This window comes from Tyto alba, unplaced genomic scaffold, assembly GCF_018691265.1.
Source record: "Tyto alba isolate M040663 unplaced genomic scaffold, T.alba_DEE_v4.0 Super-Scaffold_46, whole genome shotgun sequence".
Lineage (NCBI taxonomy): Eukaryota > Metazoa > Chordata > Aves > Strigiformes > Tytonidae > Tyto > Tyto alba.
This window is the reverse complement of record NW_024881322.1, coordinates 7,445,943-7,567,838: the sequence shown is the minus strand read 5'-3', so window position 1 is coordinate 7,567,838 and position 121,896 is coordinate 7,445,943. Positions and strand designations below refer to the sequence as shown.

Sequence of the window (121,896 nt, the reverse complement as noted above, 5' to 3'; positions counted from 1 at the left end):
TTTTTATGGAGTGGAGCTTGACTCCGCTACCTCTGTAACTCCTTTCCAACAAGCCCACATCCCTTAGCCTCTCCTTGTAGGCCCCTGTCACCATAGTATCTTTGTGCCAGACCAGTTTCCCAATGCCCATCTTGAACCTGAGGGTCTGGCACTGGAAACACCCCAGGTACAGCCATTGACTTTGTGAGGGCCCTGAGGGCACCACCAGAACTGCCTGCCCTGCCCGACCCCCGGGGCCTTCCCTTCCCCCCTGCCCATGGCCCAGGACCCCATTTCATATTTTACAGGCAAGTTGCTGACCTTTTTTTTGGTGTTAAGTATCTAGACACAGACTTGCCTTAGAAAGGGCACTGAAACACCTAGCCCAACAACCATCTTTTGCCTGAAAATAGAGGGTGTTGCTTTATAGTCTAAAATACTTTGTGTCTTCTTCAGGACCACATTTTCAGAAATGTCTTCTTGCAATCCCTTCCTTTTAAAAGTGACATGGCACAACACCCCGGACAATTTTTAGAGGCAAACTCCTGACTCTTCTGGGAAGGCTTTTACCACTGACTTGACCTCACCCCAGATTTTTCTCTGAGACCAAGTGAGCTGCAAGCACCACGACATTTGTTGTGGGTGAGTGCCCACCCTGTACAATGCCCCTCTGCAGCTCTCAGACCCCCAAAACGAAGGCCTGCTGCGGCTCTTCTGCAAAAGGTAAGCAGAGCACCTGGTCCCATGAACACATCAGGATGAGTATCCATATATTCGTAACTTCATAGTTTTTCTGTGACAGCCAAGGTCAGAGCCATGGCACCAGTCTTCTGCTGTGTTCAGCCACCATGACTTCCCTCTTTGGAGCCACCCCATTGCTTGCAGTATTCTAGTGGAATTAAGTATGTGTGTGACATCCTTGCAATGTGATCAATATTTAAGGTCTCTGAAGAGTCAACACAGGGCACTGAATCAAATTCCTCAGAAATTTTAAATAGACCAAACTCAGCAGAACAATCTACTGATCTTATTTATGATGCCTACTTCTACTACTTATCACCCAGGCAAACATGTCCTTCAAGTTATTTTGATATATGCTGTGACTGAGATGTTGTACAAACCTTCCAAGTTTCAGTGGCTCCTTGTCAATGACAACAGGGACATTTCTCAGGTTTTATGTATAGTTCCTTATCTAATCAGTCCAACTACATTTTAAGGTTCAACTGCAAATGTAATTTCATTTGGCTTCGTTCCTTGTAAAGGTATACAAGGTATTATTTACCTTAGAACATAATACTCTTGGACCTTGTTTATACAACAGGTTTTTCAAACGCTTCCCACCATTAATTCAAGCATACTTACTTCAATTTTCAAGAGTGACACTGTGAGCCTTTCTGTTAACCATGCACCTGCTGCTTCTGCTGTTTAAAGCGTGACATGGTATAGCTCTTCTTGAGGAAAATCTGAATAAGATACTGAAAAATTAGGGCTGTGTTTGAGAATGAGGGGAAGACGCATGAAAGACTCATTACAGCCAGTGCTAGGAAGATGTGCAAATAAGAGTGTACTTTTCTGGAACAGGAGAAGAAACGTGTGCTCAAGACTCTTCTAAAAATATTTCGTCTCAAGTGTGCAAAAACTCCATGCAAGCACACTACTGTAGCTCCCACATAAGGATAACCCACCTTCTGCCCTGGTAAACCAAGGTCTTAGAGTTGGCCATCACCTTCAGCCACCTTGCAAGGTCTGCTGCATTGAGCTGCCCACTCTTCAAACACAGCTCACCCATTAGTCCCACATCACTTTCTGTGTGTGTGTGTGTGGCCCAAAATATCTGCAAGTATCAGCCATCCAGCTTTGGACAGTGTTTTAGTTTGGAAATACCGGCACCCCTGTTTGAGATCACCTCCAGCCACAATTTGGATGACCACACATGAGCCATTTACCAGAAGCGCACCGCTCTGCTGTACGGTGACTGCAGGCTTCCTGGCAGCCGCGGCCCCGTGCTGACGAGCAACGCCGGCGGATGGGGGTGAAACTCTGTGTAGATAGAGGAGAGGGATTCTGCCAAAAAAACACACCCTGCTTGGCAGTCTTTTCATCCCACAGGAACTGGAGGAAAACTTGTTTCTGATCTGACCTTCAAGTATTTATGACAGTGAATTTACAGCCCTAGTTTATGTTCTTCCGCCTGAAAAGTGAGCATCACCAAGTAAAACGCTGCCCATGCTTCCTGCACATATGCAAACATCTCCTAGACCTTGACCTGCAACAACTGTAATAAAGAAATGACAGTTTTGAGATAGTCCATGTTAAAAAACTTTGAAAAAGGTTTGTTAGGAGGAAGGGCAACAGGCAAATTAATCAGTGACCCGTGTCTGGTCCTTCTCCTGCCATTTGTGCAAAGGTGGCCACGGCTTACATCTGGCTGACAGTTAATAACAAGGGCAAACAAATCAGGCTTGCAGCCTTCATTACTTCTCCATCATGTAGAGAGGTCTAAGGAGACTTGATGTATTTAGAAATGCATAGATCCTGGCTGTCATCTCTGCAGACCTACGAGGGATGCTGGGTCACCACATCAAGTCCCAGCTTCCCAGGAGGCTGGACATACCCTCTCTTCCTATCGCTGCTGCTACCCAAAGAGCCCCTCAGGTGCAAAGACCCATGTTGGTAAGGTGGAAAGGCACTCAGAGCACTCAGTCCTCTTTTCCACCACATATGCAGCACCTCTCTTTGGAGGTGAGGACTTATGAACACATCGAGGGGAGAGGCGAAGGCTTTGCTTCTCTTGGGACATGGCTGCTGGATGTGATGAGCTAGCATGGGCTCCTGAAGCAGGGGACACAGAGAAAACAGCTCCCGGCTTCTTCTGGGGACACTGACTTTTTGTCTTTCTGATACAAAGAAGGAAAAGGCACAAACCCAACTCCAGTGGTATTTCCAGCCGCAAGTCTATTTTTATCCTCCTGCTGGACACGGCGCAGATCTGCCAGTCATGATAAACCTGACAGGTTCTGATACTGAGGCTCACAGAAAAGCGTCCGTAGGTTTTCTGCATATGCCACAACCATGACTCACTGTCTTGGTTTCGGCTGGGATACAGTTAATTTTCTTTTAGTATCTGGTACAGCACGTTTTGGATTTAGTCTGGGAATAATGCTGATAACATGTTGATGTTTTAGTTGTTGCCAAGTAGTGCTTATCCTAAGTCAAGGATTATTCAGTTCCCTGTGATCTGCCAGCAAGGTGTACAAGGAGCTGGGAGGGAGTATGGCCAGGACAGCTGACCTGAACTAGCCAAAGGGCTATTCCATACCACAGAACGTCACGCGCAGTATGTAAACTGGGGGGAGTCAGCAGAAAGGAGCCGATCGCTGCCCAGGGACTGTCTGGGTATCAGTCAGTGGGTGGTGAGCAACTGTGTTGTGCATCGCTTGTTTCTTTTTCCTTGGTTTTAGCTCTTTTTTTATATCCTGTTTCATATTATTATTATTGTTGTTGTTGTTATTGATTATTGTTATTATATTTTATGGTATTTTAGTTATTAAAATGTCCTTATCAAAACCCATACATTTTTTTTTTTTTCTGATTCTCCTCCCCATCCCACTGAGGGGGGAGGAGAGAGCAAACAGCTACAATGGTTCTAAGCTGCCTGCTGGGCCTAAATGATGACACTCACTTTCTGTGGTTACAAGGCAGAGACAAACTGACAGGCCTAGGGCAAACAAGTGGTATCACCAGCATGATGCATACATTTATAGGCATCATTGTTTCTTGATCAGGATTGCAACTAAAAAATTTCCAGGTAAAACAAGATGTGTGGGCAGGGGAAAGGAGTCAATACCTTAGAAATGCTATTCCTGACACATGCACTGTGTTGACACCTGAAAGCAGAGTAACTGCTGACCCAAAATTTAGCAGATGTGTGGGTACCAGTGATCTGGTTGATTACATTGCACAAATGGGAATCAGCATCATCCAGAAGTGTAAAAAAAATGTTGCTTGAGAAATGTCATTTTACCAAACGTTAAAACAACTGTCAACTTAAGTGCAGAGCGGGGATGTGTTGAACACGGACACTCCCAGTGAGAGCAGCTGACTGTTCACATGCAGCCTGCTGTATTGTCCCAAAATAAGTTTGACCTACACCCAGCAGGAATGGTGATCAAAACCCCATCCTGGTTAAGAGTTTAAAGGAAAGAGCAGCAACCTTACTGTGAGTAATGTGTCAGGAATGGATGAGTGGAAATGACAGACGTCAGATACAAATGGCAAATTAAAAGGTGTATGTGACTGATAGGGGAAGCTGAAGTCATTAATGAAATGCTCCACAGCCTTACAGGCAGTGGCAGGCACGGGGCCATTTAAAGAGGCAGAGAGGAAAGTCAGCAGAGCAGAAATATCAGCTGCCTTCAGCATCTACTTAGAATCACAGAATCGTTTAAGTTGGAAAAGACCTTTAAGATCAGCGAGTCCAACCGTTAACCTAACCCTGCCAAGTCTGTCACTAATCCATGTCCCTAAGTGCCACATCTACACGTCTTTTAAATACCTCTAGGGATGGTGACTCAACCACCTCTCTGGGCAGCCTGTTGCAATGCTTGCCTTCTGATTGCTTTTCTATTTCGCGATGGGTCCTCTTACGGAAAAGTACTGATGCACAGGCACCTTCCACGGCCACCATGTTTACTTTCAGCCTTCCCCAAACTTGGAAAGCTCCGCAGCCGCAGGGCGTGAAGAGGAGGAGCGGCCGATAACCTCTGGCCCTGATTTCCACAATACTGACTCAGAGCAGACCAGCTCCCTCCGAGGCTGTCACTGCCACCACACCACTGCCGACCTGCCAGGAAAGATGCGACCAGCGTCACTTTGCAAGTCGGCAGGTCAGCAGCTGAGCAGGCATCAGCAGGTCCGTGGCCGGGCCGGTGCATTTGGAGTCGGCTGGGAACTGAGGCCACTGTCACGAGGCAGGCTGGCGAGGGGTGGCACGGCACCGGGCCCCCTACAGCAGCCATCACGCCTCCCTCTTCTCCGCTGGGAGCCGCGCCAGCCGGGGCGCAGCTGTGTGCAGCAGCACGAGGCCGCACAGCATCGTGGCGAGGCCGACCCACCACAGAGGCGTCCATGTCTCCCCGAAGAGAAGCTTGCCCAGGATGGCCTGAAGGAAAAGAGAGAGACAAAACTTTGCTGGGCCAAGCTGCTCCAAAGCCTCCTCTGCTGCCGGAGCTGCAAGGACTTCTGCTGGGAGAGCTGGTCCTGGAAAAAAACCTGCTTGAAAAAACTCCTGCTGGGACCACTAACAGAAACAGCTGCTGCGGGTGATGCCAGAAATGATCTACTCTACTCTTCCAGCCTGGCAGCACAGCCATACTGCTGTCCCAAAGCAGGATTCTGGCAGGTGTGTGTGTGCTTTGCTGCCTTCCCAGAACCTCTTGGGAGCCAAATCTCCAGTCGACTAGGCAACTCCAGTTGATAAAAAAAGGGTCGCACTGACTTGAGTTTTGGACACCACCATGAACTGACTACAAGTTGGAGCACAGAAACAAGGCAGACAACTGCTGAGAGTGAAAAGCAAGCAGAAAAAACCTGCGGGTCAAAAATGCTCTTGGCTGTCATCAGAGGTGGTGCATCTTCACACCCAGCTAGGGTGGCTTTGGCTTGTCACGGGTGAGGTGTTGCAAAGGAAAAGCAAACCAAAGCAAAGCTCCCAGCTCTGGCTCTCACTGACAATAAGTTCAGCAAACCATACAGCTGCTACAAGGCACTTTGCTGGGCAGCAGCACCCTTCCTCCTGTACCACCTAGAAAAGTCCTACAGCCTCTGCCATGAGCAACTGTCAGAGCAGCTGAGGCCCGATACAGTCATTTCACATCTGTCTGTAACTCTCCCTTCATGGCCAGTGACACCAGTTGCGCTGGGAGATGAGCTATAACCATTTACATCCAGTGACCATTCCCACATCGCTGGCGTCCTCCAGGCTTCAGCACCTGGGGAAGGGATCTACTCACCGAAGAGATGAAGTTGGAGGCTGTCATCGTCACAGAGGCAGCAGCCGAGGAGGAGGAGAGTCGCAGGGCTTTTGCAAAGACCGTCCACATCACCGCGTTGCACGCAAACACCAAGCCAACACAGCCCATGCGAAGCAGCACAGGCAGCTGTAGGACAAAAGGGAAAAGCCCGTGTATTTTCACCGGTTGCTCATTTACCCTCACTAATTTGTGAGCACTTTGGAGCAAAACCCAACAGCATGGGCTACTGAAGCTGTGTTATGGCTGGTATTACATGAAGATATATACATACACACACACACACACACACATATATATTTTAAATTGCAGAAGAAAACAGCACGACTGTGGCACATCCTGCCGTGAGTCCTCGCTGGATCTATGGAAAAGGGTCACACTCAGCCCTGCCAGTGACAAACATCAAAGATGTACGTGCTGGTGCTGTGTGTGGTCCAGGATCCATCTGTTAGGAATTCGAGCTGAGACCCAAACCACTGGTCCTCACCACTTCCCAGCTGACTCCAAATGCACCTTACTGCTGCAGCAAGTGCTGAGGCGGCTTCGTGCCCGGGAGGAAAGTGAGAGCTGAGGGGCTTCGTGCCTTATTCTGCATGCTCGCTGGAGAGCAGATTCACTGAGAGCTCCCTGCTCCAGCATCTAGCAGCAACAAAACTATGTGTGGATTCAGGGGACTTCAAGGGCAACTGGGTTCTCAAGAAAGATCTCCCTCCTTAGACAATGCAATAAGATATGTAACAGCCTCAGTCAGAAAAAAAGGCCAGTTTTGCCTGCAAAGCCTTCACCATTCACAGGCTCCCCCCACAGCCACAGTTTTAGCTGCTGCAGCCGCTTCCCTAGCCCAAGGGTACCACGTACTTAAATTGAAGACACCAAGCGAGAAGATCACAGGCAGATCACAAGTCTCACAGTTAGGGAGCACACAAGGGCAAGGCTTTGCCTATGCCTGTAGCAGTCATGCCTTCACAACCTTTCAGTCCATGGTGGGATTCACCTCGAAGCTGACAGAAATGTTGGTGTGAAGCCTCCACCAAACACAGCTGAGAGGTGGCACCTGTGCCGTGGGAATGGCTGAACTGTGGCCCCCTGCCAGCCGCCCAAACCAATGGGGGCCACTGACTGTATTCTGCTCCCACTAGGAAGAAATGATTAACTGCAAGCTAGGAGGGGCCACAGGGATTTCTGAAGCAAGTAATGTAGCAACAACAAAGTTAAAAGGAGAACACTGCAAAGCAAATCCCTGGTCGATGGCTGGCACAAGCTCTCTGAGGCTAACCCCATGCCAGAGGGACAGTTCGGGTACTTCGGCCTCATTTTGGCCCACATTTCCAAAGGTCTCCAACCTTGCAAGGGCAATGGTAAATGATCCAAACCAATTCCCACTACTGAAACATTTTGCTTTCCCACCACTGCCCTGGCAAACCCTGCAGAGAGGACTAAGAGGGACAACCATGCCCAGCTGTTACCAGTCCTCTGAGGAAGAAACCTTCTGCCGTGTTACTGCTCACTGTAGGATGTGGTTTGCCACCCAGCTTCACCCTCTGTGTGACCAGACAGTTTCACCTTGCTCAGGGCAGTTGTGTACAACCACACACACCTCTAGTGGGTAGACGAATCTGGGGGTGAAGAGATGAAAAGGAAAAACAATTATCTGTGTTTCCCATAAATTCAATATGTTTCTGGATCAGAAAGAGCCTACGAAGTTATGCTGCTGGAGGAAAAAAAGCATTAAGAAAAAGAGATCTTGTTACCGTCTTCAACCATCCGCCCAAGGGTGTAGAGAGGATGAAGCCCAGGCTCCTCTCCGAGATGTGCTGGGATACGACAAGAGGCAGCAAGTAAAGGTTGGAACAAGTGAAATTTTGATCTGATACAAGAAATAACAAAGGTGATCAAACACTAACTAGACCAGAGGTCATGGGCCCTCCAACCTTGGAGGTATTCAAAACTTGACTGGAGAAGGTCATGAGCAACCTGTGGTAGAGCAGGGGATGGACTAGAGACCTCCAGAGGTCCTGCCTGACTTGAATCAGTCTGTGAGTCTATCGCTGGTGGAGCAAAGCTGGTTCCCACCATCACAGCAGCTCTGCTATCTTCAGAAGTGACCCCGAACACATGGGTTCTTCTTCTGATCTTCTATTGCAGCGCCAGGGCTATCAGCTGCAGTGTGCTCTGCATTTGCCCAGAAGGAAGGTTTTCCAGAGAGAGGTCAAGTCCCTCTGTGTCATGGGCAGAGGAGTGGTCATCACAGTGGCACACAGGCAGAGAGACAGGAACATCCTCAGGTGTTCCCCACACGGAAGGAGGCAGGTATAAATTCTTCCCCTGCCAAAGGCTCAGCTGAGCCAGCCCAGTGAGTCAAGGATTACTGTTCTGATTGCTTTTCTAAGAGATTAATTTCAGTGTACATTTCAGATAATCCAGAATCACTCCTGAAGTGGCAGAAGTAACTTTAGACAAAGTTTGTCAGGGGAGAAGGGAAAATAAAGGAAAACTTTTGTACAAGTGAAATGACCCCTCCTGGTCAGGCTGCTCTCAGGCTGGGCCATCACAACACATTCTTCTGGCCAGGAAATCCATGTTTGTGCTGCCATCGAGTTTCCTGCTCCCCTACGTCACAACCTCATAGAAGCATCAATACACTTTTAACATTTGCTGCCACTTTCCATACTGCACAAGTCATGGCTGTTCTCTTATACTCATTTTTACATTTCTGTAGTTCTTCCTCGAACACAAAACTACTCGAATCTCTGGCATCTTGTCTCTGCTCTGCAGAGTTTTTGCTTTTTTCAACCATCTCTAATACACACATGTCAATTTTCGGTTTTCCTGGCCCAAGGCTGGATTTTTTCAGATCTAGTTTCTCTTGGGGGTTCTCCTTTGAATTTCAGGTCCGAGCATACATTTGCTGTATGAATAATTACCCCTGCACTATACCTAAGTGAGCTTCCACACTGTGTTTTTGATACATCCGTGCTGTCTATGTCTGCACTGCTCCATCCACACACAACCTTGTGTACGCCTCCACCTGTGCCTGTGCGAGTTCACTTCCGTGGGTAAGGACGCTGTACGTCTGAGGTGAAAGGCCAGCAGTCCCATGTAACCTTAAGCACGATGAGGTTTAGGAAACACAACTGAAATAAAGATCGTCCCCTAGGAACACCCAAGGGTGAGCTCGCCAGGTGAGCACATGGGCAAGCTACTGCTCCACCTCTCCACTCTGGTCGTGACTGGGCAGAAACAGAACACGAGAGGGAGAAAGGCAAGGTTATTAGCAAACCAGCAGGCTGAGAACAAGCGTTCTGATACTCAAGAGTACCAACATCCTGCTTTTAAAGTAAAACCCACTGAAAACAGGCTTTCGGAATTGGGTTTGGTTTCTGGCGTTCTCGTACCATGCCCGTCCCGTTCTCTTTCACATACCCGCAGGCTTACCTCAGCCCGCTGGCCGCCTGTTTACGCTACCGCCGCTCCCCCAGTCAGACCCGCAGCAGCTACAAGGCCGGGCTCCCTCCAGAGGCGAGCGGCCCGGCTGCGGGAGCCCGCCCCGGTTTCCCGGCGAGGGAGGAAAAACCCGCGAGTTCCTCCCCCGTCACGGCCGCAGCAGCAGGCCTCCCTCAGGGCCGAGCAACGCCTGCCTTCGCCGCTTCCTTCCTTACCCAGCCTCCGGCCGCCTGCCCGCCCGGCCCCAGCGCCAGCTTCGCCGCGGCGGCCGCCGCCGCGCCCAGCAGCCCCGCGGCCGCCGCCGCCGCCGCCCCGCCGCCCGCCGTCATGCCGGGCCCGCCGCCGCTACCGCCCTCATGCCGGGCCCGCCGCCGCGGCCTGCCGGGGCCCGGCGCCGCCCCGCCAAAAGGGCGGGAAGGGGCGGCCGAGCCGGGGGCGCAGGTGTTGAAGGAGGGGGAGGACGGGAAAGGAAAACGCGCGTGGGCAGTGCTCATTATATACACAGGCTTTATTAAAAAACAAAAAAATAAAAAATGGAATATGAAAACAGTGTAAGTCCTACTGTAGACGTACAACACAGAGGGGCTGAGGGGTAAGGAAGTGCGCAGCAGGGATGCCGCCTCCCCCCTCGAGCGCGGGGCAGAACCAGGCCGGGCACGGCCACGCAAGGAGGGTGCTGAGGGACGGCTGTAAACCTAGAACAGGGCTAGAACAAAGCCCGCAGGGGACAACAGCTTTGTGGTCCAAGACAAACGCCTGTAGATTGCTAGTAAGCATCGTTAGTTGTCTACAAAAGAAAAAACCTCCTCCGTTTAAGATCAGTTTTTTACTTCTATGCTGCACCTCAAAGTTCAAGTGGAAACAAATGCTGCAGGATTAGGAAACTTTGAAGTTCACAGTTAAGGCTGCGGGAAAATCTTCCCCTCAGACAAATACTGAAGGAATGCACTAGGCATCCTGCTCTCCACTTGACACACATCTTTCTCTTAATTCCCTTTCGCCCCATTGTTTGTGAGCAAAAGTAGCACTGTACAAACTAGCCAAAAATAGAACCATAGGATTACTGGTAGTAAAAAAGATATCTAAACAGTATCAATCAACTTTCTGTTCTGCTAATAAAAGTTGCAGTTATTTGCAATAAATCTTAAGTGTGATTAAATGAACTTACGCTATATTCCTAAAATGTTCTGCTTATTTTCAGATCTTGTTTCTTAACGTTTTGAACTTCTGTTTGTGAGAAAACAAATGCAAAATACTTTGGATTTCCTACAATGCTAGTATAGAATTATGCTGTAAATTTATAATGGGGAAAAAAAGTTTCAAAACCATTTTAATTTGAAAGAGAAAGAAAAGACTACAAAGCCAAAAGATATTTATAGTATTATTTACAAGTCTATTACTAAATTCACATTCCTGCTTTATTGAACAAACTTCAACATGAAAATTATTGTTAAGCAACCCAGGAAAAAGACACTGTGTTTAGCTAAAAAAAAAAAAAAAAAAAAAAATCACAAAGAAACTCTGCTTTTTAAAATTTGGCTCTGGTAAAAAATGTAGTATTTCAGAAGAGGTAGGAACCTGAATGAAAGCACAAAAGAAACAAAAATCCAGGCATGTTCCCAGTAAGAAATACTTCCCTTGGGAAGGTACTAAAGTTTCAAACAAGTATCTTTCAGTACCTATAAAAAATCAGTTTTTTAAAAGTTACAGGAAGGTGTTAATATGCCATTGAAAGCTGCCTACATAATTTAACAAAGAATTTTATTCCAGCTATTACCAGCATAAAATCCAGGAAATAAAATACTTGATTATTCTGGGACCACAGCAAAAGTCAAGTTTGATGACTAGCTTTTGCTTATTCCTTAAACTTTCAATAAAAACGTCTGCAGTTTCATTTGTGTCAATATTGCTGATCATGACGCCTACATGTCACTTTTTAAATTGTTTCAAAAAAGCATTTTCAATTCGTAGTCTTTCAGTCTCCTGCAAAATATAAAACACATGAGCGTATTAAGAAAGTTATACCCACTTCTTTCATATTTCTTAATAAGGGGCATCTACACTTGTTTAAGTGTTTTATACATTATGTTCTTGAGGAAATAACATGGGGTGATTCTTGCCTGGGGCTTGTGAGGAGACAGACCAGCCACGACCTACACAACTGCATAAAATCAGATATCCATCTACTCCTCTCCAACAGAAGAGCAAGAATTTTAGTTTTCTCCTCAAATCTCAGCTCTCTTCTATGTCAGGCCATTACTTCATCTGTATTCTACTCTGCAACTTACCTCAGCAAGTTTAGTGTAATCTTTCTTCAGTTTCACAAGATACTGAATCTTCTGGTTTAGATTTTGATGACCAAGTAATTTTCCATTCTCCTCTGCAAGAAAGTCAACTTGCTTCCTCAGCAAACCCATTTCCTGTAATTAATAAATACATTGTGTACCTCTTAACTGAAGCCTCTCCTTCTCAGAAGAAGAAATAGCTTCTTTAGAACTATTAACATACTAACATGTTTATTGTAACATATGATGCAAGAGTTTGTTCATTGAGGAAATACATATTTGTCTTATGTCTCCTTAGGTACTACATTAGATCCCTCCAAAGGGCAAAAAAGCACCATTTGATTTGAATTATGAATTACAACAATGATCTCCGTACCCAGAGTTCCACCAGTGCAGGAAACAGCATTACAAATACAACTAAACTGCAAAGACAAAACATTTTCAGAGGCAGTCTTTGATTGCTAATTAATTCAGAATATTGCCCAATTGGCAACAGTTCTACCTCTGCTGAATAAGATTCTACTGTAAAGATGACAAAAAAAGTTATATAACCTTTCCAATTCTGTCTCTCTCTTCGTACATTTCTTCCAGTTTTGATCTAATTTCTTCTTTTTCATTAAATGCTTTCAGCTCCAAAGCTCTTGTTCGTTCCATCTCCAGTGTCATTTCAAGACAAGTGTTCTCTTTGATTTTGAGGATATTTTTGGTCTCTTCTAACCTGCCAACATAAGAGAATCAAAAAATATTAAAACACAACATAAATGGCATACAATTGAGTTACTAAGTCAGCGCTGGACATGGAGGCAGGCTCCTTTAAAAGTATCCTTCTGAGACAATGTATTTTCCCTAGAACTCAGTGCTAAGAGAAGGAAGAATTTAATTCTGCTTCACAGCTCTTGTGTTTGATAATATCTCTTAAGTAGACAGCGTTTTGGAGTTGCTCTTCTTTTTGACAACTGTGCTGTTTCCAATCCAGGACGTGTAACTCCACCCATGAAAGAGAACAGAAGCTTCACCTACGAGAACACTTAGAAGTAATTCATCTAAGGCACGTATATTTGCCAGATGAACTCTGCTGCTCTTTAAGTGTCCCCTAAATTGCTTGTTTGTATCTGGCTTTTCCCTAATAGCCTTGTTTCTCAGAAACATCTCTGAACAGCTCAGAGATGGTCTGAGCATGCTTGGCCTGGTAACAGAAGAATCACCACTTTAGATAGAAGTCTTGTCTGATGAAAATGTTTTAATTCTGTCAGGTTCACAGAATATTAAACCATGCCATCAAACTTTGCAGCCTGTCTACCAATTATATGGAACTTTAGTAATTTTGCATGTCTATTCAAATACTGCTTAAAATATTTTTGTCATCAATTTTGTTTCATTGAAGCCTAGTGTTTAAGACCTAATATATGAAAACAGTATTACCTTGCTGCATTTGTCAAGACATTTTCTTATTGACAAAAGAATCTTTTTCCTCTTTGCACATTATTTGTTTGTATCAGACATTGTAGCACTATTAAAGCCTAACTCAAAGACCAAAGAGGTATGAAAAACAAACACATTGAATAGCAAAATAACCTCCAATCAAGACTAGGGTTTCTTGAAAACTTAATATAAATTACTTTTGAAATGACTGTGTGCATAAAACTATCTTCATCCTTAAAAGTTACCTACATAGAAAGCGTTCCATTAAATGTAAATAACTCCGATATTAGGAGATTTAGCTACGATGAATCCTGAAGCAATACAGATTAGGAAAAGAATAACAGGAGCAATTTTTTCAAAGTAATTTTTATCTACTAATTCAGTATTTTATTTCTTTACTACTATCCATCCAAGGTGGAAAACACTTGAGTTTTGAGGACTACTTGCACAATAGTGCAAACACAATGTAGGAATCCCCTAATAATAAACAATTTTATTTATTCAAGCTGAAGTGCAAAAGTTTAAACAAATAGCATAAAAAAAGCAAAGAATCAGATTAAGGTAAAAATTACAAAATATGATATTAATAAAGAAATGAACAATATTTCAACTTAATTTGAAAAGGAATATGCTTAGAATTCACTGCATATAAAAGAATTCAAAACATAGGTCATTTTAAACAATTCAAAGTGTCCCTTCCAATTTAAGTTCTTCTATGGCTCCACCTATTTCAGAGTATTGTCCTGATATAATGCTACCCGTTTAGAAACATGTAGTAATAGGTACTACTACCATCTACTGATGAGAAAGAGTAAGAACTCAATGTGTCTTTTAGAAATGTAAACAACATTTCCATATTACATCTTTTATAGTTGCAGATCTTGAACTTCTGTTGCTTAAATATACCTTTTTAGTATTAATGAGTTTAATACAAATCTCCAGTTCAATGAACAATATTTAAAACTTACTCTGCTTTGATTTTCAGCATCTCCTCCTTTGCTTTATTCTGTAAAAGTTAAAAAACATTGGTTACATTCTTAATGTTTAATATACACATATATATATATTTAAAATTATTTGTCACTTAATAGATGCTACATATCTCATTCCAGATTCTACCAAAATTGTCCTCCTGCCCAGTATCTCACATCTAATATTCACTATAAGTTCATTTCTTTGCTATATGCAAAGCACAATTGACCCACAGAAGTATCTCAACTCATTCATACACATCAGAACTCTAACAGGGGGTGGTTCTGTCTGGGAGGTCCACTGCAACTTCCACTGTGACATTAACGTCCCTTTGGCAGAGCCTTGACATTAGCAAGTGACCCAATCTTCACCTCCCAACTCTGTGGAGGTGTGTCAGATTTAGTGATCTGAATCTGTTTTTGCTGACTGGGCAATCTGGCACCCAGTTGATTGGTGTTAGACCAAGATAGAAACCTTGAGATAATTATCAGGCTGTATCTGTTAGAATTCACTAGAAAACAGTGTTTCACTGCCATGAAAATGAAGAAAACATGCAGGGAAACAGCAACTGACATAATGGTAATATACCTTGGCAAGTCTTTCTTCAGCAATCTCCTCCTCTTTCTTTTTGAAGTACTGAACACCAGGATGTTTCTGATCACTAGGAAATCCAAGAGTAAGGAAAGTTTCTCACAAAAGGAAACCAGTTGTAAAAACATATTATTCAGGTTAAACCAGTAAATGTGTGTAGTTGTGTTGACACGTGTTTGTACCCAGAATGCTGAAGATCGTGAAACAACTCTGGAAGGGTTTACACTTTTATATTCCAAGAACACCACATTTTCCTTTGATAGAGTATAGAGACACTAATGTTTTAATGAAAACAATTAAAAATGTAATTACCATGCAACTGTATTTTAGACAGCTTGGGGGTTTTATTAGTTCACGATGCTCATGTGCATATAGACTGCGGAAAGCAACTCCTTCCTACAAGATCGTTGTTCAGTGGTCGTGCCAAGTTAATAAGGTAAAAGATTTTTCTATTCAGAAGACTTAAAAACCTAACAAAATAGTTTCCAATAAACATGACATTGTATGGAAGTAAGCAAACACCATAAAAATTAAAATAATCCCCAAGCCAACACACCATTGGGACCACTTCATTCTTGTAGTGTGCCATAAGGGAAGAATTTCATTGATTAACAGTTATAATCAAATCAAGTTACAAAAAGAGATCACTATTTTCAGTAACTTAAAATCCTTGTCAACATAGGCTAGGGTGATTTATTTCTCATTTCTGATATAAACAGCCTCAGTCTGAGAGAGTAAGTGTGTGTACGTGTGGGTGTTTTTTTTGTTAATGTTACTTAAATGCCAGATTAAGTAGTCTAACAACTTCTGAGAACTAAAATAATAGTTTCCTTGTTAAATTTTGTTACCACCCACTTCCAAAATCCACCCAGATTCATGTAGTTTATAAATGGACAAAACTGCAACATACTTTGTTTATTTATTGTCAGTGGATACCGACATGAACTTTAAAACCATTGGTTATGATTGAACCTTTCAAATTCTAGTACTATTCAGCCTGTACCAGCTCCAAAGTATTGAACTGAGCCCGCCCCAGCGTAGTGTTAGAGGTGAAGGCTGACCTTTCCTGCACAGCTCACTCTTCCCTGCCCTAACACTAAATACTGAAAGAGAGCAGGCACCTGGTCTCATTCTGTAGTCTCAAACATCCCCCAATGCAGTCCAAGGTGTCACATCTTATTACTTTGTCCCATGTGACACCAGTGATCAAATCACCTTGCTCTCTCTATCACTGGGCCACACAAAAGATTGCCACCTGCTGCTGCTATCAGCTGCTCCCATAACATACAAGGGACAGGTCTGCTGGGAATATCCCCACCTGAAGTATCTAAACCTGATTTTTCAAAGAGCATGCAGTATATTATTAGCCTTTGGTCTATTCAGACCACAACTCCTATCAACTAACAGCAGCTGGGAATTGTTAATGCATATCCAAATTATATCCCCAGGTCCCAAGCTGGGAATCTAGCAAGTGAGGAACAGAAAAGTAATGCTTTTCTGTGAAAAACTGGGTCCAAGTAACCTACTTCAAACTGTGTGAAAAACAAAGCCACAGAATCCAGCTTTCCATGGCATGGTAACCACTTTTTTTTTTCCTTTTGTTTTATTGTTTGTTTGTTGTTTGTTTGTTTTGTTTCTGGTTTTGTTTTGTGATTCCTAATTCAATTCACAACACACTTTCAAATGTTTGCTGCAAACTAAGCAGAAGGCCCTACAGACATCATCATCATCATTCAGTATCCCACTTGATCTGTCCCACCTTGTGCACAGAATGTTTTCCACAAATGAATACTTTCATAATTGAAGATTACTTATAATACTTATAATGCAAGGACAAATTGGAGTTGCATAGACATATGTAATTATAGCTTCTTCTAATCAGAATACTTAATTTTCCAGATTTAATAGTCCTCTTTTACATTAAATGTTCATCTTACCAAGAAGTCAGTTCTAAAACTGACAACACTGATACTTCATTGAAAAGACATAAAAGTTCTGGAAAATATTTTTTTATACATTTAAAAGGCAAAAAAAAAAAAAAAAATTTAAACTCCTACCTAGCATTAATTTACTGCTTACTAAATTGCCCCATAAGAATGAATTGTCATTAAATATCAACAGAATTATTTGCTGCCTGTTAAGATACATTTTCACAAGTTGTAAACCAGCAAGTTATTTAATTCTTTACAATATTGAAAACAAAGAAAAAACAAAGAAAGATAAGCCATAAAAAGTATTTTCTGTCCAAAACGAAGCTGTACAGATTACAGTTCGAAACAAACTTTGGGATATCTCCAATCTGAGGTATACAGCAGCATACCATCTTTTCAGAGGAAGTTCATTCCTTACCCTCAAAAACACAAGAACTGATTCCATTTATGTCTATGTTAAAACTTGTGTTTCATTCATTTGGACATTTCCTATGTACTGAATCCATAACTACACAAGTGATATGGCAGTACAAAATACACAGAAATGGCTATGCATGTAATATTACATTCTATTTCTACTTCCTTCATAAAACTTCATTGTATTTAAGACTTTGAGATTTGAAGGCAATGAAGTTTACAAGCCAGCAGACAATTTTCACAGAAAATGATGAGTCAGTCGAATTATAAAAACAATATGTTAGGTTATATTTAAAATAAAAACTGTAAAATTATTTATCTTAATTGCTTCAAGTTAAGACAGGTCTTTCTTGTTTTATTTTACTTTACCTGTTCTTGCTTAGTCTCTGAGCTTCTGCAAGGCTCTGTAAATTCCTGTTGTTCTCTACCAATATCTGCATTTCCAGCCGCAAGGTCTCCAAATCATTTAACTGTTCCTAAGCAAGTGATATTAGAAACATTTTATTTGAAGACAAAATTGCAATTCATGTTTTCATTTCCAGTTGAACATACTTTTTGAATAAAGTAAGACAAAACTATTTCTCAGAAAACAAGCACAGTTCTCTGGAAAAGATCTGCATCACCCTTCCCTTTACAGTTTCATTAGAAACTTGGTTTAGAATAAATTGGAACAGCTTCATGAGCAAAAATCATGTTATCATTTGATATTCATGAACACAAACCAACTCAGTCCTTGGGAAAACATGGACATCAAGCAAGTTGTCACCACTTGTTACCAGCCTAGGTAAAGAGAAGACCAAGAACTTCCTTCCTGCTTTAATGGACAGACCACTAAACAGAGCTCATTAGAAATCCGAACTCTCTATTCCATTTGATTTTAACCTTACAAATTGCTTGTAGAGATTAACTCATAGTACCTTCAGCCTTAGAATTTCATCGTTTTTAGCTCTTCGTTCTTCATTCAGTTCATGTACAAGGTGCTCCAGGTTTATTGCAGAAGCCCTCCGATCAGCTATTTCTTGCTCATGAGTTTCCAAGAGCTTTGCCAAATTCACATCAAAATTAGGGGGAGTTTTTGGACACTGGCAAGTTAAAAGAAACAAAACCCACAAGCTATTAGTACTGTTTCCCCTATGTATTGGTTACATGTTTTAATGCTTAATTGGAGAGATATGTTAATAAATTCCTGGCAGACAAATCAATAATACATTTAAGTTACAAACAAGGTGAATGTGATTTAACCATTCTCAATACATTGTCATTTCTGGACCCAGCCTGAAGCCATGCTGTAAAGTTTATTAGTCCTTTTCAATGAGTTTTAACAGTCATTACAATTAAAGTGTTTCTCTCACAAACGCCATACCTGAGGAAATGTTATTGAAGATGAGTCCACAAAGCAATCTATTTGCTTCATTTTTAGTTCATATTCATTCTTCCTCTTCTCCAGTTCTTCTGTCATTTTGTCCAACTATTAGAAACCCCAATTAGAATTAAATTAGCTCATAATACACACAAAATATTATAGAAAACAGCAGCCAGATCTCTATTTTGAGCAACCGTAACTACACCACAAGTTATTTTAGATTACTGTAGACTTCACTTTCATTACTGTTTCCTATATTTACCGAATAACTATTAATCATTCATAGGTGCATGTAACAAGCATTTCTTGAAAGCATATATGCATTATCCACTGTATACTGTGTAGTTAATCTGAATTTTGTTCTTGTTAGTATTTTATTTCTTCATCTTGCTAACACAATCTACCTTTGAAAGGGGTTGCTAGCACAGAAAAACTGTGATGAACTTTGTTGGCAAACATTACTGGTCAAATCATGATTTAATACAAACAAAGATTTTACCGGTATAGATTTAATCAGTTTCCCCAAAGAGAATATGCTAACATGACAAAAGAACTCTTCTTTCCAAAAGTAACTTAACTTATGAGTTTTTGCCAACACAAATATATTACTTAGCACTATGACAGCTGGGACAACTAGAGCTAAAATTTATACAAAGGCTTAACATAGCTATTTGGTCTGCAAAAGCTCCAAATCACACTCAGACTGCATAATTTATAGAGCTCAACAGTAGTCTCCATAGCATAATGATATTGTTTGCGGAGAAGTGTTAAGCAGAAGAAGTAGTAATCCCCTAGGTTACACTGCTTGTAACTTCAGGTTGCTCTGTTATTATAGGTACTGATAATTTTATTCTGCTTTCAGAGTAAACATTTTCATGATCTCTGGACACCACTTCCAAAGTATTTAAAAGTTATCTAGCCTTTGTGCAGAAGCTTTTGAACTACTACTTTGCTTTTACAGGAAGAAGCATTGCGCTTCACCAAGAATACTGCACGCAAGATGCTTTAAAGTTACAAGTAAAACCTTTTCCAGAAGCTACAATTAACAACAGCTCCCTCCCAAGGAGCTAATTATCAGAAGAGTTTCCTTGTTTTACCCGTTCCCTGAGTTCCTGGATTAGAGCGTCTTTCTTTGTTATGTCTTCCTGTGCACATTGAAGCAACAAATCATGTTTCTTAGAGGCCTCTGTCAGCCTTATCAGCTGATCAGTGGTATGATGCAAGTCTTCACACAGAAGGTCTCTCTATTTTCAGGTCATTGGATGAATAAAGAAAGAAATGTTACAAGTTACTCTAAAGCAGTTTCGAGATGTTTTGTCATTGTTGCTAAGAGTGCTAACAGCTACAAGCATTCCCTTTTCCCTCCACTTTTTCATGATGAAATGTAGCAAGCATTCATCTATAAAGTTCTTATTTTAGCATGTTTTCCATATCCATTGTCTTTGCTGCAGAACAAAAATGAGAACTTCCCCACAGTATAGTTACAGTTAAGATACTTGTGGGAGGTATTTGGAATCAACCACTATTTTAAAGTATAATGTATACTTAAAAAGAGATATAATTCTTTAAATAAGAAGCCAAAAAAGAATGTACAGATTTTAATCCATACTGAATTAGTGATTGCAGATTTTTTAGTGCAATGCTATTCTGTAGATACCTCTGGATTTATTCTAGGGTCTAGACTCCCAACCCTATCTGATAGGGCATCATACCTACACAATGTGTGTCTCTAGAAGGAGAAACAGTACTTAGTATTTTAAATGACACCTTGGATTAGTAGATCTTGTCCAGTCAAGAAAGCATGAAGAAAATTAGTAACTGATATACAAAATCAAGGAGAAAACCCATGATTTTATCAGGAGCCAGATACACCCAAGGATAACATGTTAGTAAGAATTCGTACTTCAGTTTAGAAAAAAATAAATCAGTGATCCATTTGGAAAATGACTCAGGTTTGGGTTCCACAATGACAAATTTAGGTATGATCATTAATGAAAATGGTCTGTCTATTAAACATAGTAGAAATCTGTTTAACAATGGTTTTTGAGAAGCAAACACTACTCTGGAAGACTTTATTGATGCTACATGATTGGACTAAGCATATCTAATATGACAGATGATGTTGTAGAAATTACTTGTAATGAGAGGCTGGTGGTTTTGACTGATAGACATATTCACCAAAATAATGGTGACAGCCGTAACGGGAAAGACAGAGTTAAAGATATCATTTTAAAAAGCAAAACTGCAGTTAAATCAACAATGCATCCTAAATCTGTTTCCAGCAGGTGGAGCTTTTAGTTAAAATTACGAGTAAAGAAAAGATGTTACTGAATATAGTAGCAGTGCGGGGAGAGATAATGTTAAACATAGTATATTCTTCTACCTATTTTAATTTCTCAGCTTCATCATCTAATGCTGCCATTAAATTCAGTTGACGATTCCTTAGTGGCCTTAACAAAACTAAACCAGGCTTTTAGCGTTGTTTTTTATGAAGTAGCTTATAAAATATTTATGTCAAGTAATGTGATAATTTAACGGAATTTGTCAGGTATCTCATGAAAAATTCCTTTAGGAACATCTTAACTAGCTATAGTTTGAACTAAAATGAGGTTAAGTTTTACACAAGTATTTTAAGCAAAACCATATCCAACTGGTCTGTTGAACAAATAATCATAATACACCAACATTAATGTCTTTACCTCAATGTTATCGGCTATTTGTTTTCTCTCCACGGCTTCTCGCAGTTCTTCAATCTTCTTTTCCTGATCCTCTATGGTTTTTTTGCTTTCTTCTTTTGCAGCCAGGACAAGATTATACTTGCACTACAAAAAGTATTGTTACATTTTACAATATTTTAGGGAAACATGTTAAAGAAAGTTGGCAAACATAATGCAAATCTTACAATGACAACTACAAACATTTAAAATGTGTCAATAACTAAAATCAGAATGATATATCATACTTGTTAAATTGTACAAAAAATGTAATTAGAAATGAGTTGTCAGAACAATGGAAAAGAATTCTTAATTTAATAGGTATTGACCACCACAGTATGTATTAAACACTAAAACCATTTTTAAAATCAACCATATGTAGAAATCTGTCTCATTAACATTTTTTCTGTAGGACCTTTTGAGTTCATAGTTCATATATACACATTATCTAAAGCATTCTGTGGGTTGCTCTATTAGTTTGTAAACCAGACCTATTTTAAGAAAGAAGATGCATTGTATTTATTAATAGTTATTAAAATACATGGTTTTAGTTCTTTGTACTTGTTTTCAGATGTAGAACACAGTAGTATCAGCAACATAAAAATTCACTCCCTCAAAAACAAATTTACAACTCAGCTTCAATTGTTGAGGTCTTAAATTGCCAATTTCTGAGAAAATCAAAATGTGACTGTCAGCTGAGTGCAGTTTACAGGATGTGAATAGGTCCCTTCAGAGATGCTGCTCTTTACCCACCATGTGGAGAGAGTTCAGTTTTCAAGACAGCCTTAGGCATAAAATGTTCAGATTTCAACATGTCAAAACAAAGAAGTTTCCTTCTAAAACACTACAGCAAGTTATGCTGTTTGAGACCCACGATAAGACATGTCATTGCCTTCCATTTCTGAAGAACTATACCATGTCCTTCAAAATGACAGAACATACATTTATATCCTCGAGCTCTCTTGTCAGCCCATCTATGGTCTCAGTTTTATGATTAATTGAAGACCTCAGTTCCTGGATCTGTCTCATCAAGTCAGTTACAACTTCCTGCAACATAAAAAAGTTAATCCTGATACATTGTACACCAAAGAAGGTCCAGTAATGAAATATATATAAAATCTACATAATTTGTCAATCCCAAATTTCAAACAATCATTTGAAAATGAGGCCTCAGTATGCACACGTAAAGGAGTAACAGGAAATGTGTTCTCAAATCATTGGCTTTTGTTCTAAACGCTTACAGAAAGAATTAAATAACCTGCCGTGTTCATTGGAAGGGAAGACTAGCCCTCTGATTTAGTCTTCAGCTGTGATGGGTTTCTAATAGGAGAAGTACTATAGTTTAAGGCTACAGTTGTAATGGAAAAAGGTGAATTCAAGAAACACCACTGCACTGACAATACCAGAGTCTTCTGACCTTACAGATGTCAAATTTTTAGTTTTAGCATCAGAGAAGCAAGACTTGTCATTGCATCATGCTGAATGGTAAACACACTATGTGATTTCTTATGCCTGTTTTACATACAGCGTAAATGCTTGTACTATGGAACTTAAGATTTCAAAACACTCAAGCAGTCTTTTCATGTAAAAGTGCTTTAAGATAGCTACAGTCACATTCTTACATCACCTTTCTTAACTTTTCTATTAGCCCATTACAACATGGCATTGACTGGAAGGCCCTATTAGTCATCAGGGAAATGATGCATCATTTATGCATTGAACTTTTTGTCCTGTAGACAACTCCATGTTGATTCTGGATGCATACCAGTTTCCTACCACCCCACAAACTCTGTAACAGTAAAAGGTAGGATTTGATTTACCCAGGCATGAAGCCAGGATTGCCTAGAAGCACAGAATTACTAAGTATCATAGCAAGACTCCAGACTTTCAACTTTACTACAGAACATAGTTACCCACAAAACTGGGTAACAGTAACAGATACAAGCCCAAACCTTATCGGTATCATTCATCTTCTTCAAAGAAACAATAATCTCTTCAGCAGCAGCCAGGTCCTGTTCCAATTTCTGCAGTTTTGCTTCCTAGAAGAAATAATTGTGAAGGAGAGACTTAAATACTTTTGAAGTATGTTCTGTAAAGCACAAATCCATGAAAGAAAATGAAAGGAACTGAGTTGGTTACCTTACCAGCAAAATTAAGCAGTAGCTTAAAAAATACAATCTGAAACTTGAGAACTCTACATTTATTTTGCTGGTAATCAACAGAACAGTCAGTCCAGAAATAAAATTGCTATTAATGCACAAGGAAATCCATGGACACGATATAGACATTAAATTCTGATATTGTACCTGCTGCTCACACCGTGTCACAATTTGAGAGGATGGTTTCTCTACCTGTGCTTTTTCAAGTACTTTCAAGAGCTCCCTAAAGAAGAAAACATATTTCTAGTGAGAAATATAATCAGAACATTAGAGAGCTTTAACAAGAATCAAGTCATGTAAGTTTATTCTTATTTGCACTTAATTTTTTTGAAGAGTGCTTTAAACTATCACCTCCTTAGTGCTATACAAAAGACTATTAATTTAGTTACTTGCCATACACTGCTATCATTAGTGGAACTTTATCTTTGACACGAAGAACCAAACTTCTAACAAAATTACATTTGTCATGTTAATTGACTACATTAAAATGAAGTGTTGTTCTAACTTGGATAAAATAAAAAAGCCCATTATGTAATTATATCCACGCAGTTGGGGAAAAACATATCTCTATAAACACTCATTTGAATACAAAACTTAGCATAGGACAAAACCAATGGACTCAGATGAAAATAAACCCCACCACTAATTAAAACTTACTTTGAATTGTTTTCTTTGTCTTCTTGTAGTTGTAATGTTAGTTTTTCATTATGTTCTTTTTCTGTTTTCAGGAGTTTCAGAAGGTTCTAGAGGATCAAAACATGTGTTCTTATCTCAAGTTACAATGTAAGGTCTTTTGAATAATTTAAACCAAAATAAAGATTTAAAACTCCTAAAATGACTGACATCGTCTCCACCCCCAACCTTAAACGGAAACAGACAGATCTTTAGCTTTGTCCTGGAAAAGTTCAAAAGTAAACTTTTATTCATAGTAAACGATCCGCTCCTTTCACCTGCCACTGATAATGATTTTATATAGCTATAATGTTCCTCAATATCCAAGGCTCTAAAGGGAGAAATTTGAATTTTCAACTGTGGGTTAATTTGGGGGGATTTTTCAGGGTCTAACCAGCAGTTCAGGACATTAGACTATGAGAAATTTAAAATAACAATTTTCAATCTGTGAGGATTCCTTTAAACACTAAAAGGAAAATGTACAGCAAACCTGCTGAGCAGGCACAGTGTACACTGCAGAAAAGCAGGCAAAATCATTTGCAAAAGCCCTTGAGCAACCTTACTCTTGTTTTGCAGTCACTGCAGTCTGACAGGCTTTCAAGGACAGTATCAACCCAATTACAGGACAGTGATCCACCACAAAAAGCCATAGATTATTTTAACAAGATCACATTCACTATGAAAATTTTTAAGAAGCTGCTTTGTAAAGATAGAATAAGTAAGCTAGTCTGAGCTAGCACTGAGATGAAGGGTCATCAGCATTTTGATATCAGGATTCTTTTCCAAAGCAGTTTCTTATTCCTTTACTAATTAACCCATCTCCCTCAACATTTCCAGAGCAGTTTCTTCAGCTGAAAAACCTACTACTTCATCATGCTATTGCACATTTCTTGTAGCCTAAGTTTTAAAAAATATTCCGGGTACATCTTCCAAATGAAATCAGCAGGAAACCTATTATTACTGTGGAATTTATTATCAACAGTACTATAACAAGAATTAAGCAATCTGGCTACATGACTAACTGCATAAAGTCCTTTAAAATCCTTGATTGTCTTACACAAAGCTCAGTTTTCATTGCTTCTGTTTCTTGTTTTCTATCCTCAAGTTGTTGCTTCAGTTGATCTGTCTCAAACTTCGCAACTTCCTGCAAATTGTCATAGTCATCCTGCAGGCTTGCTTTTTCTTCAAGAATCTTTTCGTGTTCTAGCCTTTACAAAAAAAAAAACAACAAAAAAACCAACAATCCAAAAAAAACAATCAAACCTACCAACAACTGAGACACGACCAACTATAATGCAATAATGAGTTAAGCTTTTCAAGAAAAAAAATACTCCACAAAACCAAAACCCAACAAGACAAAAACCACCAACCACCTCACTGATTTTCATCTGGCAATAATAATGGCAAATATTGCAAACAAAGTAATGAGCTTTTCAGGCTTCAATAATCAAACTTCAGTTTATTTTTATGGTTTCTTTCTGCTTGTATTTTTAGAGCAGCATCATTATGTCACCTGCTTCATGTGTCCATGTTGAAAAATGGGTGCAGAAAAAAAAATTGTTTAGAGTAGCGTAAGAACTTAAGCAATCTGTCGAACATCTGTAACGTGTTGTCTGTTGCAGAGGTCCTTGAGCTAGGCAAGCTTGATAAACACCTCCCGGGTGAGGTCCTCCAATCCCCTGATCTGGTGAGTTTGGGGGAAAGACCCTTGGTTTTTTTTAAGGCATTACTGAAGGTAATCCAGACTGGAAAAGCCTGTCTGTAAGACGGGATGGGAAAAATTCCTGCAGGACTAGGCTAGTAAGGGAAACTCAGTAAGGAAGGCTAATTCGGATGTTACTAAGGGGATGCCCAGAGTGCCAGCCAAGGCTGGAAAAAGGCTTGATTGCACATAAGGTGCCAGCTAGGATATTGCAGGGCATTGGCCAATGTACATTTGTAATTATTATTTTGTATGAGTGGTTTTGTTTGTTCTGTTAGACACTGTTGTAGGTTTTGGGTGCATAATTGTTTATTCTGTTTAATGTGGGGTCTAATCAGTCTAAGGGGTCCGAGGGTGGTATTTTAAAGAAGTCAGCTCTGGGATGTATATTAAAACATTGGAGGGATATTGGAAGTGACCCCCTTCCCAGGAAACAATTAATTGAATATAGTAATCACTGGTGGCCACTGTACATTTTAGAAGATCAAGAGAAGTGGCCAAAGAATAAAACTTTGAAGTACAGTACTATGTTACAATTGACGTTGTTTTGCCAGAGGGAAGGGAAATGGGAGGAAAGGGAAACCTTACATTGATTTGTTCTTTTCCTTGCAAAATCATCCAGAATGGCAAAAGGATTGTGGTATGAATTCAAGTGATCCTATGGTTTTAACCTTTAGGGAATGATTGGGGAAAGAAGCCAAAGGGGTGTTTGGCATGTAGCATTGGAAAGCACTGCGTTAAGTATGGGTACCTAGAAGAGGAGGATGTGGAATTATTGGTGTCTCCAGGACGTAGGGGTCAGGAGCCACCAAGGCGAGAAAGGTTGGGAGGAGAAAGAGAGGGTGATTCAAGTTCTGAAGACGGGTTTAGTCCTACAGCAGAGAGAACTAGGAGAGGGATGGAACTTTGTGAAGAGGAAAGGGGGGAGGTATTGCAAGCCCCGCTTTGGCAAGCAGTAGGGAATAATGGCCAGTTACAGATGAAGTTCTGTTTTCAGTAATTGACCTGAGGTTGTGGAAGGAATTAGCAGGGACATACAGGGAGGATCTGAAGAAAGTATCAAAGGTATTTGAGATTATAATCAGAACCCAAGATCCTGATTGGAATGACATCTAGGTAGTGTCAGATACTCTGTTATCTTTTGATGAAAGAACTATGGTAATGGTGAAGGCAAGAGAGGAGGCTGAGAGAATACATGCCCAGAATGCTCAACCAGGAAATATAAATGATCACTTCCCACCAGTGGATCCCCAATAGGATCCAAACAACCCAGCTCAAAGAGAATTATTAACCAGATACCAGAGATTAATAGTGTTCACTATAAAGCATGCTCTATAGTGTTCACTATAAAGCATGTTCACTATATGATTAATATATTAATATGATTAATATGTTCACTATATGATTAATAGTGTTCACTATAAAGCATGTTCACTATAAAGCTCACTATAAAGAAACAATATCCTTTCAAATTAGAAGTGAAGAGGGGATTAGAAAATTGATTAATAAGTTTGTGCAATATAAATTGCTCGTAGAATGTCAATCAGCTTACAACACTCCCATTTTGCCAGTAAAGAAACCCCATTTGGAGGAGTGCAGATTAGTACAAGATCTTAGAGCTATTAATCAGGTAGATACTACTGTATGTCCTGCTCTAACTTGTACACCCTATTAACCACAATTAAAGAAAATGATAAATTATTTACAGTATTGGACTTAAAGGATGCTTTCTTCTGCATACCTCTGGAGGCAGACAGTCAGGTACTTTTTGCCTTTGAATGGGAAAGTCCAAGTATGGGATGCAAGACAACTCACTTGGACTGTATTGCCACAAGGGTTTAAAAGTAGTCCCACCTTGTTTGGAAACCAACTGGCAAAGGAGCTGGAACTATGGAAAAAGGAGAATGAGAATACAACTCTCCTTCAACATGTGGATGACATTCTGATAGCTGCTTCCTCCCAGAATGAGTGTATTCAGATAATGATTATCCTGTTAAATTTTCTAGGACAAGCTGGCTACTGACTATCCAAGAAAAGGCGCAAAGACCTAGGTCCTATATTTGGGGTTCACTGTTTCACAGGGACAGCAGAGCCTGGGAACAGAGCAGAAGGTGGCAATTTGCCAAACACCAGAAGCACGATCGGTGCGGGAGCTACGTGCCTTTTTGGGAATGGCCAGGTGGTCCCGACTGTGGATTCCTAATTATGGACTATTTGTGAAACCACTGTATGAAACAATTAAGGAGTCAAAGGAAATACTGCATTGGACTCCTGAGTGCTGATCTGCCTTTCAAACCCTAAAAAAGGCTTTGGTGACTGTCCCAGTCCTGGGCTTGCCTGATTTAACCAATCCATTTGAACTATTTGTACACAAGTAACTCCATCAGGCTCTGGGAGTGCTAACTCAGACCGGGTCCATGGAAAAGAGCTGTAAGATACTTTTCTAAGCAAATCAATGTCAGCAGAGAACAGCCAGTGTGTTTTGAGAGCTGTGGCTGACACCGTTCTACCAATTCAAGAGGCCCAGAAACCGACACTGAGAAAGAAAATGACTGTGTGCCTCACATGGTGGTTTCTATGCTGGAACAAAAGGAGGGCCACTGGCTATCCTCAAGCAGGACGTTAAAATATCAAGTATTTTTCATAGAGCAGGAAGATGTGGAACTAAAAATAAGTAATGCTCTTAACCCTGCAATGTTTTTAGATCCTGTCTCTAAAGGGGAGGGAACACTATTGTCTCCAAACCATCAGACACATATACTCAAGCAGAGAAGGCTTAAGAGATACTCCAATAGAGGACCCTGAGAAAGAACTATTTACAGACGGTAGCAGCTACATGTGTGAAGGAAAACAAAGAGCTGGCTATGCAGTGGTAACTCAGACTGAGGTTGTGGAAGCTCTACCTTTACCCATTAACACCTCAGCCCAAAAGACAGAGCTGATAGCATTACAACAGGCATTAAAACTATCAAAAGCAAAAAGGGTTAACATCTGGATGGACCTGAAATATGCATTTGGGGTAGTACTTGCCCATGGAGCCATGTGGAAAGAAAGAGGATTACTATCAGCCCAAGGATAGCCAATCACATACGGAGATGTTATCAAGCAATTACTAGGAAGTGTCTACTTACCAAAAGTAGTAGCTATTATACATTGCAAAGCCCATCAGTTTGGACATACCTCGGTCAGTATAGGAAATCAATTAGCAGATAAAACAACAAAGGAGGTGGTAGAAAAAAAAGCATATTAGTTGTGCCATCCAAACAGGTAAATGTACAGAAATGGGCAACTGAATATCAGAGCCAGGATAATCAATTAGCTGAAGTATTAAAAGCTCACTCTGAGGAATGGTGGGTGACTACAGATAGGCAAGTCATCATACCACAGGCTGTAATGAAACAGTTAGCTGAAGATAAACATAATACAACACACTGAGGGACAGAGGCTATTATAGATAGCTTGAGAAGCCAAGTGCTCAGTGTAAGGATGACAGTAATAGTTAAAAGTGTGGTCAGCAAATGTATGAATGTGGGTCCTTCTGTAAACAGATTTTACAAGAGACCCCCTTTAGGAAACAAAAAAAAAATGAAATTGCCTCTGAGAATACTGGCAAATAGATTTTTCAGAACTACCTCAACAAGAAGGATATTGATATCTGCTAGTGTTGGATGATACCTTTTCAGGATGACCTGAAGCCTTTCCCTGTCACACCAAAGCAGCTAGGGAAGTAGAAAAAGTTATATTAAAAGAAATAACACCCAGATTTAGAGTTCCATTGGGAATGTCATCAGATAGAGGACCTCATTTTGCAGCAGAGGTTGTGCAGAATTTATCCAAGACAATGGGAATTAAATGTGACCTACATACCCTTTGGAGACCATAATATAATGGGAAGGCAGAAAGAACGAATCAGAGTTTAAAGAGGAAAATTAGTAAAATTCATCAGGAAATGTTACTTAAATGGCCTTCCACTTTTCTTTAAGAGGTTTGTTACTCCAGGTCCTGATGTACACTGATCCTCCTGGGAGACAGGGATGCGCTCATACATCTAGATTCACCAGAGAGGCTAAAACAACAAATCTATGCAAAGATGAGAGCACTTTCCCCAAGGATGTTACATATTCCCCTAAGCTATTAGTTTCCCATTATATGGCTGTCACCTGGAAAAACATTTATTTGATAGGACCTTCCTTATAGGATTTCGTAAGGGCTCACTTTTTCTTTAGAGTTTGGTTGAATCCCGGTTCTTAATAGGGCTGAAGGAAGAACCTTTTTAGGCTCAATAAAATTCTCCAAGGAATAGGTTAATGGTTTCTGAAAGGATGGTTGGCCACATTATTGGAAGGAATGATTTATATAATTGTAATTGTAAATTGTTACAGGAATCTGCATAGATTGTACTTAAAGGACCATTGAGAAGAATAAATGGAAGTAGTAAGAAAATATAACTACTTCCAAAGGGGGAAATTGTTGGGAAATAGGTGAAGAAAAAAAGATTGTTTGGGGTAGCATAAGAACTTAAGCAATCAGTCAAACACCTGCAACATGTTGTTCATTGCACAGAGGTCCTTGAGTAAGTGTGATAAACACCTCCTGGGACATGCATAAATAGGGAGGCTCCGTATGTAAGTTGGGGGACTCCTAATCAGAAGCCCTTGTCCCTGAAGATTAAGGCTGTCTGAAAAATAATGAACTAGATGAAGCTAGGCAGGAGACAGAAGTGCAGACATAAACCAAAGAAAGGCCAATTCCAAAGTGTAGACAAAGTTCAAGTGCTCCTCTCCAAAGATCACTAGAGACTGCTAGAGACCACCAACGACTTCCATGGAAGCCCCTCACACTTAAAGCTCATGCATAATAATTATGTAAATATGATAATGACTTTTGGGAAATTTGATGAATATGTATGTAACAGTGATAAGCTTTGGCTACTGTAACATACAGTGGACATGTTAGGTGGAACGATTCCCTCATGTTCTAGGCTGAATAACATAATGCCTGCTTGTTGATGCTAAATCCAGCATTAAGGAGTTTTCATTCCTGATTTTGGTGACAACCAGACTAAGAAGTAACAGCTTATTTTTAAGACTAAATTGGAAAAAAAGTACACCAAACTACACCTCTTCAGCTACAAAATTAAGGAAGCCTCATTTTATTTTCTTTCTGCTAATTTCACCATGCTACCCCTCCAGGCTCTGAAATAAGCATGGGAAGAATTGAGGAAAAAAAAAATAAGTAAAGGACATAAATACAGAATAATTACTTTAAATAAGAGATGTAAAGTTCACATGTAGAAAAGAACTAAAATCACTGGATTCATCCAGAAAGGAGGTTGAGGCATTTTACTAAACTGCCAACATACCTGACGCTGTCCAGCTGGAACTGTACATCCATATGTCTACCGGAAAGCTGACTCATTTCTTTCTCTTGCTTTTCCCTAAAGGCACTATAGTCCAACTTTACAGCAGACAGCTCCTTGTCTGCAGACTGCAGGACAATGCGCAAGTCATAGACTTCACTTTTTAATACTGTCAAAAAACAAACAAATATTTTACACGTTATCTGGAAAACTCTGCTAGATACAGGACATGTAACATTACAGAATGTCCTGGAGAAGTCTCACAAAACTTTACACATTTTCAGTGGAATTAACCTTGAAGGTCACATGCAAAAAGGATTTGTAAATGGAAAAGGCCAATGAAACACCAGCTTTAAGAACTGAAGAGCACAGGCAGAATTAAAGACATTCCAAACAATATCACTGTATTTCTATAGATTGATACAGGATTTTCCATTTATTTTTAGTTAATATATTCTTTTTAATCCTGTACTCCTTTCAAAATCAGGGTGAACAGAGAAAAATTTTGAATATTGTATACTATATGCAAGACGGCAGAGAAAAGCTATTCTGCAAGTATTAGAGATCCTTTTTTTAAAAAAAAAATTCAAACCATTATGACTAACAATCCAAACAGTTACCCAGCATGTGCTATTGTTGATTCAAAGCATTAAGACACCTCAAAACTTCATATGGAATTTCAGTGTTACATAGACTTACTGTCAGTCTTGCTTTGACTGTCTTGAAATTGCTTTTCAAGTGATTTTAACTGTTCATGGAGATCCTGGCGTTCTTTAGTCCAGTCATTCCTTTCAGATGAAAGCAGCTTGAGAAAATTAAATTTTTTAAATGGAGGAAAATGTAGGATTGGCTAAATCAGAGCTGTACCAATAATTTAATAATATATTAGAGCATTTAATCAATTGATTTAAAAAAAAAATGTAATCTGTACTTATAAATTCAATGTTGGGTGAATCTGAAATCTATAGAAGTCCAAGAAAAAAATTTCTATATAACTGAAGATATTACCTTATCTAAAAAGTTAATTTGAAAGAAACCCACAACTTAGGAGCTGAGATCTACTTCAGAACAGAGCTACCAGAAATGAGACTGATCTGGGAAGAATACAGGCCTTATTTCCTTTTCTACGTTAAATCAAAACTAGTGATTAAGGAAGACTTGTAAATATTTCACAAAGTAAGGATGTTTCAGTTCAATTCCAACTGAGGCAAGTAGTATTTTCAGCATTCTGAGGTATAAAATTTCCTTGACTGTTGCTGTTTTCCAGAAATCATGAAGTTGGCCAAAACCAAGCACAGACATCTTGAGTGTCTATTTGCTTATATTTAAGAACAAGCAGGCTCAGAATCACATTTAAAACAAAAAAATCCAAACCTGCAGTCTTCTGTTACATGAAGCCCTTATCTTCCTACACAGCCCTGAGCTATAATGCTGTGGAAATTTTTCAAAAAAAAAAATGCAGGTAACACTGCTGACCACACTAGACAACACAGTAATATAAGTGTTGTAGATATCACCTTGTCATATATACACACTCATATATATCCCTGTATTATACTGTTCTCTCACCTCCTGTATTTGTGCAGAATGATGCTCCAGTTTATTAATATGCTGCTGGAGTTTTATATTCTTGCTTTCCTCTTCATCCAGCTTTGTCTGCATTGTGCTTAGTTGCTCCTGTGACACAACAGACACTCAAAATTAGAGCACGTATCTTTGAGTTACTCACATGCCATATGGCAGTCTGCATATTAAATACAAAAGTGTCAACTACTTTCTTTTTTTATGACCTGAACCAACAGAAAACAGAACATTCAAAAATAAACTGCTATCTTAAGTAGCTGATTTCTCCTATTGCTAACTAAACTGCCAAGAACACAAGAAGATCTGTCAGGGAATACAAGGGCTGAATCCAATAAACACTTAGTTTTCAGACACATGTTCATCTCCGAGAAATAAGGATTTAAAAAGAAGTTATTAAAAATATGCACTAGCTAAATTCCTTACAGGATCTCTGCACTATGTTAAGCATCAAAGAAGGGTTTTGGCTGTTGTGCCAGGGTTTTACACGCAGTGAATTTAGTTCCAGCTTCTAGAGAGCAGTTCAGATAACTTAATAGCATTCTTCTATGTGACAGAAGACCTTCCCCTGCCCTTTAGGAAAGATACAAGACAATTAAGGTAAATAGTGGACAAGCATTATTTGGCAGGTTTCCTCAAATAATGCAGTATTATATATTAGGTTTGGATATTGTTCCAAATATAGCCGTCACTAGAGACTGACAAAGAAGTTTCCTCAAAGACAAGTTATCATGTTAAAATAGTAAAAGTTTAAATGCCCTGTATATCTTAAACTACTGAAGATATTCAGCTCTCAAACCTCTTTCAATATTTTCATTGTGAATCCTCTTAAGTACAATATATAGAGAACTGCTTAGTGAAGCCTTAAGTATTCATTAAGTGCTTCAGTTTCCCGTGCAAATTAAAATATATTTGGTGAGGGGAAAGTATTTCATGACAAAACCTGCTTTATAATAAAGTTACACATACACTTTGTTGGTTTTTATTCAGAACATTCACCTGTGCCACTTTGAGCTCCTCAGCAATGGCCTCACATGCCTGTTCATTCATCTCTGGGGGAACTGGTTCTTTCAAAATGTCATCCATCATCTCTTCAGAACACTGAAAATCTTCAGAATTATAATTTGAGATTTCTGGGCTTATTCGTGGCACTAGGCGAGATCTTAGCTGGTAAGCTTTTGTTGGAGTGGTTATGTTCTGTTAAAAGATTACAAAGCAGCCTTTATTTTAACTGTAAAATGAATTAAGACTTTGTCTAGTATTGTATTTCATAGTTCTATAAGCAGAATAATGAAATAGAATGCTCAGAGCCATTAGTTCTAAACCACTACACTTTCAGATTTGTTATCGGATTACAGTAGCAGTCATTCAGTATTTCAGAACAAAAAAAGCAGAGTATCTAGTTTATCACATATAGATTACATGTCAGAACACTGGTTAGGTTAAGGGATCATACAAATGAAAGTATGTTTTCACACAACTCCGGAGTAAGTACGCGTGGTTTTAAATAAACTTACTCTCATACCTTAAGTGTTTCTCTGTGTAGCTTATGTAACTGAGAGACTTCTTGGCGCTTGTGTGCTTTGGTTGCCTCCAGAATCTTTTCAAGATGTTGGTTTGCTTTCTGAAGGGATTGAAGCTCTGATTCCAGTTCCATGTGCTTTTTCCTGTTTAGGAAGTATTTTACTACTGTCAAAACCACTCCATCAGTATGCCCTCCCATCAGTAAGAATAAGCTGCAGTATTACCAGTGAGCAAACTGAAGCTGAACTCTTGCCCAAACATTGAAATATATTATTTTGAGAAGAAAGCCACCACTGCTGTATTAAAAAGTAAAAAAAAAAAAAAATTAAAAATTAAAAAGCTAAGAAGCTTATTTTTGCTTGCATAATGAAGCAAGCAGATGGATAACCAAACGCATCAAAAAAATCCATTACACGGTAAGAAATAAGCTGAGAGCTCTGCAATTCCTTTTATGAGAAAATGATATCACCCATACCAATACAGTTTTAAGCTTTAAAAATGTTATCCAGTTATACGAGAAGTCTGAACCAGTGCTTGCCAGAATTAAAGAAAATCCTTTAAAGGTTGGTGGGTTTTTTTATTTTTTTCTTCCTGTAAGTGCTGCTCTGTTAAGATTATTTTGCCCTCAGAGAGGACTTTAACTGAAATACAACAACCGAACAGAAATGTAGGAATAATTTTCATTAGGTATTTTGCAGAGTTATATGCTGTTACTGTGATAGTTGGTCTTACTGACATAATTGTAGGGTCAGCGTCTACAGACATAGGGAAATAAACTGTTTCGTCTTTTGGTAGTTTAATGCTATTGCTTTCCCTCATGTTTCTAGCATCCACAACAAAACTTATGAAACACAACTTTAGTTATGACTGCTATTGGACAACAGAAAAATTAGCATACATTGATTTTGTGAAATTGTTGAATTTTACTCTGCTTATTCAGTTACAACATATAATTATACTTGCATGTAAAAGTGTCCAGTTACTCTGAAACTGTAAACAAGCTTAAAATTTAGTGGAATCCAGAGGTGAATCCAGAGGCTGAAAAGAACATTTCTGTTTGACTAAAGAACTCCACAGTGGAGTGACACTCCACTAAAGAAAATATCAGTAATTTGTAATAAAAATGCATACACGCTATCAAGAAAGAAAGACATGCACAAAACATGGAATATATAAACAAGAACACATTAATGGGCAGGAAAATAAAGTAATTAATACATAAAGATATAAATAAACCATTGCAACTAATGATACAGGACAATAGATGGATTGCTGAATTGATAAACTCAGTAGATTGTAACATTATGATTTATAAAGTTCATAGAACTTGCTACACAGAAATCTAAGAAAATAGAGATTTGCACAATTGCCTGAATGACCAAAAAGGACGTTACAAAACTACTTTGCAAAAAAAAAAAAAAAAAAAATGTGGGGAGGCAGAAATGGAACTATCTTGTGTCCAGTGCTTCTGGAGTTACACTCTAGATTCACTGAAATCAATAAAAAGCAACATTAGGTACAAGCTAAAAATAAATAATAATAATAAAAAAAATTTTGCCATACAGGTTTACATTACATTTGCTGGAAACACAATTATTTCTCTTGTGCCTCCAGTAACAGGACCCGAATTTTTCAAAAACCGGGTTGATTAGGTTAAGCCATGTATTATTCACCTGCATATGAATATATACACACTGAAGGTATTACTCAAGCGTTTCACATTATCTTGTGCTGCCCTCAAGGAGAACAAGGACAATAAGTTCTTTACTACATTAGTAAGGACAAAGTAGACCCTTACCTCACGTTAAGCCATCAAAGCAAATGGACATAAATGAATGACTGACAAAATGTCTTTGCTCCAATTTGTATTAAATCCTATAACAAATCTCAAAATAGTGGTGGTATTTGAAGTGGAGACAAAAATTAACACATAGGTTAACAAGAATTTTCCGGGATGCTTGAATTCTATATTTATGGTGACTCAAACTTGCAATCTTAAAGAGGTTATATTAAAAACTGCTGTTGCACCAAACCAAACCCCAAAATACCACTCCCCAAACCGCATCAACTCTTAGTTCCTGTCATTGCTTCCATCAGTAATATTTCAGTTACTGAAAAATACTTGCTCAACATGGAAACTAAACCAAATTCTCCCTGTTCCGCTAAGCGGGTGACCAGCAGAATTCCAGGGTATGTGCATCTCCTGCATGTTGTGAAGCATTGTTTTGCATCTTAGCATAAAGAACAGCTTTTGGAAAGACAAAGAAATCTGCAACAGCGCAGACATGCCTTCAGATTGCATCATGGTTGTCTTCTAGTCTGGGAGTAACAGAGTTCAACAGGAACGTATTCTGTGTGCATGTCATTTTACTTAACCTGGCCCTCTGACATGCAAAAAACATACTTAGACTGTATATTCAGGATATGAGACTAACTTTTAAAAATCAAAATAATTATTTAAAGACATATAGTTGAAGACACTTTTATACTGTTTTGTCTTACTTGGTTAGCTCTTTAAATTCTTCATATTCTTGTTTTGAACTTGCCAGGTCACTCTGAGTCTGTAGCAGGCGTGCTTTCAGCCTTTCAACAGATGCCAGTGAGTTGCCTTCCACTGATATGGTGGTGGAATATAAATGATGACCTGAAGAACAAACATATACCCTATGAAATCAAAGTAGCTCAAATATCTCAAGTTTTACTAAAATGAAGGCATTTGTAGGCTTTTGAACAGCACAGCAGTAGTTGAGATTGCAGAAAATAGGTATTAGCAACAATTCACACAAGAAACAGTAGAACATTACTGCAGTCTTCATGACCACTAAGGGTAATAAAATGAGATTATGGATGGTGTTCACAAGATATACAATAATCCAAATTCTCTATTGCTGTATTTGCTTGAAGGCCAACAGGAATAAAATGAAGTAAACCTGTTTTATCAGTCTTCAGGTATCCCTCTGAAGAAGACAAAAATACATCAAGACAGACAACATTTTCAACACTACGCTGCACGCAACAGAAACATAGTAAACTTATTTAGCTGAAAAACATTACAATATTTTTACCTCCAATATTTTTCTCTGTGGCTGAAGCTTCCAAAAAAGCTTTTTCTAGTTCTGCGATGGTCTGAGCATCTATTTCTTGAGCCTTTTTAACTGACTGCAAAGAGCGAAGTTTTTTATTCTCCTCTCTGAGGTTATGGTTCTCCATGGCATATTTTGCAATTCGTGGGTGTTGTTCCATCTGTGATAAACAGTATTTTATTCAACATTTTTTATTTTCCAGACAATGTTACACATATCTAGCTGTTGTTCTACTACCTCTAATAAGCATTCAATTGTAATGGAAGAGGAAAAAAGCTATTCCTTACAGTAGTTAAAATTGCCTCCTTTTTTGTTATTTTCCTTACTGCCTTGGAATCTGCTTTCAAAGACAGTGGGTCTACATTTTAAGTGTAAACTTTCACTTCTAATAAAACAGTAGAAGCTTTTCCTGCCGCTCCTGACATCCTTTTCCAGTTCCAACTTTGAACTTTAGCTTTTTAACACTGCCCCTGCATGCCATCGTAATTTTCTATACTCCTTTAATAACTGTCCTGACTTCTGTACTTTTCCACCCTTCTCTTTGGATCTCAGTTATGAACTACAGATTCAAGCTGGTCATCTAATATATCTACTCATTTTTCCTACATGTGCTTGGAAGCATTTGTTTTTAAAGAATTTGCCTTCTCTCTTGAGCTTCTTTGTTCTTCAAAAATGCCTCAAACGATAGACCTACCAGATACCCAAATAACCAGAAGCCTGCTCTCCTGAAGCCTTAGGTATGCGCTTTGCTACATGCCTTCCTCAAACAGCTCCAGGACTGCATCACCCCTGATTGCACCATCTAGTAGCTGTGTTGTTACCCTTCAGAAACCTGCTATATTACTTGCATCCTTCGTATTACATGGAGGTTAAACTCTCCCATAAGTATGAGAGTTTGTGGAGACTTTGAATTGCTTAAAGAAGACTCAGTCCTCTACCTAACCCAGATGAGATGGCCTGTAGCAAGCTCCCACCATGACATCTCCCTTACTGGCCTCTCCTCTTATGCAAACTCACAAGCTCTAAACCCACTCATTGGCCCTTCCATAGGGAAACTCCATGCATTTGAAATGCTTCTATAAAGGAACCCACCACACATCCCCTTCTTTCCCACCTGCCTTTTCTATAAAGCCTGTACCCACCTATCACAAAACTCCACACGAGCTATTATCACAAAAGAATATTGTTCTAGAAAAGAAAAACCAAAAGACTTACCTGTTCTCTGAGTGTCTGCAATTCCTCCCTCAATTCACTGAGGAGATCATCTTGCTCTTTTGGCAATAAACTTCCACCAGCCTCTTTGTGTAATCTCTCCAAGCGAACAATATGGTCTTCACGAAATTTAACTATCATTTTATTGGACTGAATAAATTTCTCCTTCTTGGCACACAGATCTTCTAGTTGAGCAATTTTTTCTAATAAACTCTTAAAAATTACATGTACAGATTGTAGAAAAGTGATGGTTACACTAGATGAATTTTTAAGGTGCACATACCACATACCTATGTACACACAAGTCATGCAAAACTCAGTTAACAGTAATTTTGTGAATACACAGACTGCCATTAGCAGCAGATTTGTAGAGAGGAACAGCTTATACCAAGAACCCAAATCACACAAGATATTGAAAAAACTAAAAACTACTTAGAAACTCCAATATGACCTGGTAGACTAAGTATTCAGTTAAGCACATCAGATGTACCCCTAGAATGCTTGTTTCAGTTAATTTTTTTAAAAATTCACTTTGATTCAGTACTGCACCATGACATGAACCAAAGCACAATAAAATGGGGATGACTGGGAGATTTGTTTCAAAAAACACATTGTTGATCCAAAGGTGCACGCAAAATTAAGTAAAAGAGAAGTTTGTTGTTCTGTTCAACTTTTTAATCAAAAATCGCAACCACCCACCCCCTAAAACTATACATACTATAAAATCTATCCTATAGCTTGTATGAATTTGAAATAGAATAGAATCATAGAATTGTTCAGGTTGGAAAAGATCATCAATCCAACTGTTAACCTAACACTGCGAAGTCCACCACAAAGCCATGTCCCCAAGTATCACATCTTTTAAATACCTCAAAAATGGTGACTCAACAGCTTCCCTAGGCAGCCCGTTCCAGTGCTTGACAACCCTTTTGGTAAAGAAAATTTTGCTAATATCTAAATCTAAACCTCCTCTGGCACAGCCTGAGGTCATTTCCTCTTGTCACTTGGGAGACCAGACCGACACCCACCTTGCTACAACCTCCTTTTAGGTAGTTGTAGAGAGCAATAAAGGTCTCTCCTGAGCCTCCTCTTTTCCACACTAAACATGCCCACTTCCCTCATCTGCTCCTCACAGGACTTGTGCTCTAGACCCTTCACCAGCCTTATTGCCCTTCTCTGGACATGCTCCAGTACCTCAATGTCTTCCCAAACCCAGTATTTGAGATGCAGCCTCACCAGTGCTGAGTACAGGGGGACAATCACTTCCCCAGCCCTGCTGGCCACACTATTTCTGATACAAGCCAGGATGCTATTGGCCACCTTGGCACACTGCCGGCTCATATTCAGCCAACTGTCAACCAATACCCCGAGGTCCTTTACTGCCAGGCAGCTTTCCAGCCACTCTGCCCCAAGCCTGTAGTGTTGCAGGGGGCTGTTGTGACCCAGATGCAGGACTTGGCACTTGGCCCTGTCAAACCTGATACAGTTGGTCTCAGCTCATTCAATCAGCCTGTCCAGATCCCTCTGTAGAGACTCCCTACCCTCAAGCAGATCAATACCCCTGCCCAACTCTGTATTGTCTGCAAATTTACTGAGAGTGCACTTCATCCTCTTGTCCAGACCACTGATAAAGATATTAAACAGAAATGGCTCCAATACTGAGCCCTGGGGAACACCACTTGCGACCGGCTGCCAACTGGATATAACTCCATTCACCACAACTCTCTGGGCCTGGCCATCCAGGCAGTGTTTTATCTAACAAGTAACGTACCCGTCCAAGCCATGAACATTCAGTTTTTCCAAAAGAATGCTGTGGGAAACGGTGTCAAAGGCTTTAGTAAAAGTCCAGGTAGACATCATCCACAGCCTTTCCCTCACTCACTAAGTGGGTTACCTTGTCACAGGAGATCAGGTTAGTCAAGTAGGACCTGCCTTTCACAAACCCATGCTGACTGGGCCTGATTGCTTGGTTGTTCCCTATGTGCCCTGTAATGGCATTCAAGATGATCTGCTCCAAAGCCTTCCCTGGCACTGAGTTCAGACTGACAGGCCTGTGGTTCCCCAGATCCTCCTTCTGGCCCTTCTTGTAGGTGGGCATCACATTTGCTAACCTCCAGTCAACTGGGACCTCCCCAGTTAGCCAGGACTGCTGATAAATTAAAGCGGCTTGGTGAGGACTTCTGCCAGTTCGCTCCGTACCCCTGGGTGGATCCCATCCAGGCCCACAGACTTGTGGGTGTCTAAGTGGTATAGCAGGTTGCTCACCATTTCCCCTTGGATTATGGGGCCTTCATTCTGCTCCCCATCCCTGTCTTCCAGCTCAGGGGGCTGGGTACTCTGAGAGCAATTGGTCTTACTATTAAAGACTAAGGCAAAGAAGGCATTAAGTACCTCAGCCTTTTCCTCATCCTTTGTCACTATGCTTCCTCCTGCATCCAATAAAGGATGGAGATTCTCCTTAGCCCTCCTTTTGTTGCTAATGTATTTACAGAAACCTTCTTGATTGTCTTTTAGAGCAGTAGCCAGATTAAGTTCTATTTGGGCTTTGACCCTTTCAGTTTTCTCCCTGCATAATCTCATGACATCCTTGTAGTCCTCCTGAGGACTATAGATTTTATCTTAAATGTCATTTGACCAAGTTCCTTTGTTACCAAACCCTATAATCTTTGGACAGAGTATTTTTATTCGAAAACAAGGAAAAATAATGAAGAGATAGTTTCAATATGCTCACTGGTCTGTCAGAGTACACAGAATGCACTTAGAAATATTAATGCTTTCTTACCTTCTTTTCACCTTCTGATTTCTCCCAGAACAACATTGCTTCAAGAAAGTTGCTCATGTAATTTATGTTCTTTCCTTTTTCAACAGCATCTGTAGGGTACGTCAAAGAAATAAATGCCATATTTATTAAAATACCAGATAACCAGCTTTTTCTACATACATAACATGACAGTTGTATAAATAATATTTAAATTCTTCAAACAATATAATTCCTCTACAAAGATCATGTGCCATAACCAGAGCAAAGAAGTTTAGACAGCAATTTCTAGTTACCTGCAAGTACTGATAAAGAACAGAGTCAATATACATAACTGTATAATTAACAAAGTTGTTCAAGCATTAAATGGTTTTACAATGAACTTTTAGTAAAACAAAAGAATCAGCCTGTTCAGCTGAGTATATCTATAAAATGAAAAACCCCTCTGAAATCAATTTGATAACACTAAGCCATTATTTCCATTATTACTACAGTTTGTACATTTTGAAAGTGGACTAACTAGCTTATGAGAAGGAAATACAGGAAAATAAGAATGAATTAAGTGGACAATTACTGATTTAACCTGGAAGAAAAGTGCCACACAAGGGATTAAAAGTGTTTAACTAATCCACTTCAGAAATTCATTCAAAATAGCTCTCCTGAATATCCTCACACAGGCAAGACTACTTATTTATAGAATACTAATCACCATAGTATCTAGGTGCATAACTACCACCCTGTTGTAATATATTTAAAAACGCCATCATGTTTTTAAAGTAGCTAGCAAGCAGATTTCATATTTGTGTGATCGAATATTACAAACAAAATTTAACTGCATAGACTAAACACAGCTCTAACCATTAGGCTCTGCATAAAACCTCCGTTCAGTGTTGAAGCATTATCACTTGCTTTCCCTTGGAACTCTATCAGAGGTCTAAACATTTTTGAGCCCTCTGTCAGTATTCATGGAATCATGGACAGTGATTCAGTGTCCTACATAATCACTGCCTTGTTTCTACTGGTTAAATGTCTATACTAACAGAGAAATCTTTCTTCCTTAGGAAAAATCAACCACAGATACCTTATATTAGACAAGACTAACTTCTGTAGTAACTGCTATTGCTTTATCTTCTATTTCTTGGCAATGTCAGGGAAGAGTTAACTCAGGAACAAAGTAAGAGTTACAAGACCGAGTTTACTACCTTGTAACCAAACATTATAAGGTAGCTTGTTTTAGTGAGAAGTATACATAATATAAAGCTCTAATGGGATCTGTACTGCAGATACAATGGTCTAGTGAAAAGCTGCTGGAAGAAAAAAAATTGCATAAAACCCCTATTAGCATCTTACATTGAAATCAATCTTTTATTGAAAGGGTAACATCCTTCTCAGGATCTTCCTGAAGGGGCAAAAAGGGAAGAAGGGAAAAAGTCCAGTCCTAAGCTTAAAAAGAATGTAGCATTATCAACACCTTAATGCCCTCCCTCTGACCTGAGTGTACAAGTAGTCACATGTAAACTTTTGCTTACTTAAAGGATTAGGAAGCATACCTCTTAGAAACTGGAAGAATATTCTACGTATTATATAATAAAACCATAGCCTGGTACACAAGCTTATGAGAGGAAGAAAATAAAATCACATTAACCATTTCTTCAAAATTTTAGATACAAATACAGGCAGTGGGATCCACAAGACAAACGCAACTTCTCTAGGTCAGTTCCACAAAAACATTAATTGTTCAGAAACTTAATGAATCACAGAAGGCTGCAATACTCTATGCTACACAAGTAGTAAGTTCTCTCTCCTCTCGCTCTTACCTTGAGATACAGAAATATCATGCACAGATACCACAGAAGTAAGTTGAGAAAGCTGCTCTTTCAACTTCTTGACCTCAGCTTGCAGCTGGCTCACATTTCCTTGTGTGTCTTCATTTACCACAGCCTTTCATAAATATGTTGAGAGTAAAATAGGAAGAGGTACAAATAAAAATCTTGTATTTTATAGGATAAGAGAAAGCTCAGACTGCAAAGCAGCAAAACTATGGAGAATTCTTTCCATCTTAGGAAAGGAAGAACTCATGGGAAAAGCAATGTTCCACTTACTGAGAAACCAGTAAGTTGCACTTCAGCTAAAAATATTGGTTAAAAAATGTAATGTTTTCTGCAGAATTCTGTCTGGAACTTCTTGACCAGCAAAGCAGTATACAAAGACAGTGGGTTCCAGCAAGTAGCCAACATACTTTTAAACTCCACTCATAAGAAATTACATTTTGGGTATTAGCATATATAAAAACTGAATGCACTGAAATACCACTGAATCTAAATTTTTTATGACTACTATAATTTTTAGTACAGATTTTACTGTTTCCTTTTTCTAATTAAGTGCTCTGAAAACAAGCAATGAATATACTACTGTCAGCCATCACTGAGTCTCCAGCTGTTGTACTCTATTCATAATCAAAAGCAAACAAGTCCTCAAAAATCATTTGTCATAAAATACATTTAGGAAAGCAAATTTAGTATGTTAAAATAATTTATATTAAATTAGTGAAAGCACAACAGTATTTCAATTAAGCTACCTTGTTTGCAGATGGTAGCTTAAGTGACAAGAATTAGTTCATTGCAACAAAGACACTGAGTAACTCTTACCTTGTTTTTAATCAACTTTGCTCGCTGCGCAAAATTAAGAGTGGATAGTGTTTCACCAAAACACCTGGATCCCGGATGAACATTTGCGATTATACATGTTTTTGCATTACCACCAAGGGAATCCTATTTAAAAACATGGAAGTTAGCCTTATTTGCATGTTTTTGGTGACAGCAGCAAGCCATCATGTAACAGCTACTGTGTATCGTTTTGAACAAATTACAGAAGGGATTTTATTTAACAAATCCCCATGCTAGGTAAATTCCTGATTTTTATTTCCATTGTGGGTATAAAGGATGTGACTGTAAAGACTTTATTTGGGTTTTTAAAATCCTGACTATATTACTTATGAACAATTTGACTTTTTTTTTTTTTTAATACCTGAACAGCAGGGAGAGAAAAGAAAATAAGAAAACCAGAAAAAATTCAGGGAATAAAGTAGATATTTCACTTTAACCTTGGTCAATAGCAGATTGGTATTTGGACTATTTTGAACATCATCTAGCCTGTGGATTGTTCTAACCTATCTTCTGGTGGCAACTGACAAACAAACATCACAAATCAACAGATTCTTGACCAAGGATATAAAAGGAACCTCTTCCTTTCACACGCCTTTCTTCAGATATTTCTGTGCTGTTAAAAAATTAGCTCTGAAATCCCTGGAGAAGGCAGCAGGTACACCTAAGACTAAAAGTCTAGCACTACAAAATAGCCCACAAGTCTCAATGGCATTCTCTCTCTACTAGAGAAGGCCATGTTCATGGACTTCTTTGCAGTACAGCCACCTAAAAAAATTAACCACTTGGGTAACAACTCACACAGCTGCAATTCTCTTCCAATTTCTATGTATTTTGGGTTGCATTGGAAAAACAATTCTTCAGAGGTTCATGATTCAAAGATACACATGGAACAGAGATGGAACGACCAGGAAATTTTGCTGTGATCACAGCAATACTATATTATGTACAAGTACTATATTATAATACAAAAATATATTACAGATATTATTCATTACTGTTCACAAAATTTTGGTGAATGCTGGCATCCAACAAATGTCTGACTACTTCCATCTGTTTTCTGTTCATCTTGAAAAGAGCCCATAAGCTCTCAGGTAGGAAACTGTGAATTTATCTAAGTCTTAACATCATGCCAAAACTTAGCACACGTAGGCTAATTCTGGAAATCCTGTCAAACATTTCTACAAATCTCATTGTGATACACAGTATTTCCCAAATTATAGGGATGAAAACATATGCTTCTTTAAAATTTGCAAATATGTAATAGGAGATTATGAGCATAACTAAATTCGTTTTAACAGCAATAAATTGACTGGAAGTCTGTTGAGGTACAAAGACATGTTTCAAGCTTTCTTCCACCTGCCCAATATTGACGCAAATTTTTAATACACCCCGGTTCAGCTTTTTAGAGTAAAAAAAACAACCCAAACAAATATTTTTTTCTACATCCCAAGTAGCATATAAAATACAGAGTATATATATTACCCGTAACAGAAAAGTGAGCTTGGAATCCCGGTAACAAATGTGTCTCTGTTTTCCATTACCCACATCAACAAGTGCTGTGATCACCTGGCCCAGGCAACTTAGTGATCGATTTATGTTACCTGCTTCCTAAAAAAGAGAACAAAGGTGAACAGATTTGACAGATGGAACAGGGCAGTACATCTGAAAGGAAAAAGATGTCACAGATATTACAGAACTAACCTTTAACCTCAGTCCTTCTGTGTGGGTGTCCTTCTGTCTCTCAGATCCTGCCAAATCTACCAGGTTGAGCAGGGAAGACCGAATGTTAACAGTCTCATTGTTTTTCTCCATGGATTCCACTGTGATAGTGAAAACTGCATGTGATCTTGATGATTCTCTGTTCATTGAAGTTGATGCTACACGACGGTTTCTCCAGCCCATAGTTAATACCTAAGCATAGAAAAGACATGATATAATATCAAGTATCCTAGACTGTACCCTGTATTTACATACTGGTGACAAACAGTAGTAAGAGTATTTCAGTGCAACAGATTTCAAAACATCCCAAGGGTAAGGACTTCTTTACTTTTTTCCAACAGAAATACTTTAAAAGTGAAAAAATATAGCTACAGTCAAGCTTAATAAAAAACTCTAATTATAATATTCACTTCTTTCCTCCAGGAGTGCCATTGCTGGTTGAAAGCATAACATATCCAATACTGATGTACATTAGCAGTACACAAGGAAAAAAAGTAACAGAGGTACTATGTGTGTCTCATTCATGGAAAAATAAACCTCACAATTTCTGGAACACACATGCTGCCTAATTAGCAGGAGATGTAGTTTTCTGTTGCTCTTTCAGAGATGTGTAGGGCAAGCATTACAGAAAGATTACTGCAATTGCAATTCATATATTCCAAACTCCAGAACTATATGATTTCTTACATGTGTAGGACAGTCAGGAAGCATTGCCTAGAAACAGCTTTTTACATTGTTTTTTGGAGGGTGGAGATATGGGAATAGGGTATCTCAGACACTGTGTAAAAAAATATGTTCTCTAATCAGAGAAGAATATTTACAAAATAAGCATAAAAATAAATAGTCCAAACATTAAAAAGTGTCAAAAAAATACCTGGTATGCTTCAGCAGCAGATGACAACACCTGCTCAACAGCACCATCAACAAAGACTCCCTTCTTGATGTGTTCTCTGAGAAAGAGTCCAGCTGAAGCAGAATCTAGCAAGTCAAATATCTGTTCATTGTAGATTTCAATAAATGAGCATTTGCAGAGAAAACTCTTTCCACTGCCAGCCTGAAAAACACAGTAATTTACACTATAAACAGATTGATTTTATTAAGTCTGGCACTGTATGGCAGTGAGTCTCTTTTCACACATATCTAAAGCTACCAGTTTGCATATATATTCTGCATACTATACATTTCTGATGCCCAGATGACAACCAACATCCAGAAACCTAGATGTATTCTTAGTCTCAAAATAAGAATACTTCTGTCTGAAGAAAGCGTACTATAATTGGGCAAAGTACTAGATGCAAGCATTTCTCATTAATAAGTTTGATGCAAGATGGCAATAATCCCGGAAACTTAACTGCTGCACACCCAGCTTACCAAACAACCTTAGCTAATCTTTAATGTGAGACATTACTTTCACTGCAATAGTAAGTGTAAAATAAATGTACCTTTTCTTTTTCACGTTCAATTAGAAAAAATAAGTATTCAAAACTCCGTGGAATTACACCTCTCAGACTGTGAGTGAAATTATCAGAATCAGGTGGTCCTAAAGAGATTTTTAATTAAAAAAATAATTAATTAGTACTACAAAAGTAATGGTTGACCTTTTCAAGATGTCATTAGAGAAGAATTCAGCAACTAGGTTTTAGTCAGTTTATGGCAAAATCACAGAAGAAATGCAATAAAATCAAGTTTCTAAGATAATATTCCATACTCAGATTTCTATGTAGTCTAAATGATGCTTGTGGAAGTTTATTTTACCTGTCCATAAGTTACCTAAGTAAAACAGCATAAACTACTTGGACTACTGTAGAAAACATGTACAGATATGCCAATACAGCTACCTTAACCCTGTCTCGAAGAACCAGAAAGACGGGGTGAATCTGTCCCCATGTTTAGTTAATTTCTGTATAGTCCTTGAAAACATGTTGACCAAACTGGTTTTGGTTATTTCAGTTACTTTCTAATGTCAAGCACAATATTAATGCACTTACAGTCAACACTGTATGAAGAACAAGATTACAAGGGGATACCTTCATATACAGAGTCCTTAAATTCCTAGTTGGGTAGGAAGCAGTTATTTTGGAAACCGGTATATTTTAATATGGAAGACCCTTGCATACTAGAATATTTTTCTACACGTGCAAGGTATATCAGCCAAAAAGGGAAGCCAGTAGAATACTTATTTTGAAGAAAGTTTACTTAAAGTTTGATTTAACTGAAAAGCTTCTCTTCTGTTAAAAACAGAAAAAAATCTCTACCTTCAAAAAGATAGAGTACCTATACTTCACTCTTTTGACAAAGCAAGAACTTCTGCACTGAGCACTACACCATTTCTTTAACCTTACAGTTATTTGTAGGAAGACAAAAATCTCAATAATTCCTGGTGTTTGAGCAAGACATTTCAACTCAGGACAAAAAAAAAAAAAAAACACATTAAGAAACCAGTGAAAGACTAAGCTCTCTCATGCACTTACCCAACATAGTAAAGGTTTTTCCTGACCCAGTCTGGCCACTAACAAAAGAAAAAAGGTCATATAAAGCTTTATTCTGGCTCTGAATTTTTCATTAATTTGCATCTTTTAATGAGAACTCACAGTTTAAAATAAAAAAATTCTTCCAAACTGAAGAGAGACAGAGGCAAGCTAAGAAATCAGCTAAAAAGGTATAAAAATAGAACAGCAAATTTGACCATTATTTTAGATATACTACCTTTTCTCTTTCTCCGCTCCTCCCCCCTCCCCCCATTTTCTTCCTGATTTCTGTTGGAAAGGAAAATAGTGGAATTTAGCATTAAAATGAAGGCTTTCAAATATATACATTAAACTAATTTTTGGGTCAATCTTTTGGGTTTTGTGTCAGTCAGTAGTGCACATAAAAGTATTTTTCTCATTTTGTGTTTAAGTTGAATATATCCTTTTTTTTAAACCATAGTTATTAATCATTCAGGAAAAACTTCCGGGCAATTTCACCTCATTTTTTCACATTCGTATATTGTAACAAAGTAGACTTCAGAGTTTTACAAATGCCATGCTAGGCTAAAAAACCCAGTAAGGTTTTGATGAGATCAGTCCTTCAAGTTAGCATTTTTGACTGAAGTGCTTACTCAGTTTTTAAAATTAAAAATTATTAATAATTAATGTAATGATGATCATGCTACTAGTCATGGATATATTTCTACCTTGAAAATATTTTGAAAGTTAAAATCATTCATGAGTTTTCCCACAGGCAGATAAGACTCACAAAAGAGTTGAGCTGGCCAGTATCAAGTGATTTTCATTTCATTTTACTATTGAACATACTGAAAACAACTAGCTTTCTTTAACAGTACAATAAGCTTCTAGTTTTTAAACAAAACAATAGTAAAATTGAAACGAGTTTACAATCCACACTACTGGCCTTAAGTATTAGAAGCATAACACCCGCAAATAGATTCCTCTGGAAGAGGAGTAAGAAGTACTCTTCAATATTGCAAAAACATTCCCTATGTTGTGCTGCACTAAGGAAGAACTTGAAACATTTACTCCACCATTAAGCAGGCTCTGGAACTTAAAACCACAACTACTCACTAACACAAACACCTCAAATGTTGCAATTGCTACGAAATACCATTAAATGACTTACTATGCAAAGATGGTTCCATTGTAGCCATTCATACAAGATTCAACAATTTTTTTGGCCACACCTGAGAACACCGATTCCTGAGGACAAGGGAAAGAGAAGGCACTTGGCACCACTCATTTAAATATCTCTTCTATCAGTGTTTTCTATGTCATAATTATGTCTAAAATAGATGCATTTCTTAAGGTAAGACAAGTATCATGACCCCTGGAGTTCTCATAGAAAAACAATATATCACTTCCTCTGAAAAAAACGTATTCCTTGATGAACTGAAAGAAAAGTAATACAACTCAACATCACAGCAACTGCTTTTAAATACATATTATATTAATTTTGGTCCAGTGTTTTTGATTATGTTGTGGTTTATAACATCAGTAGGTCAAAACTGATACCATGACACTTATCAAATCTAGTTAACTTTCAACATTTGCCACTGCACAATGGCTTAGTCAACAAATCTGCAAACTGTTAGCCTCCTCTATTTTCATGTAATTCTCTTAGACCTGCAAGAAAAGCCTCGCTACAAATAACAGCCTACAGTGAGTGGGTTTTGGGGATGTGTGTGTCTTTTTTTAAACAGAAGTTAAAGGCATCTGAAGCCTTAGGGGAGTTAAAATTATGTTCAGAATTTCAAACGCAATATTATAAAAATTAAATTGAAGAATTTTCCTTCCAGTATTACATGTCCCAGATGAACAATGCATCTGTTTAAAAGGCAAATGTATGAGGGAAATATAACAAATAGAATATAAACTCCTAAGTTCCTAATATATAAATCACATCTTTAATATCAGCTACTGACTACCAGCTATTTTTATATGTTTGTCTCAACAGGGGGATTTATTTTCTGTCTATGGTGTTACTGTAACATTTCCAAATAGAAACTTCAATTTTAATGAAAACTTTAATTAAAGAAATTAACAGTTAAAAAAATACACTAAAACTATTAGAGAGCAGAATTTAGTGCAACATTTCTGTACTATAACTACATATTACCAGTCTGACCACTGCAAAAAAATAAGACCCAAGGCATTACATCTTTAGAAAGGTTTAGTGTAGCCATTGTCAACATCTGAGGAAAAACTGCAATATCATTACAAGGTTCTAGAAGTTATTACCTGTGTCGTTTCCATATTTGCAACATAATCAAAAGTGAATATCTTTGGCTCGGGCTTCGAATGCAGACGGATGGTATTTGATGAAAGAACAGATAAGCACAAGCCTTGATCTCCACCAGTTAATGCAGTTCCTTCTGAAGGGGGACGTACCCTTACATAAACTTTGATAGCATCACCTTCAACACTAAATGAATATTTATGCATTAGATTACTTTGAAGCAGATCTATCTGCTGTTTGATAAAATTAAATAATAAAAAAACAGATTAAGCATGGGAAGTCATACAAACATCTTTCCGGAAAATATACTACATGTATCTGTACACATCAATTCACTACAAACCACGGATTTATTAAAGGTAACAATGTGGCAGATTTAAAACAAAAAACCCATTAAGTTACTGAAATTTATTGATGTTGCATGTAACTTTAGCTCTAAAAGAACACATTTCACTGTGAACTTGAGATATATAAAACCAGCATTATAATAAAGGTTTCTATAGGCTTCAGGCATCTTTCTTACTACTGGAAATTACAAAAGACTTTACAAATGCAGCAGATGATGCTACTTTCCAGCAAGATAGTTACTAGCATTTTTCTTTGCTGCTCACAAGGGACAGATCAATTCTTGATCCATGAGTCCAATAAAGTATAGCAGCACCTACATCTAAAAGCTCCCTAATCTATTTCATCATATTTGTCAGTGAATGCACCCATAAATTTAGCTTAAATAAGTAACTGTATATGACTATTATATTAAAGCTTTGAGAAGTTCTGGCATAAATACCAATATACAGATATAATAGTAAATAATTAAATTCTTACATGAAGCAGTAGCAAACTTGATTTACTTTACTTCATTCTTTCCCAAGAGGCAGTTATAGCATGAGGGTGTTACAACTGTTATTGAGTTTTATTTTTGGTAAACAAATGAAAGGAAGCTAATAGTTTTAAAATGGGGGAAAGACTTCATGACTGAAATGTGGAGTTGGGGAATAGCAGAAGAAAGGGCTAAAAAAGTAAGGGGAAGCAGCTAAGAAAGGCAAGATGTTATACTGGATTTAAGACATACTGCATTAACTTGCCAAATATGTTTTCATTGGATAATATTACTCTGAGTTGTGGCAGAGTATTTATATTTGGAGGAGGGCTTTTTGTTTTAGCCTAGGACTTTCTCACAGAATTAAAGTTCCTCACGGAATATATATTCAGAGAAATTCTAGAGTCCTGCTGAAGAGTTAGTGGACAGATGAGAATTTACTGCATTGCCTCAGAGCAACATTTTTATTAAGAGAACTTTTTAAAAAAAAAAAAAAAACAATAAGGAAGGAGAGAAAGGCAACAGTCTTGTGCAGGAACATGTTCAAAGAAAAAACTTTAAATTATTTCACAAAATTATACTAGGTTTGTTTGTACTTTTTGTGCAATATGTTTATTCATATATGGGAACTGGCTGATACTACTTTACCTAGGTGAGTTCAACAAAGGTAATGCAGAGTCACGTAAATCTCCTATAAAATAAAAAGTGAAAGACACAAAAATTAAACAAGATAAAATCATCACTCAAAACCCCTCATTTAAACAGAAAAATACTGTAAGCAGTACTGAGGGAGATAAATGGAGAGCCTTATAAATATCTGTTTCATGCATGAATCAGAACTGCACAAAAATATTTATCAGATATCTTCCTTTGCCAGAAAGTTTGCAGTTTCTTGCAGAGGTAGAGAAAGCTCTAGTTCTGCAGTCTGAGCATGCACACACTTGTAAATGAATCTGCAATGAGTAGTCTCCTAATGTATACGATGTTTTGCAAGTCCTTTGGAGAAAATGGAACATAAATATTAATAGTATTATTTATTCCCATTATATTTTAAAAATTGCTAGCTCGCTGCAGATAAAACAATACAGCATGAAATAGTTTTACTATTGATGTGAATGCAAAAAGTCAAGTTCCTAAACCTGCACAAGTGAGTAGCTATATAACTTTCACTTTTATGAAGCAATATTGAGCACTCTGCAATGCATAAAGCTCTCCTATACATATGAGCATCAATTTGCACAACTTCACCTTTCAAGGAGATGGCAGATATTATCCCCTAGGTAGATATGGTGACTTATTTTTTACTTAAGGGTGAATGTGACATGGAATTATTTCACGTAGGTTAGTCAAAATATTAACTAAGTAGCATAATCAAATTTTAAAAATAAAATGACAACAAAAAAAGCTTTACTAAAATATTCCAATAATAAAGGCCTTATAAAGCCTCTAAAAGTACACAGGTTTTATTGTAGGAGAATCCCTTTAAAAGTAGATTTAATAAAGATGTGCAAAGGTACTAACCTCATCAACATTCATACTACATAAATATTCTACTGCTGCTATGGAAGCCTACCTGCCTTGATTCACACAACATTTGAGAAACGTGCTAGCTTCTAATTCAGTTATTTATTCCTCAAATGCATAAGGTATCAAAATGAGCTGGCACAAGAAAAGCAGTGCAACTTGAAATCAGACTGACAGGTACTTGCACAACCTATATCTTGGGAAGCAACAGACTCGACTAACCGTTCTCAGCTCGCCTGTTAAAGGGCGGCTCCCATTTGAACGTTTGTAAGAGACTACAGTTAGAAACACTGCAGTTGATTAAAACTCGCTAAAATTACAGAAAACGAACTGATAAACGTGGGAGGGTTGAGAGCAGCCGGGTTTTGTAGAGCCTTCCTGCTTGGGCGGGACTGCTTACACGACTCCACCGCGGGAAGCCCCGGCACATACCGGGGCCGGCAGCGCTTCTGGAATCGCGGGGGCTCACCCCGCTCCGTGCCGCTGCTCCAGCCCCGCCGCCCTTCCCCGACCCCTCCGGAGGCAGCGCGGAGGCCCCACGGCCACCCGAGATAGCAACCCCAGGGGCCTCAGCCGCTCCCTGGGGCAACCGAGCCCCGTCAGCACGGCCATACCTCTCCCCGACCCTGTTAGGCCTTACACCTGGAGGTTAGTTGGCCTCACAGGGCAGAACCGTCCCTCGCCCGGCCAGCAGCCAGGCTCCCCCTCCCCGAGCCGCCCGCCTGCTCCCCACCCAGCGGGGAAACCTCCCCAGCCCCTTCAGAGCCACGCAGCACCCCTCCCTCCCCTCACCTCTCACGCCCGGAGCCATGATCCTCGGCGGCTCCGCCGACCCAGGCGCCTCCCCGCCCACCACTAACCTCCCCAAAATGGCGGAACATTTGAATTTGGCGCTAAGAGCCGCAGGCGGCATAAACCCGCCCCCCTCCCCGAAGCCAAGCTGGGCGCGGCCATTTCGCTCTGTATCCTCCTTCTCCGCTCCAACCATTGGCTGAAAGTGCCCCCGCCCCCTCCACGTGACGGAGGAGATGTAGTAGCCACGTCCCACTAGGGTCACTGTTCTCGCGTGGCCGCTCGGCGCGGCGGCGTGGGGGCGGTGGGGGAGGCCGCGGCTTTGGCCGCGGGCAGCGGCCATGAGCAAAAGGAACCAGGTCTCCTACGTGCGGCCGGCCGAGCCCGCCTTTCTCAGCCGCTTCAAGCGGCAGGTCGGGTATCGGGAGGGGCCCACGGTGGAAACCAAGGTAACGGCTTGGCCCCGTCCTCGGGCGGCGCGGCCCTTCCCCGTCCCGTGGGCTTGTGTCCGGGCCCTGCTTCCCTGCCCACCGCCGCGGTCGGCCCCACCCGGGGGGTGAGAAGGGGCCTTCGGTGCCATGATTCCCCCCCTTCGGGCCTAAAACGGAAGGTGGGGCAGAGGCCCCGTCGCAGGCGGTGGGAAAGCAGCACTTCAGGGCTTTGTCCCTGTAGGGCAAGGGGGAACAGCAGTTGCCCGCTTAAAATTAACGGAAACGGCCTTTGTGACTTGTTTTTGCTTCTGTGTTGGAGGTTCAAGACCACAGGAACAAACTGCAGCGCCCCTCGCCGCTGCTGCTTCTCGTAACCGCAGCGGCCGTGGTTCTGGTGCCCTTGGAGCAGCCGGTGCCGAGCGGTCTGGGGGGGCAACGGGGGAAACGGGAGTGATGTCCCAAGGTTACCTGGCCTTACGAAGCCCAGGCAGGGGCAAAAAAAAAAAAAAATAGTTTTAAGAGTAATAAAAAAGCTACGTTGTAAAGGAGTTACCTTAACATAGGTCACCAGACACAAACTGGTGTGTTGATCGGGAAGGCTGGGCAAAGGCAGCAGGGTTTGAGCACGCTTGTTAAAAGGCAGCTTTTTCTGGGGGGAACTTACTTTTTTTTTTTTTTTTTTTTCTAATGTGCTTTTGCATGTGTTTCCTGCTAACAAAGGTTTTACAGGATACCTTAAGAAGGAAGCCTGTCATTATCATAATAGAGCACATGCAAAGTTGTTTTTTCTCTTAGATGACTAAGGAATTTTAAACTGGTTTAACACTAGCTGGTAGTGCTGTTTGTGCAGTTATGTTGTTATCTAATTGTACTTGCACAGATGTTTGAATGATCCCACCCTGACCATGTATGCAGCTAAAAGCTAACCTAGCAAAAAACCCCCTTACCTAAAAGCTCATTGTTATGACCTTGATTTGATTCATACTTGTAACACTGTGGATGTACAAGTAACTAGTGAAGTTGTCTGTTTTTACAAATTATGTATTGATTTTGCTTGCTCCCTTCGCCTGTATTGCCTTTTAAGGTTCAATTCTAGTACATTGTGGATCTTAAACTAAAGAGGCCATTGTCACTTAACCTCTTCAGACTGGTCAGTAAAGTAATAGTCACAGTGATTTGTTAAAAAAATAAATTTGTGACGAGCTGGAATTTGACATAAAGGTATTCATCTAGTAAATTTAGTATGAACTGTTTCACTTCCTGAGGAAGATTGCTATCTCTTTGTAAAATCAATAGATTATGGTAGTACTATCTATAATTTTCAGTATAAAAGGGAGTTTTCAGTTCCTTTAATATTGCCAGTCTTTATGTTGTTGCATTGAGGTTTCCATGCCAGAAAGTTTATTTTTATAAAATTTTATTGCAAGTGATTCTTCTGTCTGAGAGCACAAGTTTGAGAGTGGAAACAGAGATACGGTCTTCCTTGTGTCAGTAATGCTTACAGATATTTGGTTAGGCAGGTTTAATCATGGAGTCCCTTTCCCTTTGCGCTGTTTTGAATACTGCATAGAAGATTAAAATTTGGACCCACGCATTTAAGATTTTTGTAATGTTGCTTGGAAGACAGTGCTTGTAGGGTAAAGATAACAAACAAAAGGAATTAGTTTATTACCTTCCAAGTTCCTACTGTTCTGGTCTCTAACTGAAAGAGCCCATACTGTTTGTTTTTTGGTTTGGGTTGATTGGCTGTTTTTTTTTGGTTTTTTTTTTTTTTGTGTGTGTGTGTTTTTGTTTTTTCTAGGGAATGCTATGTCTCTGTGATAGAATTAGTGTCATTTGAACAATGTGTTGGAAGGGCCTGGCACTGACAGCTGTGCCAAGTCTCTTTACTAACCTTATTGCAAAAGTGACACCAAAGTGAACTAGTCCACCCTTGGCAATTGTGATTTGGTGTGGTGGTCAGAATTGCTTTTATTTCTCTCCTGTCTAGAGAGAGCAGCTTCCACTTGCAGATGATGATAGTGAGAATGGCAGTGACAACGAAGATGAGCAGCCTCAAGTGGTAACACTGAAAAAAGGGGACTTGACTGCTGAAGAAGCAATGAAAATTAAACAGCAAATCAAAGAGGCCTTAAAGTCAAATGAACCAGGTGAATTTCAAACTACTAATTTCTTGCTTTGTAGAGATAGAGAGATAACCCATAAAAGGGAGCTTTATATTTGCTCTATTTTCTACCATTTAATATTACCTTTGATAAGATGTTTTTAATTTTTCAGCTAAATAATTTGCACTTTTGATTCCTAATCTGAAGTCGTTGATTGCATATCCAAGCTGTCTGGCTTTTTATAGTGTCGCAGCTCTGTGCTGCTTGATTGTGCGTCATCCTACCTGCAAATACCACCTTAAATTTTTTGTTTTGTTTTGTTTTTTTTATTATGGTGTGTCATTTCCCTGGTACACAGTCTTTTGACATCACCTGTGATAATTTTTGAACTCCTTAATTAGTTCAGCCAAATTTGATGGTGGAGTGGATGCCTTGAAGGTAATTGTATGAGTTCATGAAAGAGTGTCTGGGCAGAAGGAGGAAACTTGGGTTAGTACTTTAGTGGAAAGAATGGCAGGTGTGTAAGCTTGGTGAGATGTTCACTTAACTGACTGGCCGTGTTACTACTTGCTTAAAAACATCCCCTGTATGTGTTGTAACTTGCAAATATATTATACAAAACTAAATTGTTTAGTTGAAAATAACAGATGGTACAGTAATGCCAACAAACAGGAAAGTACAGAAAAAATGTTTCCTTGCTACAAAGAATTAGAAAGCTTTATCTAAGTTATTTAATAGGCTTTTCAAGAATGGAAAGATGGAAGTGGGAGAGGTTGACACAGTTAGTCAATAAAGACATGAAACTATAGCTGATGATACAGTTAAGTTAGGAATTTCTGTCAGTATTCGTCATTCAGGTATAGTTGACATAAGTTCTTTGAGAGTCCAAAAACTTCCATCATCACATACAGTGTGATGAAATGTTGCTTTATTTTTATTTTTTGCTGACAGAAGGCTTGACAGATTAAAGGTAGCTATTATGGTCTCTAATGGAAATGTCTTGACAATTAAGAATATAGAATGGGAACCTTGCAAATGTGACACAGAAAGGTGATTCGTAGAAGCTCTGGACCTTTTCCTTGGTTAGCTATTGTGGCTATTTACAAAGTCTGTAAATTGAGTTTAGAGCAGATTGAGAGGCTAAGGCTAGCACATGGCCATCAATATGACATGCTTAGCTTCTGCCTTTTTTCTGTCTTTTTTCATTTGGATTAGAAAATTCAGGTTTGTGCTGTCCCTATGTAGGAGTATGTGTTAAAATGTAAATGGTAGAAATGGTGTAAATGAAGAAGTCAGATAACAGGAGTGGGAGAAAATACACTGAGATTCATCTAGTTTTGAAAAGTCAATTAATGAAAACCTCTTAATTTTTATAAATATAGGTTAGCTTGAAACTAAATAAAACTACATCTGACTTGTTTCTGCAGATAGATAAGTATGTTAGATGCAACCAGGTAGTGGACTGAGGGCTGTGTTTATATAATTCAAACTCCTCTGTGAAAGCATTTTCAATTTTGGACTTACTTCCTGCTCTCTTGTTATTGAAGTGTAATGGGTGTACTTGGGGTTGCAGTTTGTGAAGTTGTAACATGGTTTCTTTTCAAAAGTGGGAGGACCCTCCTACTACTGGGAGAAATTTCAACTTATTGGAAAGAAATGGCAAGACTCTTTGTGAGCATTGGTTTACTTTTCCTATAAGTAACTTGAATTTTGAATGATTACAGTAGGAGGAAAAATTATTTTGTAAGTCTTGACAAAAAGTAGTAGTTGTCCATGAGAATGTATTGAGGTGAAGTCTATGCTGTGAAAAAAGTCTAAAAGAGCTACCAAGCTGGATACACGGTATGAAATGGAAGTGTATTTGAATGAAGTAACTGAACTTCTTTGGAAAAAGACATTCCTAAAGCATAATTGTATGTAGTGAGGGTGGTAGTATTGAGTCCCCATAGGACTTTGGCGTCTTTGCTTATTGACCCTTCAGTAATTTACATTTGGAGGAAAAAATCCACAGTAGTAGGCAGCAGGAGTGTTGAGTCACTGTGCTCAGGGGACTACTGCCCTTTGTTCTACATTATTGTCTACTGTTTGTTCATCTGCCTTTGCTGTTAATCTGAGGTCTTGGCCTCCTTTTCCTTTTTTTGACTCATGGGAATAAAATGGGTAAGCGCTACTGTGTTCCTTTGCTATGGAGAGGACCTGATGTGAACTTTTCAGTGAGGGTATGGGTGACTGTGGTACAGCTTACTGAAGGCTTTTTTGAGTCTTTGGCCACCTTTGCACTGTTAATCTGACTTCTAGATTTAAATTCTGATTTCTAGTCAGAGGCAGGCATTTAGACAGCTGGTTACTTCCAGTTTAATAAAGCGAGTGTTGAATAATGTGTGAATTTCCTTTCTTTATTTGGATAATTGTCAATTCTGAAAACGGGCTATATAAAGAAAGTTTGATGCTGCATGATTTGCCTGCATTTCTCGTTGCTTTGATTTTTATCCCAGAGTTGAAAGTAAAATTAATTTAACAGGCACTAGACCATAATATATAGCCCCAAATCAGATCATTAGTGAAATCACATGAAGCTGAAAAAGTAGCAGGGAAGTAAATTTCCCAACTGATAAATCTGCCATTCCACCATGCATCAGTGCTGAGGCACTTTGATAGATCATAAGTAATGTTTTGCTAACTATATGTTGTGAATAGAAACTGTTAGTTTTTCAAAACATGGAAAGTACTCAGTTTTGAAGTTCTGTCCTCTCCTCTTTTATATCTGTAGTGATTGTCTTCATTTAAAGATCCTTGTCTTCAGGCTTTGGTTTGGGATATTATTCTAGGTTTTTCTATATCTCATTTACATCCTTTCTCCTTCATTTTCTTCTATAACCAGTTTGACACAGCTACACTGTTTTTTATTTCAGACACCAGCAGTTCCTGTGACTTGCATTTTCTTTTACAGATGAGTAACACTTTTGCATTAATTTGGTAAAAACAGTTGATTAATGTCCTAGCTGCACTTAGTTGTCTTCTAAGGCAGAACAAAATTTAGTGAAGCTTGTACATTGGCTTTTGCCAGTATAGTCACAGGGAACTTTTTTATTTAGGACTGAACCTTTCCTATATGAGAAAACGCCCTTTCATATTGAAATATTTTTCTGCATGGAGGAGTGACTTAGAGGCTTTTTAAGGAGAAGTCATTTGTTTACCAACAGTCATTCTGCTTAATATTTTTATGCAGCATTTTATAAATTGTTACTGTTTGTTCAGAGACAAATTAAAGTGGTCTTATGAGAAATTAAATTTGCACAAAAGAAAAGATGGCAATTGCTGCAAGATACTTTATCCCAGCATTCAGTACAGTCTATGGAATTGATTTTCCTACTGCTTTTTTAGTTCATCTGGCCTCTGGGATACTCTGATACATACTGATGACCAAATTTGGCAGAAGTTGTTCTTATTCATTCAAAGTCTTTTAATACTGTTCTTGTCTCGTTCTGTGTGCTGGGGTTGGGGGAGGACAAGAGAGGGGAGAGGCAAGGAGAATACAGTCATGCTGTCTTGGGTATTGGAGCTCTTTTCCTTAGCTTAAGCAGCTGTTACATCAGATACCTATCAGAGTTCATGCTGCTCTTCATCATGTGAACAGCAGGAATCTAAATCAAAACTAATTTTACAGAATTTAAGTAAGAAATACTTTCCCAAGTGTCCTCATGAATGATTGAGACTGAAAATCTGAGCAAGACTGGCCAGTTTTATCTTAATGACACCAGTGTGTGGAATTCCTGTAGTAAATGCTTCCAAAGGCACGCATAGAGACGGGTGACCCGAAGGCACTAGAAGGAGCATCTGAAATGGCTCACCTGAACTTCTAACCTTAGAAACCATTAAGAAATTTGCCAGGTCATGATAAATTTTTTCCAACCTTTATCATTGAATAGACATATACCTTGAAATATTGTTTGCACTTTTCCTTCTGTTGTTCCTGCCAGTTTAGTGGCATTTGTGTTTCCTCTTGTTGCCTCTGTTGTGGTTTGGGCATTGACCCACGTGGACAGAAACTGCTGAAAAATGGTGCTGCTAACTACACAAATGACTACTAAATAAAAAATACAGTAAACTGAAGAGCAGTGCTTCTTTTTCAGATGCTCATTTTCTACATCTCTTGTAATATGTATGTTGCAATTAATAGAGAAAAAAAAATTGTGAATTTGTGGCTTCTTTAAATTGATGTCATTTGTGCAGTGGTTTTTCAGCTCAACATCTGACTGTGCCCCTCTTAGTCAACTAGTGTAAAGGTTTGTGATCCAAGTAAAAGCTGCAGGGACTAAGAACAGTCAGAATTTGAGTTGCTAGTGTAGTTTTTTTACTTTCTTATCAGAATTGGATTTTATTACTTCTGTAATGCTTTTATGTTGGTTGTATTTTAATTTGTGTGTTTCAGTGTGTTAATCAGAAATCCTACTTTCCATAATTTGTAATACTGACCCAGTCTTTTATTAGGGCTCTGTTTAAAAACTACCAACACAGATTGACTCTTCAAACTCTTCTTTGTGTTGCTTAATACAAGTCTGTTTTTGGAGGTCATTGATACAAAGACAGCTGACACATAAGAGTCTGGTAAAATTAGAGAGGATGAAGTGAAACTTTTTTTACCATCTGGAAAAGACAATCTTAACAAATCACCACAAATTTATTGAGCTGCTACATCGAATTCTTTCATAAAGCATAGTCTGTCTGTTCTTCCTCTTTCCATAAGCTGCTACGGTAAGGCTAGGCATACTGCGTTTCCTCATCTGCTTCATTTGTCGAGCCCTGCCAGCACATCATAGCTCTCTGAAGTTGGCCTGGGCTTCCTGCTGAAAGGAGTGTCCTTGAGCATATAATGAAATTTTGACAGTGTTTAACCAGGCCAAGAGCTAAAATCTTTTCCTTTGATGCAGAATGATCCACAAGTAGCATTGAGGCCCTGGAGGTCAGAGCTAAGCTAGTTGACATTTTCATGGAATTTTTGAGCTCTGCTCTGTTTATGCACTTTGCTTATTAGGCATTTAAATTCATATTGCAAAGATGCCTATCAGTTTCTCCATCTGGTAGACAAGATGAAATTATTTTGTGCAGTTCACAATGTGGGTTGCAGGAGAGTTGGGAGTAAAATTGAAATTTCTGACTTCCATTTTTCCATGGAGTGTGAGTACATAGCTGTTCATCTGATTTATTTTGTGGATGTGCTTTCATTACATTTTTAGGGGTTTGTTTTTTCAATTTACCATTCTAAGCAAATGTAGTAATCACTCTTTTAAATAGTGATTAATGAGGATTTTTGATGCTCCTCATGCTTATGCAGTAGCTGCTTGTCCTATTTCTGCAGCTGTACTGGTACTGTATGCAGTCTGTATGCTGATTGGCTCAAGTGCTCAAGTACATAGACAGTTGGGTCTGCTCATAAGTGATATTTTTCTTATAGATGTGTTGGGGTTTTTTTTTTTGTTTTGTTTTTTTTTTTTTTTTGTTTTGTTTTTTTTTTTTTGTTTTGTTTTTTTTTTTGTTTTGTTTTTTTTTCAGAATTTGGCTTATATCATGCCTCAGATCTTGTTTTAAGTTAGGTCTGGGTTTCCAAATAAACATTATAGTTAAGCAACAGTTAGTAAGGGGAATTATTTGATAATAAACTTCCAAGTCCAAAAATGGAGAGCCAATTTCTGAGAAAAATTATACATAATGCATTTTGATTGGTTGGATGTAGTATATTTTCAGAAATAGTTGTTTTTCCCTTCCAGAATTTACTGCAAGCACTTCCTAAACTTCTGTATCACATGTACAGCACCTAAACACTTAAGCCATCCATGCAGAATTCACAACAGATTGGTGGAGAAGTATGCTTTCATATCTGCAGTTTATTATTGCTGGCAATTCTTCATAACTGCAATGCTTTTCTAATGCACCAGTACTGAAATATTTTCCCAAAACGTGGTCAGTAATTTTCTGCATAGTAGTATTCTCTCATAAACTAATGCAGAAGCATGCATTCTGTAGAAGTCATTGACAGAATTGGTGCTTAGTTTTTTAAGATAGGTTTCTTCTTAAAAAGGGCCTCTGAAACTTGAGGGATTCTAAGTAAAGTTTCGTAATGAATCCGACGTCTTCCTTTGTACCACACAACCCTAAGAAGCCAGATTTAATAGTTGTATTGTTTGGAGTATGCACTGAGGAGTGTTTCAGCCAGTGCCATGTATCGTAACACCGAGATGTTAGTCTTCTGCTGTAATGCTTATATACTGAGGAAAGAATTTGTGCTAAAGACAAAAGATATTTATTGGTTATAATTAAATAGCACATAATCTTGTCAAACAGATGAATAGTTAGGAAATTTCTGTTGAATAATGAATTTTACAAAAGTACTTTAGGAAGACTATCTTGTACAGAACCTATGGTTCTTTAACATCTTGTTACATACACATTATAAAAATTGCAAGTTACTGCAGTATGAGCCTTTGTGTCTGATTCACAACTTTACAATTACACTTTTTTTTCCAGAAATACTGCCTTGATGCTGTTACTTCTGCAGTAGCTTTCTTCCTCTGCCTGATAATCCTGGAAGGGACTTCTCTTATTTTTAAAATTGTTATTTGCTCTAGTACAGGCAGATGAGCAGAATTAGTCAGTTAGAATAGTTTGGTGATTTTGTAGATACAAAGAAAACCTAAAACTTTCATCCTATATGATAATAAAAAGCAGGTTTATGACCATGTGATCTTTTTAGCTGTCTCAGCAGAACGGACTATATTAGAAAAAAAAGAAAAGCTTTGTCTTTTGTATGTGCCGTTTTGTTCTTTAAAGAGATAGCATATTTCTGAAATGAGTGCATTTGTTGTCATGGACTTTACAAATAGTGAAGTGGAATCAGAGGATCTGATAAAGTTGTCCTCTCCATTTTGATAAGTGGATGCAGCTGGACTGTGTGGGAAAAGCTCTACTGCTCACAGTGTCTCTTCTAAGTTAAAGCTCTGGTTAGTGAGAACCCATTCTTAATAGGAACTGCTGGAGAACTGTCTTCACGGGCTGGTTGCCATGGAGCAGATGTGTGTGCATGAAGGACATTCATCGATACAGACTTTGTGGCTAAAATAAATTTTCATGGTTGTTTTATTCTGTCAGAGGTCTCACTGATCTTGGTTCTGGGGAAAAAGAAAAGACTGTAGTGGTGGTCTGTATATGTGTGTGTCAACATGTACAGGTGAGTTCTGATTTCACTCTTACAGATGCTGAACCAGAACCTGCTGATGGAAAAATTATGTTCAGGAAACCAGCCAAACGATCATCAGAGAAGTGTTTGGACTTCAATGTAAGTTCAAGTAAGAAGATGAAAGAGGCAAAGAAAACTAAGAGAGAAACAACTATTCCTCCGACTACAGCGAAGCAAGTGAAAAACAGCAGTCTTCTCTCATTTGATGATGAGGAAAATGATGATTAGGGGTTGTATTTTTTTTATATTTTACTTACCCTTCTAGGGATCTCAGTAAGATTGAGTGTTTTCTTAGAACCTGAAGCGTGGTATCTGAGTCTTCTCTTACTTTATTATAGTCCAACTAGAGAAATGTAGTATAAAACTCGGAAGAGCTAAGTCTTTGCAGTTCAGATAGAACTGTATGAACAGTATGCCATATTTTTATTTTAAAAGAGAATTTAACCATTTATGTAAAAGCTATCTGAGGTCACAAATGAGTAGCAAAATATACCTGTACATATCCAGCTTATATAAATTTTCAATCAATGCATTTTAAAATGTCCTTCATGACTAAAAATATATTTCCTCTCTACTTGCTGGCCTTAGTTGACAGCTGTGGTTTTTTTACCTGTTATTGTTGACGTAACATTGAAAAGAGAGAGACTTCACTGCTGTGGAACAGAGAGCAAAGTTTTCTGTCTCACAGCCTAACAGCAGTTTGCACAACTTCTGCATGTGTGGTTTGGCAAACTAGCTCTATGCAGAGCCCTTGCAGTAAGTGAGCCTGCAGTTGCTAAATTTGTGTAGTCTTAATCCTGTCTTTGGTGAATGCAGTCTAAGAAGCATCAACTTCATCTGAATTGATCGTGCTAGCAAGATACAGAAATTTTTATTGTAGTTGGTGATATCAACTAATGCAAAAGAAAGATGCCTAACCCCTTGGAGATTGTGTATTTAGGTTATCACACTGATGGGCTCAGTGGTTTGGTGGTGTTTTTGTGTTTTTGTTTTTTTTTTTTTAAGTATATTTGTTCCAGTTGGCTACCTATAGGTTCATCATTATTTGGGATCTCAGACAGCTTATTTAAAACTATTATATTTCATCTTTAAGATGTGGTAAATCATTATTTTGATTTTCCTCAAGTAGGAAATTGTAAACAGGAAATTTAAGGCAAGAAACCTTGTGGTACAAAGTTTTACAATGTTTCGGTTGCCCATGTACCATACACTGAAAGTGACCATTTCTGTACCGTTTATGTAACAGGATGTGCTGAAATTCAAAACAATACTGAGAGCTGATGGGACTGGGGAGGACAAAGTGGTGGAAATGGGACTAGTGACTTTGAAATTATTTGGAAGTATGATGTGTTCTGTAACCATATATAAGCAAGACCTGAGACTGCTGCAGAATGACAGGGTATGAGGTGATAAAACCAGTTCTGCTGTGTGACAGGACACTTTAAATTATTTGGACTATAAAGCTTCACTGAGGAGCAAATTTGAAGTTGCTGTGTGAAACAGCTGGTTTTAGTTTGTTAATCTGGTATTAAACAATAAATTGTGTTTTCTTCAAGTGGTACAAAGATACTTTAATGAAAATTTCAGTACATAAAATGGGATTTTTTTGTCACCTGATAATGAAGCCTCTTATGACTGCTACCCGTGTCTGTACATACCAACTTCCTGCAGCATAAAATCAGACACAAGTCTGCATGGTGTTTCACACTAATTGTATGAGTGCATGTTACCCTGATTTTGAAAATGAATAAACCAGTTGTCCTTTCAGAAAATCAAAACCAGACCTATAATATTAAAGTCTTGTAGCACTGGTCTGATATTAGACCTGCCAGAGGTGCAGTGTCACAACCTGATTATTCCCATGAGGACATGTTACATTTGTAAATACATCATTTTTCTGTATTCTGCACATATAAAAAAGAAAATCAAATGTAAGAAGAAGAAATACAGAATCAAAGGTTCCCAGGGATTAATCTTTCCATTTATTTTGTATACTTAAAGCTTGTTTGAATACATTAAAAAAATATATACATATACCCATGAGAAATCTTGTAGCATTACAGTATACTGAAGGAATATTTGGGCTTATTTCAGCAACTGAGTAAATACTCTGACTTGCTGAGACTCATCTGAAAGAATGATTTAACCATTGACTGCTTACTTAAACTTTTCTGGTTCTCTTCGTCAGCACAAAAATATACTCGCTTACGTTTTTCGTGCACAGCCTGAGAGCTCTTAACTTTAGCTGTGAGGCAGTTTAGGAGGCATGGCTATCAAGAGATAAGTGCTTGCCAAGGATCAGAGGGAATTTGGATTTACCTTAAAATTAGGCCTCCCAAATAGGCAGCTGATTTGGCATGTTCAAAATAAGATTGAGGTCTTGTTTGAATCTGGTTAGTAATTCCATTTAAAAATTGCTATTTCTAGTTGAAAGACTTTGGAGACTCAAGTCCAGTAGTAAAAAGAGGGTTACCTCAAAATACTGGGTGCAGTACTTTCGCTTAATCATGCTCCTTGCCCTACAACTTCATTACAGATGTCTGGAATGCAAATAAATTAATTTGGTTTACTTGGAAATAATATAATGAAAGGTATGTTGTCCTTCAGGCAACACAGCAGGGGAAAGAAAGGTGGATACGGAAACCCAGTTTCTTTCCTTTATTCTGACTGTGATTTGTAGTGCTCTGACCAGGAGACCTTTGTATTCATTGTATTTCACTCCTAGTTCCCCTAACAATAACTAATTGGATATATTTATTAAGAGGTGTGAGTGATGCACAGAAGCATTTTAGTCAAGTAGTCATGTGAAAATTCAGTGTTCTTAATGTGACACACCAGGAAAATTACACACGCCATCAACTCCCCATGAAACCTGTGACTAAAGAGAACAATTACTTGTTCATTTAGGAAAGAAATGTGAAACTGTCTTAAGCAATCACCTGCCTTAAGCAATGGGCCATGAAAAAATAATAATTGCAAGAACTTTCTAATAAAGGGGAAGCCAAAGTAAGTACATGGAATGTGGGCTAAGACTGGAATGGACAATTCTCCTGCCTTTTTCTTTCACTCTCTCTCTTCCTTGCCCCCATCCCCCAGTCCTTTTCCCCTCCTGTAGTGGGGAATGTGTAAGTATTTTTTTTACTTACGGAGTTTACTCAGCTAAGTGTGAGAAGTGCTGTGGAGGAGCAAGGTAAAAGTAGCTGAGGCTTGTTACCTAATATGGGGATCTTGGTCAGATGTGGTCTGTTACCTAATATGGGAATCTTGCACAGTATTTAATTAATAAAGTCTTTGAAATTTCCCAGTTTGTCGAGACTCCAAACCATTCACTGATGCTGGTGTTAGTTCTCACTCGTCTTAGCAGAGCAGTAAAATGGAACAAAACTGGTGAACTGTAGTAGCATTGCAGCAATGGATATTTATAGTGGAGGCTTTTCATGTTGCAGAGGTGCTTGGATGTCCTCAAGAAGGGTGAGATGCTCTGTCACCTTCCTTTTGAAGAAACAATCTCTTCATGATAGGAATCAAGGTGACTCATCAAGAATGCTGCATTATGACACAGAAATTGCAAAGACATGGGACAGAATGAGCAAGAAAATGCATATGTGGGCAGGTGGCCCAGGAGTTCCTTACCCTTGGTTGTATTTCTATCCTGTCTGATAAGGTTAATTTTTTTCTCAAAACAGATTTGTTGTATTGCAAATGTTCATTTTATTGGCCTAAACAGAAAGGAATGAGTCAGAATTCTATTCTGATAGTCTTTGTGTCCAGCACTTTTCCAGGAAATATCATTTGGAGGATCAGAGGCTGTGTTTTGCAGACACTGAGCACAAGAAGCCTGTATTTAGCTGTTTTAATTACACATTTTTTAAGTTTCATCACAGGACTTAATGTCTTTTTTTACAGTGCTTCAGTATATAATCCTGTTAGGAAGCTCTAGATTTATATTGAAGCAGGAAGTAGCAATGTCATCGTTTCAGCTGATTGTTTCCCTTGTGCTGTACTGTATTAACTAAGTAATGCTTCACTTGGCTGTGTAAAGCCAATTGCATTCTCAAGGACATGAGGCATGCCTGAAGATGAGTCATTACCTTTGCTACAGCACAAGAGGTGTGATATGCAGTCTCAGCAAGTGTTTGTCCATTGAAGTTGGTTAAATAACCTATAGCCCTCTCCTGTGGCAAGATGCCATAAATCGATCCTTTGTGCATTCAGCAAACAAAGGCTGGTGTATCAGCTGCCTCTTCAGTATCATCACTTTATTCCCATTCCTAGAGCGAGGTGTTAATCCGCAGAGATTTTTTTTCATGTAGTAGACCTCCCCTTCTACCCCACATCCTTGAGAGCATTCCAGAGGTAGCAGTCACAAGAGTAGCCATTAAAACCAGGGGAGAAATATCACAGGATTTCACTGCAACCTCCTCTAGACTTTCTCAAGATCTTGAGAACCTATAAAATCTCAGAACCAGCCCTCGGGAAGTAGCTTCCTCCTGGGGAAAATGTATGGGACCGGTCAGGAAAGTTGCACAAGATTGAATTTTACAGCGTTTACCTTGCTATGTCTCTTATTTTTTTGTTGGAGGTAAAGCCAACAGCTGGCAAAAGCAGTTTTTCCTCTTATCAGGAGATGTAAAGTGGCTTTGGTGCCACTCCAATCCATATGGCAAAGGATTCCTTTTCCTTGACTCTTGTGGCAGTCCTCAGTGCAATGACTGATTAGTAAGGCCATGGGCAAGAGGGAGCTACCTTGTAATAGGCAGAAGTTATTAGAGGAAGGTGTTGTCAAGCCTCCGTGGGGTAACGGTGATCACTGCACACTTTTAGTTTTGATATCATGAAAGACTTGTTCCCTTAGGGACAACACAGTAACAACGAACTTTAAAAGGGCAGATTATAAAACTATGAGGAAAATGGTTAACAGCAGGCTGAAGGGCAAAGAGAAGTACTTAAAAACCATAGAGATCTGCCTGGAGGCTATTTAAGAACATTGTATTAGAGGCACAGATGGTTTGTATACCTCTGAGCAAAAACAGCGCATGAGGAAGAATGAAACTCACAGGGTTACGTGGGAGAAAAGCGTGAGTGTAAAAAGGTTGAAAATGCATCCCTTAAAGATGACGACTGTCTGAATGACAGACTAGGAAGCATTACCTGGAGAGTGGAAAGAGTTGGAAAGTGTCAGTGTGAAGAAAAAGACTACAGCAGCTGCTGGCTTTGGATCCCCAGGATGAAGCACACACCAAAGAGTCATTCTAATAACGTCCTGAGCAGTTGCCTTTGAAAACTGTCCTACTCCAGATGAGACTTCACCAGAAAAATGAGCATGCTCTTAATCGGAGTTAGCTAGCACAAACCAAAATCTCAACAAAGCCAAAGCAGTCTGCAGTTTTAATGTGTGACTAGGCCACATTTAAGAGTAAAGGAGCCCATTCAAACGGTTTCTTTGGATTTTCACCTTGTGTTGGATTCAGTGCCAAAAATGATGGTTTTAATTTTTTTGCCAGAGAAGTTAGAGATAAAAAAAGTCAGTCTTAAAAAGTCTAATTTTAGTAAAAGCAAAAAACCTACGTTCATTCTGGTACAGCTTTGGGCTGAGAGAGAGGCTATTTGATAAGTGTAGTGAGGTTTGCAGAGTTTTTTACAGCAGTATGTAATTGGACAGATGCAGAATTTTGTTGCCATGCATCTGAGAACAGGAACACACTGATTATAAATTAGAAGGGGAACATCTCAAGTGTCACAAATTTGATGATGTACGCAAAAAAAGTATCCTTGTGAAATCAACGAAAGTTATTTTCTGGTTTAAAACCAAGGAAAGGCAGGGGAAGGTTAAAACAACTATTTTGGCAATAAAAGCTTGATGCACAGAGTCTCAGTGGGATTAGAGCCCTGGCATCTAGGCTGTTTTATTCTGCCCTGTTAAATTGAAACAAACAATTCAGCTGCGTGAGTCTCTTCTTTTCTTCTCTGACATGCCAGCTATCTCAAGAAAAGAGATTAAGCATTGTTCTGATCAGCGCCACAGCAGCAGCAGCAGTTTTATAATTTAAGGGCTGCATAAAATTTATGGAGTACTGAGAAGAGCTTAAATCAATTTTATGATTTTCATAAATTATTGCAGGCAGACCATATTTGTGTAGAAAGCTGGTGATGTTTGAGCTGTTTATCCAAAGGACAACATTCAAAATAGGGATTTTCAAAGGCACCTATGGGAATTATGTGTTCAAGTTTGATGGGAATTAGAAGACTTGTTCCTCTGAGCTACTGAATATTCCACTATTAATTCCTAATCATGCTAAATTGTTTCAAATACTTGGTAAAAATCAAAATTAGAGGAGGGTCAAATTCAGAGCAATTTAAAAATTTCATTTAAATATCTATTGTGCTTATAAACATTGGTTGGTAACTTGTAATTCTATTTCAGGTGAAAAACCACTGTGGCACTTAAAGAGTTAACCCTTTTCTTACCACAGTGTATTTTTTGGTTGTTGTTTAAGCCCCATTACTGTGAGAAACCTTGTTCCTTCTGCTTGCAGGCATACCTGCAAATTACTCCAGCTGCTACAGAGAGGGACCTGCCTGCAGAGCAGAAAGAGAAACAATACCTGGTTTCTCATCACACATTTCAAGATAGTATAGTAAGACAAATATAATTCCATACATTACAGATACGAATAGAGATTGAACTTCCCTTTCGGACAACTAACCAAGGTGGAGCTGGTAAGATATATTTCCCATTTCATCCTAATTTGGGTATTATTGGTGATTGAGCGAGCCTTCCACTCACTGGCATTATGCTCATCAGGATACAGATAGGTTGGAGACCTTTCATCATATTGGGATACATCTGAGCTGTAATATTCAGTGTCTATTTTTCTATATTTTAAAGTGCTTCAACTCCTCTAAAATGAAATCATTGTGTTTCGGACTATTGCAGACTGAATATGCTAAACATGGTACTAATGGGAAGAACCATTGCTGAATTCCTCTATGCTGGATGGGCAGCTTGTGCTAAATTATTTTCTGATGTTACTCCATTGCTCTGAGTGAAATGATACTGATAGATACCTGAGCTCCTTACCTGAACAAGGTAGTCTGAGGTGAATAGGTTTAAATTCGAAGAAGTTAACTGTTGGAAACTCCAGGATCTTGCCACTGAATTCCTATAGCCAACAACATACATAAATGATGGGAGCGACTGACTCAATGGTCATTCTGCAGAAGGGATCTGTGATGGCTGTGAATTAAAAATGGAACACAGGCCACGGTGTGAGGAAAGCTAATGCAATTTTGGCTCTATATATATTGTGTCATGGAGAAGAAATGTGAAGTAATCTTACCCTACTTATTCTCTGCTTCAGACTTTAGCTGGAGTAACGTGTCTACTTTTGTGCACTATAGTTCAAGAAAGAAAAATGTAGACCAATTGGAAATTCCAACAGAAAGTAGTGGTATTGATCAGAAGTCTAGAAAACATGACCTATGAGGACAGATTGAAAGAAGTGGGTTTATACATCTAGAGAAAGGAGATGCAGAGAAGGGAATAAGAATGTCATACCAGTCTTCAGATATGTAAAGCTTGCTGCAAAGAGGCAAGTAATAAATTGTTCTCTGTGTCAACTGGGAATACAAAAAGAACTAATGGATTTAAATTGCAGCAAAGGAGATTTAAGGAAGACATTAGGACAGGCTTTCTAGCTGTAACAGTACTGAAAGAGATTGCCTGGGGAGGTTGTGGGACCTTCATTGCCAGACGTTTTTAAGAACAGGTTAGACAAACATCTGTCAGGAATGATTTGGGTATAATTGATCCTGCCTTAGGGCAGAGGGCTGGACTAGACCTCGAAAGGTCCCTTCCAGCCCTGTTTCCTATGGTTCTCTCATTAGGAAGGCTGATGTGATATTCCTAGGACTTTACTATTCCTTTTAAAAGCAAAAACATGCTATAGCAATGACAAGAGTCAGATTTAAACTGACAATATATGGGAAAATTCAAAGCTTAAGGTTGATATCCCACCCTTAATTACTAACACTTGAATGCACATAACACAGTTGGACTTGTTCAAAGGCTAAATACTTGGAGATTACACAACTGTGAGTCTTTATGACCAGACCATGATCTTTTTAATAGCATGAGGATCTGTTTCTTCAAGTGTGTATTGATCTCACACATTGAAACTTGCATTTTGTCATTTGAGGAAGTAGTTGGCAGTGGTCTTCAGCATCTAACAGATTCCAGGTGGGGTCACTCTCATTTTGCATGCCATCACACATTTGGCCACATGCAATGCTTCCACTCACTCCAAAGCTCGTTCTTCCACTCCAGTTTATCGTGACACTAGTGCTCAGCTTCATTATGTGGCAGTGCTTAAATCACTAATACTGCTGTTAATGTACTTGGTACCCTTTTCTCCATTCTCTGACACTGGATATTCTTCCTGCTGCTTTCTGCTCACATGTTCTTTTATTTCTGTTGATAAATTTCACTTTCATCTGTCTTTTGCTGTTTTCCCTTCAAGATGCGCTTGTGTTACAAACTGTGGTTCGGCAGTTTAGCAATTGGATTTCATCCAAGTATTACCAAATGCCACATCTTTTAATATCAGGAAGAGCAGCTTGAATTTTCTTCCTCAGAGTGCTGTAAAAGACACACTGGCATGTTTTCTCTGCAAATGCCAAAAAAAAAAAAAAAAAAAAGTTTAACAAAGGATGTGGGGATGTGAAGCAAGCCGAAATGTCTGTATTCCCAGAATTTTGCATTTTCCCTGATTTCAGGTTTTCATTCATGACCCAGCTGCTGATTTATGTAACTCAGTGGAACTATGCCAGTTTCGAGCAGCCAGGAATTTGGCACTGTCACTTTTGTGTCTGGTAGTACCTTTGTGTTCAGCAATATGACCCCATATGTTTTTCTCCCCAAAGGCCGTGCCTGACCACTGATGATCATAGGATTGCCAAGCCCTGAAGGTTCCAAAAAATTCTATGTCAAACCATGAAGTGGGGTTATACACATATGTGTTTGTGTATGTATGCATATATATTACATATTTCATTTGAGTTTGAATTTGGCCCTACAGCATTTATGGCTTTTGAGCTTTTCTCTATAGCTCCATGGAGAATTAGAAACTAAAGTAAAAATAAACAAAACTGAATAAAACTGGGCTTTTCACATAATCACATAATGCTTCCAGATGCTGAGACTTGAAAAAATTCAACATATACCATGAAATCTGGTAACATTATGACTGGATATTTGGCCATTAAACTGTTTTACTGGATCCAGCAGAGAGCAGGATGCTATCAGTTGTTTTTCATAATGGTGAAATGCTCATCAGGATGCCGTAAGACACTCTTTGTTCTATGTATCTTTGATATTTCCCTGTTACAGACTGACCATATTCACTGAAGCTGTGGGTACTGCATATGGCTTGCTGCTGAGGACTTCCCTTGATTGCTGTGGGCTTTGGATCAGAGTCAAGAGTAGCTTTTGCCATGTTTGCTCATCTGTTTTGCTCAAGACTTGTCCTTCACATCTTTTGGCGATAGATGGACAAACAAAACAGATACTCTAGCGTGTCCAGATCACAGCTACCTTCCTTGTCTTTGCTGTGCATTCTTTGTGCGTATTCCCCAGCTTCTGCTGTGGCTGTGGAGGTGGGGGATGAGGTGTACCTCCAGGTCAGTGCTACAGAACCTATGTGCCCGCTACATTTCAACCTAAGATGCATTGGCTCAGCACAGGCTTCTGTCTGAGGGCAGATTTCCCCCACATCACTCTTGTTTCTGCTTTGTGCTTTGCATTGCTCAAAACACTCACCTTCTTTCCCCCGTGGGTGCAGTCCACAGCGAGGGATCAACTGACCGTGAGATGCAGTTTCATTCATTTTGCCCACTAGTTAACGCTGAGATTGAGAGGAAGATAAACCTTGTTATTTGGACGCTGAAATGGGGATAATTTCCTGCTCCTGTCACACAATTCCTGAGTAATACTGCTTCTTAACGTCTTCTTTTCCCATATTGGCGGTTTACCATGTACCATATCATGAAGAGAATAATACTTTTTTCCTACTACTTTTGTGTCTAATTTGCCTGTTTACATACGGTGGCAAATTTTTTGGATTGAATGTGCCCCAGTGCATTTTTCCTTGTACCTCTTGGGCTACTTGTTCTTTAGTTCTTCTTACCTCCTACTGCCCCAGCAGATGCTAACACATCACCCAGCAGATCCTCTCTGCGGGGAGGGAAGGGGCCTGTTCACTGCACCTCCTGAACGGAACCAGCATGAGCATTTGCCACACGAGACTGTTTCTCAGATTCAGTGGGGTAAGGTGTTTGTAAGGAATCACACCTCTGCAAACCTCCTGTGTTGCTCTCTTTGCCCTTGGGTTTGGGTTGGCACAGGCAGAGGCCGAAAGTGCCTGTGAATGGCACTCCACCATTCCCCCAGCTCCTCTGCACCTCTAAGGAGTTTAGAGAGAAGAGACTTTTATGTGTGGATGCTAGCTTTTTTAAGGCACCTTTCAGTGCTTGAAAGCCTGTGTAGGCTCTAATAAATAAATGCTTTTATCTCAGGTGTCGGCTTTAGTGCAGTCATTCAGTACCACACACAAGCATGTACTCTTGGATCTTACTGAGCTGTGTGGTTTAGAAAGCCAGTTCCTGGGTGATAGTTCGAAGGAACTACACTCCTGTATTATGAGTTTGCACAGCACCTACCCCAGAGGAGCCCTAATCTGTGCTACAGACTCTGGGGTGCTACTTTAATAGGAAAAATAATAGTAATTTGCAAATGAATCAGGGAGATTTTAAAATCAATTTTCTTCAGCAAACAGCAATTATTGAAATGGTTGCAGTTATCACTGAGGACTGAGCGTATAAAATGCTTCAAGATACAGAATTGGATTCTATAAACATATAATTCTTTTATCAATAATTCTTATAAGCAGGTTTCTTTCTACACTCTCCCTTTTGCCAAAACTCTCCCCTCTATTATATACTGAGCTCATTTCCCTCCTGGATAGCTGCAGATTTGTTGGTATACAAATTAATTTTGGTATTGACTAGAGTGAACATTTGGAGGATACGAATGCCATTGCTATTCATACCTCAAGGTAATCAATACAGGTACAGAGGAGTAAACATTTTCTGAGTAAGCATCCTCTCTAGTCTTATTTCCTTTTTCTAAAACCCACAGGACTGCGTCCTGGCTGCTGTGTGTGTGAACAAAGTGGTGAGAGGCGACAACATTTACATCTTGTTACCAGAGAAGGACCAGGGGAGAGAGAAACTTCTGGTCTTGGCTCTTCCCATGCTGCAGCTCAGTAGTCACTCACTCATCACAACCTATGCCTACTCTTGGACTGCACTGGCGACAATTATTTGTCATCAATTTATTACCCCAAAACCACTGGCGAATAAATAAATCCCTACTTGAGGTGGCTTGACATCTGCTTGGGAATGGCAGACAACAGCCTGTGGCTACAGCGTTTAAGAGGGAGGATCTGAGGGGTATTACGATGATGTGGTGTGTGGTTTACATCAGCCTGGTATCTGTGTGTGAAATGCGTGTTATTGACACATAAAAAGCAGAGGAAAGGGGAAAGAAGAGCAAAAAGTGGTGGGGTTTGCGCTGTTCCTGGCCTATTGCACTGGCCGGTTCCAGCTACTCCTGGCTAATCGCTGGTGCCGTATGTGGTGTTTCGGGCTTCTCTTGCCCAAAGGCACTCGCTTGTAGCCAGATTCCGCCTTCGTTTACGCCGGACATCAGTGGGGGGGCTAACAGAACGCCAGAGCTAAATTTTGCTTCGCTTCACCCAGCCGGTCCTTTCACAGGGTTTGCCGGGGAAAGGCCGGAGCGAGAGGGAGGCGGCCGCTGGTGCCCAGCCAGCCCCAGGCAGCTCCCTGCCTGCGGGCCGCCGAGCTCCCCAGGCCCCAGCGGCACCTCCCTCAGCCCCGAAGCGATGCTGGGGGGGGGGCCCGTGTGAGCCCGGCTTCCCTTCGCAGAAGGGCTTCTTCCCGCGCGTTTCCCGCCGCTAACAAGCCGGCCGAGGCGGCTGCAGCGCGGCGGCGGGACGGCAGATGGCGGCCGCGCCTCAGGCAGCGGGGCGGGGAGGGAGGCCGCGGCGGCGGGGCGGGCCGGGCCGGGCCGGCTTTCCCGGCGGTTCTGGCCGGGGCTGCCGCTGTGCCCGGCCCCCGGCGCCCCGGGAGCGCGGCTCGGCGGCGCTGCCGGCCCGCAGGACCCGCGCCGCGGCCTGCGCCCCGCCGCCTTGCCCCGCCCGGCTGCCCGTCGCGGCGGCGGGCCGCGCTGGGGGGCAGCGCGGTTCTCCTCAGGGCTGCGTGCAGAACTGTTGCATGGCGCAGGGCTATTCTGTTTGGTTTTGTTTATTTTTTTTTTTTTTCTTATTTCTCCCCCATCTTCTCTTTTTTTTTCCTCCATCTCTCCTCCCTCTCTTATACATCTAGGGAAACACCTGCTGCTCGGGTTTCCATTTAATTTGGGACAGGAGAGGCACGCGGTGCGGCGAGGGGCAAGCCGCAGCGATGCCGGCCTCCGGTGGAAGCTGTGTTCCTTGGGTTGCCGGCGCTGGCGGCTTGTCGGGAGCTGCGCTGTGGGGCGCCCACCGCACCCCCAGTGCCCACCTTGGGTGCTCCTGGCCACCGTGTTGGCTCCTGCCGTGCACTGTGCCACCGTGGGCGAGCGGGAGCCCCACACGGGTGCCCCACTGAGGGTGCCAGGCTCTCAAGGCTGGTGAGGATGGGGATGAGACACACCAGGGTTTGCATGCTGCTCTGGCTGCTGACCACCATGACCCAGGGTTAGTGGCGTAATTGATGGGCAACGCTGAGTCAGGTGCCTCGCATGGGTTGGGGATGGTTGGGAGATGAACTGCGGAGAGTGTGGGGGGGAGCCTGTGGAACACCCCAAAAAAAAGACCCCAAATAGAGCTGAGTATGACAGCCTTAAAAGTCAATGAAGGAATAAACGTAGTGGAAAAGATTCCCCTGTCCGACATAGGGCGCTAGTTATGGACTGTATCTTGCAATCATTATACACAGAGGTGGTAACTTAGTTATGTAAAATCTCCACTGGCATCAGTGACAGCCTCTGTAACAACCGCATGGGGTGTGAGGGAGGCATAGCCCAATTCCGTGTGCCGCTGTTGAAACTTCAGTATCATCACTGAATCTTGCAAGTTCTCTCTGATTTGGCTGGCTTTATTTGCAGTGCCTGACCTGCCGTCTATTCATGTTATTTATCACTTATCTCCCAGCACAGATGTTCCCGGAAATTTATTAAGCAAAACAAACTGGAGTTGAATATTTAGGCTGAAGTGCAATCTGTAATGCAAAAGGAGAGGCCTCAGGAAGGTGTGATTTCTAATGTGTCATAAAGTACAGAAGAGTTCAGGTAAATTTATCAATATTTGTGGAATTGCAGAGTAACATTTTCAACTACTGGATGTTTGATATGGGGACATTTAAGCATTAGCCCTTATATACTTACACTGAGCCTGTATGCATAGGTGATGTCTTAGATGGGCACTATTTGCTGGAGGAATGAAAGTCATTCTGGAGGTGAGTTAGGTTTCCTAGTATCTCTGAATCTGACCTGTTATGGGAATAGGATCCACGCACACATCAAGTGATGAAACATGCACAATATGATATGGGACAGGAGCTCATTTAAGTGAATCTGCCATTTGGCGGCTGCCTGACTAACTCGGAGCTTCTCCTGAGTGCCAGCCCTCTCCTTTTTGGAACGAGGACAGTGAGATAGCAGTTCTTTTTAAAAACACAATGAAACCTGCTGGTTAGCATTTTCACATGCTGTTTTCTCTTTGTTTTGTAATTGTGTTTTTAAATAGAAGTGGGCAGCAACTGAGATTTTGAGCCAGACACCTAGGAATGTAGACATAGGTGGAAAGCCGGTCCTATGTCCACATGGTCCATATTTCCTTCTTAAAATACCAGTTCCATAACCTTGGGTGCTTTTTGGGGACCTCTGTAGATTTAACCGAATAAAACCAAGGTATGAGCAAGCCATTTTGCTTCTCAAGCAAATACATACATCTATATTATTAAACATGACCATCTGAAGTTAAGCATCAAAAATCTTATTTAGCATCTGAATATCTATTCACTGTACTCTCATCTTTTTTTAGGTGGTAGCTTTTCAGCTTTCTGAGGCAGAGGCCAGTCCATTCTCCCTGACAACTTCCAATTTCTCAGCAGTGTATGCAGGGCGGGGTGTGAGGAAGGTAAAGGAGACCATCTCACCTGCACTGGGGTTCCCTTGCTGCAGTAGAGCAATTTCTTTATAAGCGCCATCTCTTTTGAGCATTTTGAGGCGTTGAGCACAGGTTCCCCAGCCCTACAGCTGGCTTCTGTGGTCCTGCTGATGGAGTTCCACCAAGACAACATGGAGACACATACGAAAGAGCAGGGACAGGGGAGGAAGAAACACACTTTTGTGTCTAGACACATTTATTCCATCCTGCCTTCTTTTCCCTGCCACTGGGAAGCATAATTTCTGTGTAGGCTGTCTGTCTTCATCTGGGAGGGAGGGAGACAGCAGTAAGCCAGACACCAAGGCGGCAGAGCCATCACTGCTCATTATTCCTCTAGAAGAATTAGACCTGTGGGAATAGCTATGCTGCTGCCACTGAACCAGTGCAGGCCAGGGATGGTGCCATGGCCACTGCAATTCTACCATTCTCAGTGCCAGCTTGGGTAACTGCTCACCTTGCTTCTGTCTCCATCTGGCCCTCTTTATACCCCCAGTGATGACAAAAGGCTCCTAAGTACAAATCATTACGAATAAATGGGTATAAATATCTATTAAGAACTACAGAAAGTAATTCTACTGATAATTAAATTGGCAACCCCATCTGCAGTGCAGCTGACCAGAGTTAGCTTCACTTTACTTTGGCAGCTGTGTCCACACTGTCTTGAGGTGAAACTTAAGTTCCCCTTTGCCTGTCAGGCCGGCAGTGAGCCTCTGAGCGTAACTCTTTGAAGCCAGGCCTCTTTACATGGCCAAGCACGTCCAACATGCTCCAGTGCCACCAGGCACACACGGAGAGCCAGGCCACAAGCTATCTGTGGGGGCAGCGGAGCTCACTGTAACTAAAGCCACACCAGAAGCTGCTCTTTCAGAGAGGTCCAGATGAAACCAGAGAGGCTGTTTACTCCATGCAAAATAGAGGCTTAAAAGCACAGGCATCCTTTCTAATCTATAGCGAGGGGGGCTCTGTTGGTCATATCATGGATGTTGCTCTATTTCAGGAAGTCTGAATGTGGGGCAGTTGTCCCCCCTCCCTGTGGGGGATCACAAACAGGTGCCAGGGTTTTATGACCATCCGGGCCTTCTCAGGTTGCTGAATGGGTGGGGGAATCCCTTTCAGATCCTGCCCAGCTGAGAAGGGGATTCCAGGGGGTTCCTGCTGTGGAAAAGGCTGACAACCCAGCTCTGCTCTACTTATAGCATCAGAAGGAGGCAATACTAGAGGTGCAGACGATGGACCGTATTTGCTGCTCCTCTCCTTTCTCCAGGAAGCACTTTCTGTTCTTTGCACCCAGTTTTAGCAGCTCAGGAGTACTGAAAGCTCAAGAGTTCCTGGTGCTTAAACCAAAAATGAAACAAAGAAGGAGTGAGAGAAGGTTGATGCAGTTTCTTGTATAACAATCTGCACCTTTCAAACTCCAGGATAAGTGTTTGCAGAATGAGACCCTTCAGTGAAACACACGCTTTGAATTTCAAGCCCAAACTTCTCCCACCACATGCAAAGACTTTGTCATCACACTGATCCTTGTCATCACATCTGCATGATCAAAGCGTTCCTGGACAGAAAGTGGGGGTTGTGATTGCCAAGCAGGAAAAAAATAGTAGCTGTATGCCTTATCCAAGCCTATCGTTGCTCTTATGGCTGTACTCACAATAGGTGCCTCCTTTGCCTGCAGAGTCAGTATTTAACACCTTTGTTTACAAAAGCTCCAGATAACCTCCTCTGCTGGAGGTGCTACAGAAAAGCAAGGGTCTCTCCTAGTTTATTCAGAGTCCCAGAGTTTCTGAAGAATGTACAGGAAGCCCTGTCCAGGAATTAATATCCCCACTATCCCTCGCCTATTTGTCAAAACTTAATTTTGTTTAATGGGGTTTTTAAATCCACACAGTCTTTTCCACATCCCTTCTCCACCCTGTGGTAGTTCATTCATAGACTATAAGCATTTGCACTGGCCAAACGTATCAGTGGACTTAAAAAAATGAAACAGGTACTTTATATGTAATTAATTTAGTGATTTGCTCAGCTGCTGATTCACATGCATAACCTCAATTAACATTAATGGGAGTTATGTAGGCATGTCAAGGGCAGAATAGGCCCCTAATAATCTAACATGGAATGTTATTACATTACTGCTGTAATTATATCCTACACACACATCATTTCTACTTTGCTTCATGAACTGCTCTTCAAATGCGGTGGCTACTCATCTATTATGCTGTATGTGTTAATGCTGAGGTTACACTAAGCATTATCCTTCCTTCTTCATTGTTCTGCTGCCGGTCCACAAAAGATACGTGTAGCTAAATAAGTAACCAGCCAGTTGGTGTTTTGCAGATCTACAAGTTTTGTTTTTTGAAGGTGATGCTGGAAGCCAGAAGCAAACAAAAACCAACAAACCTCTGCAGAACAGCATGTCATCTCTCCTTCAGCATTTTATTTTTATTTATTTTTAATTGGAATCTGAGCAAGCATGACTGAGGCACCTTTAGCCTCACGGTCAAAGAAAGTCGGGCGTACATGAATCATGCCTCTCAAGGAGGTGTTGAAACAATTCTGCTGTTCCGGAGGTTTTTTGGTCTTTGTTAAATGCTTCCTCTTTCAGGGGTGGTCCTATCCCGGCACACCAGTTGGCAGTTACTGGAAACTAAAGAAATTGAGAAAAATTAACCTTATCTAATGGGTATAAATAGCAATTTTCAGGTGATAAAGCTTAACACAGCTGGCTCAGTCTGTCTGTCTCTTGTTCCGTCCAGTGAAGCTGTATATGGACAACTGCTTTCCAATTTTGACTGTGGGATATATATTCTGCCTCCGTGTTTGTACCACTGCTGTCTGAACGGTCACATACATTTCAGTGGTTTTGTCTCAAGGCTCTCTCCTGCACTTCTGCAGAAGATAAGGCCTAATACATTTCTGAGTATGTGGGCTACTGTTCAAACCTGCATATTTGTAGCAGCACAGTATATCCCTGCAACTAATTGTCAGCTCCCTGTGGCCATCTTGCCATGGCAATCGTGCCCAGTACCTTGGATATTATACTGCTGTGGAATCAGAGGTACACACGGTATGTCTGTACCTTTACAGGACCACACAACTAAGCCAAGTAGTTCAGATTAGCTTGGCATTTAAGTATAGTGAAAAGCAGCAAATCCTTAATGCTAACAACATGGCACTACTCAATGAAAAGGGAAAAGAAGCACTTGCAAAAACTTGAACATTGTGAAACAGCCAAAGCCCCCAAGTTAACACACTTTTTATACAATTGCCATCAGGCGGGCAGTGTGTTCCGGGCTGAAGGTACTGGCTGATTCCAACATCCACCAAACCTCTTATCAAGGAATTTGGTTTTACTACTCCTGTTTGTGTAGGCCCTAATGTTTGTCAAAGTGTTTGCTAAAACAGAGCTCTGTTTCCAAGGTAACAGCTACCTAACTTTATTACTAAAACTGCACTAATTCAAACAGGGATCTGAACAAACAGATTCATGTTAATTTCAAGCTCCATTAAAAACACAAGGAAAAAGAAATCAATGTTTGCCAAATGGAAAAAGAAAAGAAATCAATAAAGAAATTTTATTTTCAGCCTTTTAAGTGGGGTTTTGTAAACAGTAGAGGTTAAAAAAGTAAAACTACGTGAGTGGTACAAGCATCCTTGTAAGCTGTACTGAAGTAGGAGAACAAAAAGATCCGATGAAAATGTAGGAATAATTATTAGGGCTGTAAAACCTTGAGAAATAGAGGTACAGAAGTGGAATGACCTGTCTCGAGCCATGTGCAGTCAGATCTCCTAACATCTTGTCCAGTGCCCCTGGGCTGTGACTCAAGAGCGATGACCAAAAGCCTCCGAGAAGAGCAAAGGTGTGACTGTATCATGTCCTACATTACTCTGAGTAGTGTGGGCGACAGCAGCTGTGCCTGTGTTACTGCCGGGGCTCAAACATTTGCTAGCAACCAACACACAAACACTCCAGGGATCCTGGTTATGTGGTTTGATTCCTAATACGTGCCGAAGCCCCCGCTGCCCCCGTTTTCCCCGCCGTCGTTACCGGTGCCGGCAGAAAGGCAGGTACACTGCCACGTGCTGCGGGCGCAGTTGCGGCTCGGGCACAGCCGGCGGCACGCTGGCACGGGGGGGGGTGACAGCTGGGACGATGGGGTGGCGTGTGCCGCTCAAAGGGGTCTTGGGGATGGGGTATCGCTTGGGGTTGAGGCACCGACTAAGCACTTGGGAGGTGTGCGCCCCTCTCCTCCCTGCTCTGAGCGTCCGTGCTACCCCGCAGGCTGTAGAACGGGGGTCAGAGGTCTCGGTTTCCTAGTGCTTTTTTAAGGCTAAACCCATTATTATGGGCAGCTACTTGGAAGGCAGCAAGGCTTGAAGAAAGCCGAGTGAGCCATTTTGAAATCCCGCCTTTGCACGGTAACTCAGCCATTGGTTTGCCATGCTTTATGTGACAGTTATCTGATCCCAGAAGCCCCAGTTCCATTCCTTCCGAATGAAGGCAGTCTTGGCAGGCCCATGAGTTTTGAAGCAGTTAGAAAAAGATTTTTTCAAGAAGTAACAGTGACTTTTCTACCTCACTGGGCCATAGTTTGCCCCTGGTAATAAATATTCCCGTTTCCAAAATTTGGATAGAGGAGAGAGATACAAAGATAATTTTTTCAGAATGCTCCACACTACTGTATTCCCTAGATAAAATATTGTTCTGTTGTTTAAAAGAGTGAAAATAAGTGACCTTAACCATGAAGTGCTTTGAATGCAGGTAGTGAGAGTTCCTGATAGAAGTCAGTTCTTCAAGATCCAGGTTACTTCATTATTTTCAAGAACAGGGTGTCTCTCTCCTTTTTCTAAAACATTTACGACTGACCACTGTCACTCTTCTGGAAAAGTGAAATTTTAGATAGGTTTGTGATAGTAGATTTTACCTTCCCGACTAGAAAACAGTGAAGGTAATGTCGCCTGCTTGCCCCTTGGTGCAAAGCTCTACTGTGTGAATAACTCATGATCTAACTCAGTAGGGCTCCCCAAACAAAGGAGGTAGGGCACAGAGTACGTAGCCAGTGCTTATACACCAAGCATCTAGTTTTTGGTCTTTACCTTCCTGGTAGCTATAAAGAAATAATCTGAGAATGAGAAGATGAAAGGCAAAATCGATTGGGCATACACTGATAAGGCCTATCTGGTAAAGAAACTGCAAACGAGTCAAAAACAATCTACAGCACAATGCAGTAGTTTATTTGTAGTTATCCTGCTAAGGATAACTAATGATTGGAACACCTTTCAGAATGCAGTAAAAGACATTGCCAAATAAAACCTGAGTGTAGCAGTCATTTGAAAGAAGGGACTGATGACAACAGAAGTCTCTGGCAACAGTCGAGATGATTTTTGTCAGGACAGCTGGTTTCTCCTCTCATTAGTCTTCTGGAGAGGCACCCTCTGTTAAAACAGCACACGATACCCCTTTTCCTCCCCTCCTCTCCCCCTTCTCTAGCCACCTTGCTAGTATTACATTGTTTGCCCCATATTCTAAATGGTATTTATTTTAAATCTTCTTTGATTCAGTTACTTCACCTTGGCATCCCATCAGCTGGCAAACACAAGTAATGAAGTGAAGGGAACATAGTTAAGTTGATATCTTAAATGCACACAAATCCCACATGCTGTGGCAACAACAAAATGAATAACAAACACACTGCATGAAAATCCTCTTAAGTTCCTTTTTTTTTTTTTTTTTCAATTCCAGCCTTGCATACAACAGGAGGAACATCTTAAAAAATAATCCCGTAATATTCCTGAACTAACAGCATTGGCATGAGGCACAGGATGGTCTTATGCTTCTCTGCATATCTCAGACAATCACAGCTGCTGCTAGTAAATTCATGGCTGCAAGGGGGTTGGGAGAGGGAGAACAAGGAGAAAAAAAGGGAAATGGAAAGCCTCGTAGGTGGCCTTGTCTCCGCCAAAACTAAATATTTTCATTGGAGCTTTTTCCATTCAACAATTGGCAGCTTTATCCAGAGGCCTTAAACAGACGGAAGAATTCTTACTGTTGTAAGAGTGACTGCTAAGGGGATGCAGCACTATCTGCTAATGTACACGAATGAATATCTATTTAATAATAGAATTGTTTTCTCCTAAGGTGCCTTTCTTCTTTCTTTTCTTTTAAATTCTTGCCTGCTGGGTCTGCCTGCTTCCTTTTGCCCTAGAAATTAAACCCTGGTACTTTCTTTATGCAAGATTTATGCTGGAAATGTTGGCTAGGTATTTCATTGTCAGTCAGGGTGTGATTCTGCTGTGACATTTCCAGCTATATTTTTATGGCAGCTGCAGTTAAACCAACATCAAGCATAAAAACAAACATTTTTTTTCCCTGCCAGAGTTCGTTTACATCAGTGAACCAGACTAAAAGGTGCACTACCCAAAGCACTTTTGGCTAATATTACTTACATCTGCCGTAGAGGGCTTTGCTAGAGTGGATATTGCTGGACTGCTAGTAGCTCAAATGGGGGTGCGTGTGTCTGTGCATGTGTGCACAGAGGGTTGCTGAAGCACAGGGTGTATAGTGAAAGAAAAAAAGAGGTCTAATATGCAATCGATTATTCTGGTGTTTGGGTGAAAAAACCCAAAGTGCTGAAGTTTGGAGAAAAATTATCAGGGCATCCTGATATGCTCAAGACCAGCTAACTCCTGCTGTCTCTTGGATTCAGTGGAGGTGGCTGAAGAGGTTGCTGACTTCTGCCTGTCGACCTCACCTCAGCCCGAGTTTATTGCTGTCAGAAGCAGACAATGAGAAGACAACCGATCTGGCTGTTCCTCAGCTGCCCCAGGTAACAACCTACCATATTAATTTGATTCAAATAAATTGTTCCCAACAAATGCTTTGTTCGTACCAGTCCTGTGAAAGATCTGATTTTCAATTGTCAAAGCTTCCAGCCTACTCTGGACTTTTCCAATTGGATTAGAAGGGTAGATAGAACATGCAGGAAGGGTAGTATTAAGCTAGAAAGCTATTTGATATCCACAGTCAGTACTTTAATCAGCAAGGACAGTTATCCTTGGGGCTGAAGTCCTTAGTGCTAATAATCAATGGCCAATGGCTCTTTTTTTTTTCACCTGCTTCCTACCTTAATGAAAGCAGAGCCCACAAAGTCAGTGACAAAGGGACACAGGAGGAAAGGAGAAAAAAACAAAAGGAGACCTGCCAGGCAGGTCCTGTGGTGGTGGAAGGGAGGGATCTGGGTGAGGCAGAGGGAGAACAGTGGGAGTGGAGGCATGCAAAGCCCCAGGATGCAGGAGACTGGGAAGACCCTGAGCAAGGAGGGAATGACAACCTTTAATCAGAGGGCTCCTGTATTCATGAGCCTGTAATCTCCGTGTGTAGAGTCGAGTGGGAGTACCTAATTTGCTCACTTTTTCCCCTTCTCAGAGGAGGCTCAGCGGTGGTGCTAGCAGTTCAGGACTGTCCAGCTGCAATGCCTTTTCCACTAGAAACTTTTCCCAGTTTCCTGGGAACGTACTCTGTCTCCCTTTTCCCTGGGAACGTGCTCTGTCTCCCTTTTCCCTCTCTGGCACATAGTCTTTGCATTGTTAATTATTGGTGCATTCTCATTCTGCAAGGTTCTCCGCCAGTTGAGTTTCTTTGGCCTTATATGTTGTTTTCTCTTCAGTGCTTGCTTCCAACCTCTCTGGATCCAGGGGGAGAGAGTGGGGGCAAAGTGATATAAATTAACCATCTACTGTAAATCAGTATAATTCCACTGACTACACTGAAGCTGCACTGAATTACTGTAGTGAGAACCTTCTTTGTTGTGTCTCCTTTGTGTTTTATATTGCCTGTTGTGGGAAAACAAAACAAAACAACAAAACAACAGAAAAACACTCCACCAAAACTCTAGTTCTTTCTGTTTTGCTCTCCTAAGAGGTGCAGCTGTATGCTAATAGTCTATTTCTCTAGTGGGAAATAGAAAGGGCTATAGCATGCTTTGATAAACCAGGAAGCAGACTCTGATGCTAGTGTGCAAGGAGAAAAACATACGGAGCTTTTTTCCTCCTCTTCTCTCCCTCGCATCAATTTCACACTCTTTTAGTTCTGTTGACCTCCATGGAGTCCCTCCTAATTTACAGCACCATAAACAAAATCAGAACCATGCCCTCTGAAATGTGCAGAATTGTTTTCGGCTTGCACTGAAGAACACAGCGTATTCCAGAGATTTGCAAAGGCATCTCTATACCTGGTGAGTTTCTTGCATTACCCACCTTCTCCCGTGCTTCTGCTGCTCTTATTGGTGAGTTTTATTTGGATGTGTAAGAGAGATGCAAGCATCAATGCAATCACATGGCCAGTCGCTTTGGAAGAATCTGAGGGACTTGGTTTCTGCTATAGTTTCTTCTGAACAAACAGTTGGAAGTTGCATGGTCATGGCTGGGGCAACAGTCAAGCCCTTGACTATGCCAATACCCTAAGGGTGGGTTTGGAGTTACCGTTCTGCTGCTTAATTTCATGCCACGGGTGGACTGGAAGCACTTATTTTGCCCTGTGCCTCCCTGTGCCTCAGTGCAAGGTGTGCCATTAATCAGCCTGACTATATGGGGTGTTCCAGCTTATTGCTTAATTAAGACTCATCAGTAATTTTCTTGAGATTAATACCTATTTATATGGAGCTGAAGTTTCATCTATTTGGGGGATGAGTTATTGAACTGCGTTATGTGAAGTAGATCAATAAAATATTACTGGAAATGAGAAAGACTCTCTCTGCCTTGTACTTCAGTCCTTTCACCAAGCTCACAGACAGAACTCACTTAAGGGAGGTGTTCACATTTGCACTCAGCTTCCCATCTTCCATCTAGATGTGATGTCTCTTAATATCTCTGATCACCTTGCTCTCATTACCTTAATCGTATTTTAAAGTCAAGACCTGAGGGAGTGCTGCTAAGAATAAGAGGTGCATTTAATCAGTTACAGGGTAGTGGCCCTGTTACGACGTGTCTCAGAGGGGTTACTACAAAACCAACACCCTCAAACTGGTCTCAAGTTACTATTAAAGGGGTGCTTTGTATCACCATATATACACATTATTCATGAGGAATAACAGAGAGGTCATCAGTGGATGATGTCCAGAATATGTAGCATAATTGCAGCGTTTTGTTAAGCTAATACAACTTGTTTACCAAATGCAAATAGCTTCCCCTTAATGTCATGTCTTAATTCTGTTCCAGTGCTGAAGAAGATCTTTTCCTGGCCGCATTACCTTGCCTGTGGTGACTTCCCTTGAATGGGGCTCTCTGAGCAGGACACCTCTCACCAGAGGCGCCCTGCCAGGAAAGCTCCAAAGAGTCTTGAAAAACAGAGCTAGCCTTTCTTCCTTTTCTTCCATATCTTCTCTTCCTCTCCTAAGCTTGACCACCTGGGAAGGACCAGACATATGCCCTCTCTCTACAAAGATGCATAGTTTTATCTTGGTAGATAGCTGGTTGCTTTCCACTCACAGTTTTCCTGCTTTTCACCCAGCCTGATCCCAAATGAGAAGTGCAGAGCTTTGTCCTTTTCTCCATTTCTGTGAAAAAATGTTTACTTCTGATACCATTTGATTAACAACCTGCCACAGAAGAGGGTTTCCAAGAAAATGGAACCTTATTTTCTTTGTAATAATCGTTCCTATCTTTATTATAATCTTTTCTAACGTGACCAGAGTCAGGCTGCAGAGACGTGAAAGCATCTGACATTCACTGACTCAAATGTCTGCTGTAGCGAGTGCTATGAGAGGGGGAAATGCTAATGTTGGGTGAGGGATGGACTTCAGCTGAGACATGTTTGCTGAGATGGCAGAATTCATCTCTAGCCTGGAGCTTCTGTTGGTTTGAAAAAAACCTATCCCCTTCTAAAGTTCTGGCGAAAGAAGAGGGCTTTTCTGTTTCTTGTGTGTAATTCAGAAGAGTCTTTTGACTAGACCCCAAAGCCAGGACAACCTTCACCTCTTACCAGTTTCTCACCCTGTCCCTCTTTATTGCTTCTTTTAGCTTCACTGCCATCGTCACCGAAAAGCCTCCTGAATGCTTATACAGTAGGGAAGAGTTCACACAGCTAAGAAATTGGATGCTCTCTTGACAGCAGGTGTGTTTAAAGCAGGGGTTAATGTGCTCTTTTGGCCTCAGATGAACCCAGTGTCAGAGCACCCCCATGTCCCAGCTGTCCTTTTCCACCCTGCTAAACATTATCCCTGCTTCGTATCTGCCAGCATAACTGCAGGTTGGAGGTGCTCTCTAACCCAATTCTGTCACAGTAATCTGGGTCAGCCTCAACACTTCCAGTACTACATTTATTTTTGTAGCTCTCATCACTTCAACAGTTGGGTTAGAGAGCCCTTTCATGTGCAGTTATGCTGACAAAATTGAGGGGGAAGTGAGCTCCGGAGGGGGCTGAGTGGAGCAGCACACGGGTGCCAGTGGCCAGGACAGCAGGCTGACCATTCCCTAAAGCACACAATAAACAAACCTGAGGAGGGACAGCCCACATCATTTTTTTGGCATCTTGAGACTTCTGTCCTCTCCTGGTAACAAGAGTAGATGGGAGGTATACAGATTTAAAATTTCATTCCTAAATTCATGATGTGGTTGCATGTGAACAAAGGATAGGTTCATTAGCTAAACTTTTTCCACTTTGGAACAGCCCTTCTTCTCCAGCTGAAGTTACTGATTTGGGACTCAGCCTTGCAGTGAGCTTTGTAGGGAGCAGATAGCGAGTTAAAAAGATTTCCTGAAGAAAGCAGTCTTACAGTTTCTCAGGTATGCCTTCAAGTTGGCTGAAAACATGCATGGGCATCGAAATACTGCAAAAGCTGATGAGCTCAACCTCCATGGAAACAGCACAGCAGCAGATGAATTTGCTGAGGAATGTAATTATTGGTGAATGCTAGGATTTTTTATTTAATAGCAAACAGGAGAAAGCTACAAAGTTTGGAGCTGAACTTCCCTGAAGTTTAGTAGAGGAGCAAGGAAGAACTGTTTATATCACAGGTTTTGGTTCATTTCATTTTTTGATATTTAACTGTTGGCAAAAGGCACCAGTGAAAGAAAGGAAAGAAATCATCTGGACACTTTGTTTTATCATTAGCTAAGTCTGATATTTTCCTAGCTGCTCTTCTTCTGACCCTTCCCGCCTCTATTTCAATCCTTCATTTCACTGAGATTATTCTATATGCTAGAGCTGTTTCTCTACAAAAAAGCCAACTACAAAATCTTTAGACATTTGCCCCTGGAAAAGAAGTATGCTGTAAATAATATACAGGAGTAAGAGCCTCATGAGGATCTGAGTCCAAGCAGATGTCACTAACTTGGAACTGAATATAATACCTCTAATACCTCTGAAAACAAACCAGCCCTGCCAGTCCCAGCCCTTGTCACCTTTTCAATAATACCTGATCATTGGAGCAGGCTTGGCAATTCAAGGAAAGCTGTCCTTTGCCCCATGAGAAACTGGCATACAGGAGCACATCCGCTGCTAACTCGGTGTCGAACTGTTATGACACCGGAGTTGCTAACCATTTTACACACGGTTGGAAGCAGCTTTTACATGACATCCACCTCCTCAGGCTTTTCGACCTCTCTCTTCAGCCTCTCCCTTTATTCAACACACTGAAAATGTCAAGACTGTTCTTAGAGCTACTTGCCTGGGCATATTCACCTTCCGAGTGAAAATGAATTTGTGGCTATGGGTGCAATGTACATTTATTGACCTATCTCCATAGATACCGCTGGTCACTTTTTCAATTCAGCCTTAACTAACTCCGTGTAGTGGTGGAAATGAAGCAGCCAGTGTAAATAAATAGATGTTTTGTGACTGCGGTTTATATCACTTAAGCTGTCTTTTACAGCTGAGGTGGAGAGTTAGGAACTGACTGCGGCAGAAAATCTTATCAGCTGCTTGCACCGCAGTACATGGCCAACTCCAGAGTAAGGGTATCCACAGAGGACAGTGACCAAGGAGTTATATGCATTTAGATTCACACTTTGGTTTGTAGCAGTGTAGTTTTCCTGTAGAGCCAAGCTTTTAAATATTAAAGTCAATTTGTTCCCAGATTTATATCTATATTTAATATACTCACATGCACATATTTATATCCTATGAGATGATCATATACCCGTGTGGTAAACTGCCAAAGCAGGTGCTAACTTGTACTTAATCTAACTTTCACCTTTGATCACCTCAGTCTTTGGCCTTGGTTGCTTAAGAAGACTTTTCATTGAGAAGCGAATTCCCCTGGGATTATGCAGATGGAAATCTCAGCTCTAATTAGAACAAATTTATCTATTAATCTATTTGTAAATGAGAATGTGTATCTGAGATTTCATACCTCAACCAATTTCCTTTAAGCTTCTCCACATTGACCAACAGGAAAAATTTCCTTTTCAAATGCAAAATCCTGCTTCCACTCAAATATTAACCATGCAATCAATCAATTAGCCAACTGGTTTTGCTGTATGTGCAATATTCAGTCCCCGAAACAGTGACAGTTGTAAGAAACAAATATCAATATATATCATTATAAGTGCTTGAAAGGAAGGCTTTATGTTAGCGGATGGCTGAGAAATCCTCCTTTCCAGAAGAATACAGAAAGTGTTTCCGACCGTGGCGGATTGGAAAAACAAGATTTTAAAATCATGACACTGACTGACAGAACTGCTGGTTTAGGGAGTTGCTTAGACATTTTAAAATGCACTATTTATATTTCTTTTCCCTCCTAGGTCTCTGCTAAGGCAAATTAGCAATATAGGTAGAGGGATTAAGAAAGCAGACTTTAATAAAGTCTCATAGTTAGGGTTTATGCCTGTAAATCCTTTGGCATAAACAAGAGGTAGTGAGTGGTGTGGCACTGTAAAAATCCAAGTGTCAGTCATGTCAGGGTGACTAATATAACTCACTTGTGGCCTCATTAATCATGAGTGGAGCAGGGATCCCAAATTCATGTCAATAACAGCTTCATGCCACCCCAGCAAATAAGGAATCCTCTATAGATATCCTCAGGTAGAGTGAGAAACCCATGTCCTTCGCTGGTGTAAACCACCTGAGCTCTGCTGGGGACTGACAAGCGATGCCCATTTTTCTTAGCTGAGCATCTGACCCACATTTGCTATTCATTATTAACCATGTTATTTTTTGGGAGTCAGCAGAGTTCTTCTTGCAGCTCTGAACAAAGTCTTTGCCTTCTAAACTCACCAGACTGGGGATGTCTCCAAATAGTCTTCGGGAACTTTATAAAAAAATGCAGCCTCTCCTCCAATGATAAAAAATAAATTGAAGATTTTTTTTTTTTTTTCCTCAGATGAAACTGATACCATCTTTGGACACTGGTGATGCCTAAATAAGGGGATCACACAGGTAATCCTAACAAACACATTTACCACTTGAGTGGTTAGACTGTGAAAGGGTAGTAACTAAAAAAGGCAATATTTGGGTGAGTGGGCCTAGACTTCTTTAAAAGGTCTTTGCTTCCCCTTCTTCCAAGTTATACACGTGGAAGATTTTGCCACCCTCTCCCTGAGGAAGAAATGTTGCTGTCAAACTGCTCACTCTGATTTCATGTCCCAGCACACAGAGTTTTCCTTTGTGAGAGCGACACCGAGACTTCTGCTGATGTTATGGTGTTCTCCTCCCGATAGCTGAGAAACTCTGCGCACGCTTTCACAGCCAGTTGAAAGCGGCGTAAGGGTGGACGTGCAGTCTGTCCGAGGAGAGGACTGACCCCATCGAAAAGCCATCACTATTTTTTTGGTAGGAGTAGTGTCCAGGTGGATTATCTCCTTGCTCCAGGTGACCTTGCTGCCACACACGCTAGCAGAAGGGAGACAACACAGACACTGGGCTAAGGACGGGACTCTCCACTTCTTTTGGTGGCCGTCTGCGTGTAGGTCAGCTTGGTCTCAGAACCAAAACACACTGCGAGGAGAAAGCGGTCTTTGATTGAAGGCTGAAGAACATGACAGCACGGTGCTTCTTAGAACTTCAGAAGTCCTGCTGGCATGGCAGCGAGTCGGACCATCCTGACATATGGATAAAAGAAACCTCAACCCACAGGCAGAGGAAAGGTCTTTCATGTCTCATTATCCTGCAGCAAAAATGGGCAAGAAACCCCATTTCTCTCCTGCATCTTCTTTAAATATATCTCTATATACTTGCTTCAAAATTCAAAATTTCATCAAAAATCTCATCAGGGGGTGGCGCTGGTCAGGATTCCTCCTGCCTGCTGCCCAAGCCTTCCGTGTTGCACTCGAAGAGCGTTCTGCCTTCCCAACTCGCCCGTGCTCAGCCCGCTCCCGGTCCCCGGCCGGTGAGCCGCGGTTGGGGCCGGAGCCCGCGGGATGCCTGCGGGGTCACGCCGGCCTCCCGGGGTTGTGCCCGCCATGCCTGCCCCAGCAGCAGCAGTCGTGTGTCTGGGTGGGACGTGAGCTTCAGATAGCACGGGGCGTTCTCGGGGCCGAGATAAAATGGCACGGCTGGCGTTTCCTTTGCACGCAAGCCACCGTGCAGGATGGTGAAGGTGCAGCCGATGGGCTGCATGTGGCTCCTGAGTGCGCGGTGGTTGGTGAAAACCCCCAGCGAGGCTGAAGCATGGCAGCTGGATGTGGCCTCACCCCCTTCCCTCTCCTCCATATCACACCACGGGGTAGGAAGGAGGGCCGAAAGCAGCAGAGGAGACAGTGCCAAGCACCCCGATTCTCCTCCCCATTGGAAAAAAAGAGCTTCCTAAAGGCAGCAAACTGGTGTCTCAATATTCCTCCCAAATCCCATCACATTTAAGGTGCTCTGAAGACGGTTGAGTATCCAGTTGATGGTATTTGAATGCCTGTGGTTGGAAAGGTCAGACGTTTTCAGCCGAAGTTGATAGGCTGATCATATGGATGAGTGGAGAATCAGCAAAGAAAGACCTGGACCAAAAGAGTTTTCTAGGTGTTCAGTGAGGAGGTAAAAGTTGTTCCCTCTCCTTAGGGCAGAGTAGCTCACAGATGCGATTAGCAGGGGTGGGTGCGTGGCAGTGTGTAAGCCCAGTTTGGGCAGGCTGGCACGCTGCAATGTGGAAGAGGATCAGCCTGATAGTGAGCCTGCAGGTTTCATCCCAGGGTGTGCAAGTGGCCAGTGAGGTGCCTGGTGGAGCAGCCACCCATGTACTACATGACACGAAAGAGGTATCACTTTGCTTTGTGTGTGCACACCTCCATCTGAAAATGGGAGCCAAGAGAAAAATAAAAAATAGGAAGAAAAAAGGAAAACAGAAGGCGTTATGAGGTTTCTGCTTAGTCTGGCCCTGTGCTGAATTTAAAAACGTAGTGAAATATTCATTATTTGTGGGCAGTAATAGTTGTATCATGCATTAATAGGGAAGAGAGGAAAAAAGGTACTCTTGAACACTGTTGAAAATAGGCTGACATCCCTACCGGTGTTGTCTGTGGGTCCCACATCCCCCAGGTGCTGTTGGTCCATAGGAGCTTCAGTGATTTCCATGGAGCTGTACTGAGTCCTTTGGAGCCAGACCAATTCATACCAAGTTTTTCATACCGCTCACGTAACTTGCACACCTAAGGCTTCATTTATAATGAACTTGCCCCATGAAAGACAGCATATCAATGATGGTGGTTGTTCTTTTGGCTCCGATGACGAAGATTGCTTTGCTACTGAGGAAGTCCATGGGGAGTTGCTCACACTTTTGCACACCCTGGGCTGATCCTAGGCAGACCCACTTCACATCTCTGAAGCTACAGCAGATGCTTCTTGCTCTGGAGTTCATTCATGCTTTGCAAAAAAACCCCACATCCAGGCTCTTGGTAAGGCTTTTGGTGCAATTATGGCAATTCCAGAGTATAACTCCATCTTGGTGGTTGATGTAGTTCTTCCCCATGCCTTGTAAGTGGAGAGAGATAGCGAGAAAGAGGAGAAACACACAACAGGCTCCTCTGTTTAGGGCCATACTGTGAATTAACATCTGGACAGGTTCCTAGTGATGGACCCAAAAACAGAGGGGCAGTTGGGGGTTGAGCTATATGGCTGCCCCTCTGCTCTGCCATCAGCCCTCTGCCCTGACAGTAGGCTGAACATCCTTGATTAAGGTCAGTGTGTGGTCAGGAGCACTCCCAAGGTTGAGCACTGATGGGGTGGTAATTGGATCTCATCAGGCTGGTCGAAAGGGAGTTCTCCTTTGCAGCAATTATCACCTGGGGGTGGTGGGGAAAGGGAGAAAAAAACCACCAAACCTGGAGGCAGGGAGTAAGCGCTGATGAGTTGGCAGATGCTGCTGGATCAATGGCCGTATCATGGCAGGGAAAGCAGCGACAGCCCTCTTGGAGCTTTCAGTCACTGTTGTTTTGGGTAAATGCCAGCAAACGGAGTGAGAGGAGAGATGGGGGAGGGGGGCACCAGCCTGCTGGGCCACTTTTAATTACTTCAGGTCACATCAGACAGAGAACTGCCCACCGTGACAGATCAGTCCCGCTCAGAGGGCTTGCACGCAACCCAGGGTAGCAATCAGGACTTATGTTCACGCAGCCCCTTTCATCCAGAAAAAAAAACAGAACAAAACAAAACAAACCAAACCAAAAAAAAAAAAACCAAACCAAAAACAAACCCACAACTCAAAGCACAGCCGCAGCCAAGCGACAAGCAGAAGCATATTGTGCACATCTACGCACCCCCGTGCCGTGCGGGGCTCCCCCGGGCTGGAGCGGCGAGGGGCGTCTGTCTATCAGTGTGCGCAGCGGCTCTACACAACTTTCTGGGCAAGAGGGAGGGTAGGGGAGGCTTGGCGGTGCGATGGCTTCCCTGGACGGGAGCCAGAGCATTAGCACATCTGAGGTAGGGCTCCTGCGACTCCACATGGCTCGCGTTGTTTGCCACGGCCTCCGGAAAGGGAGCTCGCCGTTGCCTCACTAGTTTTCTCCTTAGCAGTTGCCATCTTCAAAGTCTTCGGTGGGGCTTGTGGCAGTGTGAGTGCTCTGCAAAGCTTAATTTATGTGGGGTTTTTTGCACCAGCAGGAAGGCATTGGCATGGGAATGGTCACTTTGCTGCTACCACAAATTCCTTAGAAGTTCCCTTTAAAAAAAAAAAAAGTATTGCCACTGTATAAGCATTTTTATGGCTGAATTCATCACTGCCATATATGGAACTCATATATGAGCCTTGGTTTCTTCACACACAGCAATCTCCTGTTGACTTCACTGGGAACTGTATTTGTGTTTGGGTTGCAAGGTCAGGTTGTTAATTATGCAAACTCACCTGGTCCTCCTGAGCTCAGCACAAATTCAAATGGACATGCCCTGATGAAAACATCCTGCATTGCCCTGCAGTAGGTTTCAAAATACTAGTTTCCCCCGTGGAAACGACATCTGGTGTTTTTAGAAGACTGATGATGTGTGGCTCCTCTTACTTTCTTCCAGTGACAATCTCAGTGTCAGGGCTTCTGTCCCTGCCTCTGTGCTTCTCCTTCAGCAAAGCTGATCTGATTGCTTGTGGTGCTGGGCTTTTGACTGTATCAAAGACCCAGTCCAGGTTTAAATAATACAAAAAGGCAGGTTTGGTTTTACAGCGCAAACAATTTTACCCAGAGATGATGCAGGGATGCAAAAAAGCAGAGAGAAAGGGGGTAAAAATTATTTAAACTGAAATTTACCACTGTGGTGTTAAATTTAAGTGGGAGTCAAAATTAAACTGCTCATCAGCCACACCAGTGCAGACTAGGAGAATTAGGCATTGTTTCTGTTTCAAACCAAATGCATGTATTGTCCAGGGGTGCCAGTTTAACGTACATAAAGGAGAAGCCTTCATTATAAATCCGAGAGGCCACTTTAATGAGCTGGTTTAATCTGACGTAGTTGGCCTGATTGTGGTGGATTTGGCACAGACACTGCCGTGCTGCCTGGGGGATGAGATCTGGCAGTGTGCTGTACCCCCCGCGGTACCCGTGTGCCCCTGGGTGCCAGTGTCTCGTGTGGGTGCGTGCCCCACAGCTGCTGCAAGGATGCCTGGGTGGGGGGTCAATTCTCACTTGCCCCATTTGACTTGGTGTTTTTCTCTGCTCTCTCCATTCTCCACATTTTCTCCAGCTGGCTGGCTCCAGCTTTGGAGAGAGGGATTTCAGGAGTGGGCAGTTTATTCCTGAAACATAGCAGCTCTAAATTACTACCAACAAGGTATTCTTTCACCTGAGTCATGGGTTTTTCCTCCTGTGATATTCATAGCTGTGTCTTCTTGTGCTACTTTATCATTTAGGGTGACAGTCTTTCTGCTATAAACACACTGCTACCCCCTTTCCCCAAACACCTTTTAACTCCACCAAGGTTAAGGCACAGCATTCATATTCTTAGTCAGTTAGGCTGGTGAAAACAGAGTGATAGAAAAAGCAGAAATTTCAGTGCCACCCTAGATTTTACGTGTAGCTTCAGGATGGTTATTGTAATGGTAGAGCTGATCAAATACAGTAGAAAGGTTGTTTTTAAATACCTCTTGCTATTCCAAATGATGACTACTCAACAACAACTCGTAATTTGTTTACTTTTTTGTTTGCTATTTGAACATTTACCTAAAGGGACTTGCACAAATATTAGGGGAATGGCTGTTCTTTTTACCAATGCCCCTGTTTAGCTGCAAGCAAAAGTATTTGAGAAGAGGCAAGAAATATATATTCCTTGTTATTTGGCAACTGCTCTTCTTCATCCATTATTGCTCTTACTGCTATTGCTACAGAGTCAGAAGGTTTCAGATAGGGTATGATCACTGCGTGTGTGACCTGGGTCAGAGATGTTCTGACCTGCCGAGTTAGGTGTTGCTCCAAATCAGGATCTATAAGGCATTATACAGCTATTGGGAAGAAGGATCTGCTGTGAAGCTCTCCCAGGTGAAAACTCTCCTACTCTTACAGGTTCCAGCATCAGACTAAGGAAAAGACTTGATATCATCTGGTGGGAAGTATACTCAATAGGGGAGGAAGAACATGTACAAGAAAACACAGATACAAAGGTTAAAATCAAATTGATAAGTTACAATCAGGAAAAAAACCCTTAAAAATTAGCAAGTAATGTAAGCAGCGCTGGGGGTAAGAGGGGCTTGGAGGAGGAGGGGAGATGGTATATTGAGGGAGAAGGTTAGTGAATGTGAGGACACTCAGAAGGTGATTGGAGCCCTTCCAGTGAGATACAGATATTTTTCATTTGTAGATTGAAGATGCACATAGGTACTGAAACCTGCAGGGTGGTCACTGGTGGTTGTCCCAGTTCCTGGTGATAAATTTATGCCACTAAGAACCTCAAAACATTTGTCTTCCTTCTTTCTCAGTCTCTGCCGTGTTCAGATAGGGAGGCAGGATGGACTTCTTCATATTTTTGTCTTCTGTTACCTCTCCTGTTCACTGCAAATATCTGTCCAGGTTGGGGCATCCTAAGATTCACATCTCTCTCCCTGCCAGGTATGAGACAGGCATTTTGGTCTTTGTGCTCTGGGTTGCCAGAACAGTGATATTTTTTCCAGGAGTGCTAAATTCTTTCCAAAACTATTTAAAACAAACAAGCAAACAATTTCTTTTTGCTAAGCACTTCCTGTATTACACAGGCCCAGTGGCAACTTTTTAATGACAAATATTTCCAAGGTTTCTGTTCACGCTTGGACACAGCAATTGCATACAGAAGATGCATTATGCATACATCGGACGAAGCATAACAGCACCTGCTGCTGCTCCTGCTGCTACTAAAGAGAGAGCAACTAATCTCTTTAATTATAGGAGAAGAATTAAGGCTTTGATTTGTCTTATTGCAGAAACATAGGTATTTCCCCCCTGCAGGCTGGGGAGGAGATGTGCGTTGCCTTCCAGTTCTGCTGCAAGAAGGGCTTAAACCGTTGGGCGGGTGGCCCCCACCGACAGCACCTGAAGGAAGAGCAGGGGCTGTACAGGCACCCATCCCTCCGTTATCTACATGGGAGCTGGCACCTGGGGGTTTTATCCCACACTGGCAGCGCTACGTGCAAAGCAGAGGGGCCAGTCTCGCTCCCTGGAGCTGCGGTGGAAGCGATTCCCTCAGGTCGCAGGGGCAGCAGAGGGGGGCAGGCCGAGGGCTGGGTTAGGCTCTCTCTGGGAGCAAAGCGAACGCAGACGGCAGCAGGATTGTCCGGGCGCTGCTGGAGCCCGCTTGTCCTTGTCTGCAGGCGTGCTGCACATTCCGGGCGCGCCGGGGAACCGCAGGACCACCGGCACATCGGCTGTCTCCGGCGAAGAGACGGGCTTGTCGTCAAGCCAGCACATCTGTTTCTTTTGCCTGGGAGGAAGAGGAGGTGAATCGGGAGTATAAAATAATCACGGGGTAATTGTCTTCTTGATGAGGGTTTTGTAGCATGTTATTAGGAGGACCTTGCTGGCCACATGCTGCAAAGTCATGCTCTAAGGGGCACAGGGAGTTAGAGGAGCTCTTGCAGGACTAAGGAGGGTCTGTTGCCAGTCCCTCCCAGTTAAAGATGGACCAGGCTGGGCCGTAGTGGTCTTCTCTCAAACGCTACCAACATTTGGTTAGCCTCCTTTTCTCAACTCCCCTCCTGGTCCCTTTTTTCCCCACTTCCAGACCCTTGCCTCCTTGTCAATGTTAAAGCGAGAGGAGTGCAGTCATGGAAAAGAGCAAAAAAGATCTTTTCCATCCTTTCAGCTCCCTTCTGCCCTGCCCTCCCTCCCTCCCTTCCCACAAAGGAGCCACAAGTATTCCTCTGCACCACAAAAAGGACCTGCCAAAGTGTCTAGGACAGAAAGGGTTAAACTCAGACGAGCACTAGCTCCAACACAGTTAATCCATATAAAGCTCATGGATTTCTCTGCAGTGATCTTTGTGGTTGTCATTTGCATTTTTTTCCTTTTGTGAAATCTTTTCTTCTTTCCTTTTACACTCGTATGCATGCAGAAATTAGCATATTGTACCGAGAGTGGGAGATGTAAGAAGCCGACCCCCTGCTGTTCAGCGGATTGTGCAATCTGCAGGCAGCATCAATTTTTCAGCAGTTTTCTCATTTCTCATTACAGTCAGGGCACCGCACAGCTCCTGATTCAACACAATCCCTAGTGGTCCTACAGACAAGCATATGGGCTGTCGAATAGCCGTACTGCTACTTTCATAGCATTAATATCCTTGTTTATGCTTCCACCGTAATTAATCCTGGTATTAATATAGTTTGGGCTTAGCTTTACTAATTATGTATGGGCTAGCAGGATAATTATGTCAGCAGACTCTGGCGCTGATACTTGACAGCAGTTTGCTAACCTTAGGAGCGGCACATAAGCACTTTGGCCGATCCTGCCTTGGAAACAAGGAAGGCGACGAGATGAGGAGGAGGGTGGATATGGCGAATCGATGTCTGATAACTATAAATAGTGTTTTTAAAATAAGGAAATTTCTCAAGCACAATAAAGTTGTCCTCGGGTATCAAACTCCGTGGTTGTCATAGTGATGTGTGCATTATTAAGAGGGTGTTGTTCACTCTGGCATCTAATCTTATAATGAGGACGGCTCATTATCAGCCCGACGAGAGTCCCTTTCCCCACTGACCGCATCGCAGCTTGGTGGGTGCTTGGGGCTGAGGGGAACTTTTTCCCTGTGCTCCTTCCCTGCCCTCCATCCCCCTCCACCCCAGCTAACCTCGGCGAGCTCTCGGTGCCGCGTACTGCTGCGCAGGGCTGATGGACAGCCAGCGCTAGGCAAGCCATTTCCCGATTCTCCTCTGGTTTTGAGCATGCCTGCGACTTTAATGGGTATGAAAAATTACGCTCTGGCCACTTTAGTCTCTTTGGCTCTCCCCGGCCCTCGTGTTCATTAACATTGCAGATTGGGGAGTTTAAAATGAGCTGTTGGTTTGCTTTTATTTCTGCACCTGTTTCTGCTGCCTGACCGTTCCCAGCAAATATCCTTCGTGGGGTCAATGATGCCCCTTCGCGCCAGGCACACGGCTTAATGGAACTTCCTTTGCTTATCATTAGCCACTTTGCATTTTTATAGAGCGCTATTAACCAGGATGGAGGCTGGCTTTTAATTCCCTCCTGAGGTTTGTACACAGCGGTCGCATCCCTCCCCCGCTCCCCAAACAATCCAATTATCACAGTTTGTCACACAGGCGCGGGTGACCCACACGCCACCTGCTCCGCTGGCGGGCCCGATCCTCCAGAATGGCAGCCAGGCACAGGAGTTTGAGTTTTGCCTCAGCCGGACACTTTAAATGGCTTTAAAAATCATATATCTGCTTTTGCTGGCAAAACCAAAACCAGGACCCGAAATTGGCTATGAAATTGCATTGTTTGAAGGTCTGGGATATGAAAATGTCTTAAAAGAATTTAATTATTCTCAATCCCCCTCTTTTTTTTTTTTTTTTTTTTTTTTTTTTTTTCAGAAACAGATTTATGTCGAGACAGACAACCTGTGTATTATTGTTCCAGCCAAGTTAGGTGACCCTCGTGATGTAAGGATCCGCTGGGAAGTCAGAAAAATGGAAGTTAATGGGAGTGCTGCTGTCAGCTTCCTATACAGGTATGTGTGTAAGCATGAGGTCACAATTAAGGATGTGATTAAATGTCATCATCTTCAGTTGGATTTATGTGCTGATGCATTTTCCTGAAATGGCTCCCAAATCTTAACCCAAACACCTGGGTGGAAATATTCCTCATGTCTTCAGTTAATTTTGAGGCAGTCCCTTTGAGCTGTGCCATTAAATACCCGCCCCGGGTTGGGCTTTCCCCTGCTCATCCCTCCCTGCCCGATTTCAGCCCATTCCTAGCAGTTTCTGGCTCTTGGCCGACAGCAGCCCTGGGATGCCTGGCTCCTGCTGGCCAGTGGCTGGGCCACTGTCATAGAGCAAGTACCACAGGTGCTGCTCCTGGACCTATTTTTTTAAGTTAAAGGGTCACTTGCAAAAACACAGGACCAGTCCTAACACCAGGAACTTCATCCCAGGTCTCCTTCCACCCAGGCAGAGATTGCAATTAGACATGACAGGGCCCTGTGCTCTCTTTGGCCCCGGACACAGAAATGTTGTTTGCCCAGCAGCAAGGTTTTGGGAAGAGTAGAGCCCAGTCTGAGTGGGAAGTGCATGACCTCATGAACGGCATGGCACTGGGCTCACGTACCCTAAGAGATGCTGAATTCATGGCTTCAGTGATCCACCTTCAGATTGCCAAGGGAGAGCTGTGTTTCGCCTGAACAAGAGGTAGTCCCTCTAAGCTCTCCACCACGCATTAATGAGAGATCTCTTCTTACAGAGACTGCTGTATTTTTACAATATGCGCCAGGCTTTCTCCACAGCTTCCTTCAAGTTTTCTTTTTTCTTTTGGCCATTTTATTTCAACTGAAATTAGTGGGGTCCCTGCAGTAAGGATTTCATTCTGTATGTTCTCTTTGTCACACAAAAGTCAAAGGGAATTTTGCATATGACTAAAACAAGGTGTTGGGAGAGACTTTCAAGGTATAGCTAGAAGGTCCTGGATTACTCCACCAGTCCACAGGAGAAATCCTCCTGCCCTGAGGCACTCATCTCCAAAGAAAATCTATGTGTTTGTGTTTTTAGACTCTGGAGGGAATTTGGATAGACCGTGGAATTGTATGAACCTTTTACCTTTTCACCAAATCCCAAATTTCCAAATCTTGAGATCCAGATTGTCTGAAAGTTATGTGGTGTTTAAATGATGGACATTCCTCTCAGCTCTCTATCATTTGAAGGCTGAGAGTTGGTAGCAGGGAGCAAAACAAGAGAAATGTTTTAAATATGTGTTACTAGTAAATGGATTGACATTTTGTCTTTTATTTCAAAAGGCTTTTTCTACTGGGAAATTAGTCTCTACTCATAGCGTTGTGATAATCCGCTTATAGTCCAGTTCGTCAATATCTTAAGTACCCACATGCTTTTCCTCTACAACAAAGTAGCTTTGTCATTTACGTGTTGGTTGTCAACCATCTCAAGTAAATTGCATAGCAGAATATGGGTGAGTTTTAGCTGGCTGTGCATACTTTAATAGCATAGACTAAAAAGGACTATCAGTAATTATATTCTCCAGTTACCAGGAGCTTGTTAGACCCCTCAGAGTACAAATACGTTGCTCTCTACCCTCAGGACCTTGCAGGCTGACACGGTGCTGTAGTGGAAGGGAAGGGCATGGAGGAACATGGGCATCGGCATGAGAATGAGGCTGCTCAGCAAAGATCCACTGGCAGAATGGAAAGGAAGCAAATTGACAGGATAAATAACAAGCATCTTTTGTTCGGCTCATTCTTGATCAGATACATCAAGTCCATAAACTTGGTCCTTTTGGGTTCCCTGAAACAGCAGAACAAGTCCCCAGTTTTGCATGCCAGCAATTCACTGAGGACAGAAACAGCTTGTGGAGCTGCAGCTGCAGATTGCTGTGGCAGCCCTAAGTGTAAATGATTTTAGCGAAGTTTTGGGTAGAAATGGGGAGGGTGGATGTACTGGCAACTAAAATGCAACACGAGACCCAGAGAGTGCCTAAACCGCTGACAGGCAGAAGTTGAGAGGGCTTATCAGGGGAAGATCTTTGTACACAAACTCTATTTCTCTTCTTTCTAAACATTTGCTTCTGACCACTGTCAGAGAGAGGCTACAAGCTAGACAAACCCTTGTTTTGATGCAATGAGGCCTTTCTTAATCCATTTTAGGGTGTACTGTTGCATACCTGGTGCTTCTGGCTTTGCGGCATTCCCTCTGCTGCAGGTAGCACTGCAGATGCCTGGGCAGAGATCAAGGCCCTTGCTCTCCATCTCTGTGAGTCAAGACGATGAAAATTCATTTAATTCTCTGTGGGGGCAGAATTGCTAATGCACAGTGCCACTAAGAGCTTGCCCTGTTGCTCTGGGGTCTTGAAAAGGGAATCCTGGCAAACTGGAGTGGGTATTAGCTTGTTTTCCTTCACTGCTCTGGGTCAGTAGGAGGGAGACATAGGGGAACAGAAACGTAAGTGGAGCGTGGTATTTTTCATTAGTTCATGAGTACTGAAACTATTACTCATGGCGTATAGTTTGAGTCAATGCAGTTTTGGGCTATTTGCTGCACATATATTCACTATACATAAACATCTGACAGAAATTACACTTAGTGATGACATTGGAAATCAGAATCATATTTCCTCCCTGAGATTATAAAAGAACCTTTTCAACTTTAAGACCCCAAATTAGCAAACCATTTACTCATATGTGCTATGTTAGGCATGCGCTTTAATCCAGGCCACCCTTCTAAGTACACCTCAAGCTGATCACGTAGGGGAGTGCTTTGCTCAACTGGACCTGGGTGAATTTTCAAAGCACTGTTAGAAATTAAACAGCTAGAGTTATTTCAGTATTTCCAAGACTGTCATGTCTTTGTGAGGAATCCAGACTCTGATAAATTGCTGGTTAATGAAGTCATCTGGAGGAGGATAATTCCAATTTTGGAGCAGCTTCTGAGTTTTGCCATTTGTTTTCATTCTTCCAATCCCACATGGTGACGGTGGTGGGTGAGGAGGTGCCCAGTTGGGCCACAGGAGGACAGCTGGCCTATTGGGTTATTGACTCCTGTCCAAAGCTGTGGATGACCCTGGGTGTTCCTTCCCATGGGCACAGCTGAAGTTAAGTGATGCTGCTCTTCACATGGTTTAGGCAATACAGAATTTTCCCTCTTTTGATGTTCACTGAATAGGGGAGCTCTCCCACTTTATTTATTCACTGCTACATGATGATCTTTGTTGCACACCAGGAGTTAATCGAGTCTGTGACAGCACCTCAGTATTCTCTCTGTCATGAAACTTTCTTTATGTAAGGTAATTTGCCTTAAAGCATTTGGACTTCAGCAAAGCAGAGAAATCACCAAAAATGTCCCTTCGGCAATTTCTGCTCTTAGCATCTGGCCTGTTTCCCAGTGATGTCAGTAAGGGTAGCGAGGGCCTGGGTACCACTTTGTCCTTTGGTCCTTGTGGCATAGAAAGCTCTTGGTGACAAGGTCCCACTCCTGTGCAAGCCCCGGGTGTGCCAGGGGTGAGCTGAGAGATCCTGTCTTTCACTGCAAATAAAAGAGGTCAGGACAGAAGGAGCAGGTCTCTGATGAATTGCATGCTAAAGGAGATCTACATTCTGCCAGTTGCGTGATTATATGCTGGGACATGTTTTTTTAATGGATACGGAAAACAGACATTTTGACAGGACTCAGTTTTGCTCAGGGCTATCTATGTGCTGCTCTCACTGAAGCTTCTTGACCAAATTTGTCCCTGATTTGAGAAGACACAACTCTGCTGAGGTGTGATGGAGCTGAGTTTGATACTGAGGTGCAGCTGAAAAAAAATATTCCACACTGTCTCCTGTCAGGGCAGCATGAGGAGCCCTGTGAGAACCTAGTTATGAAATCCTACAGCTGCCCTGTGCTTGTTTGGCTGGCAAGCATGCCAATTTAAAAAACAGTGTTTTGGTTCTCCAGTTGATCTTTAATTCCAACTCTTCTTTTAAGTTTTTGTTGTTGAACACACTCCCTGTGAATTAAATGTTATTGGGGCTTTGCCTGTTCTGAACATCAGAAAACCGCAAAGAATGTCTAACTTTCATGGGCATAGAATTTTACTGAAATATAAATAAATAAATCAACAGAGAAAGAAGGGAAACGATACTGAAAGGAGTAATCTGTAATAGCATTTCAACTCCTGCAATACAAGAGGAAAAAAACTTTACAAAGTCCCTGGAAGTGGATCTTGCCACAAGGGATTGTGTCAGTGCAAGGTGACGTTTTCGTCCCTTTGGTGATGGTGCTAGCAAGGCTTTGGAAAGCACTGGTGTTCTAAGTACTGCAGCATTATCATTATATAGTTATGGGTGGAATTTCTTCCCCCTTTTTCAAAGGTACTATTGTTTGAAATGCCTACACTGGTGCTGAATTGTCTCTCTGGAAGACTTCAGGTCAAGGCTAAGACTGCGTTGAAAGGGGCACTGTTATCAGATGGAGGTTGAACAGCAGGAGGGTAAATATCTCACCTGTATTAGTCCTTGGCCTATATTAGATGGAAAGCTAGATTAGGTGATTTGATAATCTAACCTAAACAAGCTACTACTGTACTAAGAGGAGATAACAGACTTGTAAATTAATGCCAAAATGCCAACAACATCTTCCTCAGAAGACCTCAAGAAGTGTTGGAAAGAGGTTCAGCTAACTAGAATTCACATATTCTGTGCACATGAGATAGTCCCACCAAAGTCATAGCATTAATTCTTGTCTTTTGGCCCAGTCATGTTTAGCTACCTTGGTGGACTGTAAGCTTAACATTATCATGGAGTGGGGTTTGCATGCTGTTTCAAGGAATAAAAAATAGACAAGTTCCTTGTGACCTCAGGGACGGGAAAGGGAATGGTTTGGGAATATGATTAGGCTCTTCCCCATGTAAGGGCTACTGTATGATGGTGCTTCTGATGGCTCTCGTCAGCTCTGTGTGGCTGCCATGGTACTCTATAGATTGTCCCACCTATATGTTTCATTTAACTGACCTGAGCTAAAGGATCCTGAAATAATTGTATTGGAGAATAACACCCTTCATTTATCCATTAAACTCACTGAACATTGCCAGCTTCACCTTGCCCATCATGGCTTTTGTACCCTGTAGAGCTGTATGGAAAGCTCCTATTTCATATGATAGCTCATATGAGCTCATATCAAAATCATTTGGGTTGTCTCCTGAGAGGTTCAAAAGGCCACCAGCTAATGGTTATCTGCCAGTGGTGGTAGTTATAGCTAACTGAAGTCACTCTATCTCTTGCAACAAAACTGACTCTACCACCTAATTCCCTCCGTCACTGAGCAGCCAACCAGTGAAAATTAATTTAAGCCTTGTCTGTGTCTGCAGGGCCCAAAATGGAGGTGTAAAGACAAAGTTCTCTGCTACCATTGCATGTAGCAGCCTGTTTCTTCTTTGTTTGTGAAAGAGTGCTTCTTTGCTTTTTTTTTTTTTAGGAAAAGTCAAATATGACAAAAGGGTGTGAAAAAAAAATATGAAATCAAGCTGCCTGCAATGAGTGGGGAAATAATCCCAAGAAACATGGCAATTTAGATATTAAAATCTTCTTTCTCCATGAGAGAAAAACTCATCCATTAAAGCAGTCATAAAGCCCTTTAAATCAGGCTCAGGTACCTTTTTGGAAGATGATTGCCATTCCAGGATCTGTTCAATGTGGAGAAGTACAAATGTACTGGTTTTAATCATGATAAATAACTTCTCTTTTATCAAATAATCTCTGCTGGAAATAGTTTCACTCTGTGCAGTAACGATAATTTGAGCACTTATCATTCAGTACCTTCCCAAGACAAGCAGTCAGCCATGGGATGTAATTTAACAACTTATCAACCACAGGTTCATCCAGCCCTTTCCAGGCAAAAGGGCATTTCACATTATTTAAGAGATTTCACCATATATTGCCATCAATTTAAGATTTCACCAGCCCCTAGTCATTAAAATTTTCCACTCAGCACTTTATAACCTGGGGTCGTGGCTGTTGAATGGTGCCGGCAGGCCCACTGAATTATCTGCTCCGTGCAGGTGATGGGATAATTACCAAAAAGATGCAAATTGCTGACTATCAGAGGGTGCAATCATGATTAGCCGTACATGTCACATACAGAGGTTGGGGAGGCATGGTGGGGAAAAAAAAGGGGGCATCTGTGGCATGCTTATCCCCCAACTTGTGTGTTTTCATCTGGAGGTCTCGATGGGGTTGTGTCTCTTGAGCGCTTAGAGGGATGGCATCTGGAATCTGACTCGGTGTGTTGCATGCCGTCTTCGCTGAATCTGCAGCGGAGAGGCAAGGAAGGTTGGCAAGGTTCCACAGTTCACTCCCCTGCAAACCAGTGTGACAGGTCCAGGTCTGGAAGAGCCCTGGCTTCGAGGTCAGAGCGCGTCTGCCTGAGTGCTGCAAGGGTGTGTGCTACGTTATGAAAGCCAGGCACAGAGGAGTTGTGTTCGGGAGGAGCAGGCAGTCATTTTGGTCCTAGCTCATGAGACCATTAGTGCACAAGATTTCCTTCATCTTGTGCACCTCCCCAAATCCTTCTGGGGCCTACAGAAGACCGAAAACTGGCTTGGTGGCTCCTTTGCTGCTTTCCCTGGTTGTCCCCTGCCAGAGGCACCTGGAGACCTTGTCTGCTACTTGGCAAGGTGAGGGGAACCGACCGCGTGGAATGGCAGACTCTTCGCAGCCGAAGGAATCCGTCCTCCTGAGTAACATGGCATGGTGTGTCGTGGCAAGGGCGGGTAGCTGCCGGTGGAGGAGGGTGCCGGGGGATTGCCTTGGGGGTGACTACGGGAGTGACGTCTGGTGGGCCTGCTGATGGATGTTAAGATCTGCTTGTGCCACGCAGGAGCCGCGGAGAGAGGCAGTTCAGAAAGAGCCTGCAGGAGATTTACTAACTTGGGGAGGGGAGATACGGCAGCAGGGAGGTGGCAGTTCTGCCACACTGCAGCTGCTGCGAGGGGGTGCCTGGCTCTTTCCTTTACCCCGTGGTCGAAGATGTGAAGCGGGAGGGCTGCAGAAATCCTTTTAAACAGAGAAGTTTTTAACGGGATTTTTATTTCTTTATTTATTTTCTTCCTTTCTTTGAGGTATTCTTCATTATTTGCAGCTTCTGCAAATTAGGTCTCTGGGGGTGCGGTGCTACTGGCTAGACATGCTGCTGCATGGCTCGGGGTGGCTGGCAGGCAGCAACTCCCTCTGTAGAAAGCGCAGCTTAGTCCTTCCCTTGTGTTTGTGATCGCAGCCTGGTTGTGCGCTCCCTCTCCTGTTCTCTCGCCTTCTCGCTGGCTGAAGGATGGGGAATTGGCTGGTGCTGCGGAGAGGGGTTGCTAAACGAGTGCAGGGTGCAGGAGGGCACTTCTCTGTATTTAGGGCACAGGGCTTTGAGTGTGTTGACCTGGGGTTGGGGTTCCCCTCTCTGCTGAAAATACCTGCTTGTGGGTGTGTAATTTCTTTCTGGATAGCAGGCTCAAGGAAGAGGGGTTAGAGGGACTGCTGGATGGGACTTATCTACCTGAAGAAGGTTTTCCCCACCCCAGATTTCTGCAGCAGTGACCCTAGGCTTCCATTACAGCCAGCACACATATAACTAACATAGTCTTGGGTCTTCCCCTTCTTGGCCTAAACTAGGTCATGGCACCCTAAAACTCTGTTGTTCTTCCCCCTTTTCTATAAATAGAGACAGGGATGACCAGCTTACCGGCGGGCTTCTGTGTTGCAATGTGAATAGTGAGATGAGTCCTATTTGCTCCCATTGGGATGGATTTTATGAGACTGGGAACCATTCCTGGCCTTTGCAGCAGCTGCCCTCTGACAGCCCTACCAGATCTTACTGTCCCTGCTGTTATCTTAAAAAAAAGCAGCAGTGCGGTGCTTTCTGGACTGCTGACAGACACAGTCGGGACCAGTGCTCTCCAGCTGGCTATTGGAGCTGTAGCTGGCTCCCCAAAAGCTCGCTAAAGCCTCACTGCAGCATCCTCAGGCTCCTAACTGTGCCTCTTACCCCTCCCTGGAGCCATGGTGCTCCTGACTGCTTCCTTCCTCTTCCTCCCTGCCTTCCCCCCCCTCACATGCCCTACACTCGGATGGGGAGGCTGCAGAAGTAGCGACAGCATTCATTGTTATCAGCACAGTGGATGACCTAACGTGAGGATTTTCTTCTCTGCAGGCTGACTCAAACCTCTGAGGTGTCAGCCCATTTGGCAAACCTGGCTGAGCCTGACCAGCCAGCCTGAAAGATGTCTGGGGAATCAGTCTGCAAGTCTCATTTCCTTGGGAAACCATAATTTATTTAAAGCCTTGCTTCATTTAAATAGAAGTCTTTCCCTTCCTTCGGCTACTTCTTGTTTCTAAAAGGTCCTTTGGACTGGAAGAAAAAGCATATAATCCCTTCCATAAATGGTTAAAATCCATTTTAAACCCCTAAAACTGGGAAGAGGTCATCTGCCTCTACTCCACCTGCTGCTACCACTTGGAGATTTTAACATAAGACCTACAGGAACCAAAAGTCAAAGACTTGGACCAGCATTTTACAGGCTGTGCTGAAATAAAAGGAGAGAGGAGTGATTGGAAAAATAGGGGAGGTAGAATAGGATGGAGAGAAAAATGTGCACATTAAAATGAATTCTAGATGTATTTTTTCCAGTCATTTTTAATGTTAAGATGACTTTTTTAACGGATCATTGTGCATGGTATTTCAGGCAGACCTGTTATAGCAAAAGCTCACAGTGCAGCACAATGTAATTAAAAAAAAAAAGTTGCAGGATTCCCAAGCGCTCATTAAGCCTCCACCAGCGCAGCGGTGCTGCTGAGCTGCCTGGTGTCACGCAGCACCCGTGTCCCTGGAGTCCCCAGTGCCTGTTTTAGTCATCGCATCATTTTTTAGCTCTGTGCACCTCTCTTAAGGCTCTGCTGCCTCACACGTGGGCAGTGCCTGGTGCTTTTACAGTTGGGTACAAGCTGTAGCAATGAAGGAGGGGGTGAGTAAGAGGGCTGGCTGTGCTCCAGCTGTTTGCCACTGGTACCACACTGATGTGCTGATTCGGGGACTGTCTGACCGTTCCCTGTCCTTGCCCTCCACAGTGACATTTAGTGCTGGGCGGTGGAAGATGTGCAGGCCAAAGCACAATCTCAGAGTTCAGCAAGTACTTTTTTTGCTAGCTAACAAAGTGACCCTGCCATCGATTTGGTAAAATGCCACTCTACTGCTTGAGAAAGGAGGAAAATCCCCAATACCAACTGTAATAAATATATTCCTGGGTTTACATCTGTGCAAACATGAGAAGAATGAGACCAGGCTTGGCGTGACAGCACCAGAAGAGTTACAGCTGAGAGAAGACTTTAAAAAGATGGTGTTGAGAATAGTGCTCTGCCTTTGCAGCCAGGATCATTATCTCTCATTGCCATAATTTTGGGGTAGGCTGCTTGTGTCTGTGTAGCTGTTCATCTTCCAGATAGCTTACAGGTGCTATACAGGATCAGCACTAAAGTCTGCTTGCATAAAGTATTAGAAAGGGAACAGTTACTTGGGAAAAAAAAAAAAAAACCCACAACCTTCTCAAAATGCAATATGACTTTGCTATGCCATGTTATTAAAATGCAGAGATTGGTCAGTGGATTTTTTGAGCAAGAATACAGATTTTCAAACGCACTTTGCTTGAGAAGGGGGCTAGACTTTGAGGAGATGTCCCTTCTTACCTGGGTAGGTAACCTCATGTCAGGGTCTTCACCAACACCAGGCTCTTTGCATCATGTGGGGAGCTGCTCATGGTGAGAGTTTCTGTTTTACAGAAGCTACTGGATATTTTTGAAGTCTGATCTCAGCTGTATCTCTTCTGAAAATATATCTGGGTTGTTCTTCAGGGAGGTGTGGAGTCCTGGGGATGTTGCTCTCCCCTGAGCACAGCTTCCCCTCTCTGGGCTGCAACCTTGGAGACTGTCCCTGTGTTTTTTCTCCACCTGCCCGAGTGAGGATATTGCTGCACAAGCTCTCAGTCCCGGGCTGTATTTTGAATTTGTGGAGGGGATTCCTGCTGACTACACTGCAGCGTTTGTGTTCAGTGTTAAAGACTTTACTGGGGTGTGTGTCTTTTTTTTTTTTTTTTTTTTTTCCAGAAGTCCTGCAGGAAACCTAATGAGTGCATTTTCTGGTAGCTGCCAGCCTCCTGGGTGCTGCCTTAGGATGCACATACCCTCGCTGCTCCTCGGCTCTTCCTTTAGCACCCGCCGAACACCTCTGTACGTTCGGTTGATGAGAGACCCCCCCGTGCAGCTGGCAGCACTCGTCCTCACAGCCCTGGGGTAACTCAGCGGGGCAGACCAGCGCTTCCCCCTCCCGCACGAGACTCAGGGCTGCACCAGCACACTGCCTTTTCTTGGTGGCAACTGGGGAAAGGCCACAATGACAGGGCACGTAGAGACATCTTCCTTCGATCAAACCTAGCAGTTGCTGGCAATCAGTGAAATAGGGGACTTCACAAGCCAGAGACTGCAGCCAGATCCCCATATTTAATAGCTGCCAGTGGGCTCAGTCTCCATGAATTTGTCTAATCCTTTTTTTAACCCATTTGTAATTCTGGTCTTTGCAACATCCCACGGTGATGCTTGCGTCTTTATTTGTTTTAAACCTGATGTCTGGACATATCATTGGATGGCCATTTCTCTTCCTGCCAAAGCCACTTGGCTTCCCCTCGTTTCTTCAAAGAGGGCTCTGATGCAGCACCATAAATTGTTATGGCCAGAAAATATCCTTTTGAATCCCACAGTATCATTTCAAAGCTCTGCACTGTGTGTGGTCTTTTAAATACAAAATGTACACTTAAAAAATGGAAGGGTAATTTTTACCCCCCCGAAGTGGTCTGGAAAGAAGCAGATTGTCCTTGGACTGTTTGCAGAAGCTGGAGTTGAGCAGCTGTCGTTCTTTTGGCTTCTCCCCACCTCCAGGACTAATGATATCCTGGAAGGCAGGAAGGACACAGGGTTTGGAGGGGCTGGGGCAACCTGGAACGAGGTTTTGAAATTGCTAGCAGTGATATTTTCACGTCCAAAAGATCTCTCTTCTCCCATCTCTTAAATTTATTGTGCTCATTTATTATTTCCCTTGACCAGAGGCCAACAAGCAGTCACCAATGTATATATGTTTCACAGAACAAAACTAAAGAGTGGTTTCTGGTACAGAGCAAATGCAGTCTTGGAGCATTATTAAAGTATCTATATTCACCCTGGATGACAGAAGGAAGGGGAGGAATCAGTGCTTCAATCAGCTACTCAGAAATAATCTATTTACCAAGCTAAAAAAAAAAAAGCAAAAAAAAAAAAAAAAAAAAAAAAAAAGCAAAGCTTCCACCCTTTAAAAAAGAAAGTGAAAAGAAATCTGAGCAAGTTTAAATTTGGTGAGCGTTTTTGGAGATCTTAAATAAAGTGCTACAGGGAGCTCAGGATGGAGCAAACTGTTGTTCATTAGCCAGAGATTTCAGTAAAAGACTGAAATTCACTGAACTCTGTGCTCCTGAATATGTTGAAAGATTAAGAGCCTGATCCTATGCTCTTTGGGACTTTCGACTTTTGATCCTATACAAGTGGGACTTTTGACTTGGTCAGACAAGGTTCAACTCTAAATAAAGGTCTTAAGTGCCCAACAAAGCAGATGTGCTGTCCTACAGGGCATGGGCAGAACACCTCTGTCTAATCAAGCAGATCTTGTTGTCCTGGCAAGAAGTCAGAGCTCCTTCCTGCAGGGAATGCCCCTTTCCTTGCTTCAGGAGAGCAGTTTCCCAGCGACAGCAGCTGCCTAGGAGAATATCCATTTGCAGCAGGTGTGAAAGTCTGTATCTACTACCACCATCCCACTACAGTGAACCCACAATTTATTTCTACCACACTGACCTGCTGCACAGCCTTGTAAACCAGTGAAGGGGGCCACGAAATTTGCCCTTGCATGGGTGGAGTACAGCATAGTGAGCAGCTCAGAGAAGCTGAGCAGGGAATGCCAAAGCTGCCTGCCTTTTTCAAAAAGGAGCAAATTCCTTTTCTCTGATATGTCACACTGGACCCTGATGGTAGTGGGCTATTAATACCAGCAGGTCGCTCTAGGAGAATGCGTGAGGAGGGTGAAGCATAATAGCATACGGGTTTGCAGGATGAGGGATGCAGCAGTTAGTTAGCCAGAGGCTGGCTTCATCTGGATCTCTCCTGATCTCATGAGCTTTGTCCTCATAAATATGTGTCCTTGGAACAGGCTGTACCAGTGGTTTCACCCACTTTGGGACTTCAACCTCAAGTTGTACGAAACTGCAGATGTGAACCATGCAAAACTGCCCTTAGTGATTTGTTAAACCAAGGAAAAAAAAAAAAAAAAAAAGAAATGTCATCATCCTGACATCTAGCCTGGTGCATGAGTTTGTCCTGAAGACAGCCTTATGTACACTTGTCTCTATGTCAGAGAGTCTAAATTAATTTAGTTATTGAGATATTTCTTATGCCAAGGATAACAAACCAAAGGGCTTCCCACCCTGCACTGATTTTGTATAGTGGTGTTGTGAATGTGGGCTGAGTTTACAGAAACAGACCTTTGTTGTGTTTATCCCTTCTCTGGTAATATCTAGATTAATATTTGAGGTGACAGGCTATATAATCCATAAAAAGCAAATTATACATTACCACAGTCTCACCAAAATGGACTCCTCTGTATAATGGTAGGGTAGCATAGACAGGCATTAAAAGTGAATATGGCTGCTGATAGTTAGAAAGCAAAGCCTTTCTCATCCCCTTTTTAATAGCAGTGGCTCTGAAAATGACATTAGTTTTACTGCTGTCCTTAAGGCTAAAAGGAGAGGCACATGTGACTCTTTGGTCTTCCAATTAAAATGAACTTTATTGCAAAACGTTTGTTCTTTTGTTGTCTTGCCAGCTGGGTGGCTTCAGGAGCTTGAATAATACATGTGCAGCATTGTACAGTAATTGTTCCCCATCCTCTAAAATTCACAGATTATGAATTCATAGATTGTTTGTGCAGCTGATGGTGACTTTGAGCTTCTACATAGTTAGAAAAGGACCAAACCCACTGCAGACTGCATGTATACAGCTTTAGTGAATCCAGAATTAATATTTATCCTTAGCCCGAATTGGCAAAAAACTACACCAACCCCAAGCCTAACGCAAAGGGTATGTCAGGCTGGCAGGGTTTGAAGCCCAGATTCACTCTGGCTACCCTGAGATAGCAGGCAATCTGACTGAGGTGCCTGGTTCAAGAGCATCACCTAAGCATATAACCTAAGCCAGTGCAAGTGAGACCACTCCAGAAGGTGATGAGAATGGGATGAATCACCCTGCAAGACCTCTTTATCTCTCTTGGGAGAAGAAAAATACCTTAGGGGGACCAGTCAGTAATGCTAAGTGCAGATAATGCATTGAGTTGACATGCTCCCAGGCTTGTGTGCCTGAAAGTGTTCAGGTCCTGCCAAGGAGAGCTATAGAGCTAGTGAAGTGTCAGAGTGGTCACTGCTGTATTGCTGGGACTGTTCAGACCTGGGAGGAAGAGTGGCCTCGCAGCTGGACATGGGAAGGAAAGGGAAAACAGCAAGGTAAAAGCAAAGGAGCAATTGGGAGCAATGAAGGTGAGAAAAGAAGGAGAAAACACAAGAAAAGCTGGAACAAAGAAGCTGAAAAGGACACAACAAGGCGGTAAGAGCAGCTTATAATGGTGTACATATCTGTAAACCTCCTCTGAGCAGTGCGTTTGTTCCTCTCGCAACAAAATGCATTTGTGCTCCAGTTCCTCACTGCTGAGCAGCTCTAATGAACACTCCTCTATAGTCTCCTAAACACCTCCCATGGCTTATGCAGGATACGCTAACATATTTGTAAAGGCTTGCTTAGCAATGAATAGATCTGCCCTAACTTCAAAATACATCAGCGGCACATAGCGTCGGGACCCCTGTATCTTAAATGAATCCCTGGTGGCAAGCCAGATTTAACGGTACACAAAACCAGTGTTGTTGTCTTTTTTTAGGGCACCGCCTTTACATTCAGCTACAGGAGTTGCAGCCACCTACAGCACGTTGCCTTGATGTGAGCCCAAAAGGAACAAAGGCATTTTCTTCACAGGTGCATTTATCCCTGCGCATCCTGGGTGCAGGTGTTGGCTTCAGCACTGAAAAGCATTTATATTTGATTACTCTTCTTTTAAAAGAACATCACTCTCAGAGAGAATTTCAGTGCCTCGGGGCACAAGGAGAGGATTGTTTTGGTTGTTTTGAATTCAGCATTGGCTCTTTGCATGTCAGGGTACTCCGTTTCAGTTTCCCATTTATGGGCTCTTTGCCCTCGTGCTGGTGTCTTTCAGCAGACCTCCCTGGTAGTAGTGTAACAGTGGAGTGGATTAGTGCCATCTTTCAGAGGGTTTGAAACTTGCCAGCGTATTTCTCTCTCTAAAACAATAAAGTTATGCCTGAAGTGAGGTCCTGAAGATCTGGCAGGTATTCACGGTACAGAAATTGGACACAGAAGTCTCAATCCAAATCTCATTCTGACCATTTGAACACAAGTGGGGCACAAAAGGTTCCTTTAGGATGGGCGTTGCACCTGATGGAGTAAATTTTGCATGGAGAGACCGATCTCTTCTGCCTCTGAGCACCAGGGACGAGTGAGGCGTGAGAAGGAACGGCACTGGGGGACCCACAGCCCGTCTGCTCTTGGCTGCCTGACAGCCCTTGAGGGTTACTGCATCTGGAGTGTGGTTTGGAGCAACCCTGGGTCACATCTCCAGCGAGGGGCTACGGGAATCTCCTCTGCAGTTCCCTCACTTCTCTGGTGCTCAGATCTGAGTCCCAGAGGTTTGAGGCTTTGAAGAAACCATTGCCCATGTCCAACTGCATAAATCCACAAGGTTACCGAATTTACAAAAGCTGCTGCTGAGTATCGATGACGGGAGGTGGTTGCTTCAGAGTCAGGATTTGCTTATGCGGAGTCACTGAGGAAAACTTAATCTGAATTAACTAAATGTGTGAATTGAAAGTGGATTAGCACTGCCACATAAATGGATAGATTCCTTAAATTCTTCTCTTCAGAACTGAAATGATCCTAATTTGTTTCAGTATGATTATGAAAGAAAATGTTATACAGGTCTTTAATGAGATATAACTTACTGACCGTAAAAGTTAGCCTGGGTTAATTTTTTCATGTCTCCCAGCAGGGTTGAGATTGGAATAAAGTCCTGAAATTTTTTTAGTAGGAAGCTTGTATTGTCTTTACTGGGGATTTTAGTAACTGATTCTGATAATGTAGGAATCTGTGTTTATTATGATTATGCTATTTTTAATTTTAGGATATAAAAGCTCTGAATAAGCAATTAATTAATTCTCACCATGTCCCTAAGAGGTTGGTAAAGGCTTTGTAACAATTGCTTCATTCGTTGCTGTGCTATGTCTGCTTTTAGTGTGGAATACAGTAAGGCAAAGCAGTGCTACAAGATACGGGAGGGAAGATGAATATCAAATCTTATTAAATGCATGGGAGGAATTAAGGAAGAAAAAAAAAATGTTAGTACCCAGCTTAGAATTTGGTCAAACCACCATGATGCACTCATGAGAAAATGTCAGGGGAGCTTTAGTGATCAGGGCATCTGCTTTATGTCTAACCAAACCCACAGCACATATAACAGTACCACACACAGTGCACTGTGGTGGGGAGTGGCTTAATAGCAGGGTGTAAATATCAAGGATTAAAAATAATTTATCTGATTTCTTTTTATTCAGAAATAGGATTTAGCTATTTAAATTACATTTTTTAAAAAAAAAAAAAAAAAAAAAGAAAAAGAGAAAAACCTATGAGATCATGAGTGCTATCTAAAGGGTCACTCTTGACTTTCATATACTGCTCTGTCGGTGTTGCAGTGCAAAATGGTACTCCTCACAGGCCCTTCTCCATATGGGCAACTTCTTTCTTTTCCTCAGCAGACAGTTTATTTTCTACTCAATGCTAAGTCTCATGTTTGTCTTACTTCTTTAAATGACAGCAAGCACTGAGCTTTTGTTCTGCTCCTTTTCCAGTGCCTTTTTGCTGATCTTCTCTGCATGTATCTGAAAGGTCAGGGAAACAAATCAATATGGAAAAGGACCTCCTGCCCCTTTTAACCTAACCTGTAGGAGGGAGGGAAGGGAAATCGCCAATTACATGAAAGAGAATTTTAAATATACTTGAAAAAAGCACAGTGGGAGTGAGGGTTTGGAAGAACAGGTGTCAACAGGACCAGTCTCTGCAGTTCACAGGCTGCCTTTATGAACTCGCTGTCTTCTCCTCCACGACAGCATGTATGGGCAGATCCATAGAGCTGAAAGGCATCCCATGAAAAAGGCACTGTAACAAGGAACGGCCCTCTCATTTCAGCATCACTGAATGTGAATGTCTCTGCAACGGAGACCTTGGTCCGCTGGCAGCTGGACTGAGACTCACCACATGATCGGAGGGCTAGCAAATGCTGACTGCTGTCTGGTACTGGCTGGGTTTGCTTCAGTATTTCCTGGTTGACACTATTTTATTTCCATTCCTCCAGGTGAGCGGCTCCTTCTTCTGCAAATAACCACCATCCACATTGCAGAGCATCAGGAAGCAGGAGAGATATCCAAATCTGTGCAGCAGCTGGAGTCCTGCTGCACCATCCCTGGAGCAGTGAGGCCCATAATAGAGTTTTGTCTAAACTCGACTCTGAATACTACAGCCAGGTTTCTAACTGTGGCCTCTGTTCCCAACATCTAGCCTCAAGCATTCATCTGAGAGTACTCGGTTAGAAGGGCACTCCTGGGAGCTTCCTTGGCAGTTGATAGAGAGGAGATAACTCTCCCTTTCCTCTCCAATGACGAAGACTGCTAGATTGCTCATAGAGGGTCTTTATGCAAGTGTCTTATGTTAGATGCTAAAAATTCAGGCCTTAATCTTTTAAATTATGTTAGTCTTTAAACATCTGCCTTTGCATTTAGCTTTGATTGATCCACCAGGTGCAACACCCTGCTAATGTACCTTCCTTTCCCCTCACACCCCACCCCAGGTGCCTTTTTAAGAAATACTTTTCACTTCCTACTTGTTTGGCAAATACCACAGTGTGGAAAAGTGACTAATCACTCTGCCCTCCCTCCAGCATCAAGGTCAGCAGATAGAGAAATGCAGAAAGGAAACCCACCCCTTTCCAACCCAGGAGTTTCAAACAGTGGCCATCCTTCCTGGGTAAACAGCAAGACTTTGCACAGGTATCAACAGATGGCTTCTGCACCCCCCTTGCTAGCTATCTGCTTAATTTCTGGTCTCTTTGCATTACGTTTTTCTTACTGAATCAGCAGTAGAACTCAAACCCTCTCTTCTTGCATATATCTATGTGTACAGCCCTCCTGCAGGGGAAAACAACAGTGATGGTGTTTCTCAGGAAGCATTTGTGCTGCTGAGCGTAGGGTGGTGGTGCTTCTCCTGCACACTGGTAGAGTGTCTGTCACCAGAGCAAGGAGACAGCAGCAGGGGACAGAAACAATGAAGTAAATGTTTTTCCTTCCTGAGGTGGTCTGCTGTATTACTGAAACTAATTCATTAAAAGCTTTTTAAGAATAAAGTTCGTACCTTGTTTGCAGTAAGAGCCGTTTGCAAGAAGCAGCTGTTAGAAAAGCAGTGGTCTTTTGCAGATGCTAAACACAGAAGCCCGCATGATAAATGTTTTCCAGTCTTCACTTTTCTTCCTCCTTCTTGCCCTGCACCAAGCCATTACACTTTGGGCCCGTTATTGCTCTTCAGCTGACTGCGCAATGCCGACGGCAGAGCCACGCTGAAGATGGATGATGCTGGTGTGCTGCACCCTCCATTTTGAAATGTCTCCTGGAAAGGTCTGTGTGGATAAGCTGCTGACATCTGCAGTAAGGTTTCTGTGCCTCTTGGTACACAGTTTTCATACAAAGAATAAACTGCAGGACTCAAAAAAAAACCCCAGAACAAACAAAAACAAACCAACCAAAAAACCAAGCGAGGAATCCATTCAGGGTTTTGAGGTTGTTGGGTGAAATTTCTTAAACTGAAATGCCCTGTGTTGTCAGAAAAGTGAGCCTAAGATTTATATCCTTATAAATGAAAACAGAAATTGGCCCATTAGACTGAGCAGAGAGCAATTTACCTGCAGATGTCTTTACTCTAAGTGAGAACATGGATGTTTCGCTAGGGAGAAGCAATAAACTTTGAGACAAGATGGGACCATGAGTTTGGTTTCTTGTGCAGCTCCAGGCAGCTCTGGTTTTCTTTCAGGTCTTTAGAAGGCTTCAAAATGCTGCTAATAAGGAATTATTAACGTTAAGTCCCCTTACACTTCTGGATCATAGACACCTTATTGGTCCTCCTTATTGAGGGAGACCAGATTTTGATCCCAGTGGTGGAAACCTGGAGTAGTGGATTTTAGTGAATTTCAATGGAATTCCTCTAGAAAAATCCACATATATTGGAAATGAAGCATTTTAAAAGCAACAGGTTTTTATGCTGGTTAGCTGCCCCTGTCCTTCAGCCTTAACAACTGTTTGGGATTCTCATGTTGGCTTGAAATGACTGGTCACAAAGCTATCTAATCAATCACTATTCACAGTTACAGGAACTTTTGTCTTGCAGTCCGATGTACCTCAGAAAATGACAATGAATAGTTCAAAATCTCTCTGAAGTAACAGTATGGTCACCCATCTGTAACTCACTTGGGAGTGTTTTGCAGACTTTTTGAGGTTGAGTTGCTCAAACCATCATACAATGATGTTTCACGTGAACTTCTGCTCATGTTATCTCTCAGTGGAGACTGCGGTGCAAAGCAGTGATCCCCCCTGGGACTCCTTGCCTAATGCATGCCCTAAGCGGTCAAGATGTGCTGCTTACATTCTCCTCAACAACAAAAAGAGGACTATGTGGCTTTCTAAGACATAAGCAATGCAAATCAGAGAAATGGGCTGAAATGAAGTAGATTGATGACAGAAAATCTGGTTAACATGTAAAAGTTAATTGTGGCAGGCATTACATGTGGACTGAGCTGTTTTATGCAGAGACAAGCTTGGCTGTTTGCTGGGATATGGCAGGGTACAGTGAGCACTGTGGGCTTATGCAGTGTGCTTCACACCACAGCTGTGCATTTATTCTGATGATCAGATAGCTCTGCAGGTGGTTACCCCCATCACTCCGTGCTCTTTAACTTGTACCATGTGCTGAAGGGCTTGTGCTATGACACAGCCCTGAGTGTCCCACCACTAAGCTGTAGTAACAAGCATGACAAAAAATCATTTTCATCTTTCCTCTCCTGCTATTTTGACTCAGACTCTGCTGAAAATTTGGCACCAGATTCCAGGAGCTAATCAAGCCCTTGCCTACTGTACTTTACTCACAATTTCCCTTTAGAAAAATGCTATCAAGAGCAACCTGCAAGGCAGGACATTGTAAAAATATGCTGAAATCTTGTGCGAGGTGATCCTGCAGAATTGTGATTCTGATACCTCTGGTGTTTTGATTTAAGGCTTTAGCTTAAGCCACCAACAGAATATTCCGTGTGTATGTGTGTGTGCATAACAAAGTTGTATTTTTACTGTCCACAAACTCACACACACAATTAGACAGAGCAAGCTGTCACTGCTTGTAAGTTTGGGTTCAGAAAACAGATGTGCCTGTATCTTGCAATGTACTCAGATCTCTAAAAGAGTTGAACCACAAAGATCCAGAAGAGAAATTATTTAAAATTGGATTGCTAGTATTCTTGAAAATGGCATGAAGGAATGGTAGAAATTATTCATGGTAGTTTCTAATCTGCAGTATAAGAATTGTACTTGCTTATATCATAACAGAGAATACTGAAAATTTTATGGGTGGCCAATAAATCTAATAAGTGAACCTCAGCCACCTTCTGTGAAATTCTTGAAATGGTGAGACCCATGAGGCACCACCATGCCATTGGGTTATATGGCATGGAAAAGGCTATTCATGTGTGACAGGTCTCTTAAATTCCTAAAACCACCAAAGATTTCTGAAACACACTTATCCATTGCCAAGACACTTGTTCATTTATAGCCATGTATTTGCTTACATAGGCGAGGTACACGAAGACCTCTTTATGGAGCCCTCTTTCCCTGGCAGACTGTTGGGGTACAGATATGACAGGATTTAGATTTGAATCATCCATGGTTTGAGGTTTAATTTTGAAAAACACAAATCTTCAACTTTCCAAAGAGCATCTTTCAATGTTACCTCATGCCAGATTTCCTCTTGTGCTGGCAGGGCTGAGAGCGGCCGAGATGCGCAAAGGGGACTTCGATAACCTCGTGACTGGGTGATCATGCTGGGTGATCTAGTGCTCCAGTTCCGCACCAACCAGTGCATGAGGGGAAAGAGAAGGGTGCAGGCTAGAGCAACTGTAGCTCCATCAGCTCTGCTGCTAGATTTTCACTTGTGGCTAAGCTAGTGTCCTTGGAAAACACTAAAATCCAAAAAGGTAATGCAGGACAGCACTTAGATTTTCCAATATGTAAGCAAAGTTTGGTACCACCTGCATTCTCATTCTGCATTAGTAATAGTAGTAGCAGCAGCAGTAAAAATAACAACAACAACAACAATAATAATAAATAAATAACTAAATAAATAACAGCAACAATAATAATGACAATAATGATGATGATGATAATAATAATTAATAATATTAATAATGATGATGATGATGATGCACTGCAAACCCAGTTGGTATCCTACATTCTGGGTTAGAACTACAATAAGAAACATCTAGTTTTTGTGTTTTCCCTGTCCTGGATTTCTGAGGGATGTTTGTCAGTCTTCCTGAGGCAGTAGCTTGAATCCCTGAGAGAAGAAATTGCCTTTCCTTGTTCTGGTGTGACGCCTCTGACTAATCCAAGACCTCCCTTAAAATAGCCCTTGGCGTATCTTCTGGATGGTGGAGAGTTGGTAAAAGGTAGTGAGGAGTAGTAGGGAGTTTCCCTCTTTATTTTATTCTATAGGCCCCTTTCTGTCTGCAGGCAAGTTGGGCAGTGAGATTTCCAATGATGGCAGCAGGCAACAGTATTTACTGATGGGAGCAGAGCTGTCAGTTTGGGAACACGTGGGAAGACCACAGGAAAAAGGAGGCCAGCCAGTATCTGCCTCAGCTTCACTCAGACTGAGATGAGCCTACCAAAGTCTTAGAGGTCCAAATGGGTCACAGGGACTCTGAAGAAAGCAGTCATAAAGAAAACTGGGAGGCATGAAAGGAGTAAGTCTGTGCATGGTCACCCAGCAGTGCTAAGGACTGGCTAACTCCAGAAACTGAGGCCAGACGCATGGGAATGAAGTACTAGGGTGATTAAATTTGGGTTTACAAAGTCCAGCCAGCACTGACAGGAGCAGTCATGGAAACAAGCATCAGGGTCCTGCTGCCCAGGATGTCTAAGGCGGCGAGGCTTAGCCCTCCCGGTAGCAGGAGATGGTGGAGCCAGAGCGTGTCACCACCAGAGGTGCTGACCCACCACAACCTGGTGCCCAGAGGTGGGTCTGCTTCCATCAGCAGCCCAGAATTGCTCACAGAAGCTGTGAAGGATTGGGAGCTGGGTATACGTGGAACAATTTGAAGTATCTGAGACGTTGCTCTGGGTTCTTGAGCAGAGAAAACACACCGCTGCTAAAGTCCATGTTGGGTCGAGACATAACTTACCATTGGAAGAAAGCCCAGCAGTTTTGCTCTGCAGTGATTTCTTTAGAGCTCGGAGAAAAGCTTGAGTTAGGCTTAGAGATTTTGGTTTCTAACTATAACCTCGATTTGCTCTGACTTCATATGAACAATAACATTTGTTAAGTATCACTCCTTATAACGTACTTTCTTGGGGGAAAGAG

At 41.5% G+C, this 121,896-nt stretch overlaps 3 protein-coding genes across 3 annotated transcripts; 1 reads left to right on the top strand and 2 right to left on the bottom strand.

The window, feature by feature from the left end:
* Window positions 1-4,253: 4,253 nt before the first annotated feature.
* TMEM42 (transmembrane protein 42) lies at window positions 4,254-9,751 on the bottom strand (the record flags this gene model as incomplete). Its single annotated transcript, XM_042806557.1, has 3 exons — window positions 4,254-5,140; window positions 5,991-6,137; window positions 9,668-9,751. Coding segments are annotated over 3 exons (375 nt in total), but the record flags the coding sequence as incomplete, so codon positions are not given.
* A 191-nt stretch (window positions 9,752-9,942) lies between these two features.
* On the bottom strand, window positions 9,943-53,575 carry KIF15 (kinesin family member 15). Its single transcript, XM_032988199.2, has 35 exons — window positions 53,450-53,575; window positions 51,782-51,824; window positions 50,316-50,499; window positions 49,201-49,277; window positions 48,054-48,091; window positions 47,025-47,122; window positions 46,457-46,636; window positions 45,565-45,774; window positions 45,346-45,471; window positions 43,846-43,968; window positions 43,015-43,138; window positions 41,222-41,310; window positions 38,443-38,652; window positions 37,210-37,387; window positions 36,647-36,788; window positions 34,146-34,287; window positions 33,620-33,817; window positions 32,609-32,716; window positions 31,739-31,844; window positions 31,043-31,208; window positions 25,036-25,186; window positions 23,964-24,049; window positions 23,454-23,529; window positions 23,100-23,186; window positions 22,090-22,194; window positions 21,133-21,255; window positions 19,531-19,677; window positions 18,434-18,538; window positions 17,988-18,152; window positions 17,440-17,546; window positions 14,720-14,792; window positions 14,128-14,165; window positions 12,290-12,455; window positions 11,741-11,872; window positions 9,943-11,435 (listed from the first exon to the last, which is right to left on the bottom strand). The coding sequence occupies exons 1-35, from the start codon at window positions 53,568-53,570 to the stop codon at window positions 11,382-11,384; spliced, it is 4,278 nt and encodes a 1,425-aa protein (XP_032844090.2). The 5' UTR covers window positions 53,571-53,575; the 3' UTR covers window positions 9,943-11,381.
* Window positions 53,576-53,688: 113 nt separating this feature from the next.
* Window positions 53,689-66,526, top strand: KIAA1143 (KIAA1143 ortholog). Its single transcript, XM_032988168.2, has 3 exons — window positions 53,689-53,898; window positions 55,871-56,030; window positions 63,236-66,526. The coding sequence occupies exons 1-3, from the start codon at window positions 53,791-53,793 to the stop codon at window positions 63,445-63,447; spliced, it is 480 nt and encodes a 159-aa protein (XP_032844059.1). The 5' UTR covers window positions 53,689-53,790; the 3' UTR covers window positions 63,448-66,526.
* The last annotated feature ends 55,370 nt before the right edge of the window (window positions 66,527-121,896 follow it).

Excerpts from the sequence above, each read along its gene's own strand:
- KIF15 (XM_032988199.2), bottom strand. The coding sequence starts at position 53,570 with ATGCCGCCTGCGGCTCTTAGCGCCAAATTCAAATGTTCCGCCATTTTG. Across the intron at positions 51,825-53,449 it reads CATGGCTCCGGGCGTGAGAG|GAGATTTACGTGACTCTGCA; the intron begins GTGAGGGGAGGG and ends TTTATTTTATAG. Across the intron at positions 45,775-46,456 it reads CTGCTGCTGAAGCATACCAG|GTATTAACTATGGGCTGGAG; the intron begins GTATTTTTTTGA and ends TTCTATGCTTAG.
- KIAA1143 (XM_032988168.2), top strand. The coding sequence starts at position 53,791 with ATGAGCAAAAGGAACCAGGTCTCCTACGTGCGGCCGGCCGAGCCCGCC. Across the intron at positions 53,899-55,870 it reads GGCCCACGGTGGAAACCAAG|AGAGAGCAGCTTCCACTTGC; the intron begins GTAACGGCTTGG and ends TCTCCTGTCTAG. Across the intron at positions 56,031-63,235 it reads CTTAAAGTCAAATGAACCAG|ATGCTGAACCAGAACCTGCT; the intron begins GTGAATTTCAAA and ends TCACTCTTACAG.